Source organism: Acomys russatus, chromosome 2, assembly GCF_903995435.1.
Source record: "Acomys russatus chromosome 2, mAcoRus1.1, whole genome shotgun sequence".
NCBI lineage: Eukaryota > Metazoa > Chordata > Mammalia > Rodentia > Muridae > Acomys > Acomys russatus.
This window is the reverse complement of record NC_067138.1, coordinates 357,502-500,077: the sequence shown is the minus strand read 5'-3', so window position 1 is coordinate 500,077 and position 142,576 is coordinate 357,502. Positions and strand designations below refer to the sequence as shown.

At 45.6% G+C, this 142,576-nt stretch overlaps 7 protein-coding genes across 9 annotated transcripts in view; 2 read left to right on the top strand and 5 right to left on the bottom strand.

Moving 5' to 3' along the window:
- LOC127206289 (olfactory receptor 13C7-like) overlaps positions 1-1,056 on the bottom strand; it is a 1,061-nt gene extending 5 nt beyond the window's left edge. The window contains exon 1 of the mRNA XM_051165571.1: positions 1-1,056. This exon is cut by the window's left edge and continues 5 nt beyond it. Within this exon, the coding sequence (XP_051021528.1) occupies positions 1-953 (953 nt within the window). The 5' untranslated portion in view covers positions 954-1,056.
- Positions 1,057-8,864: 7,808 nt separating this feature from the next.
- Positions 8,865-9,924, bottom strand: LOC127206280 (olfactory receptor 13C7-like). The gene has a single exon (XM_051165559.1). It carries the CDS (start codon positions 9,819-9,821, stop codon positions 8,865-8,867), a length of 957 nt encoding a protein of 318 aa, XP_051021516.1. The 5' UTR covers positions 9,822-9,924.
- Positions 9,925-19,163: 9,239 nt separating this feature from the next.
- On the bottom strand, positions 19,164-20,222 carry LOC127206270 (olfactory receptor 13C7-like). Its single transcript, XM_051165548.1, has one exon. It carries the CDS (start codon positions 20,118-20,120, stop codon positions 19,164-19,166), a length of 957 nt encoding a protein of 318 aa, XP_051021505.1. The 5' UTR covers positions 20,121-20,222.
- Positions 20,223-29,345: 9,123 nt separating this feature from the next.
- On the bottom strand, positions 29,346-30,327 carry LOC127206260 (olfactory receptor 13C7-like). The gene has a single exon (XM_051165538.1). It carries the CDS (start codon positions 30,300-30,302, stop codon positions 29,346-29,348), a length of 957 nt encoding a protein of 318 aa, XP_051021495.1. The 5' UTR covers positions 30,303-30,327.
- A 12,643-nt stretch (positions 30,328-42,970) lies between these two features.
- On the top strand, positions 42,971-43,930 carry LOC127206252 (olfactory receptor 13C7-like). Its single transcript, XM_051165526.1, has one exon. It carries the CDS (start codon positions 42,971-42,973, stop codon positions 43,928-43,930), a length of 960 nt encoding a protein of 319 aa, XP_051021483.1.
- A 19,998-nt stretch (positions 43,931-63,928) lies between these two features.
- Positions 63,929-133,022, top strand: Reck (reversion inducing cysteine rich protein with kazal motifs). Of its 3 annotated transcripts, XM_051157069.1 has the most exons (21): positions 63,929-64,085; positions 80,565-80,623; positions 83,565-83,639; positions 84,861-84,897; positions 86,227-86,312; positions 88,255-88,302; positions 100,952-100,985; positions 103,506-103,703; positions 105,521-105,788; positions 110,472-110,651; positions 113,617-113,829; positions 115,965-116,101; positions 117,919-118,059; positions 119,190-119,378; positions 121,332-121,454; positions 123,520-123,691; positions 124,666-124,858; positions 126,551-126,761; positions 128,374-128,447; positions 130,089-130,244; positions 131,365-133,022. In XM_051157069.1, exons 1-21 carry the CDS (start codon positions 63,983-63,985, stop codon positions 131,584-131,586), a joined length of 2,919 nt encoding a protein of 972 aa, XP_051013026.1. In that variant the 5' UTR covers positions 63,929-63,982; the 3' UTR covers positions 131,587-133,022. The 3 variants fall into 3 exon arrangements, with proteins under 3 accessions (XP_051013026.1, XP_051013018.1, XP_051013012.1); XM_051157055.1 differs by lacking the exons at positions 130,089-130,244; positions 131,365-133,022 and adding an exon at positions 79,598-79,645 and having other exon boundaries at positions 63,988-64,085; positions 128,374-128,531; XM_051157061.1 differs by lacking the exons at positions 80,565-80,623; positions 130,089-130,244; positions 131,365-133,022 and having other exon boundaries at positions 63,946-64,085; positions 128,374-128,529.
- A 3,768-nt stretch (positions 133,023-136,790) lies between these two features.
- Positions 136,791-137,526, bottom strand: LOC127199154 (60S ribosomal protein L14). Its single transcript, XM_051157042.1, has one exon. It carries the CDS (start codon positions 137,501-137,503, stop codon positions 136,844-136,846), a length of 660 nt encoding a protein of 219 aa, XP_051012999.1. The 5' UTR covers positions 137,504-137,526; the 3' UTR covers positions 136,791-136,843.
- Between the last annotated feature and the right edge of the window lie 5,050 nt (positions 137,527-142,576).

Below are 142,576 nucleotides of genomic sequence, written 5' to 3'. Positions count from 1 at the left end.
TGAACGAGGCATTTCTGAGCCAGCAGACTCTTCATAGCAACCTTTACATCCTTGTTCCTCAGGCTGTAGATGATGGGGTTCAACATGGGGGTCAACACTCCATAAAACAAGGAGATGAGCTTGTCTGCAAGGTCCTGCTTGTCTGCCCCCAAGGGGTCCTTGGACTTGGGTTTCCCGTACATGAAGAGGATGGTCCCATAGAAGACAAGTACCACAGTGAGGTGGGCAGAGCAGGTGGAGAAGGCCTTCTTCCTCCCCTCAGCAGAGGGGATCCTCAGGATGGTGGTGAGGATGAAGATGTAAGAGACAAAGATGAACAGAACTGGAACCACCAGGAAGATGACATTGGCCACCCCCATACTGATGACATTGAGGGAGATGTCAGCACAGGCCAGCTTTAAGACTGCCAGGATCTCACAGGTGAAGTGATTGATGACATTGTCCCCACAGAAAGGCAACTGTACCGCAAGGGAGATCTGCACCAAGGAATTGGCTCCACCAGCTGCCCAGGAGCTAGCAGCCATGGGCACATAGGCAGCCTTGCTCATGACCACAGGGTACCTGAGGGGGTTGCAGATGGCCACGTAACGGTCGAATGCCATCATGCCCAGGAGCACACACTCCGTGGCTCCCATGGCAAAGGAGAGAAACATCTGCACTGCACAGGCTGAGAAGGAGATGGTTTTCTTGGGAGTGAGGAAACCATCCAGGACCAGGGGGATGGAGGAGGTGGTGTAGCAGATGTCCAGGAAGGAGAGGTTCCCCAGGAAGAAGTACATGGGCGTGTGCAGGTGGGAGTCCAGGATGGTCACCAGGATGAGCACCCCGTTGCCCAGCAGAATCACCAGGTACGTCATCAGGATGAGCACGAAGAACGTTTTCTCCAGTGTTGGGTGGTCTGACAACCCCAGCAAGACAAACTCAGCTACAGAGGATCGGTTGGCCACTTCCATTTCTCATGTTCTCTTCCCCTCTCAGGAAAACAGAAGAGGGCAAGCACTTGTTCATCAGCATCAGCATGCCAGGTGCTGTGTGATGTACGGATGTATAATTAAACTTACCCTGTTAGATGCAAAATCAGTGTTGAAGGGATAAAATTTGCTACTAGGTTACCTTGGGGTGGGGGTAGGGCGTTGTCAGAATGCGTTTACCCAAGAAGAAAAAGCCTCTGAGAGAAGCCTAGGCAACCATGATACACAGAGGCACATGGTCTACCCAGGCCAGTGGAGCTGGCATGCCTGAAGGAAGGGCTGTGTCTCTTTATGCATGCAGGGCTACAGGAAAACCACAAAGGAGGAACCTTTAGGATGCTAAGTGCTCCATGAGAGTGGAGGGACAAGGACTCTTCCTCTGGCCACCCCTGCTGTGTGTGCCTTGTGTGCTCTGTACCTTAGAGCAGTTGTCTAAGCTGCATCTCCTAACTCAGGCCCTCCCACACAGGACTTGAGCACTAAAGCCACCGCAGTGCCATGGTAACACATTGTCCATAGTAAGGAAGACACCTCCACTAGGTTTACAGAGGCCTTGCACAAAAAAGGAACCATGTATAGAACATGCTGCGGGGACAGAGGAACTGCAAACCTGTACACTAGAGGAAACCTGCAGCCTTGACTTCTCAAGTTAAAGAGTAGGAATCTGGGGCCAGAGAGATGGTTCAGTGGGTCAAGGCACTTGTCACCAAGCCTGGCTACCTAAGTTCAATTTCTGGGACCGAACAGAAGGAATGAGAGAATCAACTCCTTCAACCTGTTCTCTGGCCTCCATATGAACACTGTCCCATGGCAGGAAAAGCATTGTGATTAGGAGGTGTGAGCCGAGATGGGGACAGCACTGTGACTAAGAGATGTAAGCCTTGGAGAAACATCACTGTGACTAGGGGGTATGAGCCTTGGAGGAACAGCACTGTGACTAGGGGGTGTGATCAGGGGAGGGAACAGCACTGTCACTAGGAGATGTGAGCCATGGTGAGGATAGCACTGTGACTAGGAGGTGAGCAGTGGCAGGGACCCTGTGACTTGGAAGTGTGAGCAGTGAAGGGGACAGCACTGTGACTTGGAGGTGTGAGCAGTGGAGGGGACAGCACTGTGACTAGGAGGTGTGAGCTGTGGTGGGGTCAGCACTATGACTAGGCAGTATGAGCCAAGGTGGGGACAGCACTGTGACTAAGAGATGTGAGCAGTGGCAGGGACAGCACTGTGACTAGGAGGTGTGAGCCATTGGGGGGACGCCATAAAGTAACTTCTCTTCCTCCACTGGGTGAGTCTTTCAGAAAAACCACTTCTCAATTTTGTTTAGCACCTGAAGAGAAGCTCATGCCTCTCATTCTTTTGTCAGGCAGCCTTGGTAATTAGAATGTTCACCTTATATTAAGCAGAAGCTTTCTCCTATTGCCACCCCGACAATGTCCCCTCACTCTGTCCTCTTCCTGCCCTGGCTGACACTCCCTGAATGCACCTGCTCCCTTCCTCTATACAGAATGTGAGGGATGTGGAAGCCAGAACCAAGTTCTAACCCTGGATCCCATCTGTCCTTGGCCTCCCACTTCTGCTCCTCCTCTCACCTACCTGAGGAAGGTCTGGCCACAGAGAGAACCCTGCCTGTGTCCACTGGGCAGAGAAGTCCATGGTGGGGATGGGAGCTCATCCAGGCAGAAGGTCTCCAGGGGAGGAGGATGCTGGACGTTCTCTGGCCTTGGAAAAGGAGAGTTTCAACTTTAGTGGGCTCACCTGACCCAGCCTTGTCTGCTGGCCTCCAGTACACAGAGATTCTGTTTATCTGTCCTGGGAGATAGTTGTACTGTCAGAAGGCACAGCAAAAGAGAGCTGTGGCTGGAGGGCTGGTGTGGCCCCTACTCTAGCTGCCCTTCTCCATGCCCAGTGAGGTGCCATTTGCCAACTGCCGCTGGAGTTGTGCCCGGCCTGCACATTCTGAGTTTTCTGCCCTCTGCCCTTTACCTAGCTCCCCAGAGGGCCTATCAAAGATCCTGGAAAAGTTTAGAGTTCTGGTTGTTTAACCTTAGTCCCAGAGGCAATTTAAAGTTTGCCAGAAGGCCTCACAGGAATTGAGGCCTGTGTTCCGCACATCCAATTAGACAAGTGCGCACGGCTCTATGTGAGTCTGAACTCCGACTGTAAAGGAATGTCCCTTAGACAAGGAAAGTTCCTGCCCTGTGTCCTGTGCTTGCTGGCTTTCCTGGGAAGAGGAGAATAACAAAGGAATGACTGTTCATTGACCACAAGAGGATGATGGTTCGTCATAGCTGAGACAGGCACACTGTTCATCTGGTGCTCCCATGCAGCTGGTTAAGTCAGCATTGGAGACAAGAGTCCTGGGGTTGTTTTGTTCCAGTGCCCCCACCTATCCTCTTGCTCACCGGAGACACTGGGGTGGCTACTAAGCATTTGGGGATGAGAAAGAATCTTTTTGTTCAGTCATGGCATGTGTGGCTAAGGGGGCAGAAGGGTTTGAATCTGCAGATAGACTCTACCACCAGCAGTTTTGTCACCTTTGGAGAACTGTGGAAGTGTTTTTTAACAGCACCCCCCACCCCACATTTAACTATTTCCCCCATCTCCTTCACAACATGGTGGCCCATGTCAGGCTGTAGGCTGTGCCTCGCATCTGATCCTCCTAGCTACAAGCAGCACCAAGAGGCCTTCTCGAGCTGGCTGACAATCCCGACATTACCTCAGTTTAACTTACACTATGCACACCGGAGCTGGGGAGATGGTTCAGTCCGTAATAGTCTTGCTTTGCAAGCAGCAGGACCTGATCTCAGTGCTCAGAACCAGTGTTGAAAAGCCTGGCACAGCAGCTCTCACTTGACAGCTCAGAACTGGGAAGGCAGAGACAGGCAGATGGATGGGGCTGGCTGCCCTCCTAGCCCAGCCCACTTGGCACACTCCACCTCAGGGAGAGAGCCTGTCTCAAAACAGGATGGGCAATGGTCCTCAGGAGTGTCCTCCAGTGTGTGTACAGCACATACACCTGTGTCCCCACACATTCACACACACACACACAGACACAGACACACACAGAGACACAGAGACACAGACACACACACACACACACACACACACAGACACAGACACACACACAGACACACACCACACAAAAAAACCAGATATAAGCTGCAATAAACTGGCCTTTAGTGGTGTGTTGAGGTAGGGAAGGAATTATGGCTTATAATTTTCAGGGTCGGTCTTGGTCTTTTAGTGATGTGCAGGTTGTCCAGGGGAGAGGCCATTTTAGGCAGTGATCACTCTGCACATGTAGGAATCAGAGCTCTTGGCAGGACACGTGCCACAGTAGTAATGGTGAAAATAAGTGCTGTCTGTTGGCTTGTGGCTGTACGTTGGGTGATGGGGAGGCTCACATTCTCTCATTTTACTCTCATCCTAAATATTGTGAGGCTGACTGCTATAATCTACATTGCCTTCAATCAAGTAAGGGTTACTGTAGTGGATGTAAACAAGTTTTTGTTTTAGTCCCAAGTGTGGGAGGTGAAACAGACTTGGGTGAGGGTGTACAGTGTTTGTGTGCTAGAAACAGACTTTTGAGAGGACACGTGATGTTTGTCCACTAGACAGTGAACTGCCTCTTGTGGTGGTATAGTCTTTGCCAACTGATAAGCATCCTAGTACAAACTCTGACAAGATGTGTGTGTGTGTGTGTGTGTGTGTGTGTGTGTGTGTGTGTGTTTGAGAGAGAGAGAGAGAGAGGGGGGGGGAGAGAGAGAGAGAGAGAGAGAGAGAGAGAGAGAGAGAGAGAGATAGAGAGAGAGAGAGAAAGAAAGGAGAGAGAACCCCAAACCAAGAGGCTTGGGTTTTTGGTCTTGTCATCATTTCCTATTGTTTGGCTGTTCATCGCTGCTTTTCAAATTGTTCCTGGAGGGAAACGCTCCAGAGAAAACTCTGAGGGTCCCTGTTCCAGCTGCTGCAGTTGCAGTCACTTTTCCTGAATTGCTGGTTTGGTGTTGAACAGGTCTGCTGGAATCCCGCCTACTGTGCCCATGGAATCATTCTGAGGAACTGAGTTTTAAAAGGCCTACTTCTCCTGTTCCCATTAACCTCTTTTCTCTCCTATCTAGGGAAAGTGGGTTAGATGGGAGATATAAGCTTTAAAGAACCTCAGATAAAGTAGATTTGAAAAAGTTCAAAGCCTACAGGTTACATTGGATTTAGTGTTATTGGTATCCAACTTCAAGTTCATTCAAAAATCAGTGTTAATGCTTGACCAATGGGTCTCAGTGATGATGGACGAATGTGTCATTACTACCCAGCTCATCACTCCCAATGACCCTGAAAGGACCTTCCCTCTGTAGGAGTTCATTCCTGTGCGTCCTGGAAAAGGGAAACTTACAGGGATGGAGTTCAGCTCAACATCTGCCCAGAGCTGGGCAAAGAAAGTTGTGCTGGGTAAGCTTCTTAGCTTGACCGGATTTCAAATCACCATGCTAACAAATACCTGGGCTCATCTGTGGAAACTTTTCTAAATTAGGTTAATAAGTGGGAAGACCTCTCTTAAATGCGGGGTGAAGCTAGTCTGTATGCTATGGGTCTGGACTGGACAAAAAGAAGGAAGAGAGCATCCATCTCCCTCTGCCTGTGGACCACAAGTGCAATGTGACCAGCGGCCTTCCTCTAGATCCTCCACCCAGAAATGAGGGGCTGTTCCCACAAACTGATCCACATCAACTTTGGAGGCTGAGGCAAAAAGATTGCAAGTTCCGGGCTAGCCTGGGCTATTTAGTGACACTGCACCTCAAAAGAAACAACACACAGCAATTCCATTGTTTTTAGTATATTTGCAAGGTTGGGCAACTATCACCACAGTGACACCCCATAATAGTTTCAGTAGCCCTGAAAGAAACCCTGTACCTGTTAGCTCCGCCCTCACCTCCTTCCAGTCTCCAGCAATCACCAATCCACTTTCTATGTCCTTATTAACTGACATTTCTCATAAATGTGAGTTCTCATGCATAGTGCTGTGTTCTGGTGCCCCTTCATGTGGTAGCATGGATCAGCACTCTGTTTCTTCCCACTACTGAACAGATTTTACTATGCCATATTTTGTTTCTCCATTCATCAGCTGGTTCACATTTTATGCCTATTGTTTTCACCTTCTTTAACATTATTTTATTTTGTGCATTTTTGCTTTTTTTTTTTTTTAACTTATTTTATTTTGATTTTCTGGATTTATTTGAATGGACCGATTAAAGGCAAATGATGGAAGTAAATTGCTGTCACCAAATAATAAGATGTCATACTGGATTAGACAGGGTCTTCACTCTGATCCTCACGCAAAAGTCTTTGCATTCTTACTCTTTAGAAATTGTGTAGATGTGGGGATGGTGGCACACACCTTAGTACCAGCACTTGGGAGGAGGATCTCTGTGAGTTCAAGGTCAGCCTAATCTACTAAGTGAGTCCAACACTGCCAGGTTATATCACACAAAGAAGCCCTGTCTTAAAAAAGCCAAAACAAAAATTGTGTAGAATGTTTTTTCCTGCATGTATGTCTGTGTACTAGATATATGCCTGGTGTCCTTGAGACCAGAAGAGGGCATCAGATCCTCTGGAACTGGAGTTATAAGTGGTTGTGAGTCATCATGTGGGTGCTGGGAATAGAACCTGGCAGCTCTGGGTGAGCAAGTGGTGCTCTTAACCAGTGACCATCTCTCCTAGTGCTACAGGTATGCACTGTCATGTCTCTGCCTCCTTGGTACAGGTGATACAGGTGTGCACCACCATGCCTCTGCCTCCTAAGAACAGGTGTTACAGGTGTGCACCACCATACCTCTGCCTCCTCACGACACATGTTACAGGTGTGCACTACCATGCCTCTGCCTCCTCAGGACAAGTGTTATAGCTGTGCACCACCATGACTCTTCCTCCTCAGGACAGGTGATACAGAAGTGCCCCACCATTCCCCAGGTTATTGGGACATCTCTTTTGAAGAAATATTCAATCAAATCACTTGTCCATTTTTATGGAACTTCAAAGACCCTAAGACTAATTATTTTTAATTCTGTAAAAAATTTAATTTATTTATGATTCTACACAGGACTATGATATATTTAGATCTAGCTCTCAGGTTTTCCGTACCAGTCCTTCCTGGGTTCCCTGCACCACACACCCTCCCTGTTTAATGTCTTCCTCCTCCTTTCCCTTTTCCTTCTTCTCCTGTAGCTCTCTGAAGGTAATTAGTGGTACCCGTATGCCGTGGGTGAGGGAGCTTAGGAAAGGCGTAGGCGCGTAGCTGAGGAGACTGATTCTCATTCTCGGTCACCACGTGCCAGGGGTCCTCATGCTGGAATACAGACCGATTTGATTTTGTGCTGTAGGCTCTTAGCTCAGTTCCCTGGCATGCCCAGAATATATGATTTTGCATCAGTCTTTTCAGCCTGCTTTTACAATCTTCCCACAGCCTGGTCCTAATAGTTCCTTGAAGAGAAGGAAGGTGGCATCAAAGTTTTCCAGGCACCATTGCTCACAATGCCACAGAAGAAATGCATGGGGCTCTCATGACAGTGTGTGGATTCAGCTTGACCAAAGCTTTTCCAGTTCTCAAAGCCTGAGGACCGGAAGCCCTGAAGCCTGTTGACTGGGGACTGTGCAGGCCACTGGCCACTCAGACCAGAGGCAGCTTTTACTTTCTTGAAGACGAATATTTCACCATCTGCACCCAGTAATAAGGATGTTCACCACACATAACACCTGTTTTCAAGCAAGGGGAAGGCAAGCAAGTAAAAAGAAAAAAAAGAGGGCAGTATTGGGCAAAGTCACTGGGTTGTCTGAAGAGTTCCTATATGTGCTGTGAGTAGGGCCAGACTTTGAAGTTCAGCACTGAGGGGACAGAGAGAAGTGGACCTCTGTGTGTATGACAGGCCAGCCAGGGCTGTATCCCAAGACCATACCTTTAAGAAAAAAAATTATTGAAAGGATTTAATTCAGCAGATGCTTTTTAGAGAGCAAGTCTTTTCCTTCAAGCCAAAAGACATCATACATTTTTCTCCTTGGCAGTGGCTGCAAAGGGCATACACAGGTGACTCACGCTGCTCACATGACTGTACTGACATGGTTGCTTTGTGGCCAAAGCTGGCTTCCCCTGAAGCTGACTCTCATGGAGAGATTTTCATGCAGGATGCTTCCTGTGGGAGCTGTCTAAGGGAGAGGGCTTGAGCGGAGGAGGAACAATGGGCAGCCTCAGAGAAGTGCTTGTGGCGAGGCTTTTTGAGACACCTAGGAGGACTGAGCCTTCATATTACCAGGGATGGGTTACAGGGCATTGGCCTACCTGAGAGGACAGCTGACACTGGGTCAACTCTCCTTAGTAAGGGGCAGTGCTGCAGAGAAATCCATTGTATGTCAGCCACCGACAGGCCCAGTGGCAATGACAATTTCATCTCTAGTCAAGAACGGTGACCTGGACAACATACCTCAGCATCCATTGCTTTTCTTTTCTTTCTGGTTCTTGAAGGCAGAGTCTCTCTGTGTAGCCTTGTCTGTCCTGGACTCGCTTTATAAACCATGCTGGCCTCAAACTCCCAGTGATCTGCCTACTTCTGCCTCCTTCAATGCTGGGATTACAGGCATTCCACATTCTTGACCAATACTTCTCCAGGCCCAGCATGCATACAAATCCTGGAGGGATCTTGTTGACGTGAAGAGTCCCATCCGTGGATATGCTCTGGGCCAGGAGACTCTATGCCAATAAGCTCCCAGGTGGTATGGACAATACCAGTCTGTGGACCACACTCTGATTGGCTTCAAGGCAACTTGTCTCTCCCCTGGCATTGCTTTGCAGTAAGACTCTCAAGGAAGAGCCATCAGAAGATGTGGGTCTTGGGCTATGTCCTTGCATCACTGGGGGAGGCACCTGTGACTTGCCAGTTCCCTCACAGCAGCCTTAACATCCTTGTTCCTCAGACTGTAGATGATGGGGTTCAACATGGGGGTCAGAAGTCCATAGAAGAGGGAGATGAGCTTGTCTGCAAGGTCCTGCTTGTCTGCTCCCAGGGGGTCCTTGGACTTGGGCTTCCCGTACATGAAGAGGATGGTTCCATAGAAGATGATCACCACAGTGAGGTGGGCAGAGCAGGTGGAGAAGGCCTTCTTCCTCCCCTCAGCAGAGGGGATCCTCAGGATGGTGGTGAGGATGAAGATGTAGGAAACAAAGATGAACAGAACTGGAACCACCAGGAAGATGACATTGGCCACCCCCATACTGATGACATTGAGGGAGATGTCAGCACAGGCCAGTTTTAATACTGCCAGGATCTCACAGATGAAGTGATTGATGACGTTGTCCCCACAGAAAGGCAACTGTACCGCAAGGGAGATCTGCACCAAGGAATTAGCCAAACCAGCTACCCAGGAGCTGGCAGCCATGGGCACATAGGCAGCCTTGCTCATGACCACAGGGTACCTGAGGGGGTTGCAGATGGCCACGTAACGGTCGAACGCCATCATGCCCAGGAGCACACACTCCGTGGCTCCCATGGCAAAGGAGAGAAACATCTGCACTGCACAACCTGAGAAAGAGATAGTTTTCTTGGGAGTGAGGAAACCATCCAGAACCAGGGGGACGGAGGAGGTGGTGTAGCAGATGTCCAGGAAGGAGAGGTTCCCCAGGAAGAAGTACATGGGCGTGTGCAGGTGGGAGTCCAGGATGGTCACCAGGATGAGCACCCCGTTGCCCAGCAGGATCACCAGGTACATCAGTAGAATGAGCACGAAGAATGTTTTCTCCAGTGTTGGGTGGTCTGACAACCCCAGCAAGACAAACTCAGCTACAGTGGATTGGTTGGCCACTTCCATTTCTCACGTTCTCTTCCCCTCTCAGGAAAACAGAAGAGGGCAAGCACTTGTTCATCAGGATCAGCATGCCAGGTGCTGTGTGATGTACGGATGTATAATTAAACTTACCCTGTTAGATGCAAAATCAGTGTTGAAGGGATAAAATTTGCTACTAGGTTACCTTGGGGTGGGGGTAGGGCATTGTCAGAATGCGTTTACCCAAGAAGAAAAAGCCTCTGAGAGAAGCCTAGGCAACCATGATACACAGAGGCACATGATCTACCCAGGCCAGTGGAGCTGGCATGCCTGAAGGAAGGGCTGTGTCTCTTTATGCATGCAGGGCTACAGGAAAACCACAAAGGAGGAACCTTTAGGATGCTAAGTGCTCCATGAGAGTGGAGGGACAAGGACTCTTCCTCTGGCCACCCCTGCTGTGTGTGCCTTGTGTGCTCTGTACCTTAGAGCAGTTGTCTAAGCTGCATCTCCTAACTCAGGCCCTCCCACACAGGACTTGAGCACTAAAGCCACCGCAGTGCCACGGTAACACATTGTCCACAGTAAGGAAGACACCTCCACTAGGCTTACAGAGGCCTTGCACAAAAAAGGAACCATGTATAGAACACGCTGCGGGGACAGAGGAACTGCAAACCTGTACACTAGAGGAAACCTGCAGCCTTGACTTCTCAAGTTAAAGAGTAGGAATCTGGGGCCAGAGAGATGGTTCAGTGGGTCAAGGCACTTGTCACCAAGCCTGGCTACCTGAGTTCAATTTCTGGGACCGAGCAGAAGGAATGAGAGAATCAACTCCTTCAACCTGTTCTCTGGCCTCCATATGAACACTGTCTCATGGCAGGAAGAGCATTGTGACTAGGAGATGTGAACTCTGGCAGGGACAGCACTGTGACTAGGGGGTGTAAGCCTTGGAGGAACAGCACTGTGACTACTGGGTGTGAGTAGTGAAGGGGACAGCACTGTGACTAGGAGGTGTGAGCCGTGGTGGGGACAGCACTGTGACTAAGAGATGTGAGCAGTGACAGGGACAGCACTGTGACTAGGAGGTGTGAGCCAATGGGGGGACGCCATAAAGTAACTTCTCTTCCTCCACTGGGTAAGTCTTTCAGAAAAACCACTTCTCAATTGTCTTTAGCACCTGAAGAGAAGCTCATGCCTCTCATTCTTTTGTCAGGCAGCCTTGGTAATTAGAATGTTCACCTTATATTAAGCAGAAGCTTTCTCCTATTGCCACCCCGACAATGTCCCCTCACTCTGTCCTCTTCCTGCCCTGGCTGACACTCCCTGAATGCACCTGCTCCCTTCCTCTATACAGAATGTGAGGGATGTGGAAGCCAGAACCAAGTTCTAACCCTGGATCCCATCTGTCCTTGGCCTCCCACTTCTGCTCCTCCTCTCACCTACCTGAGGAAGGTCTGGCCACAGAGAGAACCCTGCCTGTGTCCACTGGGCAGAGAAGTCCATGGTGGGGATGGGAGCTCATCCAGGCAGAAGGTCTCCAGGGGAGGAGGATGCTGGACGTTCTCTGGCCTTGGAAAAGGAGAGTTTCAACTTTAGTGGGCTCACCTGACCCAGCCTTGTCTGCTGGCCTCCAGTACACAGAGATTCTGTTTATCTGTCCCGGGAGATAGTTGTACTGTCAGAAGGCACAGCAAAAGAGAGCTGTGGCTGGAGGGCTGGTGTGGCCCCTACTCTAGCTGCCCTTCTCCATGCCCAGTGAGGTGCCATTTGCCAACTGCCGCTGGAGTTGTGCCCGACCTGCACATTCTGAGTTTTCTGCCCTCTGCCCTTTACCTAGCTCCCCAGAGGGCCTATCAAAGATCCTGGAAAAGTTTAGAGTTCTGGTTGTTTAACCTTAATCCCAGAGGCAATTTAAAGTTTGCCAGAAGGCCTCACAGGAATTGAGGCCTGTGTTCCGCACATCCAATTAGACAAGTGCGCACGGCTCTATGTGTGTCTGAACTCCGACTGTAAAGGAATGTCCCTTAGACAAGGAAAGTTCCTGCCCTGTGTCCTGTGCTTGCTGGCTTTCCTGGGAAGAGGAGAATAACAAAGGAATGACTGTTCATTGACCACAAGAGGATGATGGTTCTTCATAGCTGAGACAGGCACACTGTTCATCTGGTGCTCCCATGCAGCTGGTTAAGTCAGCATTGGAGACAAGAGTCCTAGGGTTGTTTTGTTCCAGTGCCCCCACCTATCCTCTTGCTCACCGGAGACACTGGGGTGGCTACTAAGCATTTGGGGATGAGAAAGAATCTTTTTGTTCAGTCATGGCATGTGTGGCTAAGGGGGCAGAAGGGGTTGAATCTGCAGATAGACTCTACCACCAGCAGTTTTGTCACCTTTGGAGAACTGTGGAAGTGTTTTTTAACAGCGCCCCCCACCCCACATTTAACTATTTCCCCCATCTCCTTCACAACATGGTGGCCCATGTCAGGCTGTAGGCTGTGCCTCGCATCTGATCCTCCTAGCTACAAGCAGCACCAAGAGGCCTTCTCGAGCTGGCTGACAATCCCGACATTACCTCAGTTTAACTTACGCTATGCACACCGGAGCTGGGGAGATGGTTCAGTCCGTAATAGTCTTGCTTTGCAAGCAGCAGGACCTGATCTCAGTGCTCAGAACCAGTGTTGAAAAGCCTGGCACAGCAGCTCTCACTTGACAGCTCAGAACTGGGGAGGCAGAGACAGGCAGATGGATGGGGCTGGCTGCCCTCCTAGCCCAGCCCACTTGGCACACTCCACCTCAGGGAGAGAGCCTGTCTCAAAACAGGATGGGCAATGGTCCTCAGGAGTGTCCTCCAGTGTGTGTACAGCACATACACCTGTGTCCCCACACATTCACACACACACACACAGACACAGACACACACAGAGACACAGACACACACACACACACACACACAGAGACACAGACACACACAGAGACACAGACACACACACACACACACACACACACACACACACACCACACACCTTTTAATCAAATAAATAAATTACACAGCCTGAACTTTAAAGAGGGCAAAAAGCCAGGCATGGTGGCACAGGCCTAAAATCCCAGCATTCAGGGGACAGAGTAAGGCAAATTGCTGTGAGTTTGAGGCCAGCCTGGTCTACAAAGGGAGTTCAAGACAGCCAAGGCTACACAGAGATCCTGTCTTGAAAAACCAAACCAAAACCAAAACAAAAATAAAAATAAATAAAAATAAAAACAAAACAAAAGAAAGAAAATAATTCAGAGGCTGGAGATCACTCAGTGGTCAAAAGCACATGGCAGCTTACAATGGGTTATCACTACAGTCCTACGTGATCTGATGCCATCTTCTGCCTCTGAGGACACCTAGATACACATGGAGCACATATATAAATAAAAGGAATTTTTGGGGGGATTTGAAGACATGGTTTCTCTGTGTAGCCTTGGCTATGCTATACTTGCTGTGTAGACCAGGCTGACCTCAAAATCACAGAGATCTGCCTGCTTCTGCCTCCCAAGTGCTGGGATTAAAGGCATGCGCCACCACTGCCCAGCAAAAGGAAAACTTTTTAGTTAAATAAAATTTAAAACTGTAGCTAGTGTGCCAGTAGGAATGTATTATATTTAAGAGGCCAACAATTACAAAAATCACAGGCAAGGAAAACTCTTTATATAAAAATATCAGCAAATAAATGTAGTTAGACTGCTTTTGCTTGCTTCTCTGCTTGCATTTTGAGACTTAGTGTCGTGTTGCCCAGGCTGGCTCCAAATTTGCTATGTAGCCAAGATGGCCCTGAAGTCCCAATCCTCCTGCCTTGATCTTTCAAGACCTGGGATTACAGGTGAGTTTCACCGATAGCATAGGCAGAGATCTCAGGTTAACACACAGCAGAAGCTGTCAAGATCCAGATTTTTATCCTTGGAGCCCTTCACACTATCCCAAAATGTTTTTGTTTCTTCTTTTTCTTTTGCTACTAATATTCTCTTCTGTTTTGTTTTGTTCTTTGTTTGTTTGTAAGTTTTTTGAGATAGGGTTTCTCTATGTAATAGTCTTGACTGTCCTGGACTCTCTTTGTAGACCAGGCTGGCCTTGAACTCACAAAGATCCACCTACCTCTACCTTCAGAGTGCAGGGATCAAAGGATTGTGCCACCACGCCTGGGGCTATGGATATTCTTACTGTGCCTGTGTTGGACCTTCTGTAGTTGCCTCGCAGTTCTTAAATGCTATTTTTTTTTTTTTTTTACCTTTTCTCCCATCCTCTCTGCCCCACTTCTCTACTTGAAAGTTTCTTGGAACACTAAGTTCAGAAATTCTCTCCTCAGCCATATCCAGGCTGCCCCTGAACTCATAGGGGGCTTTTCATTCCCACCAGTGTTTTTGAACTCCAGCACTTTCTTTTGAGTCCTTAGAATTTCCAGCTCCCTGCTGAGACTTCCCACCCGTCTGTGCTTCTTATCAATTGTAGCCACGAGGTTCCTTGGCACACCAGTTTCTAAATTCCGGATTAATAATCCCAACAAACTAGATGAGTCTAATGCCTGTTATCTTCTTTGTTGAAGATGGAATAAAGAAATACACAAAGAGTGTAGTGAGAGTTTTGGGGTCTTTGAAAACTCAGCTATGCTATGTACACATGGTCTTGTTTCAACCCCGGGTGTGGGATGCGGGGCTGCTTCAGATTGTCCACAGCAGCAGACTGTTTGCCTCCTGTGGGCTCTGAGAGGGGCGTGGTCGTGGCCAGTTGCAGATAGTTTAATACTGGGGATTTTGAGTGGGAATAAATGCCAGAGCCCAGAGAGGTGCTGGGGGTGCTCCGAGGAAGAAAAAGGCTGCTGCTTCCCACTGCTGCTCCTGGTTGCTGCTGATGTAGTTGGATGAGAAGCTGGAGAGATCCTGAAACAAAGATTGGACTTGGCCCAAGGAACCCGACGACCCCAACCAGCAGGAAGAAGTAAAGAGAACTACACCCCCTCTCCTCATTAACCTTCTCTTTCTCCTATGTGGTGTTGGAGTGTTGGAAGGGATTGGGGTGGAGAAGGTAGAGATATAAGAACCCCAATACACAGATTAAAAGTATGCCTACAAGAGAGACTGCTGTGGCCTGGAAGGTGGCTCCATAAGCAAGGGTGCTGCTCTGTAAGGAAGGGGACCTGAATTGGGATTCCCACCCACCTTGTAACAAGTCTGGTGAGGCTCTCTGACCATAGCGCCAGCAGTGATAGACTGGGGGTTCCATTCCACGCTCTCTCTGGCTGTCCAGCCTAGCTGAAGTAGAGCACTTCTGGGTCAGCAAAATATTGTCTCAAGTTCCTGACACAGAATGCAAGAGAGAGACAGAGACAGAGACAGAGACAGAGAGAGACAGACAGAGAGACAGAGACAGAGACAGAGAGAGACAGACAGAGACAGAGAGAGACGGAGAGACAAAACAAGAGGCTTGGCTTTTTGGTCTTGGCATCATTTCCTATTGTTTCGTCTTTCTGTTTCAAATTGTTCCTGGAGGGAAACGCTCCAGAAAAAACTCTGAGGGTCCCTGTTCCAGCTGCTGCAGTTGCAGTCATTTTTGCTGAATTGCTGGTTTGGTGTTGAATGGGTCTGCTGGAATCCCGCCTATTATCCCATGGAATCATTCTGAGGAGCTGAGTCTAGAAAGGCCTGCTTATCCTCTTCCCATTCATTAACCTTTTCTCTCTCCTATCTATGCAGGTTGGTTGGAAGAGAGATATAAGCTTTAAAGAACCTCAGATAAAGTAGGTTTGAAAAAATTCAAAGCCTACAGGTTACATTGGATTTAGTGTTATTGGTATCCAACTTCAAGTTCATTCAAAAATCAGTGTTAATGCTTGAACAGTGGGTCTCAGTGATGATGGACGAATGTGTCATTACTACCCAGCTCATCACTCCCATTGACCCAGAAAGGACCTTCCCTCTGTAGGAGTTCATTCCTGTGCGTCCTGGAAAAGGGAAACTTACAGGGATGGAGCTCAGCTCAACATCTGCCCAGAGCTGGGCAAAGAAAGTTGTGCTGGGTAAGCTTCTTAGCTTGACCGGATTTCAAATCCCCATGCTAACAAATACCTGGGCTCATCTGTGGAAACTTTTCTAAATTAGGTTAATAAGTGGGAAGACCTCTCTTAAATGTGGGGTGAAGCTAGTCTGTATGCTATGGGTCTGGACTGGACAAAAAGAAGGAAGAGAGCATCCATCTCCCTCTGCCTGTGGACCACAAGTGCAGTGTGACCAGCAGCCTTCCTCTAGATCCTCCACCCAGAAATGAGGGGCTGTTCCCACAAACTGATCCACATCAACTTTGGAGGCTGAGGCAAAAAGATTGTAAGTTCCGGGCTAGCCTGGGCTATTTAGTGACACTGCACCTCGAAAGAAACAACACACAGCAGTTCCATTGTTTTTAGTATATTTGCAAGGTTGGGCAACTATCACCACAGTGACACCCCATAATAGTTTCAGTAGCCCTGAAAGAAACCCTGTACCTGTTAGCTCCGCCCTCTCCTCCTTCCAGTCTCTAGCAATCACCAATCCACTTTTTATGTCTTTATTAACTGACATTTCTCATAAATGTGAGTTCTCGTGCATAGCGCTGTGTTCTGGTTCCCCTTCATGTGGTAGCATGGATCAGCACTCTGTTTCTTCCCACTACTGAACAGAATCTTTCTATGTCATACTTTGTTTCTCTATTCATCAGCTGGTTCACATTTTATGCCTATTGTTTTCACCCTTCTTTAACATTATTTTACTTTGTCCATTTTTGTTTTGTTTTGTTTTACTTATTTTATTTTGATTTTCTGGATTTATTTGAATGGACCGATTAAAGGCAAATGATGGAAGTAAATTGCTGTCACCAAATAATAAGATGTCATACTGGATTAGACAGGGTCTTCACTCTGATCCTCATGCAAAAGTCCTTGCATTCTTACTCTTTAGAAATTGTGTAGATGTGGGGATGGTGGCACACACCTTAGTACCAGCACTTGGGAGGAGGATCTCTGTGAATTCGAGGCCAGCCTAGTCTACCAAGTGAGTCCAAGATAGTCAGATATATTACACAGAGAACCCCTGTCTTAAAAAAAAACAAAAACAAAAATTGTGTAGAATGTTTTTTCCTGCATGTATGTCTGTGTCCTAGATATATGCCTGGTGTCCTTGAGACCAGAAGAGGGCATCAGATCCTCTGGAACTGGAGTTATAAGTGGTTGTGAGTCATCATGTGGGTGCTGGGAATAGAACCTGGGACTTATGGGTGAGCAAGTGATGCTCTTAACCAGTGAACATCTCTCTTAGTGTTACAGGTATGCACTGTCATGTCTCTGCCTCCTTGGTACAGATGATACAGGTGTACCACTATACCTCTGCCTCCTCAGTACAGGTGTGCACCGCCATGCCTCTGCCTCCTCAGGACAGGTGATACAGGTGTGCACCACCATTCCCCAGGTTATTGGGACATCTCTTTTGAAGAAATATTCAATCAAGTCACTTGTCCATTTTTATGGAACTTCAAAGACCCTAAGACTAATTATTTTTAATTCTGTAAAAAATTTAATTTATTTATGATTCTACACAGGACTATGATATATTTAGATCTAGCTCTCAGGTTTTCCGTACCAGTCCTTCCTGGATTCCCTGCACCACACACCCTCCCTGTTTAATGTCTTCCTCCTCCTTTCCCTTTTCCTTCTTCTCCTGTAGCTCTCTGAAGGTAATTAGTGGTACCCGTATGCCGTGGGTGAGGGAGCTTAGGAAAGGCGTAGGCGCGTAGCTGAGGAGACTGATTCTCATTCTCGGTCACCACGTGCCAGGGGTCCTCATGCTGGAATACAGACCGATTTGATTTTGTGCTGTAGGCTCTTAGCTCAGTTCCCTGGCATGCCCAGAATATATGATTTTGCATCAGTCTTTTCAGCTTGCTTTTACAATTTTCCCACAGCCTGGTCCTAATAGTTCCTTGAAGAGAAGGAAGGTGGCATCAAAGTTTTCCAGGCACCTTTGCCCACAATGCCACGGGAGCAATGCACGGGAGTCTCACGACAGTGTGTGGATTCAGCTTGACCAAAGCCTTTCCAGTTCTCAAAGCCTGAGGACCAGAAGCCCTGAAGCCTGCTGACTGGGGACCCTACAGCCCACAGGCCACTCAGACCAGAGGCAGCTTTTACTTTCTTGGAGACGAATATTTCACCATCTGCACCCAGTAACAAGGATGTTCATCACACGTAACACCTGTCTTCAAGCAAGGGAAAGGCAACCAAGTAAAAAAAAAAAAAGCCGTATGGGCAAAGTCACTGGGTTGTCTGAAGAGTTCCTATATGTGCTGTGAGTATGGGCAGCCTTTTAAGCTCAGCACTGAGGGGACAGAGAGAAGTGGACCTCTGTGTGTATGACAGGCCAGCCAGGGCTGTATCCCACGACCATACCTTTAAGAAAAAGAATAATTGAAAGGATTTAATTCAGCAGATGCTTTTTAGAGAGCAAGTCTTTTCCTTGAAGCCAAAAGATGTCATACATTTTTCTCCTTGGCAGAGGCTGCAAAGGGCATACACAGGTGACTCACGCTGCTCACACGACTGTGCCGACATGGTTGCTTTGTGGCCAAAGCTGGCTTCCCCTGAAGCTGACTCTCATGGAGAGATTTTCATGCAGGATGCTTCCTGTGGGAGCTGTCTAAGGGAGAGGGCTTGAGCGGAGGAGGAACAATGGGCAGCCTCAGAGAAGTGCTTGTGGCGAGGCTTTTTGAGACACCTAGGAGGACTGAGCCTTCATATTACCAGGGATGGGTTACAGGGCATTGGCCTACCTGAGAGGACAGCTGACACTGGGTCAACTCTCCTTAGTAAGGGGCAGTGCTGCAGAGAAATCCATTGTATGTCAGCCACCGACAGGCCCAGTGGCAATGATAATTTCATCTCTAGTCAAGAACGGTGACCTGGACAACATACCTCAGCATCCATTGCTTTTCTTTTCTTTCTGGTTCTTGAAGGCAGAGTCTCTCTGTGTAGCCTTGTCTGTCCTGGACTCGCTTTATAAACCATGCTGGCCTCAAACTCCCAGTGATCTGCCTACTTCTGCCTCCTTCAATGCTGGGATTACAGGCATTCCACATTCTTGACCAATACTTCTCCAGGCCCAGCATGCATACAAATCCTGGAGGGATCTTGTTGACGTGAAGAGTCCCATCCGTGGATATGCTCTGGGCCAGGAGACTCTATGCCAATAAGCTCCCAGGTGGTATGGACAATACCAGTCTGTGGACCACACTCTGATTGGCTTCAAGGCAACTTGTCTCTCCCCTGGCATTGCTTTGCAGTAAGACTCTCAAGGAAGAGCCATCAGAAGATGTGGGTCTTGGGCTATGTCCTTGCATCACTGGGGGAGGCACCTGTGACTTGCCAGTTCCCTCACAGCAGCCTTAACATCCTTGTTCCTCAGACTGTAGATGATGGGGTTCAACATGGGGGTCAGAAGTCCATAGAAGAGGGAGATGAGCTTGTCTGCAAGGTCCTGCTTGTCTGCTCCCAGGGGGTCCTTGGACTTGGGCTTCCCGTACATGAAGAGGATGGTTCCATAGAAGATGATCACCACAGTGAGGTGGGCAGAGCAGGTGGAGAAGGCCTTCTTCCTCCCCTCAGCAGAGGGGATCCTCAGGATGGTGGTGAGGATGAAGATGTAGGAAACAAAGATGAACAGAACTGGAACCACCAGGAAGATGACATTGGCCACCCCCATACTGATGACATTGAGGGAGATGTCAGCACAGGCCAGTTTTAATACTGCCAGGATCTCACAGATGAAGTGATTGATGACGTTGTCCCCACAGAAAGGCAACTGTACCGCAAGGGAGATCTGCACCAAGGAATTAGCCAAACCAGCTACCCAGGAGCTGGCAGCCATGGGCACATAGGCAGCCTTGCTCATGACCACAGGGTACCTGAGGGGGTTGCAGATGGCCACGTAACGGTCGAACGCCATCATGCCCAGGAGCACACACTCCGTGGCTCCCATGGCAAAGGAGAGAAACATCTGCACTGCACAACCTGAGAAAGAGATAGTTTTCTTGGGAGTGAGGAAACCATCCAGAACCAGGGGGACGGAGGAGGTGGTGTAGCAGATGTCCAGGAAGGAGAGGTTCCCCAGGAAGAAGTACATGGGCGTGTGCAGGTGGGAGTCCAGGATGGTCACCAGGATGAGCACCCCGTTGCCCAGCAGGATCACCAGGTACATCAGTAGAATGAGCACGAAGAATGTTTTCTCCAGTGTTGGGTGGTCTGACAACCCCAGCAAGACAAACTCAGCTACAGTGGATTGGTTGGCCACTTCCATTTCTCACGTTCTCTTCCCCTCTCAGGAAAACAGAAGAGGGCAAGCACTTGTTCATCAGGATCAGCATGCCAGGTGCTGTGTGATGTACGGATGTATAATTAAACTTACTCTGTTAGATGCAAAATCAGTGTTGAAGGGATAAAATTTGCTACTAGGTTACCTTGGGGTGGGGGTAGGGCGTTGTCAGAATGCGTTTACCCAAGAAGAAAAAGCCTCTGAGAGAAGCCTAGGCAACCATGATACACAGAGATACATGATCTACCCAGGCCAGTGGAGCTGGCATGCCTGAAGGAAGGGCTGTGTCTCTTTATGCATGCAGGGCTACAGGAAAACCACAAAGGAGGAACCTTTAGGATGCTAAGTGCTCCATGAGAGTGGAGGGACAAGGACTCTTCCTCTGGCCACCCCTGCTGTGTGTGCCTTGTGTGCTCTGTACCTTAGAGCAGTTGTCTAAGCTGCATCTCCTAACTCAGGCCCTCCCACACAGGACTTGAGCACTAAAGCCACCGCAGTGCCACGGTAACACATTGTCCACAGTAAGGAAGACACCTCCACTAGGCTTACAGAGGCCTTGCACAAAAAAGGAACCATGTATAGAACACGCTGCGGGGACAGAGGAACTGCAAACCTGTACACTAGAGGAAACCTGCAGCCTTGACTTCTCAAGTTAAAGAGTAGGAATCTGGGGCCAGAGAGATGGTTCAGTGGGTCAAGGCACTTGTCACCAAGCCTGGCTACCTGAGTTCAATTTCTGGGACCGAGCAGAAGGAATGAGAGAATCAACTCCTTCAACCTGTTCTCTGGCCTCCATATGAACACTGTCTCATGGCAGGAAGAGCATTGTGACTAGGAGATGTGAACTCTGGCAGGGACAGCACTGTGACTAGGGGGTGTAAGCCTTGGAGGAACAGCACTGTGACTACTGGGTGTGAGTAGTGAAGGGGACAGCACTGTGACTAGGAGGTGTGAGCCGTGGTGGGGACAGCACTGTGACTAAGAGATGTGAGCAGTGACAGGGACAGCACTGTGACTAGGAGGTGTGAGCCAATGGGGGGACGCCATAAAGTAACTTCTCTTCCTCCACTGGGTAAGTCTTTCAGAAAAACCACTTCTCAATTGTCTTTAGCACCTGAAGAGAAGCTCATGCCTCTCATTCTTTTGTCAGGCAGCCTTGGTAATTAGAATGTTCACCTTATATTAAGCAGAAGCTTTCTCCTATTGCCACCCCGACAATGTCCCCTCACTCTGTCCTCTTCCTGCCCTGGCTGACACTCCCTGAATGCACCTGCTCCCTTCCTCTATACAGAATGTGAGGGATGTGGAAGCCAGAACCAAGTTCTAACCCTGGATCCCATCTGTCCTTGGCCTCCCACTTCTGCTCCTCCTCTCACCTACCTGAGGAAGGTCTGGCCACAGAGAGAACCCTGCCTGTGTCCACTGGGCAGAGAAGTCCATGGTGGGGATGGGAGCTCATCCAGGCAGAAGGTCTCCAGGGGAGGAGGATGCTGGACGTTCTCTGGCCTTGGAAAAGGAGAGTTTCAACTTTAGTGGGCTCACCTGACCCAGCCTTGTCTGCTGGCCTCCAGTACACAGAGATTCTGTTTATCTGTCCCGGGAGATAGTTGTACTGTCAGAAGGCACAGCAAAAGAGAGCTGTGGCTGGAGGGCTGGTGTGGCCCCTACTCTAGCTGCCCTTCTCCATGCCCAGTGAGGTGCCACTTGCCAACTGCCGCTGGAGTTGTGCCCGGCCTGCACATTCTGAGTTTTCTGCCCTCTGCCCTTTACCTAGCTCCCCAGAGGGCCTATCAAAGATCCTGGAAAAGTTTAGAGTTCTGGTTGTTTAACCTTAATCCCAGAGGCAATTTAAAGTTTGCCAGAAGGCCTCACAGGAATTGAGGCCTGTGTTCCGCACATCCAATTAGACAAGTGCGCACGGCTCTATGTGTGTCTGAACTCCGACTGTAAAGGAATGTCCCTTAGACAAGGAAAGTTCCTGCCCTGTGTCCTGTGCTTGCTGGCTTTCCTGGGAAGAGGAGAATAACAAAGGAATGACTGTTCATTGACCACAAGAGGATGATGGTTCTTCATAGCTGAGACAGGCACACTGTTCATCTGGTGCTCCCATGCAGCTGGTTAAGTCAGCATTGGAGACAAGAGTCCTGGGGTTGTTTTGTTCCAGTGCCCCCACCTATCCTCTTGCTCACCGGAGACACTGGGGTGGCTACTAAGCATTTGGGGATGAGAAAGAATCTTTTTGTTCAGTCATGGCATGTGTGGCTAAGGGGGCAGAAGGGGTTGAATCTGCAGATAGACTCTACCACCAGCAGTTTTGTCACCTTTGGAGAACTGTGGAAGTGTTTTTTAACAGCGCCCCCCACCCCACATTTAACTATTTCCCCCATCTCCTTCACAACATGGTGGCCCATGTCAGGCTGTAGGCTGTGCCTCGCATCTGATCCTCCTAGCTACAAGCAGCACCAAGAGGCCTTCTCGAGCTGGCTGACAATCCCGACATTACCTCAGTTTAACTTACGCTATGCACACCGGAGCTGGGGAGATGGTTCAGTCCGTAATAGTCTTGCTTTGCAAGCAGCAGGACCTGATCTCAGTGCTCAGAACCAGTGTTGAAAAGCCTGGCACAGCAGCTCTCACTTGACAGCTCAGAACTGGGAAGGCAGAGACAGGCAGATGGATGGGGCTGGCTGCCCTCCTAGCCCAGCCCACTTGGCACACTCCACCTCAGGGAGAGAGCCTGTCTCAAAACAGGATGGGCAATGGTCCTCAGGAGTGTCCTCCAGTGTGTGTACAGCACATACACCTGTGTCCCCACACATTCACACACACACACACAGACACAGACACACACAGAGACACAGACACACACACACACACACACACACACACACACACACACACCACACACCTTTTAATCAAATAAATAAATTACACAGCCTGAACTTTAAAGAGGGCAAAAAGCCAGGCATGGTGGCACAAGCCTAAAATCCCAGCATTCAGGGGACAGAGTAAGGCAAATTGCTGTGAGTTTGAGGCCAGCCTGGTCTACAAAGGGAGTTCAAGACAGCCAAGGCTACACAGAGATCCTGTCTTGAAAAACCAAACCAAAACCAAAACAAAAATAAAAATAAATAAAAATAAAAACAAAACAAAAGAAAGAAAATAATTCAGAGGCTGGAGATCACTCAGTGGTCAAAAGCACATGGCAGCTTACAATGGGTTATCACTACAGTCCTACGTGATCTGATGCCATCTTCTGCCTCTGAGGACACCTAGATACACATGGAGCACATATATAAATAAAAGGAATTTTTGGGGGGATTTGAAGACATGGTTTCTCTGTGTAGCCTTGGCTATGCTGGACTTGCTGTGTAGACCAGGCTGACCTCAAAATCACAGAGATCTGCCTGCTTCTGCCTCCCAAGTGCTGGGATTAAAGGCATGCACCACCACTGCCCAGCAAAAGGAAAACTTTTTAGTTAAATAAAATTTAAAACTGTAGCTAGTGTGCCAGTAGGAATGTATTATATTTAAGAGGCCAACAATTACAAAAATCACAGGCAAGGAAAACTCTTTATATAAAAATATCAGCAAATAAATGTAGTTAGACTGCTTTTGCTTGCTTCTCTGCTTGCATTTTGAGACTTAGTGTCGTGTTGCCCAGGCTGGCTCCAAATTTGCTATGTAGCCAAGATGGCCCTGAAGTCCCAATCCTCCTGCCTTGATCTTTCAAGACCTGGGATTACAGGTGAGTTTCACCGATAGCATAGGCAGAGATCTCAGGTTAACACACAGCAGAAGCTGTCAAGATCCAGATTTTTATCCTTGGAGCCCTTCACACTATCCCAAAATGTTTTTGTTTCTTCTTTTTCTTTTGCTACTAATATTCTCTTCTGTTTTGTTTTGTTCTTTGTTTGTTTGTAAGTTTTTTGAGATAGGGTTTCTCTATGTAATAGTCTTGACTGTCCTGGACTCTCTTTGTAGACCAGGCTGGCCTTGAACTCACAAAGATCCACCTACCTCTACCTTCAGAGTGCAGGGATCAAAGGATTGTGCCACCACGCCTGGGGCTATGGATATTCTTACTGTGCCTGTGTTGGACCTTCTGTAGTTGCCTCGCAGTTCTTAAATGCTATTTTTTTTTTTTTTTTTACCTTTTCTCCCATCCTCTCTGCCCCACTTCTCTACTTGAAAGTTTCTTGGAACACTAAGTTCAGAAATTCTCTCCTCAGCCATATCCAGGCTGCCCCTGAACTCATAGGGGGCTTTTCATTCCCACCAGTGTTTTTGAACTCCAGCACTTTCTTTTGAGTCCTTAGAATTTCCAGCTCCCTGCTGAGACTTCCCACCCGTCTGTGCTTCTTATCAATTGTAGCCACGAGGTTCCTTGGCACACCAGTTTCTAAATTCCGGATTAATAATCCCAACAAACTAGATGAGTCTAATGCCTGTTATCTTCTTTGTTGAAGATGGAATAAAGAAATACACAAAGAGTGTAGTGAGAGTTTTGGGGTCTTTGAAAACTCAGCTATGCTATGTACACATGGTCTTGTTTCAACCCCGGGTGTGGGATGCGGGGCTGCTTCAGATTGTCCACAGCAGCAGACTGTTTGCCTCCTGTGGGCTCTGAGAGGGGCGTGGTCGTGGCCAGTTGCAGATAGTTTAATACTGGGGATTTTGAGTGGGAATAAATGCCAGAGCCCAGAGAGGTGCTGGGGGTGCTCCGAGGAAGAAAAAGGCTGCTGCTTCCCACTGCAGCTCCTGGTTGCTGCTGATGTAGTTGGATGAGAAGCTGGAGAGATCCTGAAACAAAGATTGGACTTGGCCCAAGGAACCTGACGACCCCAACCAGCAGGAAGTAGTGAAGAGAACTACACCCCCTCTCCTCATTAACCTTCTCTTTCTCCTATGTGGTGTTGGAGTGTTGGAAGGGATTGGGGTGGAGAAGGTAGAGATATAAGAACCCCAATACACAGATTAAAAGTATGCCTACAAGAGAGACTGCTGTGGCCTGGAAGGTGGCTCCATAAGCAAGGGTGCTGCTCTGTAAGGAAGGGGACCTGAATTGGGATTCCCACCCACCTTGTAACAAGTCTGGTGAGGCTCTCTGACCATAGCCCCAGCAGTGATAGACTGGGGGTTCCATTCCACGCTCTCTCTGGCTGTCCAGCCTAGCTGAAGTAGAGCACTTCTGGGTCAGCAAAATATTGTCTCAAGTTCCTGACACAGAATGCAAGAGAGAGACAGAGACAGAGACAGAGACAGAGAGAGACAGACAGAGAGACAGAGACAGAGACAGAGAGAGACAGACAGAGACAGAGAGAGATGGAGAGACAAAACAAGAGGCTTGGCTTTTTGGTCTTGGCATCATTTCCTATTGTTTCGTCTTTCTGTTTCAAATTGTTCCTGGAGGGAAACGCTCCAGAAAAAACTCTGAGGGTTCCTGTTCCAGCTGCTGCAGTTGCAGTCATTTTTGCTGAATTGCTGGTTTGGTGTTGAATGGGTCTGCTGGAATCCCGCCTATTATCCCATGGAATCATTCTGAGGAGCTGAGTCTAGAAAGGCCTGCTTATCCTCTTCCCATTCATTAACCTTTTCTCTCTCCTATCTATGCAGGTTGGTTGGAAGAGAGATATAAGCTTTAAAGAACCTCAGATAAAGTAGGTTTGAAAAAATTCAAAGCCTACAGGTTACATTGGATTTAGTGTTATTGGTATCCAACTTCAAGTTCATTCAAAAATCAGTGTTAATGCTTGAACAGTGGGTCTCAGTGATGATGGATGAATGTGTCATTACTACCCAGCTCATCACTCCCATTGACCCAGAAAGGACCTTCCCTCTGTAGGAGTTCATTCCTGTGCGTCCTGGAAAAGGGAAACTTACAGGGATGGAGCTCAGCTCAACATCTGCCCAGAGCTGGGCAAAGAAAGTTGTGCTGGGTAAGCTTCTTAGCTTGACCGGATTTCAAATCCCCATGCTAACAAATACCTGGGCTCATCTGTGGAAACTTTTCTAAATTAGGTTAATAAGTGGGAAGACCTCTCTTAAATGCGGGGTGAAGCTAGTCTGTATGCTATGGGTCTGGACTGGATAAAAAGAAGGAAGAGAGCATCCATCTCCCTCTGCCTGTGGACCACAAGTGCAGTGTGACCAGCGGCCTTCCTCTAGATCCTCCACCCAGAAATGAGGGGCTGTTCCCACAAACTGATCCACATCAACTTTGGAGGCTGAGGCAAAAAGATTGCAAGTTCCGGGCTAGCTTGGGCTATTTAGTGACACTGCACCTCGAAAGAAACAACACACAGCAGTTCCATTGTTTTTAGTATATTTGCAAGGTTGGGCAACTATCACCACAGTGACACCCCATAATAGTTTCAGTAGCCCTGAAAGAAACCCTGTACCTGTTAGCTCCGCCCTCTCCTCCCTCCAGTCTCCAGCAATCACCAATCCACTTTCTATGTCTTTATTAACTGACATTTCTCATAAATGTGAGTTCTTGTGCATAGCGCTGTGTTCTGGTTCCCCTTCATGTGGTAGCATGGATCAGCACTCTGTTTCTTCCCACTACTGAACAGAATCTTTCTATGTCATACTTTGTTTCTCTATTCATCAGCTGGTTCACATTTTATGCCTATTGTTTTCACCCTTCTTTAACATTATTTTACTTGTCCATTTTGTTTTGTTTTGTTTACTTATTTTATTTTGATTTTCTGGATTTATTTGAATGGACCGATTAAAGGCAAATGATGGAAGTAAATTGCTGTCACCAAATAATAAGATGTCATACTGGATTAGACAGGGTCTTCACTCTGATCCTCATGCAAAAGTCCTTGCATTCTTACTCTTTAGAAATTGTGTAGATGTGGGGATGGTGGCACACACCTTAGTACCAGCACTTGGGAGGAGGATCTCTGTGAATTCGAGGCCAGCCTAGTCTACCAAGTGAGTCCAAGATAGTCAGATATATTACACAGAGAACCCCTGTCTTAAAAAAAAAACAAAAAAAAATTGTGTAGAATGTTTTTTCCTGCATGTATGTCTGTGTCCTAGATATATGCCTGGTGTCCTTGAGACCAGAAGAGGGCATCAGATCCTCTGGAACTGGAGTTATAAGTGGTTGTGAGTCATCATGTGGGTGCTGGGAATAGAACCTGGGACTTATGGGTGAGCAAGTGATGCTCTTAACCAGTGAACATCTCTCTTAGTGTTACAGGTATGCACTGTCATGTCTCTGCCTCCTTGGTACAGATGATACAGGTGTACCACTATACCTCTGCCTCCTCAGTACAGGTGTGCACCGCCATGCCTCTGCCTCCTCAGGACAGGTGATACAGGTGTGCACCACCATTCCCCAGGTTATTGGGACATCTCTTTTGAAGAAATATTCAATCAAGTCACTTGTCCATTTTTATGGAACTTCAAAGACCCTAAGACTAATTATTTTTAATTCTGTAAAAATTTTAATTTATTTATGATTCTACACAGGACTATGATATATTTAGATCTAGCTCTCAGGTTTTCCGTACCAGTCCTTCCTGGATTCCCTGCACCACACACCCTCCCTGTTTAATGTCTTCCTCCTCCTTTCCCTTTTCCTTCTTCTCCTGTAGCTCTCTGAAGGTAATTAGTGGTACCCGTATGCTGTGGGTGAGGGAGCTTAGGAAAGGCGTAGGCGCGTAGCTGAGGAGACTGATTCTCATTCTCGGTCACCACGTGCCAGGGGTCCTCATGCTGGAATACAGACCGATTTGATTTTGTGCTGTAGGCTCTTAGCTCAGTTCCCTGGCATGCCCAGAATATATGATTTTGCATCAGTCTTTTCAGCTTGCTTTTACAATTTTCCCACAGCCTGGTCCTAATAGTTCCTTGAAGAGAAGGAAGGTGGCATCAAAGTTTTCCAGGCACCTTTGCCCACAATGCCACGGGAGCAATGCACGGGAGTCTCACGACAGTGTGTGGATTCAGCTTGACCAAAGCCTTTCCAGTTCTCAAAGCCTGAGGACCGGAAGCCCTGAAGCCTGTTGACTGGGGACTGTGCAGGCCACTGGCCACTCAGACCAGAGGCAGCTTTTACTTTCTTGGAGACGAATATTTCACCATCTGCACCCAGTAACAAGGATGTTCATCACACGTAACACCTGTCTTCAAGCAAGGGAAAGGCAACCAAGTAAAAAAAAAAAAGCCGTATGGGCAAAGTCACTTAGGTGTCTAAAGAGTTCCTATATGTGCTGTGAGTATGGGCAGCCTTTTAAGCTCAGCACTGAGGGGACAGAGAGAAGTGGACCTCTGTGTGTATGACAGGCCAGCCAGGGCTGTATCCCAAGACCATACCTTTAAGAAAAAGAATAATTGAAAGGATTTAATTCAGCAGATGCTTTTTAGAGAGCAAGTCTTTTCCTTCAAGCCAAAAGACGTCATACATTTTTCTCCTTGGCAGAGGCTGCAAAGGGCATACACAGGTGACTCACGCTGCTCACACGACTGTGCCGACATGGTTGCTTTGTGGCCAAAGCTGGCTTCCCCTGAAGCTGACTCTCATGGAGAGATTTTCATGCAGGATGCTTCCTGTGGGAGCTGTCTAAGGGAGAGGGCTTGAGCGGAGGAGAAACAATGGGCAGCCTCAGAGAAGTGCTTGTGGCGAGGCTTTTTGAGACACCTAGGAGGACTGAGCCTTCATATTACCAGGGATGGGTTACAGGGCATTGGCCTACCTGAGAGGACAGCTGACACTGGGTCAACTCTCCTTAGTAAGGGGCAGTGCTGCAGAGAAATCCATTGTATGTCAGCCACCGACAGGCCCAGTGGCAATGACAATTTCATCTCTAGTCAAGAACGGTGACCTGGACAACATACCTCAGCATCCATTGCTTTTCTTTTCTTTCTGGTTCTTGAAGGCAGAGTCTCTCTGTGTAGCCTTGTCTGTCCTGGACTCGCTTTATAAACCATGCTGGCCTCAAACTCCCAGTGATCTGCCTACTTCTGCCTCCTTCAATGCTGGGATTACAGGCATTCCACATTCTTGACCAATACTTCTCCAGGCCCAGCATGCATACAAATCCTGGAGAGATCTTGTTAAGATGAACAGTTCCAGTCTGTGGACCACACTCTGATTGGCTTCAAGGCAACTTTTCTCTCCCCTAGCATTGCCTTGCAGTAAGACTCTCAAGGGAGAGCCATCAGAAGATGTGGGTCTTGGGCTATGTCCTTGCATTACTGGGGGAGGCATCTGTGACTTGCCAGGTCCCTCACAGCAGCCTTAACATCCTTGTTCCTCAGGCTGTAGATGATGGGGTTCAACATGGGGGTCACCACCCCATAGAAGAGGGAGATGAGTTTGTCTGCAAGGTCCTGTTTGTCTGCCCCTAGGGGGTCCTTGGACTTGGGCTTCCCATACATGAAGAGGATGGTCCCATAGAAGATGATCACCACAGTGAGGTGGGCAGAGCAGGTGGAGAAGGCCTTCTTCCTCCCCTCAGCAGAAGGAATCCTCAGGATGGTGACAAGAATGAGGATGTAAGAGAAAGAAATAAAGAGAATGGGGGCTCCCAGATAGATCATATTTGTAACAGCCATGATGATGACATTGAGGGAGATGTCAGCACAGGCCAGTTTCAGGACTGCTAGGATCTCACAGGTGAAGTGATTGATGACGTTGTCCCCACAGAAGGGCAGCTTTATAACAAGAGATATTTGAACCAGAGAGACAGCGATGCCGGCAGCCCAGGAGCTGGCAGACATGGGCACATAGACAGTCTTGCTCATGACCACAGGGTACCTGAGCGGGTTGCAGATGGCTATGTAACGGTCAAACGCCATCATGCCCAGGAGCACACACTCTGTAGATCCCATGGCATAGGAAAGAAACATCTGCACAGCACAGGCTGAGAAGGAGATGGTCTTCCTGGGGTTCAGGAAGCTGTCGAGAACGAGGGGGACTGAGGAGGTGGTGTAGCAGATGTCCAGGAAGGAGAGGTTCCCCAGGAAGAAGTACATGGGCGTGTGCAGGTGGGAGTCCAGGATGGTCACCAGGATGAGCACTCCGTTGCCCAGCAGGATCACCAGGTACATCAGTAGGGTGAGCACGAAGAGAGTCTTCTCTAATTTGGGATGTTCAGAGAGGCCCAACAGGACAAATTCTGTCACAGTAGACTGGTTGGATACTTCCATTTCAAACTCTGCCTTTTATCTTTAAGATTCCTGAAGGCAGAAAATGCATGCTCATTTTTTTGACTTGTTGGAGTCAACACACAATGGCTTTAATATTGTCAAGAAATTAGTCTCTGAGGCCGGTATGACGTTTGACCCCAGTACTCTGGAAGCTAAGACAGGACAGCCAGTTTGAAGCTCGCATGGGCTACACAGTCAGGTCTTGTCCCAAAGCAAGATGAAAACTGGCTTTCTGAGATTCAACTGTAAAACCAGGTTATCTAAAAGCCAATCTGTGTGGCAGACCTGGAAAAAATAATTAAATTTAATGATATAAAGGACACCTTTCTAGGCAATAGTATTACTTCAGCTAAAGTAATGCCATATGTTGGTATATACTGTCTCCTGAACTTTATAGGAAAGCAAGACCTTGCAAGTAATGCTATGTGTCATGTAGTCGGGGACCCTGGGCTATTGCAGCTCAGTGACCCTGCCCATTACATAGCTTACTGCCTATTCTTCTGAACTCACCCATCAAGTTTAATTATAATCTTATTTCCTACAAAGAGAAAGTACTTGTTTTAAAACATGAGGTTTCCTACCTTCTTAGTGGAGATATACATTATAATATATATGTGTTATATATAATATATGTATATTATGCCATGTGCCACAGAGGCCAGAAGAGAGCATTGGATCCTCTTGAATTGGAGTGACAGGCAGGTGTGAGCTACCTGATGTCGGTGCTGAGAACCAAGCCTGAGTCCTCTAGAAAAGCAGTTTATGCACTTCACCACTGAGCCCTCTCCCTAGCCCCTGCCTCTCTTTAGTCAGCGTCTGGCTTATACTTCAAGGTTTTTGTGTGTTAGTTTAGTTAGTTTATCTGACCTTGACTATCTTTTATGCATCTGTGAGTTTAGGGATCCTGCAAGAAGGAGTCCCCGGCCCCACCCCAGCCCCCAGCTACACCCCAGATGCCCTATCCCCCCACCCCCAGCTGCATCCCAGATGCTCACAACCAGCTTCCAAAGAGTTCTTTCACACAGAAGAAAGGAAAGCAAGCTATCTGGATGAGACCTGATAGGCTGTGGTGGGGGAGGAGGTCCCCCTTCTGTCAGAGGTCTAGGAGAGGGGAATAGGGTGAAAGAGGGAGGGAGAGAATGGGAAGATACAAGTGAAGGGATAACAATTGGGATGTAATCTGAATAAATTATAATTTAAAAAAAAAGAGCTCCTGCACAGGACAGCCAAAGTGACATGCAAGCAGGCTGTCCGCAGTGGCCAGGGCTGCTTAGACACTGATGTCAAGCATGGAACATGCCTGAAAACAGCCTTGAAAGGTAGAGGCAAGAAGACTGCTACAAGTTCAAAGCTACCCAAGGTAGCTACTTTCTACACAGAGAGTTCTAGGCTGGGCAAGGCTAGTAAAACTCTGCCTCACAAAGACTAACTGAATAAAGAAATAAAATTTCTAAAAACTGACTTCAATGTGGTACATACATACAGTAGAATTTTATTCAGCCATAAAGAAATATGAAAATTTCTGGAGAATTGATGAGTGGAAAAACATTATTTTAGGCTAGGTGCCGCATGTGCTTCCTCATATTTGAGTGCTAGCTTCTGGTTGTTAAATATGTGTGTCCACTAAGCACGAGGAGAGGCCAGGAACCAGAAAGAGGCCCCTGTGACTGGGGATGCTTGCTTTAAGGGAAGAGGCCAGGGTACAATGATAGAAGGAAGGAGAGGAAGGGAGGGTGTAAGGGTGCAGTGTGGAAAGGGAGGACAGGGAGGTGGGTAGGAAACATCAAGGGAAAACAACCAAAATGAAATGTGAACTTAAGAACCCATATGAAAATCTATTGCTTTATCAGCTAATTTAAAAACCAAATAAGAAATTAGAATAAAACTGAAAATATTAAACAAACCAAAAACACCTGATTGAAGGAGGGCATGGTGGCATGTGCCTATACTCCCAGCGCTTGGGAGGCAGAGGCAGAGGCAGGTGGATTTCTGTTAGTTTGAGGCCAGCCTGGTTTACATAGTGAGTTTCAGGACAGCCAAGGCTATGTACAAACCCAGTCTCAAAAAAAAAAAAAAAAAAAAAAAAAAATGCTACCACCACCACCAACAAACCAACAAAAAAACACAAGAGAAAAAACAAGTAAAGCACACACCAGCACCTGCCTAAAAAAAAAAAAAAAAAAATTAAACAAGAAAGAAACTTCTGGTTTCCTAATTTCTTTACAGATCACCTTTGGCAGTCCGTTTCTATTTTGTTTGTTTGTTTTATTCTCTTGTGTAGACAGCCAGGGATATACAGAGAAACCCTATGTTAAACAACAACAACAACAACAACACAAGACACCACACAGATAGACACCAGTCTTTGAAATGTCACCAACCTGTTTCAGCCCATCTGGAAGCCAGCCAGAGGTTAGGAGAGCTTTGAGGTGTGCAAGGGGTGTTGTGGGTTTTGTGTTTTGTTTTGTATGTTTTTTTTTTTCCTATTTAGTCATGATAGTGTCCTGAGTGGGTTATCTCAGGATATCAGAGGTTTTGGGGATAGATAAAAATCAACATCTAAGGCTGGAGAGATGGCTCAGAGGTTAAGAGCACTGACTGCTCTTCCAGAGGTCATGAGTTCAATTCCCAGCAACCACATGGTGGCTCAAAACCATCTATAATGAGATCTGGTGCCCTCTCTGGCGTTCAGTTGTTACATGCAGACAGAACACTGTATACATAATAAATAAATAAATAAATCTTAAAAAAGAAAAAGAAAAGAAAGAAAGAATCAACATCCAAACGCCCAGCACTCAGGAGACTGAGGCAAGGCAGATCTCTGTGAGTTGGAGGCCAGCCTGGTCCACAAGTGAGTCTAAGACAGCCAGGGCTGCACAGAGAAACCCTGCCTAGGAAAACAAAACAAAACAAACTACAAGAAAAAATCTGCTTTTAGTGTCAGAAGGCAAAACTTCCTCAGACTCTTGTTGTTGTAGGCACCAGAGCCTCCTTCATAGAGATCTTCTCCTCGTGAGCAGATTTGCAGGTCTGCTCAAGTGTTTAGACAAGTGGAGTGGGAGGGGTAGGCAGTGATGTGGTCAGAAGACCGGATTGGTAGATTTCTTCTGGGACATGAAATCTGGCCTGCTGTAACTTCTTGCTTTCTCTACTGGTCCTAAGTCAGCCTCCCAGCCTCATTCATACAAGCAATATCTACCCCTTCCTTTGCGAGCTGCAGCCTTTGGAGCTGAGCAAATTGCTGTCTGGCCTACTGAATCCTATCCCAACCTCCTTTGCTCCTGGCCTCCCTTCAGCACTTACCCAGTGCTGGCTCCAATCCAAGCTGTGCCCATTGCTTCCAGGAGCAGACTCATGGAATGGCAAAGTCAGGACAAGTGACTATCTCTGGGTCACCTGCCCACCTGGGTGATGCCTAGCCACAACCAAGGGGGCCAAGCAAGGCACGGCTCTTGGCGGTGTCCCAGTGACAGCTGCATGTGCAGTCTTCTCATGGCATACACTGTCGTCTCCCTTCCTGGCTCGCTAGATGACTGAAGGTCAGGGATGCCGAGTCGCCATCTTAGCTTTACAATCTCACGACTGAGCTTAGGGCTCGGTGACTTGGAGAAAGGGACTGGTTCTCAAGCCTGAGCATCTCTGGGACCCCCAGCCCAGAGGGGGCTGTGCCTGGGCCAGCCAGTGAGCCACACCCAATCACTAGACCCAGAAGCTCTCCTCTGTGTGCCACACTGCTCTCCAGGGCTCCAGATTCTCCAGAGCGTAGGACGTGGTTGCTGTGGGGCTAAGTCCCATCCCAGAAGCAATTTAAAGTTTGGTGAGAGGCTCAGAGGTGAGATTCCACCCTATAGGCCCAATTAAACAGCACGTGGAAATCTACCTGGAGCTTCCTCTCACCACACAAAGTTCAGCTCAAAAAAGTTCTCTGGTGCCAGGTTCTCAGAATTCTCCTGGGATTTGATCACGAGAATTGATTCAAGGTGGCTCTGTCACCTTAGAGAACCTATGTGGAAGAAAAACAGCCTCGGGGATCTAGACCCAGTTTCCCCAGGCACCCAGACATCTCTTCGCTCCATCCACTGACCCGTTGACTCCACCATTTTAACAACCTCCCATATCCCCACCAGCCTGCCGGCTACCACAGTCTCTACGCTACAAACACAGTAGGGTGGGTGGGAGAGACAGGGACCAGAAATCGGTCCCTGTCTTCAGAGGAGGACTGGCGGAGTGGAGCCATGAGTGAGCAGGCTGTAAAGCTTCCCTTGGAGGCTGGACACTGCACGGTGCGTGGACCAAGTCCAGGATGAAGCCTAATAGGCGTGGAAGACAGAGTAGCCTTGGGAAGCACTTCGATGTAAGAATAGGTAAATCTTAGAGAGCTGTCTGGGCAGCAGGTACAGGGGAGAAATCAGCCAGTGAAGGCTAAAACACCTCTGCTAGGTTCAGGACATATTCCTCAAATACGGCATCTTGGCCTACTGAGTATTTTAAACTGAAGATAGCACTTCGAGTGTGGGTCTGAAATGTCTCCCAGAAGGCATTGCTGTTAGCTTAGTCCCAGTTTGCTGCTACTGAGAGATGGTAGAAGAGGCAGAAATCTGGTGGGAGGTGGGCTGGTGACAGGCAGGTACTCGGAGGAGAGAGCAGAGTCCTTTTTCCTCTCCTCTGCCTCGGGCCCGTGGGGTGGATGGTGCTCCTCTGCCACGCCCTCCCCACCACAGCATGCTGGGTCATCACAGGCCCAGAAGCCTGGACTGAAGCCTAGGAGCTAAAATAAACGTTTTCTCGGGCAGCCAGGGATGTAGTCAACAAGCCGAAATCCCTGGCTTCACCCTCCCGCATCCCCTGCCTGTGATTTCAGCACTCAGAAGGTGGAGGCAGGAGGATCAGGAGTTTAAAGTCATGCTTGGCCACATAGAAAGTTCAAGATCAGATCCGTCTACATGAGGCCCTGTCTCAAAAACGGCTTTCTCTTTATAAGTCAATCTTCTCAGGCAGATTGTGCGGTGCCTAAAAACCTGACTGACACAAAAGGGCATGCACGAAGGTGTCTTAAACCCTTCTTTTACCAATCTTCCTGTTGTGGTACAGGCCTACAGTCCTCGAGCACAGAGGGAGAAGCGAGAGGATCGCATTTCAATGCTAGCATGGGCTACGTAACAAGACCTTGTGTCAGAAAAAATAATTAAAAGCAGGTGGGAACCAAAAAGATGGCTCAGTGAGGAAACAATACAAATTATTTTAAAGCCATAAGGGTGGGTTGGGCATGGGGTACACGCTTTTAATCCCAGCTCTTAAGAGGCAGAGGCAGGTGGATCTCTGTGAGTTTGAGGCCAGCCTGGTCTAGAAATTGAGTCCAGGATAGCCAGGGCTACACAGAGAAACCATGTCTTGGGGGAAAAAATGTCATAGGGGTGTCATAGGGCTACTTTGATGAAACTCCAAGACCAAACGGCAAATTGGGAAAGAAAGGACTTTCTTTGTTTGGTTGACACTTTTCAAGTCACTATTCATTTTCAAAGGAAGTCAGGACAGAAACTCATGCAGGGCGGGAACCTGGAGGCAGGAGCTGATGCAGAGCCCGTGGAGGAGTGCTGCTGACCAGCTTGCTCCCCATGGCTTCGCTCAGCCTGCTTTCTCAGAACCCAGGACCACAGCCCAGGGACGGAAACACGCACAATGAGCTGGACACTCCTTTATCAGTCACTAATTTTAAAAATGCCCCACAGCTGGATCTAATGCAAACCATTTTCTCAGTTGGGGTTCCCTCCTTTCAGATGACTCTAGCTTGTGTGTCAAGTTGACAATAAAACTAGCCAGCACAGGGTGACAAGAGCAATCTAAGTAAATAGGTCTGGCTGTTTCCCTAATCAGTGTATTAGTTTATTCTTTCTAGTCCAGGATAATTCTCAATGACTTTCCATTTTCTATCAAACTTACTGAAGTGAACATGCAGATTAAGCCTTTTCTTCTTTTATGAAAAGCTCCTGAGGGGCTGGAGAGGTGAGATGGTTCAGTGGTTAGGAGCGTGCACTGCTCTTCCTGAGGACTCAAGTTCAGTTCCTATCACCTACATGATGACATCATGTGGTTCACAGCCACCTCTAACTCCAGCTCAGAAGACTGAGCACCTTTTTCTGGCCTCTAAGGGCACCTGCACGCATGTGCACAAACATACATATAGACACATAACTAAAAATAAAAATAAAAGCTGTCCACAGTTTATTTATTTCATGTGTATGGGTGTTTTGCCTGCATGTATGTCTGTACCACACGCAAGCCTGTCGCCCACAGAGACCAGGAGAGGGATCCTGTCCTCTTAAACCATTGAGCCATTTCTCCAACCCATAAAGGCTTTAAAAAAAAAAAAAAAAAAAAAAGCTTGCTGTACCCCATGAGCAGTTATATTGAATAAATCAGTGTGCTTTTTTTCCATCAATCTATCTTTTGCTATAAGAGCTCTGGCCAATGACTAGAAAAGGTTGTTTTCTTTCTCCCACAAATGAGACCCTGAGTCTTAAAAATGAGCCTCAGAGCAAGTTAGGAGGAGAAGAGCACATGTGTGGGCTGGCAGGGGTGAAGAAGAGCACCTGTGTGGGCTGGCAGGGGTGAGGAGGAGCACCATCTGTGTTGGCAAGGGTGAGGAGGAGCACCATCTGGGTTGACAGGGGTGAGGAGGAGCAGGAGCACCTGTGTGAGCTGGCAGGGGTGAGGAGGAGCACCATCTGCGTTGGCAAGGGTGAGGAGGAGCACCATCTGGGTTGGCAGGGGTGCAGAGGCTGCAGGGCTGATTCTAATACTTCAGTATATAATTTCTGTATTTCTGTTGTACCCAGCCGCATGCCCCGGTGTCTGCAAATAAATAAACGACTAGCAGAACTTCCTGCGTTTGAGGAGTTTGCAGTTCATTGATTTGTTACACTTTGCTACCAGTGAAGCATTGCTAGTGAGAGGCACCGTTATAATGGTTTTCCAAGTCTCGTGCTCCCAACAAATCTATGAAGTGAGAGTGAGGGTTGTGGTAATATGGTAAACACAAAGAAACATATAAATGATAATTACACTAGGAAATGGAAAATGTCCTTGAGCTTTGTGAATCACTCTGTGCACTGCTGAGCCCAGGGTGGGGGTTGTAGGAACACCTCCGCCCTTACAGCTAGTTAACCAAAAGCACAGGGTGGGGGAGGGCAGACATTTGACTAGCATCCAAAGTGGGGAGACAACAGCTAACTTAAGCTGTCGTATGCCCATTTGATATTTAGAAGGCTGGAGAGTTACTTGTTGAGGACACAAGCAAGCAAGCAAGTGCGCACGCGCGCGCACACACACACACGCTGTCAAGAGTTCTGTGAACAAACCAGAATAGCAGTAGATGGGACTTGGCTTGTGAGCCGGGAGGGACGCCCCCCTGCATGGGGCATTTGTGATATCTAGTGTCTGTCCTCTGCCCTCAGGTGCCAGCGGCATCCACTCCATCACATTTGCTTTCATGAAAAGTTGTGGGACGATGGTGGGATTCATGGAGGAATAGTGGTACAGTCGGGCCTCATGACTGGACTGCCATGTCAGTCAGAATCTGAGCGGCTGCTGTTGGTTTCTCTGTAACACAGCATTATTTCTTGAGGGTCTAAGACCTTGCTGTTTCACAGGCTCACCCCTACCTCCCGGCTTGCTTTTTAGCTTCCAACCTGGACGAATTACCCTCTGCTCTCTTAGTCCAGCTGCCGCCTCCTGCAGTACCCTGCTTTCTCCCTTCTCGCTTCCTTCCTTAAGTCAGTGGCAATGTCTTGTGTTTGCAATTCAAGATCCCTGAGGGACAGATTTAGGGGTCTTCGCCACTGGGCAGCTGGTGCCCTTGCTGCCCCGGGGTCAGGTGGGCCCTATGGCTGACTTCTTCCTGACACAGAGCACGGAAACAAACCGAGGAGCTTCTTGGGAGCAGATATGGAGGATCTAGGATGGAACTGTGAGTCAGGCAAGGATGGTTTGAGAGCCCAGAATTCGGACATCCAGAATTCGGACATCCAGACTCACCAGGGATCCTCATTCCTCCACACGCCTGCGCATAGGCCTACACGTGTGGCCTCTCCACCACAAGGAGGCGGAGCTTTGTCCCCTGTCCTTATCCAGAGGCAGCCTTCCTCTCCGTTTTCCCTCTGCAGGATTCTAGTTCCCTAGCCTTACAGGACCTGGTTCATCTTTGTTTGATTCTTTCCCTTCTGTGAGAGTGTGCCTTGCATTCCACAGTTCCCCAGCAGGACCTGTAAATCCTGTGAACTACATCGAAACCTTTCCGGGAACCTTAGGAAGGCTTGTGACTTCCAAGGGGTGTCGTGTCCGCATTTGTCTTCAGGAAAATACAACAAATGCAACTATCTCTCCCCGGAAATACCGAGGGTCTGGGGCTTAGACCACTTGTCCTGGGCAAATCACACTTACACACAGGCAAGTGCGCATGTGAAATAAGGAGACGCCTGGCACATAAAACTTTGTATGTTCAAGTATCCCCTGGCTTCCCTGGCTGCAGGGCTTCCCTCCTTCCTCTGGTGAGCAGGTTAGTGCAGGCTCCACACTAGGAGATGAAATTTGGCCCTGACTTCTACCAAATTTCATAGTAGTCAGGCTGACCTCGAAATCAGAGATCTGTCTGCCTCTTCCTCCTCAGTGCTGGGATTAAAGGTGTGCACCACCACCGCCCAGCTCAATCTTTCTTTCTTTTCTCTTCCCTTCTCTCATCTTCCCCCTTTCACTCCTCCCTCCCTCTTGTCCATTTTCCAGGGCTGAGAATGGGTTCCTGGTGAGGCAAGAGCCCTATCCCTGAGCCACCCTGCGTGTGTCTGTCCTTGCCACTAGAGGGCGCAATCCCTAAAGGCCAAGCCCTGCCCTCGAGAGCACGTTTCCATTTCTTTGGAGTGCAGGCTAAGTTTACTGTAGTTGGGTTTGGTGAGCCAAGCCTGAAGTCTCAGCCCTTGTGAGGTGGAGGCAAGAGGAGCAGGCGGTTAAGGTCAGCCAGTCGCCTGAGCTACATAAAGACTTTGTTTCAAAAATGTCTCAAATGGATAGCTAAAAAAATAAAAAGCTTGCAGAATAAAAGAATAAGCCCATCCTCCAGACCCTGTCCTGGGTCACATGCTCTCAGTGACTCCCACGAGGTCAAGGGATCCAAGCACGGATGACAGGAAGCCAGATGAAGAACCATTTCATTAGATGCCCGGTGAGAACTGAGGGAGACCATAGTTGGTCGCCTCACAATGCTTAGCAGGATAATAATGTAACGAACATAAAATATTCACTCAGACCTAATCCCCTAAGCACTACACAAGCACAGACTGGGCAGTGGCCCTGGGGCTTGGCCACAGTGTCACAGAACCAGTAAACAGCTGTGGACACTGTTGATCCAATTATGTTGCTCAGAGGGAAGGAAAGGATGAAAATAGGCAGTCAGCAAACTTCTTGTGGTGCCTCCCATATAATTGGATCTTAGGGACATTGTCCCAAAGGATACAAAGTTTCTTAGTTGAGGACAACATACTTTCTGAGCTTCAAATGACTTCGGGGACGAAAACGGCCCCAACGAACTAACTGGAATTTAAATTGACTTATAAAGGTAATGTCCCAATTTTTGGAGGCTGTGCCCTAAGCACAAGCGGCAGGTGGAGCAGAGAGGTCTAGTCTGACCCTTTGAGAGTCACACGTTCTCCGCTCTCCTCCTGGTCCTTTAGACCCACTGCCACTGTTTTGGACACAAGCACTTTGCACTCTTGAAGAAGTCAACTATGTTGCCAAGAAAGGTAAGTGCAAGCTTTGACCAGAGCAATGCCAAGCTTTCCTTAGCAGCGCAACACTTCAGATCAGCCTGTCTATATCAGAAGGCCTGGGCAGTGTGCCCATGTTCTCCCAGAGCCACACAGACCCACGAAGCTGCAGGGGAAGGGTTGCCCCCTTCCACCCCCACAGTAAGTGGTCCCCTCTCACCTAAAGCTATTGGGCATTTTTTCATTTTGTAGAGCCCACAGTCTAACAGTACCAGTGAGCTGGGTTTCTGGATTTAGTGCTGATGATGTTAAAGAAAATGTCTTCTTGCAGGGTGTGGTGGCCCACACCTTTAATCCTAGCACTTGGGAGGCAGAGGCAGGTGGAACGCTGTGAGTTCGAGGCCAGTCTAGGACAGCCAGGGCTATACAGAAAAACCTTGTCTTGAAAAACAAAAGAAGAAGAAGAAGAAGAAGGAGAAGGAGAAGGAGAAGGAGAAGAAAAGAAAGAAAGAAAGAAAGAAAGAAAGAAAGAAAGAAAGAAAGAAAATGTCTCTTTTACAAATTCTCGATTCTGGGGGAGACATGAGGGCTGGCCAAAGGAGAATGGACAACCCAGCTTAGGTACTGTCCTGGCCAGCCCATGTACCACACAGGCTGTGTGCTCCGCATCCCAGGGCTGTCTTAAAGCTCAGAGGTTATTCTTGCTATCAGCCTTGTAGTCAATTCCTGGATGATACACTGCCTCTAAGAGATACTTTAGAATTTTTAAACCCCTAGGAGAAAAAGATATTCTTGCTTATCTTTGTGTTGACACCCAACCATTCATAGATTTTTGGAGGGGTGCTGTACAGAAGAGGGACTAAGTGCTTTGTGGTGGGGTTTCAGATGACAGGGCCAGAGGCCGCAGGAAGCACAGTTCAGTTCACTATTTCTCTGACCGCCAAGCCTGGGCTTCAGCCTTATCAGGGATGTAGGAAGAGGAACCAGCAGGGCAACGGGTTGCTAAGTGTGTATCTAAGGCCTGTTGTCGTCACTGGGGTAACACAATGTTTTATGTTGATAATGATATTGATGTCCTATGTAATTGTTTAATTTCACAACTTCTTTCCTACTAGAATTTTCAGCCCTTTAGGGAAAAAGATTGGCCTTTTTCATTGCAATGTCTTCCAGGCCTAGAATTATGCCTAGCCCATAGACCATGTCCAGTAAGTGTCTGCTAAGTCCCAGACTGAGTTGGTGATGCTTACTGAGCCTGCGTATAAACAGAGGAGTGCCTCTGCTTTGCAGGAAGAAGTGAGGAAGGGACTGAGTCACTCTCCACCTCAGAGGGACGACTCCCTAGGAAGTCACTACCATTTTAGTGACTGTGGTAATGAGACCGTATGCTGAGAGTTGCAGACAAGCTTTCATTGTTGTTTTGAGGGTTCTTTTGGTTTGGTTTTGTTTTCTAATGGCCCAGAATGAAACCTTCCTAGTGTTGAGAGGAACTTAAAATTCTGAGGTGCATGTCAAACTTGTTTACAATGACGAGAGCAGGTCAGGGCTCTGTGGGCTGTCAGGTGTGAAGCGGAGGTGCTGATGTGGACAAAGTGACATGGAAAATGAGGTAAACATCCACCTGAGCTCTTGGGCACAGGCTGCTGCCCTCCCAGCCCTCCCAGCCCAGTGGATAGAAGTGTCACAGGCTGGTAAGCCTTGGCACTGTGGTATCAGTATGGTCTGGGCTGACCCCCAGTGTCATAGAGTTGTCACCTTGATGGTCATTGTACCCAGAAAGTACTGCTGTGCTTCCTGGATGGGTTTCTGCTGGCTTTCATTGGTGTTGTCTACTAGTCTCTCTCTCTCTCTCTCTCTCATGTTATGCATGTGTGTTCACATGTGTATGGGTATGCATGTACATGTGTATGTGTGTGTGGGGGGGGCAAAAGTTGATGTCAGGAGTCTTCCTCGGTCACTCACTTTTTTCCTGAGTCACGTTCTCCCAGTGAACCTGGGACACAAGGACTCAGCTAGCCTAACTAGCCAGTTTGCCTCAGGGGTCCCTAGTCTTTGCCTCCTGAGCACTGGGGTTTCGTGCTGGCCATTATAGATATCCGGTTTTCTTAAGGTACTGGATACCTGATCTTTGATCCTCACAGCTGCTCAGCAAGAACTTCATCCACTGGGCCATCTCCTCCCCACTCCCACATGCTTTATTCTTCTAAAACAAATGGCAGCAGTTGGCATTTGAAAAGTTGCTCACAGGAGTCATTTCAGAACGGAGCGATGCTACCTTCCTTCAGCGAGGTCCGTAACCACTTCTGTTGTGGGTTTGAGAGCACTAAAAGCCTGGGACAAGCTCAGTCCAGTCCCAAGGCTTACAGGACCTGAAGGTGAAAAGCAGCTCTTGCAAATAAATACCTCCGTCCTCCTGATTTGCCTTAGTCTTGTGGTGCTGCCTGGGCTCCCATAGCAAAGAGAAGGAGGCTTAACTCTGGGTGGGTGCTCTGCACATCTGTGCTTCACAGCCAGCTCCTTCCCTCCGCAAAGTGGCCAGTGGAGGACCACGGCCTCTTGGTGACCTTCAGAGGCTGCAAAAGCCTCGAGATCTGGGCTAACCCCTATGAACCCTCGTTTTTCCCCTCCTCTTATTATTTCGCTCCAGTGTTTTACAGAGATGGTTTATACATGCTGCCATTCTCTGAACTGTCCTTTGAAGGAAGGACAATCCCGATTCACTTGTTCCCAAGCTAGGGGGCTAAATGTCTGTCTGCTGTGTATTTCCTAGAGGTGAACAACCCCACAGAGACGGGAAGCCTGTGAGGGTGTCTCCTGCTGCTTGGTGAGACAAGCCTTGGCTTCCCAGGAGCTTTTAAAGTAAGAAGATGTGGATGCTGGTTGCTGAGTTCCCACAGATTGCAAAGTCAGTATATCATGGACAAATCCAATGAGACCTCCCCCGTGACCGGCTTCATCCTCCTGGGCCTCTCCGCCCACCCAAAGCTGGAGAAAACCTTCTTCCTGCTCATCCTACTGATGTACCTGGTGATCCTGCTGGGCAACGGGGTGCTCATCCTGGTGACCATCCTGGACTCCCACCTGCACACGCCCATGTACTTCTTCCTGGGGAACCTCTCCTTCCTGGACATCTGCTACACCTCCTCCTCAGTCCCACTCATTCTAGACAGCTTTCTGACCCCCAGGAAGACCATCTCCTTCTCAGCCTGTGCTGTGCAGATGTTTCTCTCCTTTGCCATGGGAGCCACGGAGTGTGTGCTCCTGAGTATGATGGCGTTTGACCGTTACGTGGCCATCTGCAACCCCCTCAGATACCCTGTGGTCATGAGCAAGGCTGCCTATGTGCCCATGGCTGCCAGCTCCTGGGTGGGTGGTATCACCAACTCTTTAGTGCAGACATCTTTGGCAATGCGGCTGCCCTTCTGTGGGGATAATGTCATTAATCACTTCACCTGTGAGATCCTGGCAGTCCTGAAACTGGCCTGTGCTGACATCTCCCTCAATGTCATCAGCATGGTTGTAGCCAACATGATTTTCTTGGCAATCCCAGTTCTGTTCATCTTTGTCTCTTACATCTTCATCCTCACCACCATCCTGAGGATCCCCTCTGCTGAGGGGAGGAAGAAGGCCTTCTCCACCTGCTCTGCCCACCTCACTGTGGTACTTGTCTTCTACGGGACCATCCTCTTCATGTACGGGAAGCCCAAGTCCAAGGACCCCCTGGGGGCAGACAAGCAGGACCTTGCAGACAAACTCGTCTCCCTCTTTTATGGGGTGGTGACCCCCATGTTGAACCCCATCATCTACAGCCTGAGGAACAAGGACGTGAAGGCTGCTGTGAGGAACCTGGTGGCTCAGAAACACCTGCGTGACTGACACTGAATCCAGGCTGCCATTGTGCAGGACTTCCAAACTCCCCTTTGTGTTTATGAGGACAGAGTGACACGGTGAAGAGGAGGGACTTCCCTAGTGTCTATGTCATGACTACAGACCAAGACTAAAAACAAACCTACTTTCTTTTTGTTAATTTTTCATAAGCAACAGTGCTTCTATCTAACAGGCTAGGAGGAAATGCCTTCACATCTCTGGAGAGATTGGCTGGTGGCTTTGTGCTCAACCTCAGTGGCATCATAGCACAACTCTTTTATGACCAGAAGCTGGCGCACATCTCTGTGAAGACACTGGCAAACCTGGTTGTTGCTGTCGACTGTGTGTGGACTTGCTGACTATGGCATGTGCTTTGCTTTGGTATTACTCAGTGTGATTTTCTATTACCCAATGCTGTGTTTGACAAGAAAAACATGAAAGGGCCTGGCAAGTTGACTCAGTGGGTAGAGGTGCGTATGTGCAAGCCAAGGAGATGTTTAGTGGGTAGAGGTGCATCCCTAACAACCAGAGCTTGGGCCCTGTACCCGACAAGGTATTAGAAAACCGACTCCCAAGAGTTTTCCTCTGACCTCCTTGGGCATGTCGTGACATGTGTATAGCTGTGTGTGTGTGTGTGTGTGTGTGTGTGTGTGTGTGTGTGTGTGTACACACAGAGACATACTTAAAATAGTTTTTAAATTTGTAGAAGAGAAGCTTGCAAAATACCACTCTTTCTATCACAGTGGTCGGTGACCCTATTCCGGGAACACTTTTTTAGTGTTCGCGCAAGGAAAAGAAGGCCCTTACCTCATTGGGGGAACTTGTCCTTGAGGGAACATAGAGAACTGTGTGTCCTCTTTCTCCCCAGCCCAGCTCTGGTCACTACGTGTCACAGGTCTGCATGTCTCGGGCTTGCAGCTCTTATCACTTTCTCCCCCATATAACCTACAACACTCCTGGCCTTAGCATCTCCCAGCAATCCCCCAGGTCAGCCCAGACAATAAGATTTTTTTTTAATGTGTATATACATGATATGTAGATATGCACATATATTGTAGCATTTACATATGAAGCAGGAGAAAGCAAATGACTACAGCAGTCCTCAGAGCAGTGCCTGTCAGTCTATCATGCTCCCCTCTAGCTCCAGCACAGGTGTGGTAGGCTGTGGTGTGCAGGTCTGGACACTTACACGGGTCAGCAGCAGCCTCAACAGCATTAGAGACCGGGAGCCATGGCAACCAGGGGACTTTGTAGGGAAAAAAAGAGAACTCTGCCAAAACTTATTTAAGAATAATGTGGCCTTATTCAAAAGCCAAGCCAGACTCTGACCTGCTCAGTTAGCCTCGGCTCCCTGGCTGAGGCACACTTTCCCTCCCTCTTCCACGTCGGTCTCATTCTCAGGTTCGCTTGTTGTAGCTGCTGTCATCTATGGGGTTTCCTTTTCCAGATTCACTCACGGGGTAAACACTGTTGGCTCCCACAGTCAGAGAACAGTGTCTGGGGTGCAGAGACTGATCTGAGGGGCCTCATTCAAGTCACACACCAAGCACAGTGGCAAGTGAAAGCCTGACATCCCAGCAGGGCTTGCCTCTGATGCTGACCATGGGGCCAGTGTCACCTAAGCCCTCTGGATGCTGTCATAAAGGGGAAATTTGGAGTTGGGGACCACAGTGAAGAGGTCAAGGGACTCTGAGAGGGCAGGAAGGATCCAACAAAAGGTATGAATAAACCTTCCTAACCTATGGAGATCCCAGAAAAGGAAGCCTACTCCTCACTCAGACTGACAATTCCCTTTACCCTGGACCAATAGAGCCTGCTCACAGGTAATTCCATTAAAGGAAAGAAATGAATAGATTTTTTTTTTTTGTACAACTGAGATTTTTCTTTTCTCTTGAAAGAAATTTTCACCACACAATGCTGGGTAGTCCTGGAACTCCTTATATAGGCCAGGCTGGCCTTGAACTCATAGACATCCACTTGCCTCTGAGTCTGAAATCAAAGTTGTATACCACCACACCCAACTTGGTCTTGTAATCATTGTGTTTTCTTTTCAGCTTCCCTTTGCCATATTTCCTCCCCATCTGATTTTCTGATTTTGCTTTTATGTGTATGTGTGTGTGTGTGTGTGCGCGCGTGCACGTGCAAGTGGGGGTGTCTAGTGTCTTATGGAATTATGAATTATGCAATTAATCGAAATAAGCAAACAGAGCCAAAGACAAGACATGAGGAAACAAATAGGAAGTGAGAAAGTACAGGGCTGCAGGTGACAGGAGAACAGGAGAGGGGTGGGGAGGAACCAGATGGAGAAGGGAGGTGCCTGAGGGAGCAGTGCTGGGGATGTGAACAGATGAGGATGAAGTGCAATGACACAAATATAGGATTGAAGATACCATGCTCAGACCCATCATTTTGTATGCCAACCTAAAAAATTAATTTGAAAAGTGTGGTGGGATGCACCTATAGGCCCAGTGCTTAGGGGGAGAAAAAGGAGCATCAGGAATTTAAGGCCACTGTCAACTACAAAGCAAGCAAGAGACCTTGTCTCAAATAAACCAAAAAGGATAAAGCCCACAAAGAAACAAATGAAGGCAGGTAGGATGGCTCACACCTGTATCCCAAGCACTGAGAGGACTGAGTCAGGCCAGAGGATGGCCATAAGAGTGAGGTCAGCCTAGACTATATAGTCAGTCATAGGCTGTCCCAGGCTGCAGTGTGAGGTCTTATCTCTAAATAAATAAATAAATAAGAAAAAAGAAAGAAAAAAAGAAGAGATCCAAAACTGTGAGCTTAGTAATCCTCTTTATAATGCACCCAGCCTTGTGTATTTCATTATAGCAATGGAAAATGGACTGGAGATGCCTGGTGTGAATCCACAGCTGGGAAATGGTACTATGTAAAAGTCATCTTCCCATATGACAGGCCCTAAAACTCCTTGACCTGAGTCGTCTGCACAATTCCTCACCCCTTGGATTTATCACATGTGTTCTATGTCATATACAGGAGACAGCAATTATACCTAAGTACAAACTTCTTTTTAATTTTTCAATTTATTATTATTATTGTTGTTGTCATTATTATTGTTATTATTATTGCTGTTATTGTGTGTGTATACACATGCCATAACAAACCTGTGGAGGTCAGCGGGCATCTCTGTGGAACTGGTTCTCTCCTTCCATCTTTATGTGGGTTCTGGGAATCCAACTCAGATCTCGAGGTTTAGGCTCTCATGGCAAGCACCTTCACGCACTGAGGTATCATGCTGGTCACTGAGCACACACTTCTGTGAGTAAATGTCTGGAACTATGACATGAACACCTGAAATTTATGCCAGTAGCGACTCCTCAGGAGTCTGTGGTGCTCGATCCTGACAGCAGCAGAGGTTCTGCTCACATGGAATTGTTTATAATACACTAAACCATGGGCAAAGATGAGAACTCTGTGTGGACTTTCCCAGGAGAGACAATAAAGAGAAAGTCAAGCTATATTGAATTTGTCACTTGTCTTTGAGCATGGGATCTACCAGAGCTTCCTTCCTTACCTGGGCCTCATCACATGGTCCAAGCACACGCACCATCCTCCTGTCTTAGTGCTAGGATTCCAGGAGTAAGACACCACTGAAGCTCAGGGAAAATCTTTTTTGAATCAGGGTTCCCCTGGATACTCTTGGAACTCTCTATGTAGACCAGGCTGGCCTTGAACTCACAGAGATTCACCTGCCTCTGCCTCCTGAGGAGTTGGCCACCATGCCCAGCATGCTCAGGGTAATCTTTAAGTAAGATGAGGACTCCCCTTTTAGAGTTTGTTGAAGTGGCATAGTCCTAACCAGCCCACCACTGAGAGGTGGACAGGGGCCTCTACCAAGGCAAGGAAATAGGTCATAATTCAGAAGACAAGTTGAGGGGGGTGGGAAGGCCTGGGGCTCTTTGCTCTGCCTCATTCTTACCTGTGTTGAAGGATCATCTTCTACTGACTTGCTGTGTTAAGATAATAATCTGGAAAATTGCTCCTTTCTCCTGGCTTAACTGACTGTAGAAGTTGAGTTTGTTAAATGTGTTCTGTGAAGAAAGTGGGTGGAAACATACCCTTGCCTCCTCCCTTAAGAGTAAATCCAGCTGGGCTGAGGGACTGTGTCCTAGGAAGGCAGGTCTCCATCTGTGACCTCTCCAGTTCACATCTCATAGAGCCGTCCCTACATGACTGTTGGCCAAGTCTGCCCTCTCTGAGTCCCGACTGAAGCAAGAATATTTTTCTCTTCTTCTTTTCTGACCTTTTCTCCTCTATGCTGGCTGGAGCCTTGAAGCCTTTGGACTTCCTTATTTCTTTTTTGTTTCTTTGGAGAACTACTCAAAAGAAGCATTCTCTCTGTGTCTCTGTGTCTGTCTCTCTCTGTGTCTGTCTCTGTCTGTCTCTCTCTGTCTGTCTGTCTGTCTGTCTGTCTGTCTGTCTGTCTGTCTCTGTCTCTCTCTCTCAAGACAGGGTTTCTTTGTGTAGCTCTGACTATCCTGGAATTCACTCTCTAGACCAGGCTGTCCTTGAACTCAGAGATCTACCTGCCTCTGCCACTTGAGTGCTGGGATTAAAGGTGTGAGCCACCATGCCTTTAATCTCACTGTTTCCTTTTGAATATGAGGAACTGTCAGCATTCTAGGTCAACAGAACCTCTGCTACTATCTGGATTTGGGCACAACTGGTTCCTGGGGTGCAGCTGCTGGACAGCACAGGCAGTCCTTTTCAGGTGTCCATGACATAGGTCTAGAGATTTGCTCACAGAACTGTATGCTCAGGGTCCAGCAAGATGACTCCCTGCTCCACCATGTGGCTACCTGAGCACATGGCTATCCTCCAGGCAGCTCAGGACTTACAGCTCGCCTGCTCTGTAAGTTCATCCGTTTTGTCTGAAAGGACAGGGTTTCAGAGTTCCACTGGCTGTTCATACCACCTTTCCTTTAATCATTCCTCACCATTGTAAATAAAATTGCAATGATCAGGAAATGCTGCTCTTGTTTTCCTCAGAGATCTTATCAGCAGTAGCATTGCTGCACTCTGTGGCCCTTCTCTTTCTCATCTGAGGAACTGTCACAATTTTTGCACATTGATGATTCTAAGTTAGCACTCCTGCTAACAGCTAACAGTGGGGTGGAAGTGAAAAAATAATAACTTTTCCCTTCGCTCCCCAAAAAGCTTTTAAATTCCTGTAGTCTGAGTATGCATGGCTCAGACTCCAAACCCCTCAGTGCTAATGAAACCTATACAATCCAAATATACTGTAAATCAGGACAGGAGAGAGAGAGAGAGAGAGAGAGAGAGAGAGAGAGAGAGAGAGAGAGAGAGAGAGAGAGAGAGAGAGAGAGAGAGAGAGAGAGAGACTGGGTTTGGTTTTTGGTTGGTTGGTATTTTTTGTTGTTGTTGTTTTGTTTTCGTTTGGTTGATTGGCTTTGTTTTGTTTTGTGAGACAGGGTTTCTCTATGTAGCCCTAGCTGTCCTAGAACTTACTCTGTAGACCAAGCTGGCCTCAAACTCACAAAGATCCTCCTGCTTCTGCCTCCCAAGTGCTGGGATTAAAGATGTTGGCCATCATGCCCGAATTTCAAGTGACTGCTTTTAGAGCTAAAAACGAAACAGACTGAGGGGAAAGTTATTAAACAGTCAGGGAACTTCAGCTGGTGCTGGCCACAGACTCAGAGGCCATCGGGGTGCCCACAGCACTCCTAGGAAGTTGGTGCTGTGTGCTTCCCATTAAGGTTAATGCTTGACTGCCTTGAATTCTGAGCAACTCCATTATCATTCCAAACTGAGTGAGCTGGGAGCTGATAGAGATGACACTTTTAGTCAGGCCAGACACCTGCCCTCTCGGTCTGTCCAACAGTATTTGTTACTGCTGAACACTTAGCTGAGTCTCCCTCTCCGCCGGGTTCAATTTCTTGGTAAAATGAAGAGTGTGTGTCCAACGCTCACCCTACGCATGGAGGAAATACGGAGACTAGCCACATGGGAAGAATTGACCGGGGCAACCTGCCACTCTTTGATTAGGGTTTCTTGTGCACTGTCTCCCCCATTCATTTCCTTTCACACCTTCCAACACCAATTCCCTACAGGTCCAAGGATTACAGCCTTGGGTGGCTGGTGGCTCTGGCTAAGGGTTGTCTGCTGCAAACCTGCCATCTGGTGGAAATTCTGAAAACTGCTGGTTGTGAATCCTGCAAGTTCCTTTTATCAGCATCTCAAACTTCAGAGGACCTCTTGAAAACGAAGATTCTGTCTCAGCAAGTGCAAAGATCCCATGTCTCTAGTAAGTGTCCAGTTGGCGCCCATCGTGGTCTACCCCCAGCATTCAAAGGACCGTGTAGAGAAGCAGGGATGACACGCCTGGGTGGACGACATCCCCTTCCTGGTGCCAAACCCCAAAGCTTTGCTGTCTCTAGATGCAGATTTGGCCTGTTTAGGGCCTCTTGGGGTCCCTGACTTACACTTTGAAAAGACGTTCTATATTTCAGGACCAGGACTGCACACTGTGCCCACACTGCCAGACAAAAACTCTGACCAGCCTAGTTTATGTGTCTCAAATGACAATGTCCAGGAGCTCCGCGCTGGCTGCCCCCCGCCCAAGTCCATGAGTTCTTTGATTCACTGGAGTGAGCAGATCCTGCCTCAGCTAAAGCATTTGTTTTCTCCTAAGTGTATCAAGACACTAAGACTACCCAACAGGCTATCCGAGAGAGAACAGGGGGTTAAGAGTTGATGTTGTTGTTTGTATTTGGTTGTTGTTGTTGTGGCTTATGGGTCTTGAGACAGGGTCTCATATGGGTCTAGCCTGCCTTCAAATTTGCAGTGTAGCTGAGGCTGGCCTTGCATTACTGAGCATCCGACTATTGCCTCCCTAACGTCAGTCAGACCTGAGCCATCACCCTGCCCTGATTTGCATTGTATGGACCCCCAAATATGGTCCCGTGATTCCCCCTACTCTCGCTTCTGACTCCTGACCCAGCCTTGGTGCTTCCTCCCTCCTCCCACCACCACTGGCGGTGTGCGGTGTGGTACCCTCCTCTTGGAAAACTAAGTAGTAAGAAGCACCTTTCAATAGCATTGGCCTCTGTGTGTCATCACCCAGCCACTTCCATCAATTAAAATACCCCAGGTGCACTTTGAGGCATGAGAACTCACCCAACAGAGACGGCAGTGCATTCCTCACACATATAGTCATGAGCAAAGGCACAGAGAATCTCCAGTCATATCAGCCAAAGCTGAAAAGACAAAATACCCATAGGTATGCCCAAAGAAACTGGACATGGCTGTACACTCTGTAACCCTAGCATCTGGGAGGCTGAAAAAAGATGAGAGGATCATGAGTTTGAAGCCAGCTTGGACTAGTGTGAGATTCCTTCTCAAAAAACAAACTGGGCACTGGTGAGATGGCTCAGTGGGTAAAGGCACTTGCTGCCAAGCCTGACAACTGACTTCAATCCCTAGAACCCACACAGGAGAAAAAGAAAACTGACTCCTACAAGGTGGTGGTGGTGTTGTCACACTTCCACATGAGCTCCCCACCCCACACACATACACACACACACACACACACACACAGAGAGAGAGAGAGAGAGAGAGAGAGAGAGAGAGAGAGAGAGAGAGAGAGAGAGAGAGAGAGAGGGAGAGGGAGAGAGTGTTGTTTTGGGGTGTGTGTGTGTGTGTGTTTCTGAGACACTGTATAGCCATGGCTATCCTGGACTTGCTTTGTAAACCAGACTGTCGTCAAACTCACAGAGATTCTCTTGTCTCTCTGACTCCCTGAGTGCTGGGATTACAAGCGTGCACCACACACATTTTTGAGTTGAATATTCATGTAGCAAAATGCTACCAAGCAAAACAACTGACAAAACTATCAAAACTGTAAAATTATTTTCTCTCTCTCTCTCCCTCCCCCCTCTCTTTCTCTCTCCTTTTGGTTTTTTTCGAGACAGGGTTCTCTGTGTAGCCTTGGCTGTCCTGGACTCACTTTGTAGACTAGGCTGTCCTCAAACTCACAGTAATCCACCTGCCTCTGTATCCTGGGTGCTGGGACTAAGGCATGTACCACGAGATTCTCTCTAAACTAGTATACTAAGTGAAAGAAGTCAGCCACAAAAGAGCCCAGTGTGTAACTGGAATCCTAGAGAAGTCAAAACTAAGGTGTAGCACCAGGAAGCTCAGTCATTGTTGTCTGGAGCCAGGACTGACTGATTGCAAGAATGCTTTGGGGAGTGTTGGAGAGTAGCAGGAATGCTGGGGAACAGCAGGAATGTTGAGGAGTAGCAGGAATGCTGGGGAGCTGCAGGAGTGTTGGGGAGAGGCAGGAATGCTGGGGAGCAGTAGGAGTGTTAGGGAGTAGCAGGAATGCTGGGGAGCAGCAGGAGTGTTGAGGAGTAGCAGTAATGATGGGGAACAGCAGGAGTGTTTCGTATCTTGGTTTTGTATACTCATTTCTTACTTAAGACACATAGAATTACATCTTAGAATAATCAACTTAACTTTTACTTTAAGAATCTGTGTAGAAGGCTGTAGCGATGCCTCCATAGTTAAGAACACTTTCTGCTCTTGCAGAAGACCAGGATTAGATACCCAATATCCACACGGATGCTCACAGCAGTCTGTAACTCCAGTTCCAGGGGATCCAGTACTCTCTTCTGACCTCTGCAGGCAGCAGGCATGCACATGGCACACACACATACACGAAAGTAAAGCATTCACATGTAAAATCAATAAATCTAAAAATATTTTTTAAATAAAACGTACATGAGTGTTTTGCTTGCGTGTATGTCTGTGCACCACATGTGTGCCTAGTGCCCTCAGAGACCAGAAGATTAGAGATCGGATCCCCTGGAACTAGAGTTACAGACAGTTGTGAGGTGCCACGTAGGTACTGAGAATTGAACCTGGGTCCTCTGAAAGAGCAGCAGGGTTCTTAATCTCTGAGTGATTAAGAGAGTGGTATTTTTCCTGCAAATTATACCTCAAAAATTGAATTACAAATAAAATAAGCAACTTCAATTTTCAATTCTAATTTCTTACCTAAGTGGTTATGTACAACTGTGTTTTCGTGTGGTCCTCATGATCACAAGCTAGACTCAAATTCACTATGTAGCTGAGGCTGTCTCTTGCACTTCTGATCCACCTGCTGCTGCCTCCTAAATGCTGAGGTTACAGAGTTGTGACACTGTGGCCAGTTTATGCAGTGCTAGGGATTAAACTCAGGGTTTCACGCATGCTAGGGAGAGCACTCCACCAACCCAACCCCACCCCCATACAGTTTTAAAAATAAGTTTATTATTTATTATATATTAGTTTTATTATTTATTCCTTTAAAACTCTTGCCTCTACCCTAATTTTTATCTCATACTTCTAAAATGCAGCCAAATGCAAATAGATATAAAACATAGCTGAGTACAAAATAAGAAACACAAATACAGCAAAGAAAGAAGCTCATGGCAACAGTTGCATGCTGTCTTGGTTAGGGTTTTTGTTGCTGCGATGAAACACTTCCATATAGCTGTTCATCACTGAAGGACGTCAGGACAGGAACTCAAGCAAAGCAGGAACTCGATGTCGAAGCCGCAGAGGAGTGCTGTTTACAGCTTGCCCAGCCTGTTTTGTTATTTTAGGGGCTAAAGAGGTAGCATCCAGGACCACCTGCCTCAGGCTGACACCACCCACAGTGGGCTGGGCAGTGCAGCACCGATCACTGACTGATTCACCTTCAGAATTGTAAACTCACCGAAATAGAAAAGATGCTTTCTTCAAGGTTGTGAAATAGAAATAGGCAAAATGTTATGAATGTTACATTTATATAATTCCTAATTGCTTCATGGTCCTTCTTGCTATATGTAGTTTATTGTATATATGTATAATAATATAAATGTGTATGTAAAAGTTAAAAAAAGAATCAAAGAATTAAAAAGACAAAAGACAAAAAAGAAAAGAAAAAGAAAATGCCCACAGGGTTGCCTAATGCCAGTCTTATGGAGGCATTTTCCCACCTGAGGCTCCCTCCTCTCAGAGGACTCTCTAGCTTTTGTCAAGTTGACATAAACCAGCCAGTACTTCCTAACCACTTAGCTGTCTCTCCAGACCCCCAGAGAATCTCTTAATTGCTCATATCCTAGGCTCTAACTCCCCCAAAATTTTAATTCCCTGATTTGAGGAAGAAATGAGAAGAAAATCTGGACTGATTAACATTTTGCTGGTATGTACGTACATACGTATGTATATATGCATGTATGTATATGTGTATGTGTGTGTATGTATGTATGTGTGTATGTGTGTGTACATGTGTGTGTATGTATGTGTGTATGTATGTGTGTATATGTGTGTATGTGTGTGTGGTTGGTTGGTTTGTTTGTTTTGTGATGCTGGGAGTGGAACTCAGGCAAGCATTCTGCTGTTGAGCTGCATCTGGGTCCTGCCTGCTTCCTGCTTTTAAATCCCTCCCGGGAGTGCAGAACTGAACAGTTTCCCAGTGAGGATGGGGACTAATGCAAGTCTTTGGAAGGTTGACTGTGAGATCCTTCCCATAGGTTTGAATTTCAAAAAAAAAAAAAAAAAAAAAAAAGAAAGAAAGAAAGAAAGACAAGAAAAAAAATTATTTACAATTACTGGACTAGTTAAAGACAGAGCTGGTGCTTAAAAGTTTTATTTGGATTTGGCAGAACAGGCCTGTAATCCCAGCACCAAGGATGTGGAAGCAGGAAGGGTCAGGAGTTCAAGGTCATCTTTAGCTTTATAGTGAGTGTGAGAGCAGCCTAGGCTATGTGAGGCACTGACATGATAAAAAGAAAAAACTAGAAGGAAAAAAAGTTTTGCGAAATCAGTGGTATCAATCCCAGAAATGAACGCAAAATGTAATGATGTAATATACATGTTACAGATCAAAATTAATAACACAAAGATGAATCGCTTCTTAATATTGTAGGACAGTGACAATATTCTATCAGGTAGTTGGCTTTTGAACCGTTTGTCATACCATATGGTGCCATAAAACTCAAATGGATTACAGCTGAACATAAACACATCACAATTACAAAAAGGCTCAAAAGGAACAGAATGACATATTTGTGCCAGCTGTGGGAGACAGCGTGGCTCACTCTCCGACAGAGAGAAGATCTCAGGGGTAAGACAGGTACGCAGGCAGATCATTAAATCACAAGAGAGAAATTTTTCACCAGAGGGAGGTTTGTAAGGTCCTAATCGTGTCTGGCTTTTAAAATATTAATTAATTAATTAATTTGGCAGGGTCACTATGTAGCCCTAACTGGCCTAGGACATACTCTGTCAACCAAACTGTCCCTCCAATAACAGATCCACCTGCCTCTGACTCCTGAGTGCTGGGATTGAAGGTGTGCACTACTGTTCCTGGCCTGGCTAGATTTTAAATACTGGTGACTGAGGAATAGTCATTTTGCAAATAAAATCAAATCTGATAGGAAGACTCTAATGTTATCTTCAGTTATTTTTCACTAGCAATGCATACAATTTTGTAGTCTTTGGGACAATTTAAAATACCAAATAACTAGGGCTGGGGTTGTGGTAGAGTGCTTGCCTAGAACTCACTTGTAATATAACTCAATAGAGAGACAGATACATTCCAGACAGCATTTAGTGTGTATTTAGGCAGTGGACACCTGTAAACATCTTACATTTCAGTTTTGCTTCTGTTTTTTGTTTGTTTGTTTTTTAAATACTGGAGACCACTATCCCAATAGCAATCATATTGTCAAGCTGACTCATGTTTATAGTACCTCAGGTTGAATTGCTTCCTGTCATCTCTGAGCATTTATTTTATCTTGCTGAGCCTCTGCTTGGGAAAGCCTAAGCACGTCACTCATGTGCAAAGTGCTCAAGGCAGCACACCCATGCACTGCTCTCAACTATGCGCTGGGAAGGCTGGGGCCATCTGCTCTGTGCAGATGTTCCCCCTGGTGTCAGGCCAACTGCAAATTAACAAGGGAACCGTAACTGCCTGTGTTATGGGTGCCACCAGGATCACCCTCATTTTAGGGTTTCTATTGTTGTGATGACACCATGACCAAAAGCAAGTTGGGAAGGAAAGGGTTCATTTGGCTTATGAATCTACATCACTGTATGTCACTGAATAAAGTCAGGACAAGAACTCAAGCAGGGCAGGAACATGGAGGCAGGAGCTGATGCAGAGGCCAAGGAAGGGTGCTGCTTACTGGCTTGCTTCTCTTGGTTTGTTCAGCCCGATTTCTTACAGAACCAAGGACCACCAGCACCCGGAAGCACCACCCACAATGGTCTGGGCCCTCCCCAGCCCTACAGGCTGGTCTACAGCCCACGCTTATGGAGGGATTTTCTCAATTGAAGCTCCCTCCTCTCCAATGACTCTAGCTTGTGTCAAATTGTCATAGAAACTGGCCAGCACAAACCCCAAGTTTTAATCGCTACTCCTCCAGCTTTACTTCTGTAACAAAGAGTTTTGGCAGCTATCAAATCTTAATATATGTTTGATAATTGTTGTTTAACTGACTTTCTTATTAATAGGAAAGTTTTAGAGAAGTTTTTGTGCTTACAGTAGAACTGGGCAGAAATGATAGAGGTTCCCTGTGCGCATGATGCTCCCTGCTCCAGAATGACCCATCCACTACAGCTGACAGACACCACCACAGAGTCTGTGGCTCATGAAGGGGTCCGCTCTGGGTACCATACATCCCGAGGGCTTCCACAATGGCGTAGTAGTGTCCTGAACACTCCTGAGTCCCTTACGGGACAGTTCCACTGCCCTAAGCCCATCCTATGCTGTGCCTATTGATCCCTTCTTTCCCCAACCCTGGAAACTACTGATCTTTCCAGTGTCTCTAAAGTTTACCTTCATGGAATGTCATGACGATGGGCTAACGATGGTGTCCCTTTCAGACTGGCTTCTTACATTAGCACTGTATACTCACATATCTTTTTCATGGCTTGGTAGCTCAATTCTTGTCAGTGCTACACTAATACTCCATGCTTGAGGCCAACCACAATTTATTTACATGCTCACCTGTCAAATGACATCCTTTTGGCTCCAAGTTTTGCAATCGTGAAGAAACTTGCTATATGCCTCTTTGCACATGCAGGGATTTGTGTGTGCATAACTCTGCATAAATCAATCTTTGTTTTGAAATTGGGTCTCACTATAGTCCGGGCTGGCCTAGCACTTACTTTGTAGGCCAGGGCATCCTGAAACCCATGGTACTCCTGCCTCAACTTCCCAAATTTTGGTCTTGCAGGCATGAGTCAATCTTGGGACAAAAATTTTCCAGTGCATTTTTTTGCCATGCTATCTTAATTAAACTGTTGTGTAAGGTTGCAAAAGAAGTTATTGAAAACAAAACATGACCCTTTGCAAACTATTTCTGTGTGTGAACCAACCAAAACAAAGCCAAGATACAGGAACTTGTTGGAAGCTCAACCTGTGTAGCTGCTTCTGTCATCTGCAATTCCACATCTCAAGTTCATCCAAACTTTACTTATTGCCTTGGAATTCGCCTTTGCTCTTTGAATTGAGAAACTGTTGTACATTTAAACTTCTAAATTTTGTTTTTATTTTCTTTTCACATTTACGAATGTCTTGCCTATATGCATGTCTGTATACCACATATGTAACCAGTGCCAGAGGAGGCCAGAAAAAGGTGTTAGGTCCCATGGACCTGGAGTTACAGGCAGTTGTGATCTGCCACGTGGATGCTGGGAATCAAACCAACCCTGGTCCTCTGGAAGAGCAGCCTGTGCTCTTAACTCTCAATCCATCTCTCCAGCCCCAAGTCTGAAAGTATACCATAAATGCAGCCAGGCACGGCGGCACATGCCTGGACTCTCAGTGCTCAGTAGGCTAAGGCTGAAGTGTCAAGTTTCAAAACAGTCTGGGCTTCCCAGTGAGATCTGTTTCAAACCGTCACCTATATATGGATTCTATTGCTCATAAAGAAATTAACTTTTTTCCCCAGTACTAGAGATGAAATGTAGAGTTGCCTGCTGGGCAAATTGTCTACTACTGAGCTATACCCTTGGCCCTAAACTAAAAGTTTTCTTTTAAATATTTTTAAAGGTCGCATGTGGTGGTGCACTAGCCCTCAGGAGGCAGAGGCAGGTAGATCTCTGTGAGTTTGAGGCCAGCCTGGTTTACAAAATGAATTTCCAGGACAGCCAGGACCACATTGTAAAACCCTTTATCAAAACAAACAAACAAAAGCAATAACAACAACAACAACAAAAACCCACCACCACCACAACAAACTGTTTTAATTGTGTGTGTGTATGCGTGTAGGGAGATAGAGATGTGTGCTGTGACTGAGGGTGCCAGAAGGACCTCCTAGAGCTGGAGTTACACCCTCAACAGAGTCCGTGGCTCACAAAGAAGCTCGCTCTTGATGCCATACATCCTAGAGGCTTCCACAAAAGTGTAATAATGTCCTGAACTCTCAATATAATTCTAAAAAGTCTGACATGAGTGCCAGGTCCAAACTTGGGTCCTCTCCCTTAACCACTGAGCCCTTTCTCCAGCACCTGAAATGATTGAAATTTGAATGTTATAGTAATGAATAAACAGAGGGACAAGACTACAAGGTCGATGCCAGGTATACAGGCTCATGTCTGGAGCGCTCTTTGGAGGCAGAATAATGTCCGGACATCTCAGACTGAGGGTTTCTCAGGTTGGAGAGCATAGTGGTGAGTTTTATAACATATTGGTGTTGGATGCAGTGGGGAAGAGCTTCTTGTCTGAAAGTCAGCAGGCCCCAGCTAAGCTGCTTCTGCTCCAGGGCAACGGGCAGGCTTTGTTCTCCAAGGTCACATTCCCAGTTAGTAAACTAATAAATAGTAAGCGTGATGCACAAATGGAAAATAATGTCTCTGGCTGGGAAGTTCTGACAGTGTGCTCTGATCTTTAATGGATAAACAATTGCCTCTGCACATCCCGTTCCCTCTGATTGATCAAAACCTAACCTCGGTTCAGGGGAATCTTAATTTAGTCAAGGCCATTCTCAAACATCTGCCCTGATTTTGAAAGAAGTTTCTAGAGCCCAAGCCAGCAGTTGGGCCTGGAAGAAGGCAGGGCATCTGGTCCTCAGCTGTCACTGTCAGCCCCTGTTGACACCTGCATTCTCATCTGGCCTCCAGTTGCACAGGCCATGAACACAGCGGCTCTAGGCTCTCCCCGCCCCCCTCCTTCTGAACTTGAGTTCTCTTCAAGATCTTGGCTTGCAAACTTTTACATTGCCTTCTGTGAAGGGCACAGAAAGCAGCCATCTACTCTTCTGTGGGGAGCAAGAACAGACACACACTGGAAGCTGTTTCTATTCAGTTCCTCACAAGCTGTGTATAGAGAAACTTCATAAGATCTATCCCTTCCACAAAGGAAATAAGGGCCAGATCTCGGTCCCAGGGTCTCTGTGACCCAGCCAGTGCCTCTCTCACAAGCAACCCTCTTTTCACCTCTGAACTTCTCCCCCCAGCACTAGAGGATCACAACATCGGGGACTGATGAGGATGTGAAGGGCTGTGGCTGACTGACCAGCATCCTTTGTTACACACATTGGCCATCCCCTCGGTCTGTAAGAATGAAGAACTAAAATTGATCTAAGAAATCCTAAGCTGGAGGCAAGGAAAGCCAGAGGAACAGCTACTCCCAGGCACGACTTCTCACAGGGCTGTAATTGCCTCACAGCTAGATCTAAATGTACATATGCACATCCCCTGGCTTTTGTTGCAGCTTCTTTTTCTAAATATGTGTGTGTGTGTGTTCATTCAAGTGTGTGACTGTATACACACAAAGCCAGAAGAGGGCATCAGGTGTTCTGTGAATGGTTGAGAGGAGCCAAGACCTTCCTCTCACTAGTTCTGGCCAAAATTTAAATAAATCCGCTTCCTTTCACCGAGGAGAGAGAGAGAACTGTGCAAAGAGCCCAAGCTAGAGCCGCATGGAGGAACTAAGCCCAGGCACGCAGGATGTGGCTGGAGTGTGTGTCCCCGAATCAGAGGGTCACTGAGAAATGAGGTCAGAGAGGTAAGCAGGAAGGCGTAGGGAGATACCGTAATTACTGTGATTCTTACTTCCTGAGTGGGATGGGAGGACTCTAGAAGGCTCTACAGAGTAATAAAGCAAGCTGCTTAAAAGGGTTTCTGTAATTGCTTTTTTTGAAAAAAGACTACAGGGGCTAATGGATGAAAGAAAGGTCACTTAGGAAGCTTCTTCCACAGCCTAAGCAAGGCAGAGTGATTGACTAGGGTGATAGCGCTGGGGGTGGCTGAGTGGCTTCCGTTGTTTCTGAAAATATCAGCCTTCCTCTGCGTGATTATTACCGTCTTATAGGTAGCCATTGTATCCTTATCTGCCGATTTCATTACGATGTATAGGGTGAAATTTCTTTGAATTTGTCCTAAGGGTACACTCAGCTTTCTGTGTGCTTTCCACCTCATTTGGGAAGTTGCCAGGTACCAATCTCTTGTTCATTTTCTGCCCTCTAATTCTCTTCTCCCTCTGGAAGTCCAACGTTGCATACATCAGTCACTGAGCAGCACACTTTCTCATCTCTCTCCTCCATCCCCTATACTTGGTACTGAATACTTTTTTTTTTGTTTTTATTACTTTTAAAAAATATTTTATTTTATTTATTCATATTACATCTCAGTTGTTAGCCCATCTCTTGTATCTTCCCATTCCTCCCTCCCTCCCACTTTCCCCTTACTCCCATCCCCTATGTCTGTGACTGAAGGGGACCTCCTCCCCCTGTATATGCTCATAGGGTATCAAGTCTCTTCTTGGTAGCCTGCTATCCTTCCTCTGAGTGCCACCAGGCCTCCCCATGAATACTTTTTTAAAAATATTCGGCTTCAAGTTATGTTATCCTTTCCAATGTGCAGAATGTTAAACTCGTGAATTATACTTTATTTATAAGTTTAGGCTTCCTGTTGGGTTCTGTTTCTATAGTTTCCATTTTTCTTGCTACAGTAACAAGCCATGACCTAATGGTGAAGACTGGGCTTGTAGGGAGCTTGTCCTAGGTCTACTGTAAAGTACAAATGTATTAGTCATGAAGAGGTTAGAAAATACAATCAATTATCAAGATTAAAATCAGTCACTAGAATTCCTTGCCAGGATTATCCAGATGCTGGAATTAGTAGACTAGGACTTTAAAGAGCTTGTCATTCATACATTTAATCATATAAAAGGAAAATATGGTGACACTGATGAAACAGATGTGTGATCTCAGTAGATCCTCAAGTAACTTAACTGCATGCCTGAAAAACCATAGCAACAGTCCTTATAGTACACACACACACACACACACACACACAGACACACACACACACACACACTCATTTAGCACTCCAAACACAAAATTCATATGTATAGCATACAACCAAAATCTGCCCAGTATGCAAAGGAAAAGGAAAATATTACTCAGAACTGGAAAAATCAATATAAGTAGATATAGAGATACTGAATGATCAAACAAGGACATTAAATTGCTGTTATAAAAATAAAAATGTTATCAAGAATATTAAAAGGGGGAGACATGACTATTATGAGGAGGGGAATAGAAAAACACAAAGAGAACTATACTTGAAAACTTTTAAGGGGGTGGGGCACTTTGGAAGCTGAGAGAGGAGGCTTTCAATGCCAGTAAGGTACTACCTAAGGAGACCCTGTCTCAAAATGAAATAAAAAGGAGGGATAAAATCACAGGGAAAATACACCACAAAACCATTAATCAAAAGATTTGTGGAGGGGGCTGGGGACATAGCTCAGTGGTACAGCACCTGCTTACCACGTGTGAGGCCCCTGCTTCAATCCTAAGCACAGGAGAGGAGTGGGAGAGAGAGGGGGGAGATTTAATGGGTTTTCTTTAACTAAAATACAGGGAGATGGCTCTTCGCATCAGAACAATCACTGGTCAATCAATCCTTTTAAAAAGTACCACACTAATCTCTAACCATCATTTTAAAGTGAAACAGGATTACTTCGGCATTATAGGACAGAAATACATTGTGAGCTCCAAAGTGAGCCGCATAATTTTTCTAACTGCTACACTTTTAAAAGTTAATAGGATGGCCAGGTGTGGTGGTGCACGCCTTTAATCCCAGCACTAGGGAGGCAGAGGCAGGTGGATCGCTGTGAGTTCGAGGCCAGTCCGGTCTACAAAAGCGAGTCCAGGACAGTCAAGACCACACAGAGAAACCCTCTTGAAAAACAAAACAAAACAAACAAACAAAAAGTTAATAGGAAGAGAGGGTAGATAAATATTATACATTTGTCAAAGCGCACAGACTGCACAGTCCTAATAGTGAATCCTAGTGATGGGTCAGCGCAGGCGCACTCGTTGCCACAGCTGTACCACTGGTGGGAGACACTGATTGCCTGTGAGGCTGGGACATGAGGGGCAAGGGCAAGAGGCACGTGCTTTCTGTACCTTCCATTCAACTTTGCTACGAGCCTAAAACTTCTCTAAAAAGTAAAGCCTTAGTTAAAAAGGGAAGAAGGTGGGGAAGAAATGATGCAATACAATACTCATGTATAAAATTCTCAAAAAAAAAAAAAAGTTGTTTTTAAGGAAAGCCTATTGTGCGCGGGGTGGCGCATGCCTTTAATCCCTGCACTAGGGAGGCAGAGGCAGGCGGATCGCTGTGAGTTCGAGGCTAGTCTGGTCTACAAAGTGAGCCTAGGACACCCAAGGCTACACAGAGAAACTGTCTCAAAAAAACAAAACAACAACAAAAAAGAAAGAAAGAAGTCTGGTCTTTTTAGAGATGTACAAAGTACTTGAGGAAGGGTGGGAAATAACTACAGCCAGCTAGTCCCGTGGCCCAAGTTAAGCTCTCTCAGTTTGAGAGTGTTCACATTACTCACTGGGTCAAGTACTGTCCTAGGCATTCTAAATACAGTACAAGCTGGATGCCTGTAATTTCAGCACTTGATAAGAAAAGCAAGACCGGCCTTGGTTTCCTGGTAAATTCAAGGTCAGCCTGAGTCGTATGCGATCCTATCTCCAAAATATACACGAATAAATAATCACAGTATCTTCATTCATCTTATCAAGGAAGGCCAGCGTGAGAGTTGGGCGAGACTCAGAAGTAAAATGCTCTCATGCGTAGATACAGGGTTAGTTGGGAGCAGTGTACAATGCAAGGAGTGCGCCAGGACCTTGCTCTTTCCACTATTATTTGCCCCCCGGGGGGGGGGGTGGGCGGGGGCAGGAAGAAAAGATTAGTTTAGTGACCAGAGTAGAGTCATCTGGAAATAAGCAACTGGCTTCAATTCTAAACAGCAAGGTAACTCTAAAATGGAAGCTGCGCTGTCTACTCAAGAGTGCAGCAGCCAGGAGGAGGGGAGGCGTTCCTACACAATGAATTAGCTTTGATTAGTAGATCCTCTGGAACATTCTCCACGCTGCTGGAGTGGCATGGGAAGATCCACTTCCAAATCCTCTCCTGCCAAATCTGAATTTCAAGGGTCTCCCAAGTCTAGTCATACAAGCTGCCCTGTCCTTTTCTCTGAACGGAACAAGGTACCCGCAATGTGAATGGCACAGTGAGGCCACCCTGTGAGTCCATGCCCTCAGCAGAGCCTTTTGGGTTTCACGGGAGGCCAGGTGACCTTCTTTAGGTGGAGGCTGGACGGGATATTGAAGAGGATTCAGGTGCAACTCCTGTGGTTCAGCTTTGACTTAGTCCTTGGCTATCAGACGGACCTGCAGAGTGATCTTGGCCGGCTCGTTGCCTCTGAACTGCGGGGGTCCCCATGTGGCCCAGCATGCCGGGGTCCCAAGCCTCTGACTTTCCGTTTGAAGACCGACGTCCAGGAGCCCGAGGCCAAAGGCGATACACAGCTGGCCCACAACAAAGAGCCAGGGTCCAAGGGCGCGCTGCCGCCCTCCGGGGGTAGTTTTTGGAAACTCAGCGCGGCTAGGGCGGGGCTTCTGAGAGCACCAGCCAATCACCAGAGGTCCAAGGCGCCGGGGGGCGTGGCCTGGTGCCAGCGGCTGCTGCGGCCAAGCTGGGTCCGAGCATCCCGCGGCTTCGGACCCGCCCGGCCCGGACATGGCGGCGAGCGTCCCGGCCACCCCGCGAGGCGCGCTGCTGCTTCTGCTGGCCGCGGCGGGGGTCGCTGAGGTGACGGGGGCCCTGGCCCCGGGCAGCGCGGGTGAGTAGCCGCAGTCGGGGCGGTCCCGGGCGAGCGCCTCAGCGCTCCAAGATGGCGCGCGGCCGGGGGGCGGGGTGGGTGCGCGTGTACCCCCAGACCCGCGGGCGGCGGGGGACCCGGAGGCCGCTCCCTGCCCTCGGCTTCTCTCTCTCTGACCTGAAGATCTTCCGACCCCCGGGGGTGGTGACTTGAGTTTCCAGGCCTTTGCTCTGTCACCTCCCAGACCGGGGCCCCTTGCTCTGCCCGACCCTAGTCCCGGGCCCGGGTCCCTGTCAGAAAGCTGAGAGGTGCCTGCGCTCCGCCTAGCCACGCCGGGCACACGGGATTCGTCGGTGCAGCTCCCTCACCCTAACCTTAACCTAGCCAGTTTGTTGTCACTTGTTAATTTGCCTGACTTGGCCCGAGAGTGGCAGTCCACACTGATAGGCTCCACAGGGCTGCCGCCTGAGACCCTGCTGGTGGGTGGGGGACCACTACGAATCGTTAAATCACCCTGGAGCGGCGGGCTTGAGGAGAGGGGTGTGTTTCTTGGGCAATTACAACCCAAGATGAATAGGAAGCTTGGCTGCTTTCTGATTGCCCTTCTTGCACTTGCTCTGCTTTGGGACTTGACACTAGCGTGTGCCTCCCGGTACACCTCAGGCTGATAGGGAGCATAAGACAGGAGCTCTAAGTCGTTTGGATTCAGGCAAACGTGTTCAGAGTAGAGATGCCAGCAGGGCTATGTGTGCACAGAGGAGGAGTGACATTCACCTAGGAGATGAAAAAAAAAAAAAAAAAAAAAAAAACCCTAGTATTACTTGCCATCAAAAGATGACAAAAGTAATGGAGGAGTGTGTTATCTACAGGGTGAGACACTTTAGGGGAAAACAAAACTCAGTCTCAACAAAGTTTTTAAGAAAACCTGTAATATTAAAATTAACGAGTTGGGGCTGTTGTTTATTAAAAGCAAGCATTTGGAGAAGGGAAAGCTTCTGTCAGGAGCCTAGCATTAATTAACTAATTAGCTTCTAAATTTAGCTATTAAATAGTAAGGAAACTAACAGAAAAGGAAAGAGAAAGAAAGAAAGAATGCTGGGAATTCATGGCTAATTCGGCTTCCCTCTCTGTGTTCTAGTTAGCCCAAAGATAGCTATCTATGCTAGTTGGCCGTTTTTATCCCACTGTTGTAGAGTGAGACCTTTAGGCAGACTTCAGCAAGTTACTTACCCTTAATCCTTTTGTACTTTAATATTCACAGTCTTGTATGTGGTACCTTCAAGATCAACAGTTCTCTGACCTGTGGGTTGTGACTCCTTTGGGGGGGGGGTGTCCAAGGATATTTTTTCCACAGGAGTTGCCTAAGACCATCAAAACCTACAGATATTTACATTACATTCATAACAGTAGCAGAATTAAAGTTATGAAGTAACAACAAAAGTAATTTCATGGTTGGGGGTCACCACAACATGAGTATTAAAGAGTCACAGTTTTAGGAAAGTTGGGAACCTCTGTTCTAGATTTTACTGTGAGGTATCCATGTTTAGAATTCAGCATGGCAGACGCTAAAATGTTAGCTCTTAAATGTATTTGGACAAGGGCTGGAGAGATGGCTCCGTGGGTTAAGAGCACTGGCTGCTCTTCCAGAGGTCCTGAGTTCAGTTCCCAGCAACCACATGGTGGCTCACAACCATCTGTAATAGGATCTGATGCCCTCCTCTGGTATGCATGAAGACAGTGTACTTATATGTATACATAAAATAAATACATCTTTTTTTAAAAAAAATGTATTTGGACAAGTCAGGTGTAATGGTTTACACCTATAATTCCTGGAAGGCTAAGCTATGAGTGTTGCCACAAAACCCAGGCCAGCCTGGGTCACAGGTGATAACCTGACTGAAATAAAACAAAAAATGAGAAGCAGAAAAAGAGAAACAAAAATATAACCAATGATGCCAAGCGTGGTGGTGCACACCTGTAATCCTAGCACTCTGGGAGGCAGAGGCAGGGGGTTCTCTGAGTTCAAAGCCAGCCTGATCTACCAAGTGAGTCCAGGACAGCCAAGGCTACGCAGAGAAACCCTGTCACAAAACAGAACAAACCAACCAAACAAACAAACCCCAATGTGTGTGAATGTGAGTGAATGAAACACTACATTGTAGCCCGTCTTATAAGTTCACAATAAAAGGTCCAAAGGCATGTATTTGTTAGAGAATGGCTACTGGGTGTTTCTTTTTGGGTGGTAGAAATGTTACAACTGAGTATGCTGAAAATAACTGAATTAATACACTTAAAAAGGGTGAACTTCCCAAGCTGTGATTTATATCTCAATAAAACAGCTGTGTGAAGAAAATGTTTACTATTTAATTTTCCTTCTAACACTTTGGAACACACTGGCCTGGTTATTTCCAGTAGCCCTTCCATCTCTAAGACATCTGTGGCTTCATTCAGTTTGCACTGTTCGATAAAAAGAAGTTTCAAGTTTGATTGTAAGTTGAGCCTCATTCCTTGTACTACATTCTGGGGAGCATATAGTACGAGGCATTGGTAAAATAATGGACAAAAGCTGCCACTGTGGGTCTGTGGAAGGTCTGAAGCAGAAATTGAGAGCACAATTATTAAATTGTGTTTTAGTGAAGGCCTGGTTTGTAGTCCTGTTCAGGCGGTCTCATTTCCCCTCTCATTATCCCCATCCGAGACTGTCTCCTCTGGCACACAGCTTTCCAGGTCACTGACCCCTTCGGCAGTATCTGCCCCGACTATTCTGCTCTTGGGGTGAAGGTGGGAGAGTGCTTCGGCTTGTTCAATGATTATAGCTCATCAGAGGAGGAGGATAGGGCCCAGGCTACAGGCCCGGGGTCTGTGTCTTAGGGCACCTTCGTGACTCTGGTTCCATTTAAGACGTTTTGTAATAATACAAAAGAGAGAAAGACGTGTAACATTAAGGGCCAAGTTTCAAACAGTTGACATTTGAGGGATTATGTAATAGCCTAGCATCCTGAAAAAGAATGTAATGAATTTTAAGTTGGAAAAAGGAAACGCCTATCTGGAGGAAAGTAATAAGAAGCAGATTTTCTTCCTACTGACTCTCTGGGCCCATGAAGTAGAAAGAGTGAGGGTTAGTGACAGACCAGATCAGACACTTCATTCTGGGATCCTACCAGGAGTCCCTTTCTTGCGTCCATAGGCTTAAGCAGGCCTTCATTATTCCTACTTTTCACAGTTTAACACTCCTAGAAGAAAGTGAGAAGATGTCGAGGAGACAGTTTTACTTATTAAAAGGCAAGACAGATTGGACAGAGGATTGTTTGTTTGGGAACTGTTGGCTGGTTACTGGATGTCGGGCCCTGATGTACATGCAGAGCTGGTGTCTTTACTGGGTCTAAGTCTGGTATGAAGAAACTAAACCTCATGGTAACAGGGCTGCTGAGAGAGAGAATAGCCCCTTAGAGAAGGTGAAGTTTTGAGTGAGGATCAAAGGCATTGAAGATGCCACAAAAGGTGGTCTGGGGTTCAGGAAGAACAGAACTGTAAGACATTAGGACCAGTTGGTTGGACATAGTGAGCCAGAGTGTAGGCGAGGGCTAGGTGGTGTGGAGCTTTGCTGGAACCATAGGAACAGAAATCAGAGCTTTTTACCTAGGTGGAGTGTGACTTGATTTATATCTTAACCACTAAACCATCTCTCCAGCTCTACCGATTTATATTTTAGAGCACTCTTTCAGTGACATAAAATAAAATGAAAATAAAGCACTCGTTATATATAAAAGAATAAAGGGTAACTAGAAATCCATTACAGTATTTCAAACAGGAGCCGGGTGTGGTGGTGTACACCTGTAATCCCAGCACTTGGTAGGCAGAGGCAGGGGGATCACTGTGAATTTGAGGCCAGCCTGGTCTACAAAGAGAGTTCCAGGACAGCTAAGGCTATTATACAGAGAAAAGTGAACAAAACAAAACAAAACAGCCCCACAGTAGAACCCTAGTATTTCAAGCAATATCATGGTGAATTGGGTAGGTAGTTGTGGAGGTAGAAGAAGAAAGAATTAATATATTTAGTTGATGGATTGAAACGTGAAATGAGGGAAGGAAGAATTATGGATTACTCATCAGTTTGCTTAAAAGTAACACCTTTTACTAAGGTATGAAAGATGGGAAAGCCATGTTCAGGAAACCCAGCAGGTTATGCACAGAGTCAAAGGGTTTCATTTTGGGGGCTGAGGACGTAGCTCAGTGGTAGAGAAAGCACAAGAGCTGAGTTCAGTGCCCATCACTGGAAAGGAGGAGTGGGGCAGAGTCAGGGGAGAAGAAGAGTTTCATCTTTGTATATGTTTAAGATGGGTATCAGGAGTGGCTGACTGCCTGAAGTGCTTGTTAAGCTGCTAATAGTGCGGGAAACTACAGCCCATGGTTCAAAGTGGTGTGCAAAATAGACGTGTTCTCTACTTGTGTGGGGCTTACGGTGTAGTGGGAAGCTCAGACTTCTAACATTACCAAATCCAAGCATAGTGGCATGTGATGGTAATGCCAACAGTGAGGAGGTGGAGAGGCAGGGGATTCACGTTTGAGACCAGCCTGAGCTACCTAATAAGGCCCTGTCTTAAAAATCAAACACATAGAAATCACCAAGAATTGCAGAATGTCTACATTGACAAGACATGCTTTAATTAGTACACATCTATTTATATTCCAAGTCTAATTGAGGAAAAACTGATTTCATCAAGCATGCAGCACATGACATGGTAAATGCTACAAAGTTTGGAGATAACTCAAAGATTGCCAAGAGTCAGGCTTGGTAGTCCATGCCTGTAATCCCAACCCTCAGTAGGCAGGGGTTCGAGGCCATGTGAGTTTGAGGCCAGCCTGGTCTATAAAGCGAATTCAGGACAGCAAAGGCTACACAGAGAAAACCTATCTCAGGGGGGAAAAAAAGTCATGCAGTAGCATGTGTCTGTAACTCTAACACTGGGTCCTGGGTATGAAGAAGTGGATCCCTGGAAATCACTGATATGGTCCAGGCTCAATGAGAGACTCTCTTAGAAGAAGAAGGAGGAGGAGGAAGAGGAAGAAGAGGAAGAGATGAAGAAGAAGAAATCACTAAGACCCTCAGACATCACATCTGTTCTCCACCAACATGTGCACTCATGCACACACAAACACATAAATGACTTTAATAAAAAAAAAAAAAACCAGATGTAATGACACACACTTGAATACTAGCACTTGGAAAATGAAGGCAGGAAGATCAAGAGTTTAAAAGTCATTCTCTTCTGGATAGTGAGTTGGAGGTCAGCATGAGCCATATGTGACCCTGTGTCAACAAGATTCACATATCTATTTCTAACCAAGAACTATTTCACTGGGAACTAAGTTTCACACCGTTAGATCCCTTCCTCATAGTGGGAACCCTGGAGAATGAGGAAGGGAATTACCCAAGAATACTGACAACTGGTATCTAGAAGAATCTTCGTAAGACTCACCCTTAGTTCTTTCATAATACCGAATATCTGGGTTAAAGTCCTTTTGGTGTGAAGGTCCAGAAACAAGATATCTGACTGAGATCAGGGGCCAGTTGTGTAGTTTCTAAGTGGAAATTGCCTGCACCGAGGGTGGGACATTTCAGCACACTCTTTACCTTCCAGAGGGCTCAGGAAAGTGGGAAATTGCCAAGTAGCAAGACTGTGTTGGAAAGTCTTTCCCTGCCTCGCTGCTGCTGTGTGTATGCATTTCTTAGTGCTTCTGTGATCTCATCAGCATCCCTAGTTCCAAGTGTCTTCTGGTGGCTGCTTACCTTTCAAACATTTGATTGGCTTTAATTTACATATTTTCTTAAGTCAAGCTGTTTACTGAACTGTGAGGGTATCACTGTAATGTGGATTCTGGGATGAAGTGAGGAAAAATGTCCTGTACTTCCTTTTCTGTTACATGAGCATTATATTGGGCTGGAGGGATGGCTCAGTGGTTATGGCCATTTGCTGTTTTTCCAGAGGGTCTGAGTTCTGTTTTCAGGATGTGCACAACGTGTACGTACGTACACACACACACACACACACACACACACACACACACACACACACACACCTTGGGAAAAAAAGCATAGCAAAAAGGCTGAAAGTGCTGGCTGCTCTTCCAGAAGCCATTCCTAGCACCCATGTGGCTGCTCACATGTCCAGTCCCAGGGGATATGACACCCCATTCTGGCTGCCATGGTCACTGTATGAACAAGGTCCACAGACATACCTGCTGACAAAACACTCACACATATTACGTATGTAAAGTTTAAAGACATTATATAACAGACTATATTATTGTTTTAATTAGTGAGTTGGGTTTTGGTTTTGGTTTGGTTTTTTTGGGTTTTTGAGATAGGGTTTCTCCATGTAGCCCTGGCTGTCCTGTACTCGCTCTGTAGAGCAGGCTGGCATTGAACTCACAGAAATCTGCCTGCCTCTGCCTCCCAAGTGCTGGGATTAAAGGCCTGCACCACCACTGCTCAGTGAGTAGTTCTTTAACTGAGCAGTATACCAGAAGCTTACATCAGTCTCTGATCCCAGAAAAGCTCACATGAAATAATCAGAGAAGAGTCAAGGGTTAAAGGTTTCACTTCTGCCACTTTAAATTAACCAGAAAATCAACTGCCAGATTAGAGAAGAAAGACTTACTGTGAGTCCAGGTGATAAATGTACATTTTCCTCACTAAAATAATTAAATTTTCAGGAAAGGAAGATATTTGGAAATTCTGGAGTTCAACCAGTAGGAAATGGGCAGCAGATTAAGAGAGAATCACCTTGTCTCTAAAAACAGGGAAAAAATGAATGTGGACGTTATGTTGGTATTGGAGCCGAATGAGGTCATTGCAGTGTTGACAGGCAGTGGGCGTGATTTGTAATGCAGAAACAAGCAAGTGTGTGCCTAGTTCTGTGTATGTGTCAACACATGAAGCAGTGTGTGCTGGGCATATGGCTCAGTGTTTGCTTTTGGCTCTCCCTTGGCTGATAAAATATAAAAATAAAGCATATACTTACATATCTTTGAGTCTTTGTTTTGGAGAGACTTGAGGAATTTTATGGATATTTTTCTTTTTAGACAGTCTTACATTGTACCCCAGGTTTGCCTCCAATTCACTGTGACCCTTCTCCCTGAGCCTCCTGGGTGCTAAGATTGCAGGCCTACAGCACAGTGCCCACCTTACATGTTTTAAAGATACAAGTGTGACAATTTGCAAGTCTGTGTTTATAAGTTAAAGTTACAGTTAGTTGTCTTTTAGTGACAACTTTCTAAGTTGTCTTAAAAGTCAGAAATAAAAGATTTCACATACAAAAAATAAGTTCCTATTTTTTAAATTTGTCTTTTTGTTTCTGATTTCATTATTAGCCCAGATTTTTTCCTCTCAATAGTCTAGGATAGATATGAATATATTTATTTATATGCATATTCTTTTTTAATAGTTCTTTGTGATGTATTTATTAGAGAACCTATTTTCTTTAGCAAAGAAAACAGGAATGGCTTTGCAATGACAAGATTGAATTGCAGCCTCGGGGAGGCTTCTTTGGAAAAATCCCTTTTAACTTCAAAAAGCCTGTAATTGTAGGGGTATTATTTTTAGATTGTGGTGTATATTTGCTTCCTTAAATGCTAGCTAGCCTTAGCGATTGCATTTTCCTAGTGCGGCTGGAGTGTGAGCATGCCGCTTGCTTGCCTCTGTTTAGTTTGCATGTGGTCTCCAGCGGCAGCCAGGCCTTGGTGTTTCTGATTATTGGATAATTCTGCTCAAATATTCCTAGGCTATACCAATCCTTCTTAAAACCAGCAAGCATGGCCTTTAGCAGTTCCCTTTTGGTTTTCATTACTTTCATAATCAAAGTCTTAGACTAAGACTGCAAGATGACATCTGTATCTCTTCAATAAGTTTAAACCGATGTTTTTTATTCTTATGTCAATATCGGGTTTTATTTTGAACTCTTCTCTCCTTGTCCAGTTCCATTTTATGACAAAGAGCAGAGTTTTAAACTGCAACAAATTAGGTGAACAAATAGGCAAATTAGAGTCAAATTATAAAATCAAACGTTTCTGGAATACTTGCCTTGCAGAAAGCACTCAGCATTGCATTGTACGGTTTTGCTTTTATTTGATTTTGTTTTATGTTATCCCCCACCCCTGTGCCCCAGTTATAGCTGAATGATGATCCGCTTTAATTATCCTAAAAAGATAAAGACCTTTAATATCTCCTTTAATTGCATTCAGCTTAGTAAAGGGATATGAATGGAGTAAGTAAGTGTATACATTTATTTCCTGAAAAGGATGTAATGCTAAAGATTGTAAGTTTTTATTGTTTAAAAGTAAGAAAAATGTGCACTAATACAGTAATGTCTGCTGTACAGAATGAGTGGAGCAGTGGCTCCCGGGCCTGTTGGTGGAGGGTAGCAGTCCTCCCAGGGACAGAAATGTGCTATTAGAGAAGATGCTCGGTTGAGGGTGAAGTGGTTATTACTTCTTTTATCCTGTTTTGTCAGAAGTACCAGAAAAAGCTTTGGAAAAGCTAAAAGGAAGTATGCCAGAATCTCAGCTGAGGTTGTGGCGGGACACTTGGAGTAAAAATCGTTTTCCTTTTTATCTTTATTTTCCAAATTTTATGGTTTCTTTCTTTTTTGTACATATGCATTTTTTATTTTAGCTTGTACCAACACAAATACACAACTGTCACCTCAAAAGGGTAGGCGGTAGTTTATTCTGAAGCCAAATGTAAGTGGCCATAGCCCAGGAACAGATGTAGGTTACCCCAAATTCCGTGTCCCAATGTAGTAACAATTTGATGAAATTTTTATAGTCAGAGAACAAAGGAAGTCATAAATCAAGGCACTTCCAGACACATTGGTGGGGACATTAAATAGGTGGGTTGGGCAAAGCGGGGCGACTTCTGTGGGCCTCGTGCTGCCTGCTAGTATTCTTAGCCTTTTGGCTGGTGAAAACTAGGATTTTGTTAACTGAATACATTCCAAAAAGTCACAGTGTGTTTAAGGGGCTAAAGATAGCCCAAGATAAATTGTAATTAGGCTCTGGACCTACAGCATTACATCCTCTCCACTGCCATTGAAGTGAAACTGTTCACCAACCTCACAGAAGGCTCAGCTGAAGGTGCAGTTTCTTTCTGGAAACTTCTCATTTGACCTTCAGTATTAAATGTAAAATGGAGGAAGGGCTTCTGTATTTATATTTTAAGTAAAATCTCCAGTTGCTCTCAGAGTTTTAATTAGAGTACATTTCGTGACTGTTTTAAATAGACCTTTGTTTCAAGGAACTTTTTTTCCCCAAAAAATTCCTAGGCCCAAATCAGACTCCTGTCTGCCTGCTTGTTTTCTTTTCATTAAGCCCATGTTTATTGGGACCATATGTTATTCTGAGTTATCTTTACTACAAATCAGCTGCATTTTCTGCCCTCACATGACCTTCGTGTTAAGAAGGTAGAAGAAAGTACCAGGTTCTAGAGCACATCAGGTCAATCAAGGGCCTTCCTCCCCTCCAGGGGGGCTGCAGACACAGTGCCTTTGCAGGAATGCTTGAGCAGTCCCTCAGTCAGAGGGCTACACAGGGCACTTTCACCCTTAGAGTCAGGGCACAGCATGCTGGGATTGCAGCTCTGTGCCATACCATCAGGCTGAAAAGAATCTCTAAGTCAGACACTGAGAACTCACAGAAACAGCACAGAAGAAACTGCAGTACTGTCTTTTTAAGAAAATCTCTTTCTTATTCACTTTTTTACTCATTCTTTCCCCCTCCACTACTAATCCTATTTTCAATGTAAAAACCAGTGTTTATTTCATTTGTGTACAAGAACTATAGATTTTATTTGACTGGCGAATTATATTGTAGATATTGCTGTTTGTGCACACATATCTAGGTTTACATATATTTAAGCCATTGTCTAAAATATATTTTTATCTCCTTGTCTCTGACTTTGCAGTCCTAGATGTCCTCCGTCAATTTAGCTATGCCTTTTATAGGCAAGAATAGTTATATGTTTCAGCTGGGTATCCCAGTGTGTTCCTGCTGGTTTTATAGATTCCTGAGTTCCTCTGTGACCATAGTGTTGTTTGGCATCCTTTTTCCTTTCCTCTAATTTGGTATTTCTCAAACTGGCATTCTGAGATGTTAACACTTGTCATGAAGAAAGTGTTCTGTGTGCTTGGGACATCTCCATAGTAAGTCCCTCATTAGCAAATTAACAAGCACATTAATGTTTAAATGGCTTCCTGCAGTCCTGCAGTAAAAAGCTAGCTGCTTGGGGTTGTTGAGAAGGCTCAATATGTAAATGGTACTGGCTGCTAAATCTGAAGATTTGAGTTCAATCCCCAGGGCCCAAGTGGTAGAAGGAGAGAAGCCACCCCCACTCCTCAGATTGCCCTCTCTACACAGGTACTGTGATGTGTAGCCGCACGCATGCACGCACGCATGCACGCACGCCTAAACTGTAAGTTTTAATTGACTACAAAAAAGAGAAGGGTAACCGGGAGGTGGTGGTGCACACCTTTAATCCCAGCACTCGGGAGGCAGAGGCAGGTGGATCTATGTGAGTTTGAGGCCAGCTTGGTCTACAAAGTGAGTCCAGGACAGCCAAGGCTACACAGAGAAACCCTGTCTTGAAAAAAAAACAAAAAACAAAAAACAAAAAAAGGAAAGAAAGCCGTTTGGTTGCTGGGAGATGGATGAGTGATCAAAGCGCTTTGCCACACAAGCATGAGGATGGGAGTTCAGATCCCTAACACCCACGGAACAGGTTTGCCAATCCCAGCTTCAGTGAGTGGAGGCAGGAGATCCTCAGAGCAAGCTGGCTAGCAAGACTAATCATATCAGCAAACTTGGGGCTTCTCAAAAGACCTTGCCTCAATAAATAGAATGGAAGAGCAATTGTGATGATTCTGACATCAGCCTTAGGTCTCCACAAACAAACATTACACCATGTCCACATGCATACACACACATACACACACACACAGAGAGAAATTCTACAAAGAAGCCTATTTGAGCACAAGCTTACAGACCTTGTCTATATTTGTCTCTTTTCTCAATCCTTAAGGGACCAGTGCAGACCTTGACAGCTTCAGTTCAAGCCCACAAGAAGACACAGCGCAGTCCTGTTATCATACCCACCCTGTTTCACACAGAAGGTGGATGCTGGCCCCTCCCTCTTCATCTGGCACTGCCTTTAAGAATCCTGGCTAGGAGTTTATCCTAGACAACAGACACTTAGAAACTGCATTTCATAGAAGGCATTGAACTCTTCACCCACAGGGAACCTAAGGCAGGACAAGGCCTGGCATCTCACTCTTCATCTTGTGTCTGACTCTTTTACTTTGGCTCAGACTTCTGCTTGACTGTGGGCATATTAATCACCGAAGGGGCATCTGTCTCCCTGATCCGTCTCACTCCCTTCGAGGCTGAAGTCACAGAGATAAGCACTGTCCTAACCCTTAGGAACAACCAAACCTCCCAGGACACCCCACGTGTCCTCTCCTTCTGGAGCAGAAGGAGTCACTGTGTAGGAACCAGCTTGGTCCCTCCAGCTTATGACAGCTTGAACAAGTTTTTAGGACCCTGTTTGTGAAAACCGAGACAAAGGTCAGCCAGACCACACCGTAGCCAGGACTGCTTAGTTACTCTTGCCCACTGCTTCAATCCCTTCTCATTTAAACCCACAGTTCCTATCAGTACCCTAAAGACAAGCTTGGGGCCACTATACCTCTTTGTTTCTCTTCAAGCACATTTATTAGCTCTCTGCCTTTCACTATTACTCATCTCTTTAATTGGTGTGTTAAGATAGGGGCTGCCAGAGCCAGACTGGCTATCCCTATAACTCTAGTTATGCTACCACATGACTGCAGTTTACCTGAAGTTAAAGAATACAACCCTTTGTGCACTATAGTGTTCCTGTCTCTCAGCACAGTACCCCCTCTTGAGCCCACACCCCCATCCCATCAACCACCTCAGTTCACTGTGTTCTTTCTGCTTGACCTCCAGTTGGGAATACTACAATCCAGTTCTGCCATAACCACCCAGAGTCTGCTCAGACCCTGCCAGCTAAAGGGTGTGGCCTTACCAAGACTGCTTTCTACCTATGCCAACCTTACTTCAAGTTCTTTGAGTACAGTGGAGCCTTTCTTAGCTCATGGTGACCTTAACCAGGGAATTGAAGACACTGGATAGTCAGTCGCTGAAGTCCTCCTAGCTGGTAGCTTTTGAGTATGTTGTCTCATGCCTAAGAGTAAGAAACATTGACAAGAATCAACCAGAGCAAACAGCTTTACTAAAAAACCATAGGAAAAAACTCCTAGGTGTGAGCAGGTCCTTGCTGGGGGAGCGCTGGTGTGCTGCCCTGCCCAGTGATCTTTCATGGATTCTATAGTAGGGATTGGGTAGAGAATGAGGCCATTTCTATTGGAATTGGTCGCTTTTGAGGACATGTGGACTATGCCATTAAGGAATCCACAGGCCCAGCCAGTTTCTTACTCAAGGAAGGGGTCATGTGCAGTGTGACTAGCTTCTGATCACCTGATCTCTCCCTTGCTAAGGAAGCTAGCTCCTGTCTCACCAGGTTAAAGTCTTTTTTTATTTTTTATTTTATTTTTTATTGAGTGTATGCCATGTATGTGTAGGTACCTGTAGAGGCCAAAAGAGGGTGTTGGATCCCCTGGGGCTAGAGTTAAAGGCAATATTGAGCTGCCTGATATTGGTGCTAAAATTGAACCCCCGTCCTCTGGAAAAGTAGCAAGCCCTTTTAACCACAGAGCTATCTCTCCAGCTACACTCACATACTTTAGAACTGGGTTCAGATCCAACATTCCTGTGATCAGGTTCAGTAGCTCACGAGAACAATTCAGAGCTCAGATCAGCAATATACTTCAAATTACTCTTTGTAGAGTAGCTCCAAGATAGAGTACATGCTCAGTATACAACTGCTGTCTTATATAAAGGATAGGAGCCAGGAGGACCAGCCAAATAAAGACTGTCAGGGCCAGGTCTGGGAGGAAGTACAGAGCACCCTGTTCCTTCTCAAGGAATCAATCAACCCCCACCCCCACCCCACCCCCCCGTGTGTGTGTGTGTGTGTGTGTGTGTGTGTGTGTGTGTGTGTGTGTGCGCGTGTGTGTGCGTGCGTGCGCGCGCGCGCGTGCATGTGCATGTGCATGCACGCACGCTCGCAGCTTAGTTTTGAAACAGGGTCTCACTGTGTAGCTCTGGCTGGCTAGAGCTCACTCGCTATGTAGGCCAGGCTGGCCTTGTGTTCAGACACCTCTGTTAGGTTTAAAGGCATGTGCCACCAGACCCTGCAGAATCAGTGCACGTTTACATATATAACACCTCCCCAGCACATCAGTGTGGTCACCAGCCAGGGAAGCTTAACTGAGCTTCTTGTCTAGGATTAGCTGAATTATGGGTCAAATGGTTGAACTCACTACCCACTCCTCTCCCACCACTAAAGGTTGAGAGGACAAGTTGACACAGCACTCAAATCCCCAACCCTCTGGCTACAGTGCTAGTCTTTCAGGCCTGCCCAGTCCCCATCCTGAAGCATCCAGTTGACTTGCTTCATACCATAACAAAGGCACTCCTACTATTGAGGAAATTCCAAGGGCCTACAGTCTTCCCTCTCCAGAGCTAGAACAAAAGCCACCCAGAGTCCTCATTGTACAACCTAATCCTGGGAAGAGGGTGTGTGTGTGTGTGTGTGTGTGTGTGTGTGTGTGTGTGTGTGTGTGTGTGTGTGTCTTCTTGAACTGAGAAGAGGATGTGTGTACCTTTGAGAGGTAGGCTTTGCCTTCACTGGTCCACACTGATAACAGTATCTTTTGTGTGTGTATGTGTGTGTGTGTGTGTGTGTGTCTTCTTGAACTGAGAAGAGAAGAGGATGTGTGTACCTTTGAGAGGTAGGCTTTGCCTTCACTGGTCCACACTGATAACAGTATCTTTTAGATTCCTAAATATTGTGGCCAATGTGAATTCCACATCAGGTGATAGCAGCTTCTAACACATGCTGCCTTCTTGAAATATTTTTACTTAGTTGGTTTCTTGATCACTGTTCTAGCAGGCAGAACATGCTCTTGCTCTAAAGGGGATAAGAAATCGTTTATTCTGAGCTAAATATGAGTGACCATGGCCCAGGAACATGGATTCTGGTTACCCTGGATGACATGGTCCACTGTGGGAAAACTTCTGTAGTCGGACAACAGAAGAAAGTAATAAATCAGGACATCAGGCTGGTGGGTTGTAGCAAAGTGGGGAGATTTCTGCTGTAGGCTTCAGGTGCTGTCTGGTTGCACTCTTAATTTGGGGGTTAGTGGAAGCTGGTTAGTGATCTGCTAAGTTGATACATTCCAGAGATTTTACCTGATAGTCAAAAGGATGTCATGTCTGGCACAGAAGTGGTTAATAAATGGCTCTTAGGGGACTAAAGATAGCCCAGGATCATTGGGTTTACGGGAAGTCCTAATCGGTCTGTAGAATGTTCAACTAAAAGTGGCTTTTTTAGGGAACTTGTGTGCACAGTTCTTCTCTTAGTGTTCTTCCCATGTGTTGACTACTGTTCTTCACTTAACACATACAAAGTAAACAAACAAGCAAACAAATAACGAAAAGGAAATTATCAGAGATGTTCAGTATGTGACCTTTTTTCCTTTTTCTTAGACAGGGTCTCATGCAGCGCAGACTGGCCTTGAACTCCTAATCTTCCGGCTTTTTCATCCCATATGCAAAGATCACAGATATGAACTACCACACCCAGCTGGCAGCTGACTTTCTAAGCAAATTCATTTTCTTCTTCTTCTTCTTCTTTTTTTTTTTTTTTTTGGTTTTTCAAGACAGGGTTTCTCTGTGTAGCCTTGGCTGTCCTGGACTCGCTTTGTAGACTGGGCTGCCTTCACAGAGATCCACCTATTGGAGGTTGGTCTGATGTATTTTGATCCTAATTACTGATTGCAGTCTTTGTGCCCCCAAGACTGCTATGTAACCTTGCCTAAAAATTTATTTCTATTTGGCCAATAAAAAGCTAACACACCTAGGCAGGGCAAAAGTGAGAGGCGTGTCTAAGGTTCTGGGCTTTCTGGAAGGGGACCACAGGAAGAAGGAGGAGGAAGGCAGCCCCATGGCTTAGGTGTAGGAAGAAGCACTTAGCTGGTGAGAATGGAGATTTGGCCCAGATGATGATAATTAGCAAGTATTATGGACGGGAGGTATCTTGATAGAAAGTATTAGAAGGGAGTGGCATGGGATTGGGGCAGGATATGGTATTTCTGTCCCAATATGGAAGGTAGTTTAGGGGATTAAGATCTGCCCTGCCCCAGGTTAACCAAGGCTATTTTAAAATATAACAGATGTCTGTGTCTTGATTGATTGCTAGTGGGTTAGAAAATACTACCATAATAATAATTTTAGGCCTTATAAAAAAACATTATTATGCCATACTGCTAAAATAAGTGCAGCATCCATCTGCCTCTGTCTCCCTGACTGCTGGGATTAAACAAATTCATTTTCTTTTTCAGCCTTCTGTCTGTCTTCTATCTCTGTGGGTACCTGACACTGCTTGTCAGGTATGTCACTTAGTGGTTGACTCTCCTGCTGTATTTGAGCCACACTTCAGGGTCCTATACACATCTCAGATGTTGCTGTTCATTAGGACCTGGTGCTGTACTTACTTTTCAGGAGAAACTCTCCCTAGATAGCTCCACATCGCTACCCTTTATATTCATGACTTGGCATTTGGGGCTTCAGGCTCTTGGCTGTACTCCAAGCTTTGACTTTGGACTTTACCAGAGTTTCCATCTGAATACCCTTTAGGAACCTCAAGTCCAACAAGTCCTAAACAAAGTTCACTACTTTAAAAACAAGTTAGCTTTGTGTTACAGTTAATAAAATGTTGTCCATAGAGTAATTCGGGGGGCGGGGGCTCTGTGTAGCCTTGGGTGTCCTGGACTCACTTTGTAGACTCCTAGGCTGGCCTCAGGGAATTAACAGAGATCTGCCTCCCTCAGCCTCCCTTAGTGCTGGAATTAAAGGTGTGAGCCACATCTGGCTCCATAGAGTAATCTCACGGACTGAAAATTATAATATATAAAAACAATCTTAGTAGAAAATATAGAAAGTACACACTAAATAGTGACTTTTTATGTTATATCACTTTTGCTATATGACAGACTTTCCTATTAGTTGCTTTTGGGTAAGGACCATGTCTCCAAGCCTAGCACCTGAGTTGTAATAGATACTCACTGATCGTTGAGTTAAAATGAGAAATGGCAGCCAGATGTGGCAGTACATACCATAGGGCCAGCCTCTGACACCAGCACTTTGAGGCTGAGTTGGGAGGATGAGGAGTGTGGGGCCCAGTTTGTGCAATATATTAGGGGGGCCTGTCTCAAAAACAGAAAACAACAGAGAGCATCTATTGAGCAGCCAGCCACATTGTATAATCCTGACACGTAAACCTGAGACATCCGTTTCCTTTCTCCCCAGGCGCTGTGTGCTGTAATCATTCAAAGGATAACCAAATGTGCCGTGATGTGTGTGAGCAGGTAAGCTTGGTAATAGTTGTGAACACAATCAGATAAGGAGTCTATTAATTTGTTTTTGCAAAAGTCTGTTGTATAACAGCTTACACATAGTATACACCACAAATAATATGTTAACTGATGTAAAGCACTGAAAAGGGACACATAATCATAACCTGAAAAATATAGGAAACACTCAGGTCAACCTAGATTGAGGGCTTTCCCTTGAAACAATAGCCTGTACTTTTCAGACTTATCAGTCATATTAAAAATTCCACTATTTAAAGAAAATCCTACTATTGTAATTCAAAGAAAGACTAAAAAACATGATTCCAGATAAAATTAACTGACGAGACTTGACTGCCGAATACAATACATGAAGAAGCTAGGATCTTACAGAGAGGGATTGCTTCAGTAGAACTTGTACACTCAACCAGAGAAATTCAAACTGCTAAAACTTTAAGACTGCTAGTCCATAATGTCCAACAGGTCTACCAATTATTAAACTTCTCATTTGCTGTAACTCTCTCAGCACACACACATCATTTTAAGACTCATGAGGAACAGTGAGATTACTTGGTCCTATATTCTAGCATGGGCTTGGGATGTAAAATGCTTACCTAGCATGCTCAAAACCTTGGGTTCTTGTCCTGAGTTCAATTCCCAGCAAGTACATGGTAGCCTATAACCATCTATAGTAAGATCTGGCACCCTCTTTGGGCTTGCAGCCATACATGCAGACAGAACACTGTATACATAATAAATAAATCTTAAAAAAAAAAAAAAAAAACAAAAAAACAGGTTTCACTCTGTAGCCCAGGCTGGCCTAGAACTTACTATGTAGCCCAGGCTGGCCTCAAATCCCCATAGCCATCCTGCCTCAGCCTCCCTACTGCTGGGATTACAGGGATGAGCCACCACACTTAGCTGATATATAACTTTCTTGGAATTGCTTTGATGAACAAATTCAGTCATTTATCCTGTTGAGCTTCCCATAGTTTAAACTTTGTTTTTCAAATCTCTCCAGTATTATTTAATATCTTCTGTCTGTGTGTCTTAGTAGTCAGTAGTTTGATTTAAAGCAGAACTATCTAGTTAATACCGTGCTTTATCAGGGTTCTCTGGGGAACAGAACTGAAAGGATGAATACACGTACAGAGACACACATGAAGGGGGTGCTCACTGTGTGTGTGTGTGTGTGTTTGTGTGTGTGTGTGCGTGTGTGTCTCAGCCTTACAGGCTGTGGTGTGAATAAGGATCCAGTAGTTGGCAGTCTCAGCAGTCTGGTATGGGAGTCCCAGGGGAGTCGGAGAGTCTGCCAGTGTTGAGTTACACTGGAGTCCCGGAGAAGTGAGTTCTAACACAGTCAGGACCGGCTAGGAGAGATGAACTTCTAGTGAGCGTGAGGGCAGCAGACAGGAAGCACTGCTACACTCTTCTGTGCCCTTTCATGTGGGGTGTCGCCAGAAGGTGTGGCCCAGACTTAGGCCCAGATCTTCTGACTGCAAAGACCCTGGTTTACAATGGGTCTCCCACCTCAAAAAATGCAACCTAGAAAATCTCCCACAGGTGCTTCCAGATGCTAGGGTTGTGGTTACTTCCAAATGTAGTCAAGTTGGAAACAAGATTTAACCCTCACAAACCTAAAATGTGACTAAGGAGCCTGGAACTCAAGTTTTTATTTTGCTAAATTTTTTACTCAAGCTCACTATGCACCAGGTTTGGCCTCCTTTCTCTTCGCATGGGCTAGGGTTACAGGCCTAAACCACCATATCCTATGTAATTTTCCGTGTGTGTGTGTGTGTGTGTGTGTGTGTGTGTGTGTGTGTGTGTGTGTGTGTGTTGGAATTACAGATAGTGCCCCATACTCTGCTATTTATTTAATTTTATTTTATTTATATTTAAATTGAACAGCCAGGTTTGCTTTACATCTCCCTAATGACGTTAGGCCAGACAGTTTATCAGACTGGAAGACGTTTTTGGTTGTTTTGTTTGGCATGTCTTCTCCATGAATGATACTAGGTGTAGCTGTCTCTCTTTATGATGTCAGTCACTGCTGACAATCGCCTCAATGCACTGATTCACTAGATAGTGCAAAATGGTGATATTCTAGGTCCTGTTACTTTCTAATTATAGTTGCAGGTTATGGAAACAGGTGGCTACTGAGTACAGTTAACTGGAAATGAATCCTTTTCATTGTCCTTACCATCCATGCATTGTACAGCCTTAACTTTGCAGGTAACTGGGAAGGTCTCTCAGTGACATAAAGATTTATATTTCACTGAGATACCAAACTATAATTGTGCTAGTGAAATTGCTGTGTGGGGCGGGTCATTTACTCCCTTAACATGAAAGCAAACCTTGCAAGCTCTTCAGCATGTGCATTCAGAGATGGCTCTGTCTCTGTTCCATGGCGTTTTCTTTAAGCTTACACCACGGTGCGTAACAAATTTCACCACACTAATAGCAAGGGTAAAGTAAACATGGTTTATTTTGAAATTACCACCAGTTGATTAAAAACAACTTGTAGAACAGCTAAAATAGTCATCTTTTCTTCCTTTTCTCTTTCTTCCTCTCTTGGTCTTTTATTCCCTCCCCCAATAGGTTGTTGGCTTATTTTCCTCCACTTCTGGTTAATAGAGAAGATTCCCAACGTGGAGTGATTAGACTGCTTTTTTGTTTGTTTGTTTCCTAAATAATGTTAGAAGAAATGGTACCTCAGAAGCTTCCCATGCTATGCTGGCACTGTGGAGGCTGAAGCAGGAGGGTCCTGAGCCCACAGCAGCCAGAGCTGGGAGTGAGACCAAGTGTGACAAATCTCCATCTAGAGCCTCCAACAGTCTCTTTATAAAAGACAAGCATGCTAGGTAGCTGATACAGCTAGAGGACAATACTTTTATCCTTCTTTCTTAAAAAAAAAAAAAAACTAAAAGGTTTTGGCTTTTCTTTTCTTTCTTTCAAACAGATTTTCTCCTCAAAAAGCGAATCCCGATTGAAACACCTGCTGCAGAGAGCCCCAGATTATTGCCCAGAGACGATGGTGAGTCTTGTCGCCAAGGAAGCTTTGCACACACGAGCTGCTCTGATGAGTTACTTTTAGATTTATCAAACTTCTTCACTGTGGCTGGAATGTGTGATCAGAATAAAAATTTAAACATAATTTAAAAAAAAATCTTACACATTTCTAAATAGATTAGTGTCTTTCACCTTTTATCTTCTATTTTAGGGCCTAGGTATACAAACAATCTTAAATATAAATGTATTCTGTCTTTAAATTTCACTCTAGTATTTCATCTAGAATTTAGAATTTTATCGTTGATTTGACTAATTTTATGAAAACTATAATAACTAAATCTTACATTTATTTGGATTTGGAAGATTGAATGTGAGATAAGGGAGAGTGTGTGGTTTATTTCTAACTCTATTTTCTGGCACACTTTTATTGATACACTGCTTGAAGTCTGAATCAGGAAGTTTGACATGTCGCCAGAGTCTGGGCTGTTTTCATTGTTTGGAGTGTGTCGGGGCCAGGCCAAGAGAGCCCGAGCACGTGTTCATGAGGAACCGTAGATAGAGTGGCCTCTGTTATATGGAAAGGGGACGAGGCCGATGATGGTCAAACAGTTCTGACTTCTTTTCCTTAAGTTGCTCAGCAGACACTTTCTGTGTGCTTGGAAAAGGTAACTCTTTCTTTTATTTTATGTATGGGTAGTTTGCCTGCATGCATGTGCATATCCCCTGGAGCTAGAGTTACAGACAGTTGTGAGCTGCCATGTGGGTGCTGGGAATTGAACCTAGGTCCTCTAGAACTGCTGTGCCATCTCTCCAGACCCTGGAAAAGGTAACCAACAAATAACCTGAGTGACCTGGTTTATTCTCAGCACTTTTAAGTGGGAAAACAAGAAAACAATATGCAGTAGTTCTCATTCCCGTCTTAAAATGGCTTCTTATACTTTGTGTGTGTGCATGCATGTGTACGTGTGTGCACCATGGCTAGTGCATTGTGAGTAGAGCTCAGTGTGTGCAGGCGCTTCTCCCTTCCACCATGCGGGTCTATGGGGCCCAGGAATTGGCAGTATCACCCTTTACCCACTAAAGTATCACACCTACCCAGATTTTATTATTTTTTAATATGAATTTAGCCCTGGGACATTGACTATGTGATCCCAGCCATAACCCAATTGTGCAAAATTTCTGTAGAAATTATCATGTGTAGAAGCTAGTTATTTGCATAAAAACATTTTGGTCATTACAATTTCAGGTTGAAATTTGGAGTTGCATGAATTCATCTTTGCCAGGTAAGCAAACTTATTTTAAGAATGTAAAATCTGCATCATATGATTTGTTGTTGCATTGTATGAGTGCATGTGTGAGCACATGTGCTCACATGCTCATGCGTGTGCAACTTTCCAGGAGTTGGTACTCTCCTCCTGCCTTTTGAGCTGGGTCTCCTGCTTCTGCTTTGCTGCTTACTGGCCTGTGAGCTTCAGCCTCCTGTCCTGCCATAGGCGTGCCAGGAGTGTGGTGTGCACTACCTGCTTCATCCATCTTTTTACCGGAGTTCCAGACATTGTCAGGAGTGCATGGAAGCAGTTTTACATGCAGAGCCATCCCACCAGCCCCTCAGTATTCAGAAATTTTCTCCTCTCTTTGCCTTTAACACCCGCATTTCCAAATGTATAGTTTAATCTCATCCTGTCAGTCCTATGTAACTTTTTTTTTTAATGGCAGTGACTTTGGCTGGCCTGGCCTGGAACTCTCCAGGTAGAACAAACAGGCCTGCTTCAGACTCATAGAGACCCAACTTCCTCTGCATCCCTGGTGCTGGCATTAAAGACATGAGCTCTCATGCTTAGCCCTAACTGCAGCTCTTACCTCCACTTCTGCCATTCTCCTGAAAGCAGTCTCTGAGAGATCCCCAGCACCTCCTGACCCCTGGACCTTTGGGTCTTCCTACTCTTTGATGTTCCTGTTGCCAGTGATCTTATCAGCTGTTACCTCCCTGTAATTTCACGCTGGCTGTAACCTTACACTCTCATCTGCCTCCTCTTCTATACTTTTTCTACTCTGCAGAACTCTTCCTGCCTCTCCCACACTGGCCAGCTAGGTTGTTACTAGTCACCTCTAGGAAGGATGCTTGCTGTTTGTGACTGGTAGACATCACTGCCTAGATCTCTGTGTTCAGATTACATCTGAAGTACAAAAGCAGCATTAGCAGAAAGATACCAGGACAAAAAGCTGCAAATTACCTTTGATTGCTCTTTCTTCCTAGATCCAGTGACATGACCTTTGCAAGATCTTATATCTGTGTTTTCTATTCCTAGTTCAAGTCTTTGTTACCACACTCTTAGGATAGAATATTATAATTAATTTATGATTAATGTCTAACTGCATTACATGTGTCTTTCTCATCATCTGAAAGAACACCTCAGGAGATTTCTACTTCCATTGCAATAAAGCCTAAATTCTGGACCCTGGGCCAGAGGAGTTCATGATCGTTTGAGGCCTTGCTGTCGGAACTAGTTTTCTCATGAACATATAGTGACATGTAATAATATCCATTCTTTTTATATTACTTGTCTTCATTGATACTTATGACCAAAAATTTTGAACATTTTGTCTTTCAGGTGTGTTTAAGAAGTCCGATGGCTGGGTTGGCTTAGGCTGCTGTGAACTGGCTATTGGCTTGGAGTGTCGACAGGCATGCAAGCAGGTAACACCTGACAATCAAGCTTTTAGGTTAGGTTTTTGAGTTTTAGCTGTGTGGTTTCTGAGACCTGTCTGCTTCATAGCGGTAGAGAGATGACCAGAGAAACTGCGCATTCAGCATTAGGCTTGCTTCTTGATTGCTGCCGCTGTATGTGAGGGCCTCAATCTTCTCTGGCTCTTTTTCTTTCTTTTCTTAGGTTTATTTGTTTCTTTATTTATTTTATGTGTGTGGGTGTTTTGCCTGTATTTATGTCTATGTACCACATGTGTACCTGGTGCCTGGGTCCTCTGGTAGAGCACCAGTGTTCTTAGCCATTAAATCATCTCTCCAGCCCCTGTTTTCTTCCTTCCATCTTTTTGCCACACACAGAGAATATATTGGGATCAAGGCATTTTGTCCTTTGCACAGGACATGGAGTGGCTCGGCCACTCCAAATGGTCATGTAATTTCAGGGTGTTGCTGGATGAGAGCAATGATGCGGTTTGTTTATTTTGTGTTCATCTTCCTTCTCTTTTTCACTGTGGCTTTACTGAGTGTGTGCTCCTATCCTTTCTCTGCTCTGAGGTGCATGCGACTCTTGTAAGCCAGGCTTCTCTTTGATTAAGTGCATCTCTGCTTCAATCAACAGGCCCCGAGTTCTTTAGTGCATGTTTTTTAGTGGCTCCTCCGCTTGGTAATATTAGCTTCCTGGGCCTCTGTTCCAAGTGGTGGCTATAGATCCAACTGGGAAGCTAGCTGTTTATGTGGTCACTTAAACTAACCTGAGAACAGCCTGAAGCTTGCTCTAGAGAACTTTCTCTGGGATATGTGAGATGTCAATGTCACCTTCACCTCAGTCATTGAATTTATGTTTGTGTTTTTGTGAAAGGGTCCTTGTGTAGCCCTGGCTGCCTGTAACTCCTATGTAGATCAAGCGGGTCCCATTTTACAGTTCTTCTGCCTCTGCCTCATGAGTGCTGGGATTATAGGAGTGAGCCACCACACCCAGCCTCACCTTCACCTTTACACACACACTGGGCTACAGCCTGCCCTGAACATTTGGGCAGCACACAACCCAGGTTGCTACTGTTCTTCAAACGTTGAGATAAAGTTATACAGGACTTGAACTAACCCTGGGGCCTAAAGCAGCTGCCAGCTCATTCATCTCCTTGTCCCGTCCCACCCCCATCGCCCTCATTTTTATCAGCTAGTATGTTATAAATTGCAGGGGACTGGGTGACAGAATAGGAGGAAATGAAACAAGGGACGAGATCCTGGCCTCTGGAACAATGTCTCTAACTGAGACCCATGACATGTAGAAGAATAGCCACTTGGCAGCAGATTTGTTTTGCGCAGAAGCACATACTTCACTGTTTTTCTGAGATCAGTCTTTTGTACAATAGAGGGCTTAGTGCCTTCTCTGCACACATGTTGAGAGGGTCACAGAAGAGCAGCGTGGTTACTGCCTGCCGGAGTACCATATTCCTCTTCAGCTGCCTCTCCATTATAGGTGCCACTTTTCTGGGGAAATTTTAGTTGGTATAAGATATTGAATATGAAGGGTTAAAGAAAAAGCAAAATGCAAGTATCCTGGCAGGACTTCACAAGAAAATTTACTAGAGTGGAACTTGGCTTTTAAAAGGCCTCTGATTTACATTTTCTTCAAAGTCATCTAGTTTCCAAAATAACAAAAGAACCACGTTGTTATGTGAGATTGGAACCATAACAGTTAGGCTGACGCTCAGCATAGGGCGCAAGTCCTGGGGCGCTGTTTGTTTTAAAGCACTGCAGAAGACTTGCTGATTTTAGGAACATCTAAATACTGGAGTATAAGGTTTTCCTTGGTGAAATAATGAGTATTATACCAACAGTTATATATAATAATATATACTGATTTGTGTTTTTTGCCCTGTTCAGAAGAAACAGCATCCATAGTGAATTAATGAAGATTTCTGTGTGCTTTTAGGCATCTTCAAAGAATGATATTTCCAAAGTTTGCAGAAAAGAATATGAGGTACGTATCTTATTTAACAAATTTGGATAGACTATTCGAGTGTTCTCAGAACTGACAAAAACCACTTAAATTTTAAAAATTAATTCATTTTTAAACAAATTCTGTTCTAACTTAGAAAATTTAGCCCTGATAAAAACATCATTTATTTTCTCTAAAGTGTTTTGGCTTTGAGGTTTGTTGAAATTAAGTATCGATTTTCAAGAAATCTCTTGTTCATAGATTTTACCTATACTGTTTTCATAACAAAGCCACTACTTATACAGAGATTCTGAAATTGTTTTTTGTGGGTTCTGTATCCTCTTTGCCCTTTTCCTGCCTCTGGACCCATCTTGGTGTTCGTTTTTCACAAACTGCCTGTATCAAGAAGAAATGTAAACTAACAAAACGAAGCTGCTTCTGTGAGCACGTCACACTTCAACACCTTGCATTTGGGAAATGCGCAGATCTGAAACCCTAGTCTCCCAGGGCGGGTTTCCAGCATTGTGCCCCTAGTATCGAGATAAGAGAGTGGAAATAGAGATATTTTGCCTTGTGCAAATACGCAGACCTCCTTTGAGTGTCCATTTTCTAGAACCCATCGTGAAGTGTGACACTTGTATTGCTTTCCAAGTATAAAGCCATGTGATTAGGAGACGTAATGCATAGTGTCATTGTCACACTACTGTCTAAGCAGTGAGGGTCCTGTTAACAGTCTATACTAGGAGAAACAGGAATTCCTGGCTGTTTCTGTATTACAGTTCTGAGTATTTATTTTTCTTTTCTCAAGTCTATAATTATACCTCTTTGTTAGCATTTTTAGACTGGAGAATCTTATTTATCTTTTGTCCCTTTGTTCTGTTAAGTTACATCTGGTCTCCGAAGACAAATTTTCCAAATTAGCTTCAGCCTCCCTCTGTTCTGACAGAAAAGAGCCTGCTAGAAAGAAGGGAAGGATCTTTTTAATTTTTTTCTGACTTCTACCTTTGAAATGACCAGTTTGGGTTTCTCTTGAACAAAAGTGGCTAATTGTGATAATTCCTTCTTTTCTTCCATATGATGTCTGACACTGTCCATCTCCTGTAGCCTGTCCTCCATTACTTTAGTGTGCTTCCTTCTCTTGTTTGGATTTCTGCATTGCCCTAGGAAGTCTGCAGTGTGTGTTGATGAAGGACGAGACAGGAAAGGTAAGAGAGACAAACACTGTGCTACAAACGAGATAAGAAAGATTGCTTCCCAGCCTGCCTATCTTTATCTGGCCTAGAATTAACTAAGCAACCATTTTTCAAAATCTATAGGGCATGTAAGTTCTTTATTTTTGTATTAAAAGTTCAAATTATTCAACATAATTCAAAATTTAGTGTGAATTCTTACATAGTATTTAGAAACAATGAAAAGCAACAGCACTTTAATTCAGGAAAGTGAGTCTGCATTGCAGACCCAAAGCAAAGCACAGCTAAAGTCTAGTCTAGAGATAGGACTGTCTCTAACGTGAATTGGGTAAATTCGGTATAATACAGTCTGTTCTAGGTTGCTGGTTCTCTGTTCACATCAGAGTAGTCTTACAAACCAGATATTTAAATATCTTTTCCTTAGCTTTGGGATGGTCGTTCCTTTAGGTTTGTGGTTTCAGGTGTTGCATTTACCCAGGACAGGTCTTATGTGGTTTGAGTAGAGATTCCAAGACTGGGTGATTATATTCAGAAGAGCTTGTTGACTTTCATAGAAAACAAGTCCTGGTTCCTTTAAGAGGAATTCCTAGGAAATTTACTTAAATGAGTAAAGCTTATAAATTGCAGTGCCACTTAAGATTCTGTTTTATTCTAACAACCTAGGATGAGCTAGTTCTCTGTGACCCATTGTTACATCAGATTTGATAGGTTCTGGCTCCTAATGCATATACAGAGTAGTTATGGAACAGCGAGGGCAGTTTTATCTAACTAGAAAAAGCAGACTTCAGAGCCAGCCCTAAGTCAAATCTTAGCTTCAGGCTAAAGGCACACACCTTTAATCCCAGCACTCTGGGGCCAGAGACATGAATGTGAATTCTAAGCCATACAGAGATACATAGTGAAACCCTATCTCAAAATAAGACAAAATTTAGTTAAACTGTTTACAGCATGACTTCAAATAATAAAGGATTGTATCTAATTAAGTCAGATTGGATGAAATTTATACTGGGGCTAAAGGGATGGCTCAGCAGTTTCGGGCACTTGCTGCTCTTTTAGGGGACTTGATTCAATTCCCAGCACCCATAGGGTGGCACATGACCACACATAACTCTCCCTGATGCCCTCCTCTGGCCTCCACAGGCATAAGACATGCAGGTGGTACATCTACATGCATACAGGAAAAGCACTTATACATGGAAAATATAATAAATAAATCTAAAAATATCATTTTAAATATATACTGCATGCATGAGGACTTAGGGAAATCGGAAGTAAATCAAGTTAGGAATTTCAGGAAAGCCTTACAAAACAGTGAGGAGTTGGTGGAGTTGGTTAACATGATGGGCATGGAGGGGACCTGATGGGGAACAGAGAAGGACAGATCTTGAAAGTCTCACTGTGTAGCCCCGGCTGGCCTGGAGCTTACTATGTAGACCAGGCTCGCTTCAACCTCACAGAGATCTGCCTGCCTCTACCTCCCAAGTGCTGGGATTAAAGGCATCTGCCACCATATCCTGCCCACTCTTAAAAAGAGTGTGTGTGTGTGTGTGTGTGTGTGTGTACCTATATCTTTCCTTTTTGAGTTCCTGTGGCTTAGGGTAGTTTATTTAATTGGAGTGCTGAGCAGTAGAGAATTTTGAAAGTCAACTGTGTGTGCACAGCACATAAACAAAAGTAACTTTTTTCTGTTTAGTTCCAAGCCCCATTTCTCAATTGGGTTATTCGGTTAAGTGGTGTTTAATTTCTTGAGTTCTTTGTCAGATGTAGGGTTAGTGAAGATTTTTTCCCAGTCTGTAGGCTGTCGCTTTGTTCTCTTGACAGTGTCTCCTGCCTTACAGAAGCTTCTCAGCCTCATGAGGTCCCATTTATAAACAGAGAATTCTCAACAGAGGAGTATCAAATGGCTGAGAAACACTTAAAGAAATGCTCAGCCTCCTTAGTCATCAGGGAAATGCAAATCAAAACAACTCTGAGATTCCATCTTTTTTTTTTTTTTTAATTTATTCTTGTTACATCTCAATGTTTATCCCATCCCTTGTATCCTCCCATTCCCCCCCCCCCCATTTTCCCATTATTCCCCTCCCCTATGACTGTTCCTGAGGGGGATTACGTCCCCCTATATATTCTCATAGGGTATCAAGTCTCTTCTTGGCTACTTGCTGTCCTTCCTCTGAGTGCCACCAGGTCTCCCCCTCCAGGGGACATGGTCAAATGTGAGGCACTATAAACATACAAGAGGCCTACAGAACACCAAATAGAATTGAGATTCCATCTTACACCCATCAGAATGGCTAAGATCAAAAATTCAAGCCACACCACATGCTGGCGAGGATGTGGGGAGAGAGGAACACTCCTTCATTGCTGGTGGGAATGCAAACTAGTACAGCCACTTTGGAAATCTATCTGGTGCTATCTCAGAAAAATGGGAATAGGGCTTCCTCAAGACCCAGCTATTCCACTCCTTGGAATATACCCAGAAGATGCTCCAGCACACAACAAGAAAATTTGCTCAACCATGTTCATAGCAGCCTTGTTCATAATAGCCAGAACATGGAAACAGCCTAAGTGTCCCTCAGTAGAAGAGTGGATAAAGAAACTGTGGTACATATACACTATGGAATACTACTCAGCTATTAAAAACAAGGAATTCCCGAAATTTGTGGATAAATGGATTGAGCTAGAAATGATCATAATGAGTGAGTTAACCCAGAAGCAGAAAGAATCAAATGGTATATACTCACTTATATCTGCATACTAGCCCAAGGGGCATGTCCCACGAAAGCCTTCACTTACCAGGAAACTGGGACAGAGGGGAAGGCATCCTATTGGGACTCTAAATGAGAGACGCATGGGAGAATAGCAAAATAAAAGGATACAGAGGGTCCTAGAAATCTACAAGTAGAACAATATGATAGGCAGATTTGGGCCCAGGGGTCCCACTCAAACTAAGGCACCAGCCAAGGACAATACAGGAGGTAAACTTTAAACCCCTTCCCAGATCTAGCCAATGGTCAGAATATTCTCCACAGTTGAGTGGAGAATGTGATATGACTTTCTCATGTACTCTGGTGCCTCACATTTGACCATGTCCCCTGGAGGGGGAGACCTGGTGGCACTCAGAGGAAGGACAGCAGGTAATCCCCCTCAGGAACAGTCATAGGGGAGGGGAATAATGGGAAAATGGGGGGGGGGGAGGAATGGGAGGATACAAGGGATGGGATAAACATTGAGATGTAACAAGAATAAATTAATAAAAAAAAAAATCAAAAAAAAAAAAGTAACTTTTTTATAGTTGTAAGATTCCATTGCCAAAGAGACATTAAGGACTCTATATACCTATATAAAAAGCAAGTAGCTTTTAAAAGAATCAACATTTTAAAGAAGTGTGGAGGGGAGGAAGTCAGAGATTCAAATGAAGAATCATTAACAGGATTTGTCATGGTGGGTTGGATCTAGATGATGTCCAAGACTAGAATAATTCATTCTAGCCTTTTAAGCCTAGTGTCCTGGCATATCTTTACTGTTGTCCTGTGCTTGCAGGCACTGCATACATAGGTCCTCATCTTCTGGCCTTAGGGCAGACTTATTACCTAGATCTGTGTTTCAAATGAAAACAATTTAAAGTACTGACTTAATTTGCTGGACAGAAACCATGAAATACACAAGCCAGAAACGAAGCAAGGGTAGAAGTCTGGGGCAATGAGACCCTGAGAAGGCCTCAGCCCTGAGAAGGCCTCAGCTCGGAGGGCACTGACAGACATTTGCTGAGTCTATTATCATAGCTTTATAGTCTCATGCCCTATTGAAGATGGGAAACTCAACTGAGGTCTCTTCCTTTTCTCACAAACAAATTTAGTCCCAAAAGAGCTACACTTGCAATATAGGATGAAAAAAAAAGTGCTTATCTTCCTTCTTTTGTAGAGTAATACATTGCTTCTCTCAAATTTCATAACTCTCTTGAAAACTGGTATTAATACTTGAGCTTGAAGCTTCACTCATATGTAAAATGGATGTTTAGAAAAATCTGAAGCTGAGAATATATCTAAAATAGTTATAAGATGGTAGTCTTTTCTTAGATGCCTAAGACAAACAACACAGATTCTCTCTGGAGGAAGGGGTTTTTATTCCAGACTTAAAACTCCCACATACAGAATTCTAAGGAAAGTAAGCAACTCATAGTTTAAAAAAGAAAAATCACAAAACTCACTAGAAAATAAGGTCATCAAACAAGAACCAGCAAGAACAACAGTGACGAGAATTAGGCCTCAAGGCACTTCTTCATAGAAATTATCACATGCGGACCATAAAATATTTAATATGGTTAAGAAACAGAATCCAAGTTTACACAGGGCAAGTATAATTGGGAAAGAATTTCATAAAATAACATTTTAATTGAAGAAATAAAAACCTAGTGGAAGCTGGGTAGTGTTCCTCTCCTGTGGTCCCAGGCAGAGGCAGAAGGATCATACTCACATTCATACTTAGCTGCATATTTAGTAGTTGGAAAGGAGGAAGTTGGATTGAGTGAGAGTGGGGGGACAAGTAAGAACAAAATATAATGATATGTGTGTGTGTGTGTGTGTGTGTGTGTGTGTGTGTGTGTGTGTGAGAGAGAGAGAGAGAGAGAGAGAGAGAGAGAGAGAGAGAGAGAGAGAGAGAGAGAGAGAAGCAGTGAAACCTATTACTTTGTATGTTAACTAAAAATGCTTTGGGGCTAAGGAGACAGCTCTGTGGGTAAAGTGTATGTTGTGAAAACATGAGGGCCTGACTTGTATGCACAGATAAAGCCAGCATAGTATCTGTAAGTCCAGCACTGTAGCAGCAAAATGGGAGACAGAGGCACTGCTCTACACACACACACACATACACACACACACCCTAAGTACATATTATATGCACACAAAAGAACAGTGGTTTCTTAAAGATTTTTTGTTTGTCTTTTTTTGTTTTGCTTTGTTTTTGTTTTGTTTTTAATACAGTATTGTGCCTGCCAGCCAGAGGGCACTAGGTCTTTATAGATGGTTATGAGCCACCATGTGGTTGCTGGGAAATGAACTCAGGACCTTTGGAAGAACAGCCAGTGCTCTTAACATCTGAGCCATCTTTCCAGCCAATTTGTTTGTCTTTTGAGACAAGGTCTCACTATGTAGTCCTGGCTAGTCTAGAATTCAATGTGTAGACAAGCTGGCCTCAAACTTGCACTGGCTGCTCTTCCAGAGGACCTGGGTTCAATTCCCAGCACCCACATAGCAGGTCACAACTGTCTGCAACTTCAGTTCCAGGGGATCTAACACCCTCACACAGATATATATACAGGCAAAATATTCATGCACATAAAGTAAAAATAATTAAATTACTTTTTAAGATTTATTTATTTATTATGTACACAGTGTTTTGCCTATATGTGCACCTGCATGCCAGAAGAGGGAACCAGATCTCATTATAGATGGCTGGGAGTCACCATGTAGTTGCTGGGAATTGAACACAGGACTTTTGGAAGAGCAGCCAGTGCTCTTAACCTCTGAGCCATCTCTCCAGCCCCCTAATTAAATTATTTTAAAAAATGAAATAAAAAGGGGCCGGAGAATTGGCTCAGTGGTGCAGAGCACTTGTTGCTTTTACAAAGTGCCTGGGTTCCCAGCCCCCACAGGGCTTTTTACAGCCATCTATAATTACAACCCACAGATGTGACACCCTCTGTTGACCTCTATTGATCTAGTGACCTCTAGGGTCACTAGGCATGCATGTGTTACATATGCAGGCAAAACACTCATATGTATAAAGTAATAAAATAATTTTAAAAGTTTAAGACAAAAGTTTTGGATTAAATAATTGCTAATATAACTAGATTGTTTTGCTGCTGGTTCTGTGAGAGAGCTAAGATGAAGGTGGCACCAAGACATCTTTGACCACAAAACCAAAGGACATTCCCAGTCATAGCTCTGACTGCAGCACTGCCAACACATAACTATGTGTGACAAGGTGCAAGTATATGTAAAGCTATAGTTTTTTATTATTCATGTGGTTTACAGTTCGGAATAGCATATAACCAAGTCTTTTTCCCATTTCCTTTACTACAGCCAAGTAAGTTCCTGAGTCCCCAGGGATGTTTTATATATAGAAAGGAAATGTGTATATATAGTCCCCTCCCACCTTTACTACTGTGGTAGCTTAGCATGCGCTTGGCTCTGCCCTACCCCCCAGATGTCAGTGTTGAGTGCGTGTTTGTATATGCCCGCTGGGATTGTGCCATATCCTAAGTGAGTGTTACAGTAAAATGTATGCTGGAAGATAGTTTGTACCAAGTTTGGGTTCCTTTTTCTTAAGTTAGCCTTGGTTCTAGATTTACTGTGTGTTAGAAGTGTAGTGGAAGGGAGGTGGGGAATGGCTTAAGGGAACAGCAATAGTAAGAGAAGGACCAGCAGTGTTCACTGCAGCTGGAGAGCCCTAAGCTGTGGGGTGATGGCAGTCTGCTGCAGTGGTTCTGGTGTGGCAGGTAACAACATAGGTTACAGACAGCTGTGCTGTCCCTCACCCAGTCATCTTTTGGCTATTTTAACAAAATTACACAACGTGGAGATGTGGGTCAGTAACCCTTGGCTCAATCCCTAGTGGGTATATGCTTGTTCTTAAGCATACACAAATCAAGGGGTGCTGTGCCTTAATAAAGTCTTAAGGATCTAAATATAAAGTATGTATTAACGCTGAGGAGATGCCAGGAGTGTTGGGGCTTAGTAAATAGCACTGTGATGGAAACCTGTAGGAATGTTTATCAGATCTGAGCCGTTACCTGCAGCTGATGAGCTCCAAAAAGAGCGAAACCTGTTGGGTCCTGCAGTACTGGCTGAAGGCATGCTAGGGTTGCTCTGCTCGGTCATTTAGCCTTGTCCTAAGAGGGGAGGAACTCTTCCTTAGTGTCCTTGTTGCTGGTTCATTTCCTTTCCAGTTCATATCTTAGCTAAATAAGAGTATCCCCAAGGGCCTGACCATGTCAGGCTAGCCTGTGGTCTTGTCTCATCACTAGGTGTCTCATCTTTTCATACCTGGTTGTTGTTTGGTTTTGTGGTCCTAGGAGTTGAACCCAGGGTGTCATGCTCTACCACTGAGCCACTTCTCTAGCCGAGACCCATAGCTTTACTTACCCTACCTAATAATGACAGTGCAAGCAACCAGAATTTTCTCTGCTAACTTCCTTTTTGAGACAAGGTTTCACTGCGTATCCCTGGCTGGTCTGTAACTTGCTATGTAGACCAGGCTACCTTCAAACTAACAGAGATTCATTAAAGGCATGCACCACCATACCTGACTAACCAAATTAATTATTGATTTTCTGGTATTCACTACTCTCCTTCTCTCTCCCTACCCTCATAAAATCTCTCTCTCTCTCTCTCTCTCTCTCTCTCTCTCTCTCTCTCTCTCTCTCTCTCTCCCCCTCTCTTTCTCTCTCTCATACACACACACACACACCCACACGCACGCACACACGCACTAACACTTGTCATCTTTTTTACACATCTTGCTGAGTTGCTGAGTACAGTCTTCCCAGATGTAACCAACTAAAAGCCAACAGATACTATCTACCCTCCTTTCTTTCTCATCATCTGCCACAGGTCACTGGCTATTTCATCTGCCAAGTGTGGTAGCGCACCTTTAATCCCAGGACTCAGGAAGCATTGACAGGCAGATCTCTGTGAGTTTGAGGCTAGCCTGATCTACAGAGTGAGTTCCCAGACAGCCAGAGTTATGTAGAGAAAGACCATGTCTCAACCTCCCCCTAAAGGAAATTAAAAATATATTTGTCTCATAAATGTGTCTTGGTTAACATGGGCTCTGAGCAGAGCTCTGCAGATATCTTTACGTCTGCCTCATACTCATTTACTTAACGTTTATTGAGCGGATGATGCAGTGGTGTAGGAACGTTCTCAGTGATGAGCCACCATCTGCTTAAAGTTAGCTGTCTAATCTGTGGGAAGAGAAATCCACATAGACTTAAAACATAGTGAGCAACTACGTGGCTAGAAACCTGCTGGAGATGCACGGGAACCTAGGGGGCAGGGGCGGACCCCATCCCCAGCCTAAGGAGAAAAATCTTGATCTTAGGATCCTGTCACCCGCAGTACACCTCACCTCAGTCCCACTGTCATTTTTATCTGTTCTTAAGTCTTAAGATGGAGAGCTGTTACGTGGGGGTCCCATGGCTATGGTTATGGTGCTCTGGTCACAGACAGGGCTCCACACTAGTAAATAGAAACGCTTACTTCCTGCTCCAGCCACCAGATGGCGAGCAGACATTTGAAAGACTCAGTTAACCAGCTAAGACACCACAGTGGGGGATTTAAGGATTATAAACTAATGCTATAACTTGTACATATGTCTTAAGGCCTGTCAATAATCAACAGAGCTCACACGGCTAAAAGAGTTGCTGATAATCGGGCATGCTGACACACACCCTGTAATCCCTGTACCTGGAAATTTGAGGACAGCCTGACTTAAAAAGGATGAAGAATTACTTGTAACAAACATAGGAATCTTTTATCAAAGCTGGACATGATCAGTCTATAAAATCAAAATGGGTGTGGCAGAAGATAGATGCGTTCATCTATATCACTAAAGTGACAAGACATATTTTTATTTATTTTATATTTTAAGTGATTTATGTCCATTGGTGTTTTGCTTGCATGTATGACTGTGTGAGGGAGTCAGATCCCCTGGAACTGGAGTTACAGGCAGTTGTGAGCTGCCCTGTGAGTGCTGGGAATTGAACTCTGGTCCCCTGGAAGAGCAGCCAGTGTTCTTAACCACTGAGCCATCTCTCCAGCCCCAGACAGAACATATTTTTAATATGAGAAATGAGTATTTAATATTTAAGTGAGAACGAGTAAAGATTAGAAGTAGTACTTATTAATGGTGCTTCTTTGTAAACATTTCAAATTCTCATTCAACATATGTGTGAAAACCTAGTTGTGAAAGGTGTATGTATCATTGAACATTAAGAGACATGGTAGTTGCTTGAGGAATACCTCTATTCTGTAGGTGACATCAAGAAAGAGAGCTTTGTCCTCCTTTTTCTTCTGCAGTTTGCAAACTCTGCAAAGGGCCAACTTCTGCCCACTTGAGGCTTGCCGGCCGTGTGGTCTTTGTCCGCCCAGCTCTGCCGTCACAGCATGGGTAGCATGAAGCAGCCATGTAAGGTGTATAAGCAGAAGGGTGTGGCCACACATTAGAGCTCTATAAACAAGCGCAGGCAAACTTGGCATGCACGCCATTGTTTGCCATGGGGGAAGACTGGGTTCTGTAGCCATTCCTCCCATCTGTCCTCAGTCTGTGATGTCAGTCACATAAGGACATTGAATTAGACGACCTCTGATGCTCAAGGCTTTATTTCCCCTAGTGCCTTTCTCTTGGGCTAAGTGATCACAGAGCTGATGTAGAAGTGATAGTTCTCTTACTTATAAGGTCAAATTTATAAATCTAGCTTGGACAAATTAATACGTCTTAAGGCAGGGTTCGGAGAACTAGTATGATTGACATTGGCATCTGGATCCTTGAGACCAGGGGTATCTGGCCTGTACTTAGCTCACTGGATGCTAATTCACATCTACCCCACTTGCAATAACAGAAAATGACTCTAGGCATCAAATGTCCCTAGGAGGCGAAGGCACCCCTGATGAAAGCTATTTCTCTGAAGACTACTTTTTAATATTGATTTTGATTATTTGATTTGGTAGATGTTCCTGGGGCTGGTGAACCCCAGTGGAAGGTTGTCTGAGATGGGTAACTGAAAAGTCACAGGAACACAAAGGAACACAGGGGAAGAGAGATACAAAACAGTTCACTGTATAAGAATCCTGAGAGTATATTCACTTTCCCACTATTTAGATTGATCTAGCAACTCTGACAGAAATAGCTCCCACTGGAGGAGTTCATCGTCCCTTCCTGTGAGGCCCGGGGTTGTTTAGCTTACTTACTTTTGCTTTACATGAGTAAATGCACTGTGACTTGTTCCTGTGGCAGAGAAAGTGAACCCTGCAGCTTCACTAACAGTACAGACAGACATCTTTTGCCTTTTTGAACAATCTTACACTGTAGCTCTTACTGACATGAAATTCACTATGTAGTTTAAGCTGGCTTCACACTGTGACAAACCTCCCAGCTGGGTCTCCCTGGTGCTGGGTCACAGGCAGTGGCCATCATGCCTAGAGAACCACTGAAGCTAGGTTTCCAGTGTTGGTAATGCTGGCCAGTTTTTTTGGTTCGTATTTTCTCTCATGTTTGTTTCTTTGGGTTTGCTTTGTTTTTGAGGCAAGTTCTCAAAGCTCACTGTGTAGCTCAGGCTGGCTTCAAAACTCCAGATCCAGGGCTGGAGAGATGGCTCAGTGGTTAAGAGCACTGTCTGCTCTTCCAGATTACCTGGGTTCAATTCCCAGCCACCACATGGCAGCTCACAACTGTCTGTAATACCAGTTCGAATGGCAACACCCTCACACTAAAATAAAATTAAATAAATTATTTAAAAAGGCAAAAAACAAAAAACTCCAGATCCTCCTATCTCAGCATCCTCCACACTAAGGGACAAGCACTGCCAGTGTGCCCAGTCACCGAGCTGGGTTTGACAGTAGCAGTACTTTTGTTTTCCTAACGTGCTGTTTGCTCGTTTAGTTTAGTAAGTTGTTCTCGTCCAATCATGAACGATACTAAGAGCTGACAGACCCTGAATGCCCTCGTTAGGTGTTTTGGACAAGGAGAGTTTTGTTGTTGTTGCTGTTTGGGGTTTTTCTTTTTCTTTTGTCTTGGTCTTGTTTTCTTTCTTCTTTTCTCTTATTTTTCAGGCAACAACTTAATACAGGGTGGGACATTCTGAACAATTATCTAAGACTTCTAGTAAAATTGGTTCTGGTCTCAGGCTCTGCTTTTGGCAACTTCTGGGGTCTAGTGCAGGTATCCGTTCCTGCCTGCAGAACACTTCTCCTCTGTAAAATGCTAGGGAGTTTCCCAAACTCTGCTCACAAGAAGACTAAATGAAACTATCTTTGAACTTTGTGTAAAATGTAGATTTCTGTCACCTGGGATAGTCCTGGGAAGTATGGCAGGTTCCACAGCACAATCATGTGTGAGAATAATTAGAGGTAATGTCTGCAGTCAGACCAACTCTAAAATGCAGTGGTTTCAGGAAATAATATGTGTCTTTGAGTGTCATTTATTATGTTATTTTCTTTTTTAAAAAGTTATATTATACAAGAAAAAAATTTAAATGAATCCACTGTGACCCCCTCCGCATGCACCTTCACCCATTAACACATGTCACTTGAGCTTTGCTTGTCCTCACATGTCAGCTGGAGCTCTCAGAGATCCCTACCATGGTTATGTGACGGTTAATCTTTTAGCCAGGGAAGTTGTTTTAAAGCTTCTATGTTTACAGCCTTGAACTTAGGAAAGACTTAAAAAATGGAATAAAATTAGAAATCTGTTTGTTAATTTGTTTGTTTTTCTTTAATTTACAGAATGCTCTTTTCAGTTGCATTAGCAGAAACGAAAGTAAGTATATTATCAGTGATTGTTCAAGCAGTGCAGAGAGCAAGATACTTTACAGACATGGTTAGCAGTCAGAACTGATGCTCATGCCCTTAGCGTTAGGCCTGCTAAGCCGTCTGAAGAAGCAGGCACACAGATCTGTTCAGCAGTTACCTGTTCACATTAAATACTCCTGCATTCTAATGATTCCCGTGTCTGAGGATGACTAGAGCAAGGTCACACTCAACAATAGGGTCACTTTCTGAGGAGAAATACATCTACAATAGTACCGTCCTTAGCAAGTACAGCCCTTGCTAAAGACTACCTCTCAGTTCTGCCCACAGATATTTTTATTAAGTGCTTGCTTGGTGTGGGGCAGACACATCTCTGTGGAGGGCACGACCAGAACACAAAGAACTCAGAAGTAGAGTAGACTATGAGGTAGCACATTGGTAACATGCAGCAGTCTGGAGGAAGCAGGGAGCCCACTGCAACGGTGCTTAGAAGAGACCTCATGGAGTTAATAGCTTAACTAGGCCTTGAAGGTGAATAAGATATTCGAGGAAGGGGGTGGGAGAGAAGCAGAAAAAGTTATGTCCTTTGGACACTGGAGGAGCAGTGTACCATGTAGAGAGGAAAGACAACCGAGGAACAAGCGGTTGATTGCATTAGCTTCGTAATGCAGTAGACTGAAGAGTAACACAGTCTTGCCCTTCTACCTTTCCGACCCCGGGCGTAGTGCAGAATGTACCATATAGCTTTTGACAGGCAGTCTTAGGTCCTGCCACACTGGCAAGAATGCTAAGCTCCTGGAAGAATCAGAAGACAGGCATTTGGTCCTGTTTTACTCCCAGAGCACCACCATTGTGGTTTACACTAATAAGTGCAGCCCTGACTTGTTTGTGTTACCAGAGATGGAGGTGTGGCACAGCAGGAGAGTGTGTGCGTGGCTGGTCATCTCCAGCAGCACACACAGCAGTACTGAAAAGCAGTCGCTCCCTACAGTGAACATGAGCTCTGGCAGGAGACATAAACTTGGGAGTAGTTACAAATAAAGTTGTACACAATAGGCATGGACCAGTATTCTGGCCAGGAAACTGAGGTTAATTCAGTGCTCGCTTACTTAATTTGCACATGCCTCAACATTATTTCTTGAAGTCACCTGCATTCCTTGCTCATTGGTCTATGGGATTCACTGGTGCCCTGTTTCTGGCTCCTCCATAGCCATTTCTAATACCGTTTAGGAATTCTTAGCTGCCTGTCTATAAACCCTCCTGCCACGTGTCTACTCTTGCTTCTTTACACAGCTATATATATGCCTTAGATGCTATGAGGGTGTCCTGACCTTCTCTGTTATGGTCTCCACACCTAGCCGGGTGCAGTGGCACAAGCCTGTAATCTCAGCAGTCAGGGAGGCAGAGGCAGGTGGATCTCTGAGTTCAAGGCCAGCCTGGTCTACAAAGCGAGTTCCAGGACAGCCAAGGGTAACACAGAGAGACCCTGGTGGGGGTTGGGGAGGGATTCTCATGCCTGTACCCAGCCACTCATTTCCCTTTCCCACATTAAGTGGCATGCTGTTGTGGTTTTCTTTGTGGTTTTGTCTCGCTGTGTCTGGCCTTGAACTCTTAATTTTCTTGTCTCTGCCTGCCAAGGGTTGGGGACTGCAGATGTGCACCAGCGCTCCTGCCATTGGGTCTGTTGTTGTGCTTTGCCTCATTTTGTTTTCATCTTACATAGTTCAGAGTGGCCTTAAATTTGTGATCCTCCTGCCTCCATCTCCCAAGTGCTGTGTGATGACAGGTGTGTGCTACCACCCCTGGCTTTGACTTATTTTACAAATACAAAATTCAGTTATTTACCTTCAAATAACTTTGCTTTGAATTTTACTTGAGACATTTTATCGGTTATAAAGCAAAGACTACAATAATATAGGAATATTCATGCAAATGCTCACACTGTAGAAATTTTGATATTTTAGTTTCAGAGTACACATTTGTTAGATGTGTTAAATTGCCTTGCTCTCTCCTAGTTTTTTCTGTTCCAAATAATAAATGTAAGGCCCTGCCATTTTGTTTTCTTTGGTTTGGTTTTGCTTTGTCTATAAATCTCCACAAGTGCATCGTGGAAAGAGGCTGTTCCTGTCTTCTCGGCATGGGCGCTTTGGACACTCGGGGAGGCAGCTTTGGCTATGTGACAGTTTTAGGTGCTTTGTAGTATATTAGCAGCCCTGACATGCATTAAACACCAGGTTATGTTCCTATAACCTGCAGAAGCTCTTACATGTGTGTCTACACTCTTCCAGAGCTGTGGCACTCCTCCTGTAGGGGTGTAGTTGACTGGAGGTCTAAGATGATGAGTGTGACCGGGCTCCATCAGTGAGCACCTGAGTGACCCCATGACTCCCATGACTGTGCCTGTAGCCTGCTGAGTCAGTGTTTGTCCTCCACACCGTGCTTGCTTCTCACCATCACTGTCCATCCCTGTGGTGATGAGTTTTAATGTAACAAGAGCTGTTTGCATTCAGTGCTGTCTCTGTTTCCACAGTGGGCTCAGTGTGCTGCAGCTATGCAGGCCATCACACAAACTGCCGAGAATTCTGTCAAGCCATTTTTCGAACAGACTCTTCTCCTGGGCCATCTCAGATCAAAGCAGTGGAAAACTATTGTGCGTCTATTAGCCCACAGTTAATACACTGTGTGAACAATTACACCCAGTCTTATCCAATGCGAAACCCAACAGATAGTAAGTAAAGGGCTGTATTCTTCTTGTCTCAGTCTTTGATAAAATAATTCATTTAGAAACTGATATGTTCATGTAGGTGTCTGTGGTCTAGTTCACTTGAAAAACACCCAGATTTTTTCGATGTTTGGTTTTGACACACGGGATAAACAGCTATAGGGTACCAAGAAAGAAGGGAATGTGGAGACCATGAGGAAAAGGAAATTCTGTTTTGAAGACGGGCAAGATCTTTGGTACGGACATACTGATGGGAAGCAATCTAGAGCATCAGATTCTACTTTTTGACCTGGACATTCCATGTTGTCCTTTACACAGGAAACTTACACAGACTGCATATATATATATAATATGTAACATATTATATATAATAGACATATATGCTGTACATATGCATAGTAGCATATAAGAAAAATAGAAATTACCCAAAATGCATCAGTAGGATATTGATTAAATTATATTTCTATACAATAACAATAGTTCACAACTAACAAAAAGGAGTACATTTATACAGAGAGTCCAGGATGTGTTAAGAAAACAAAGCAGGTCTCAGAACTGAAAGCATAGTCTTAATTGTACCTCCATGTTCCTCATTATAAATTCCTGTGGTGCCGGAACCTTTATCAATGAGAAGTTGTTACTTTCATAATGAAAAAAAATCATCAAAATAAGAGAATGATACTTTTGAAAAGTCAAGGCCACCTAATGAGCCTGTCTTTGTGGGATCCTCAAAGCACCTACTTTGTATATCCTAGACTCCATTCTGCCTCTCTAGAGGTAGTCAGATTTAAAGAACTGACTGATCAGCCAGACTGAAGAAAGACTGACTGGTAAGCCACATGCTAGTGTTTTGCTTTAAACTGGCATAACCTAAGAATTCTTTTATAATCTTGAAAGTGGTGTGCCTTGTTTGGCCTTAATTGAAATCAGAATCTGAGGATTTTGACATTCTGTGATGTGGCAGTGTGGTGAAAATCAGAGATGTGGCCTTCATTTTTAAAAAGCAATTCTGTGGTCTCTGACATTTCGGCTGCACTGAAGTGTTGCTGACAGTGAGGGATTAGGAGCTCCAAGAAAACCTAGTCAGAAAGAGGTTTTAAGGGTAGAACAGTTAACCCAGTGTCTGTCCTAGTACAGAGGAGTTTAGGAAGGAAGGCTTCAAATTGAGTGTGCATCTTCAAATGCAGACACCTGGGAAAGCCACCTTCAGCGGTCGATAGCCTGGCTGAAAGTATTCCTTCAGTTTCTAGTTGCTTGTAGAAAATGAAAGGCTGGGTGAGTGGCCCATTAGTGTGTTTGAGTCCCTGGTTCAATCCCCATCGTCAAAAAAGAAAAGAAAATTAAAGGCAGAAATAAACTAAGATGTTGTCAGAGTTCATATTATCTAAATTACAATGTGTATTAATTAGCTTCTACAGACTTAAAAAAGTCTGTGGTGTCTAAGGATATGATCAAATGGAATGTTTTTAATGTCACTGAAATTAGACATCAGTCTTAGGTGAAGAGTCCCCACTAGGCACAGCAGGAAATAAGCCCACTTTGATGTACAGTATCTTTTCCAAGAACATAAAGTGGTTTGATGTGCAGTATCTTTTCCAAGAACATAGAGTGGTTTATGTGAGGTCTTAGGTGTGGGATGGCATTCATTTTGTAAGGATAGTTCTAGAAAGCTCATGACAAGACTGTGGTGGATTCTGGGAAGAGAAGCACACAGGGCCTTGCATAGAGGGCTCTGGTTCTCTACCAGCCGCCATCTTCTTCTTCTTCTCTGAGCAGTATGTGTCATAAAACCAGCTAATAAGGAGCTTATATCCTGAATGCAGGTTTATATTGCTGTGACAGAGCTGAAGACCATGCTTGCCAAAATGCCTGCAAGAGAATTCTCATGTCTAAGAAGACAGAGATGGAGATTGTTGATGGGCTCATTGAGGGCTGTAAGACCCAGCCCTTGCCTCAGGACCCTCTTTGGCAGTGTTTCCTCGAAAGTTCACAGTCGGTTCACCCTGGAGTCACTGTGCACCCTCCTCCCTCAACTGGCCTTGACGGGGCTAAATTGCATTGTTGCTCTAAAGCAAACACTTCAGTGTGTAGGTTAGTATCTCATTTTCCTTCATTAAAATAATAGAAAACAGGACTTTAATTAGTGGCTTTCAGTAAATGTCTTATTCTTGTCTTGTCTAGGTTTAATATTTGGGAGATACAATATCTGACCTGGACTCAGCCTGAGTTCAATTCTCAGATCAAAAGATAAATAGAAGGTGTAACATTTTCCATTCTTTTAAAATTTTTTAAAAATTATTTATTTTTTGTGTGTGAGTATTTTATCTGTACTTGGTACATGGGTGGTGCCCCCAGAGGCCAGAGAGGGCTTCAGATGCCCTGGAGCTGGAGTTAGAGACAACCGTAAGTAGCTGTGCACATGCTGGGAACTGACCCTGGGTCCTCCGCAAGAGCAGTGAACACTCTTCCTGTTAAGCCGTCTAACCAGCCTAAAATCTATCATTTTATTCAGCAAATATTTACTGAAGACTGTTTAAATACAGTACAGTGTTTTAGGGCTAGCAAGGCCACTACTTAGCAAGTAAGGACACCTGCCACCAGACCTGATTAGTTAGTTAAACAATCTGAGTTTAATTCTTGGGACCCACATGGTGGAAGGAAAAAAACCAGACTCCCGCAAGTTGTTCTTTTACTGCTACACATTCGTGAATGCACAGCACACACACAAATAAATATATATAATTTAATTTTTTCAAAATTACATATTGAGTATTTTCCTTGCATGCATGCATGTGTACCACATATGTGCCTAGTGCCCACAGGCATCAGAAGAGGTCATAGGGCCCCAGGAAACTAAAGTTCAGCCCCTTAAATTTTTTTTCTGATAAAACAAATATTGTTTATACATTGAGTGCTGAAAGCATTGTGTTTGGGGTCTGAAGGGTTAACTAGCGAAAAGGCAGTAAATAAAGATGACATGAGCTTACAGTGTGTGGGCCTGAAGAGATGACATGGAGGTTAAGAGCACTTACTGTTCTTGCAGAAAACCCCAGCACCACAGAAGGTGGCTTACAACTGCTTGTAACTCTAGCTGCAGGGGATCTAATGCCCTCTTCTGCCATCTTTATGCACTTTACTCACATGTGCAGACACATACTTATTGCATGTAAATAGTTATTTAGAAGACTGAGTTTTGATTTGATATCTAAGAGATAGTCTCTTTATTAAATTATGAAATTTTGGGATGGGGAATGTCACTCAGTTGGTAGAGCACTTGCCTAGCATGCACGAAGCCTTCCAATGCCACATGAACTAGTCATGGAGACCCATGTCTATAATCCCAGCACTCAGGAGGTGGAGACAGGAGCACCATTGCCAGCCTCATCACATACTGAATTTAAGGCTAGCCTGAGCCACATGATGCCCTCTGTTGAAAGGAAGGAAGGAACAAACTTAGAATTTGAAAATTCTTTTGTTGTATTAGAACAACCTTAGTGGTATGGTTGTCTGTGTTAGTTGGAGAATTATGTTGGGGAGGTGGGGCTCTGGGACAGAATATCTCCCATAAACAAATGAGGAAAGATTTGTTTCAGCTCACTATTTCTAAGGCTCAGTCCATAGTCCCATGGCTCCGTTGGCTTGCTTTGAGGAGAAGCAGAGTATCCCAGTAGAAGGAGTTTGGATGAGAGCTGCTCACCCAGGGACCTACCTCCTCCAGGCAGACCTTTCAGCTACACCCAACCTCCCGATGTTTCTGCTAACTCTCAGAATAGGTTGCCAGCTGGGGACCAGTCCTTCAGCACATGAGCCTGTGAGGGATTACTTCACATAGAAACCATAGCAGCAACAATTGGTATTGCACCCAGAGATAAAAAGAACAAGATGTGAGTGGAGGAAACAGTGCAGAGATACATAAGGTCATGATGGATAGGCTTGCCTCAAGTCACTTTCTATTGCTCTGATAAGACACCATGGCCAAGGCAACTTATAGAAGAATTCGTGTGTTTGGGACTTAGAATTTCAGGGACAGAGTCCATGACCATTGTGGCAGGCAGCATGACAGCCGGCAGGTGTGGTGCTGGAGCAGTAGTTGAGAGCTCACATCTTGAGACTCAGTCATGAAGCAGATTGAGAAAGAGAGAGAAAGGCACAAGTCCTCTGCAACCTCAAAGCCCCTTTCTCCAGTGACACCTACCCTTTTTATCAGAAAAAAAATTTAAGGTCACATCTCCTAATCCTTCCCAATACTCCCACCAGCTGAGGACCAAGTTTTGAAATATACAAGCCACAGGGACAGTCTCATTCAGACCTTGAGGATGTACAGAAGTTTGCCTTATTAGAGGTATTTTGGACAAAAGGGGCCAGACATTACTAGACTTTCCTACAGGGAAAATAAGACACCAGACATAAAATTGGATTGACCATTAAAAAAAAGAAACCATCCCCCAAATAACCCATCAAACTTTACCAAAGATACAAAACAATCTAAACAAAGTCAGTTGAAAGGTTTAATTGTAAGTAAATCTGGCCCTGTAATTACAGAAATGAATTCCATATAGAAGTTAATAAACGTATTCATAAGAGGGATGCTGAGTAGTTTTTAAATGCCCATAAAATACATTTATATCTGTATTGAGTTATTGGAGCTTGGGATGGTTTTTATTGCAGTTTGTCTTGGGTGTTTTGAGACAATGCCTCTCTAAGTAACCCTGGCTGTCCTAAAACTCACTCTGTAGACCAGGCTGGCCTCAGTCTCACAGAGTCTACCTGCCCCTGCCTCCCAATGCTGGAATATAGGCATGCGCCACCACGCCCAGCTTGGTTTTGGTCTTGAGTGGCTTTATTGTTATGGTTTAACATTTATGAGGAGGAGGTCTGCATGTGGAGGTTAAAGGTCAACTTGAAAGGCAGTTCTCTCCTCCTACCATGTCCTAACAACCCAGGAACACTGGTTTGTGGTTTGCTGAAAGCTTTCAATTTCATCACACTTGATCTTTCTGAACCCTTATGAGATAATTGGGGACATTTGTATAATTTCTGTTTTAAATGTTAGAAACTAACTCTCAGTTGTGGAATGACCTATTCAGGCAAATATAGGAAGTAAAGGGCTAGAGAAAGTACTGACTTCCTCCTCCTCGAAATGTGCACGTTCCCTTGACAGCCAGGGTCCCAGTCTGTTTAAGGGTTGTGCGTCTCCGGTGCCTTGACAGGCAGCACATAAAACAGCGCTCATGACCACAGGGGGAGTGGGCAGCCTGACTCAGAGTGAAGATACTTTCCTTGGGGCTGGAGAGATGGCCTGTGGTTTAGAGCACTGTTTGCTCTTCCAGATGACCCATGCTCAGTTCCCAGCACCCACATGGCAGCTGACAACTGTCTGTAATTCCAGTAACAACAGATTTGATGTCCACTTCTGATGACCTCCATTTGCACCAAACACACACATAGTGCACAAACATACTTGCAGGCAAACATTCATACACATATTTAAAAAAAAAGTCGTAGGGGTATTTGTGAGAGTCAAGCAATCATGAGAACAGTTGAAAATGTTTACTTACAATTTTGCATATTTCAATGATATCAAATGTTTATAGTGAACATGCATTACTTTTATAAATAAATATTAAACTAATGAATCCAGTGTATAAACTCACTTTGGAAATGGCCTAACAGTATTGCTTCATCGGTGGAGACACGTAAGTTGCTTTGCAGTCATCAAATACTGAGCGTGAAAATGTCGTATATCAACCGTGACAGTATGCAAAGGTTTGAGGATCTTAAGGAACATAAGTGGCTTAAACACCGTAACCTATAAGCCCCACCTCCCATTTTTCCTGGTTCTAGGGATTGCACCAAGGATCTTGAGCACCCTGAGCACATACTTTGACACTGAGTTATGCCCTCACCATTAAAATGCTTCTTTAGAGTCACACCCTGCCTCCTGTGATTAGCACTATTAAAGGTGATACCTTTTTAGAGGTAAAACCATGTGTTTTACTTTAGTAAATATTGAAAATAGAAGGAAGAGAACGCTATGGGAGAAAGTAATTGTACCAGAACTAAGGATGTACAGACACCTTAAGGTACAATAACGTGTAGTATTCAGCTTTCTATCAGTCATAGCAAAGGAGGGTGGATGATTTTTTTTAATTTTTGGAAAATTATTTATTTTCTGAATCTATGTATTATTTTTGGGGTGGAGTAGGATGAGCACACACACTACGGAATATGTGTGAGATCAGAGGAGATGTTGTGTCGCTCATTCTCGTCATCTCTATGTGGTTCTGGGTCAAACTCAGGTCTCCAGGCTTGCATGGTAAGCTCCTTACACACTAAGCCAATGCTCAGTCCCCTTCTATCCCATAGATGATTTTTTAAAAATATATTCATTGGTTTGTATTTTATTTGTGTGGATGTTTTACCTGCATGTATGTCTGTACACAACATGCAAGCCTGGTGCCCTCAGAGGGCCAGAAGAGTGTGCTGGGTCCCCTGCGATTGGAGCTACAGACAATTTTAAGCCGCCATGTGGTGCTGGGAATCACTCCTGGGCCCCTGGAAGAGCTCTTAATTGATGAGCCACCTTCCAGCTACCCTAAAAGGCCATTTCTTCTTGAAGAAAGTGACTTTTGATGGCTCCAAATCCTAGGAGCTAGTTATTGTACTTTCTTTCTTTATGTTCCTACAAACAGAGTTAATGGAATTGGAGTTTTGCACAGATCAAATATTCCCTGGGCCTCTCTCTAATGCTCTGCATTTATTCTTTTGTTTCAGGGAGCTGTGTACAAAACTTTATAGCATGAGCTGGGGAAACACACAGAGCTGGCAAGAGTTTGACCGAATCTGTGAATATAATCCAGTGGAAGTGTCCATGCTGACGTGTCTTGCTGATGTCCGGGAGCCTTGCCAGTTGGGCTGTACGAACCTTACGTACTGTACAAACTTTAACAACAGGTAGGAAAATTATTACACATGAAGATGGAAGCACACGGACATTAACTCACTGATGTGAGTAAATTCCACTCTCTGCCATGCCTTCTGGAGTAGAAGAAAGCTGTATTTCTTTATGATTTCACCTGGAAATGTTCGGTCCCTTCTTCGTGGCTCCTAGAAAGGAAGTATGATTGCAAAGTAGCTTCTACTCTGGAGACCCGTCAAGCTCCGGGAGCTCAGAGACTATTTGGTGCCCTCAGTCGCTCTCCCTGCGGCAGTGGAAACAGTCCCCTGCAGGATGGACCCTGGGAGCCATGCAGTGCTGCAGCTTTGCACTTTGGATGCTGCTTCTGCTTTCTTCAACCACTAACTGTGCCTATGTTCCAGGCTCAGATCTTGGCCCCTTATTTTCCTCACTAGCCTTCATACGTCAGGGTACTCTGATTTGAATTGCTTGGTAAAGAAATATCTTTGAGGGGGCTAGAGTGATGGCTCAGAGGTTAAGAGCACTGTCTGCTCTTCTAGAGGTCCTGAGTTCAATTCCCAGCAACCACATGGTGGCTCACAACCATCTATAATGTGATCTCATACCCTCTTCTGGCATGCAGGCAAAGCACTGTATACATAATAAATAAATATTTTTTTAAAAAAAGAAAGAAATATATTTGAGAGCTAGGTGTGGTGGCGCACGCCTTTAATTCCAGAGGCAGGCAGATCTCTGTGAGTTCGAGGCCAGCCTGGTCTGCAAAGCGAGTCCAGGATAGCCAAGGCTACACAGAGAAATCTTGTCATGAAAAAAACAAGAGAAAAAAGAATTATCTTTGAATTAAGCCAGTGTCTCACGAGCAGATGAGGAGCCTACCAGCCTCATCTACATAGAGTCCAGGACAAATGGAGCTGCACAGTGAGGCCCTGTCTCAAAATAACCAACAACAAAAAGATGATGATTCCAGTTAATAAGTATATTGTACATGTGAAATTGCTAAGAGAGTAGATTTGATGCATTTACCACAAATCAGGGTAAAGTATTTGTCCTAATATGTATTAGTTACCTCGATTTAGCCATTCCATATATATACATACTTCAGAACATCATGTTGAATACCATAGAGTTAGCAGTTGAAAGCGCTTTTTAAAAAGAATGTATATGAATAAAAAGAATGTATATGGATCATTTTAGTAGTGCTAGTCCTGGGGAGTGTGAATCACAACTTCCTCCTCAGACCTATTAGAATAGCTCAATGAAAGACTGGCAAGCATATGAAGTGTGTGGGATTAGCACTGTTTCCTGCTACGTAAGTAATTTGGGTTAAGTCTGTGACCCATAAACTCTATTCTGAAGCATTTATTTACCCAGGAGACATGAAAGCATATGTCCAAGAAAGTATCTCTATATAAGGAGAGGACCCCAAAACATCCATCGGGGGAATGAGAAAACAACAGAACATCCTGTGGTGCTTCGAGCAGTGGAGTAGTAGTATACAGAGAAAAGGCAAACTCCAAAGATACCCAGACATGAATGGGCTTACCTGTGTCCAGAGAGGCCCAGGCTTCTCTGTGCTTCCAGACACATGAAGTCTAAGAATAAGTAAAAGTAACCTGTGAGGAGGAGGACCAGAAAACCAGGGGCATCTGGGAACCTCAGCAGGGTGGAAACAGTCTGTATCATGTACAGGGCTCTTGTTTTGTTTTGTGGATGGAGGATTTAAGACAGGGTCTCAATATGAAGCTCTGCTGTTCTGGAACTCACTATGTAGACCATGCTGGCCTCAGACTAGCTATGTATCTGAGTCTGTCCTTGAACAACTCATCCTCCTGCCTCTACCTTCCAAGAATAGGGATTACAGCTATGTGCCATCATGTCTGGCTTTAAAGTAGTGTTTTATATAAATGTAGTTATTTTTTTTTCCTCATCAAAAGATACTACAGACAGTAAAAAGAATAAATCATAACCTAGCACAAAATATCTATATCACACACATCTGGCAAAGGACATGTCTATAATGCGTGAAGGACCCTTCCAACTCCTCAGGAATAAGTTTCAACCTTTTTTATATATTTATTTTATATGTGTGAGTGTTTTCCTGCATTTAACGATGAGTGTCACATACATGCAGTACCCTCAGTGGCCAGAAGAGGGAATCAGGTTCCCGAACCTGAAGTTACAGGTGCTTTTGAGCCCCCAATGTGGGTGCTGGGAACTGAACCTGGGTTGTCTGTGAGAGCAGCCAGTTCTCATAACCACTGAGCCATCTCGCCAGCACCTCGACTTTTTTAAAAAGTGCAGGAAAAAGCATTCCACGAAAGATAACATTTATTAATAGATAATATATAACAATAAAATGGAATAAAATACTTGTATATCACAACTTGGGTAAATCTCAAAATGATTATTTTTTTTAGGGTTTTTATTTCTCTTTTGGTTTTTGGCTTTGTTTTGGTTTTTTTGTTGTTGTTGTTTTGGTTTGGTTTTGGTTTCTTTGGATTTTTGTTTGGTTGTTTGTTTTGTTTTTTGTTTTGGTTTGTTCTGGTTTTTGAGTTTTTTGAGACAGGTTTTCTCTGTGTATCCCTGGCTGTCCTAGACTCACTTTGTAGACCAGGCTGCCCTCAAACTCATAGTGATCCACCTGCCTCTGCCTCCCAAGTGCTGGGATTAAAGGTGTGCACCACCACTGCCTGGGTATTCCTCAGTTTTAAAGACACTGACTCGTTTATATTGTGAAATAAAAGCGAGATGGTCTGGGGGTGTTAGTCATATCCAAAGCACCTCGCAGTTTTAAACCGCATCAGAACCTGAGCCGAATTAAAAGGTGCAGTCAGTGTCCTGCTCTACTGCCGCGTTGAGCCATCACACGCGTGAGGCTGAAGCCTGTGGTGGGTCTCAGGCGCTCTTCCCTTACCTGATGTGTGAACCTAGCATGGTCTTACTCATTGCGTCTGTCCAGGAAGTACTTTGTCTCAATTCCTTTGGCATTTTTTTTTCCAGGCCAACAGAGCTTTTTAGGAGCTGTAATGCTCAGTCTGATCAGGGAGCCATGAGTGACATGAAGCTGTGGGAGAAAGGGAGCATAAAGATGCCCTTCATCAGCATCCCCGTCCTGGACATTAAGAAGTGCCAGCCAGAAGTGTGGAAAGCCATCGCCTGCTCCCTTCAGATTAAGCCTTGCCACAGCAAATCCCGAGGGAGCACCATCTGCAAGTAAGTCACTCAGTGAGGGCTCTCCCTGCCTGACCCCTGTCAGGAGCTCCCCTGGACTCTCCCCTCTGCCTTGCCCCTCCCCCAGCAGTGCTCTCACACTTTCCCCTCCTCTGCTTGAGGAATGCTCCCCCATCTTCTGTCTGAGGCCACCCTTGTTGTCAGATACCACACATTCCTATGGAGGCTTCCCACATCCTTTGGCTGATACTGATTTATCCTTAGTGCAAATTCCATCTCACTCTATGTGTGCTTTATTATGGAGTCTAGTTGAAGAAGCAGTTTCTAAATACTTTGACTGAACAATTATGTTTTGTACATAATTTTATTACATGTATTTGCTTACTTGGTGTGTGTTCACTTGTACACCTGTCTCAGAGCTTGTGGGCATCAGAGGACAATTTGGGGTGGTGGGGGTGTGGTGTTCAGTTCAGGTCACACGGATTGAATTCAGTTGTCAGCCTTTGAAACAGGCTTCCACATCCAACAAGCCATCTGATGGCTGTTTTTACACTTAAAACAAACAAACAGACAAACAAAAAGCTACTTTTACATTTACAAAGGGAGAATATGAATGAATACATACCTCAGTGAGTGTGTGGTTGTCTTCAGGGATGCAGCTCAAGTTGTCCGTCAAGCCTGGTGGGCAGCGCTGCTCCTCGCTGGGCATCTCCAGCTCCGCTGTAGTTTAATTGTCCCTGTCTTACATTCTGTTTGACTTAGGAATTTACTTCCTGTGCCGTTGTCTTTTTTCCTCTCTGCTCTTTCTCCTTTGTAGCTGCCATTATATTTTTATGATTATTCTGGCACACTGTCCCATACCCCACAAATGCTTGATGAGTGAGAGAGTTAGTGACTAGTCATTAAGCCCTGTTCCTAGTAAACCGTTCTGAAAGGTTTACTTAGGAATTCTTTTTTTTTTTTTTTTAACTTAGGAATTCTAAGACAAAGCCAAGATGCTTTTCCAGAACCCTTGGTGTGTGGCTCAGTACTGCTCAGGTCAGACAATTAGCTGCCTAGATCCGCTTGTTTTATTGTTTTCCTTTTTGGTTTAGTTTTGATTTTGTGCTGCTCTGAGGTTCAGGCTGGCCTTGACCTTATAACAATTCTCCTGCCTCTGCTTCTTGAGCTCTGGGATTATAGGTGTGAGCTATGATGCATGGCTTCTAGTCAGCTTTCTGACCAGGCTCCAGAATATGCTGAGTAAGGGAGAGATTGAGGTGTAGCTGTGGGATGATGAGTCGAAGGCCACAGGGGAAAGGATGTACTCTTAGAAACCTTCTGTTAAGGAGCCAAACCCTTACTCCAGACTAAAGAAAGCTGTGAAAGATGTATGTATCTTATGTGCCCGAATGTTTTGCCTACATGTATGTATATGTGCCTAGTGTCCGTGGAGGTCAGAAGAGGACATTGGATCCCCTAGAACTGGGGTTACAGATGGTTTTGAGCCTCCATGTAAATACTGAAAACTGAACCCACGTCCTCAGCAAGAGCAACAAGTGTTCTTAACTGCAGAGCCATCTTTCCATCCGAAACTAAGAAAAAAAAAATGTAACGCTGTGAACCATCTGGTTGGTAGGAGCCAAACACCTTCATGGTGGTAACTAAAAAAATACTAAAATGAAGCTGGGCATGGTGGCGCACGCCTTTAATCCCAGCACTCGGGAGGCAGAGGCAGGCGGATCGCTGTGAATTCGAGGCCAGCCTGGTCTACAAAGTGAGTCCAGGACAGCCAAAGCTAATACAGAGAAACCTTGTCTCAAACAAAACAAAACAAAACAAAACAAAAACCCCACTAAAATGAGAAAGGGAGGAAAAGAAGCAACTGATACAGGCTCTGAAAATGGGATTCAATTTGCAAAGCAGACTAGCCTAGCTTGGTTTCCTTTCAAAGGTGATAGGAGCTACGCCATGCTTGGGCAGCATGTGTAAATCTGGAGCAAGGCCTTGCATCTCAGAGTGCAAGAAGTTGCTGTGCAGCTGGAGTTCACTATGACTGCACCCTGAGTGGATGTGCTCCCAACCAGCTGTGAGAACTTGGTAGCTAATGAAAACATCTAAGGAGCTTCAGAACTGCAGTGTTGACCAGACAACACGAGGCAGGGCCATGAGTCCAAAATGACCATTTTTCTTTTAAGATCAGATTGTGTAGAGATTCTCAAGAAATGTGGAGACCAGAACAAATTCCCTGAAGACCACACGGCTGAGAGTATCTGTGAGTTTCTGTCCCCTGCAGATGACCTGGAGAACTGTATACCTCTGGATACATACCTCAGTGAGTACTGCGTGGGTGTGGCTTTACAGTTCAGGGGCTTCTCTCTCTCGTGGCCTCTGCCCTTGTCTCTTCCCTGGGTGAGATCCTGTTGTTTGATGATGCCGTCTGCATTAGTTACTTTCCCGTTGCTGTGACTAAAGCATCCAACAAAAGCATTTTAAGGCAGGAAGGGCTTATTTGGCTCACAGTTCAAAGATACGTAGGCAACCACAGCGGCAGGAGTGTGAGGCAGGGGCATCTGACGTTGGGAAGCAGAGAGGCAATGCTCAGCTCACTTCCTCTTTTGTCTGGGTCCCCAACTACTAGACCGGTGCCATCCAATAGGGCAGGTCTAATCTCTCACCCCGAAGTGACTAGATCTGTCTAGTTGGCATGTCATCTTAAAATTTATAAGTAAAAGTTGTATTTTATCTTTTGGGGGAAGTATGAATGAATGACTTGCCAATCAGGAATTGTAAGGATCAAAGTGGAAGACAAATTCTCAGAAATCATTGCTGTTTCTCGTAATGTGACCAGAAAATGGAATTTCCCCTAGGAAGCAGGACCTAAGCCAGTCCTGGCTCGGACTTACCCCATACAGAAGAATAGAAAGAGCTATCCCCTGGGCTCATAACAGGAAGTGGAGCTACCACCGCACTACTTTGACTTCCCCTTGCCAGGCACTTCTGCCAAGAGCTGTGACAGGAGCTTGGTACCTCCTTGAGGGAGGGATTCCTCCGTAGCAGTGAGGCCATGCACTGTGTCGGGACTGCCACCAGGGGGCATCAGCGTCACAAACTGGCTGTCCAGCAGAGATGCATGCTTACTTTTCCTTTTAAGATTAAGCCCAACTGCCCGTAGCAACAGAATGTTTGTGGTGGCACCAACATCAGGAATTCAGGCCTTTAGCCTTTCTCCACTCTGCTCAGTTACTTCATGCACTTTACTGTCACGCTATACCTGTAGGTGTTTTATCCAACTTACTCTAATTGGTAAAAGGGAAGGGGGGGAGGAGAGACTTCTCCTGAATCTCAAGGGACACATAACTATTTGGAAAGCTCAGGTGGTGATGACCACCCTAATACAATTAAGAATCTGCTAACAACAGAGAAGAGAGGGCAGTGTGTGTGTAGTTGGCTGTGTCTGTTAGGCCCTCTTAGGACAAAGAGATTATGTACCCTAACTTCTGTGTCCAGTATTGAAAAATGAGCAGGTTAGGTTGAGCCTCTGTGATCTTGGGAAGATCAGTGGGCTGGATGAGGTACATGCTCACAGCCTCTGTGTGCCAGTCAGCGTCTGAGCGGGCTGAGAGTCACGTAAGCACACAGCGTGTTCATGATCCTGGCTGCTAGAGCAGTTAGGTATGTGGAAGAGAACTAAAGGCTGCTCTGGTGTGAATGCAGCTCTCTAAGCTTCACATGCGCTTGAAGCACTGTCCGTGCTTGACAAGACTTTGGGAGGGGGTAGACTTGTGTTGTGGGGCTCATGTGCAAAACCATTCCTCTGACACATACACGACCACCTCACCCCACATACGGCTCATCCCTAACTGCTTACTGCTCAAGTTACCTGAGCTTATCTTATTCTCTTGCCGTCACTGACTGCATGTCAGCTTGTTGGTTTTGCCCATTACTGTTTCTAGTTCCCAGTGGATGGTTGGGTATGTTGTGATGAGCTGACAAATGAGAAGGGAACAAGTGTCAGTCAGGGCTTGCTAGAACCCTACCCTGCTTTATGCCTATGAGCTCTCCATCCGTTTATCCAGCCGTAATGAAACCAGGTGGCTTGAAGACCTGGCATTTTAGATTGGTTGCACTGATCAGTTTTGGGTTTTCCAGGGCCAAGTGCTTTAGGTAACATCATAGAAGAAGTGACTCACCCCTGTAACCCAAATCCTTGCCCAGCCAATGAGCTCTGTGAAGTGAACCGGAAGGGCTGTCCGTCTGGAGACCCCTGTCTTCCATATTCTTGTGTTCAAGGTAAGAGGTGAGGGCCGAGTGAGATGCACATGGGACATGCCGCTGGCGTTTCCCTAGAGGAGCTGTCATTACAGGGACCTTTCTTGTACTGTACTTTCCTGTAATGTGTAAGGATTTCCCACAACAAAATGCGTCTATGCAAACAAAGACACATAGAGTTTCAGTTGTCGTTCAAGTGCTATCAATACAGACCCGACTGCCATAACTCATTATGACTACAGAACAAAGGAGATGCTCCAGCTCACCTTTTGCATCTTCCATGCTGCAATGTTTGAAAACAGACTGTCCATTGTCCATGGGCTTTTTCTTCCCTGTCATGCTTACTATGATGCTTGCCATCTCTGTAAGCACACTACTGTAGTGTGCTCATCACTAAAAATTGTCCTGGAAAAATTAGTCTAAAAGTAATCAGTTTAAACACTTTATTTACAACATTTTGTCATTTTTCAAATGTGGTTAACCCAAAGAAATAAAAAGCTATGTTTTTATTGTTTGCTTGTTTATTTTTTGATGATGTCTTACTACATAGTAGCCCAAGCCATCCTCCTGTCTCAGCTTTCAAGTTCTTGGATTACAGGTATATACTATTATTCTTAGCCAAAGCTGTGTATCTTCATAATATTTTTTTTTTGTACTAAACTGTAACTGACTTTGGGGTACATGTTTGTAATCATTCATAAAACTTAGAATTTTCATTTGAGAAAATATTTATTTTTGGCCAGTGAGCAAAGCAAAATTAATTCCTTAATTTGGTAAAAGTTCTATAACATAATCTTTGTGTGTGTGTGTGTGTGTGTGTGTGTGTGTGTTCGAGTGTTTTTCCAGTGTCTATGCATGTGTACCATGTAAGCACAGTAACTACAGAGGCCAGAAGAGGGTGACTGGTCCATGGAGTTATGAAGGTTGTGAGCCACCATGTGGGTGCTGGGAATTGAACCTGGGTTCTCTGGAAGTGCAGCCCGTGGTCTTAACTGCTGAGCCGTCTCTCCAGCTCCGTAACACAATCTATAATCTTTAACAGCTACACAGTACTCAAAGATTTCTATAAAGTATGTCTAATGTGAAGCATTGTAACAGAACAGTCATTAGCATCAGTTCATTGTTCTGGTTTTGTGTTTGTTTTTGTGCAGGCTGCAAATTGGGAGAGGCTTCTGACTTCATCGTCCGCCAGGGGACACTGATCCAGGTGCCGTCTTCTGCTGGGGAAGTTGGTTGTTACAAGATCTGTTCCTGTGGACAAAGTGGCCTCTTGGAAAACTGTATGGAAATGCACTGTATCGACCTCCAGAAGTCTTGTATTGTTGGAGGAAAAAGAAAAAGTGAGTCTTGAACATAATCATGTTTGGTCTTACTACATCATGACACCACTTGTCCTCACTTGCTGAAGAGTAACATCTATACATCATATATCCCAGAACAGTACTTTTCCCCCCAAGTCAGGGTCTCTCTGTGTAGTCTTGGCTGTCCTGGACTCACTTTGTAGACCAGGCTGGCCTCGAACTCACAAGAGCCTGTCTCTGCCTCCCAGAGTGCTGAGATTACAGGCGTGTGGCACCGCGCCCCATTCCACTACTTTTCAATCTACACAGAACACTAAGAGTGTGTGTGCATTGAGCAAGCAGAGGAGGGGGATGTTTGAAACAGGATCTTGTGATGTAGCCCAGGCTAGCCTGGAGCTCACTACATAGCCCAGGATTTTGTGATTTAGCCCAGGTTAGTCTGGAGCTCACTACATAGCTCAGGTTGGCTTTGAATGTGCAGTAATTCTCCTGCCTCTGTCTTCTGAGTGATAGGATTACACACTAGTGTCACCATAGCCAGCAAGTGCTAGACTGGTAAAGAGCCCTCTGGGAGGCCTCCCAAGAGAGCATGCTTGTTAATCTCAGTGAACTCTGGTTTGTGCCAAACACAATGCCACATCTTGCCCCACATTGTCTCCTTTAATCATCAGAGCTCCTCCTTGTGTACGTATTGCGGTCATTGTACCCCCACTTCACAGCTGGTGCTCATAGAGTCGCTGCTGGGCGCTGGGGCTCAGGCCTGTCATCCCAGCACTTGGGAGGCTGAGGGCATTGCTCTGACTGTCAGGCCACCTTGGATGACATAGTGAGCTGCAGGCCAGCCTGAAATATATAGGGAAACTTAGATTTGTGGGGGGTGGGGGTGGGAGGCGGGTAGGGGGGCAGTTACCTGAGGACAGCAAAGTTAGTTTCTAAGAATATACTACTGCCTTTTACACATGAGATCTCTGTGAGGTGAAGCCATCCTGGTCTACATAGCAAGCTCCAGGACTGCCAGGGCTACACAATGAGAACTTGTCTCAAAATATCTTAGATTTAAGCCCCGAGTTTATGTATTCAAAAGTCATCTTTCAAGAATTGATTTTGTAAGGCCCGGCATGGTGGCACACTCTTTTAGTCCCAGCATTCACTGTGAGTTCGAGGCCAGCCTGGTCTACAAAATGAGTCCAGGACAGCTAGGGTGACACAGAGAAACCCTGTTTCAAAAAACAAACAAAAAAAAATTGATGTTGTAAAACTTTTTGAGGGGCTTGGGGGATGGTTCCTTTGGTAAAGCACTGAGTGTGACTCCTCACAACCTAGGTAAAGTGCTGGGCGTGGCAATGTGCACCTGTGACCCAGTGCCACTGAGGCAGAGACTCTAGGTCCCCGGGCTTACTTGCCCACACAGCCTCACATCTAGAACCTTCCCGAGAAGGTGAGAACCAGCTCTGAACAGTTGTCCTCGGACCTGCAGGTTCACACTGTGACACACAAGTGCACCCACATATGTGCTTGCACACAGTAGTGATAGTATGATTTTAAATTTTCAAACTTAGCTGAGTGTGGTGGTGCAAGCCTTTCGTCCCAGCACTCAGGGAGGCAGAGGCAGGCAGATCTCTGTGAGCCCAGGACAGCAAGACTACACAGAAACCCTGTCTCGAAAAACCACAAATAAATAAATTTTCAAACTTTTAAAATTTCAAAATTTTAAACTTTCAAACAATTGAATTTTAATGTATGGATGTGGGGGGGTGGTGAACAGGTGCACACCCCAGCCATACCACAACACATCTGTGGATGTCAGAAAAACTTGAGGGAATTGATTCTCTCCTTCTACCATGTAGGTCCTGGGGATTGGATTCACGTGGGCAGGCTCCGCCTCAGACTCACAGCGATCTGCCTGCCTCTGCCTCCCAAGTGAGCGCCACCACGCCCGGCTATCTAGTCTGTTTCTTACTACATAACATGATTGATGTTTTTTTCTTTCAGGTCATGGAACATCCTTTAGCATTGACTGCAATGTCTGTTCTTGTTTTGCTGGCAACTTGGTGTGTTCCAGCCGTCTCTGCCTCAGTGAGCACAGTTCAGAGGACGACCGACACACCTTCACAGGTAGCCCGGGGCATCCAGAGCCTGTCCTCCAGCGGCCGTCATTCTCAGCGCTCATTCTCTTCTGCCCTTAACTGCACATTACATAGTACATCAGTATCAAGTCCCAGAGCAAGATAGTCCTCTCTGGTCTCTGCTCCTTCCTATTTGCCCTCCCGAAGTGGTCTAAGGCGTCTGAGTGCTCTCTGCATCTGCTTCTCACCAGGTTCTTCCTCAGCCCTCCTTACCTGGCATAGGCCCCCCCCAAACAGGATCGGGCACTAGTTTCTTTACTGTATCATAGGATATCTTGTTATGCTGACACCAGCACCTGCCGCTGCAGAGCCTGGTGAGGTGATGTGAAGCTACAGTTGCTAGCGATGACAGCACTGTCTGATGGTGTCCGATGGGGTCTGATGGTGTCCGATGGGGTCTGATGGTGTCCGATGGGGTCTGATGGTGTCTGATGGTGTCCAATGGGGTCTGATGGTGTCCAATGGTGTCTGATGGTGTCCGATGATGTCTGATGGGGTCTGATGGTGTCCGATGGTGTCTGATGGGGTCCGATGGTGTCTGATGGTGTCTGATGGGGTCTGATGGTGTCCAATGGTGTCCAATGGGGTCTGATGGGGTCTGATGGGGTCCGATGGGGTCCGATGGTGTCCGATGGGGTCTGATGGTGTCCGATGGTGTCTCATGGTGTCCGATGGGGTCTGATGGTGTCCGATGGTGTCTGACGGTGTCCGATGGTGTCTGATGGTATCCGATGGGGTCTGATGGTGTCTGGTGGTGTCCGATAGTGTCCGATGGGGTCTGATGGTGTCTGATGGTGTCCGATGGGGTCTGATGGGGTCTGATGGTGTCCGATGGGGTCTGATGGGGTCTGATGGTGTCCGATGGTGTCTGATGGGGTCTGATGGGGTCCGATGGTGTCCAATGGTGTCTGATGGTATCTGCTTCTCCCCAGAACTGGAATGCTTTTGCCTTCAGTAAAATGGTATTAGGTAGCTCTGCTTGTCCCCATTCTCACCAGTGCAGTGACAGCTCGATTCCTTCCCTGAGGTTGATAGTACACCACAGGGGAGAGGGGCAGAAAGGGGGCTCACTAACCTTGTGCCAGCCTGTTAGAAATAAGGAGAGAAAGAACTTGAGAATGGACAGCAACAACAGAATGAAGCGTGCAGTGTGTCCTCCGCTTGCTGCCGTGAGCCTGGGCCCTGCCGCCTTACCCTGTGGCTGCTGTCAGCAACACCATGGCTGCTTACCTTTGTCTGCTGTTCACTCTGTTTACAGAGGCCACAGAAGGGTGTGGGGTGGAGGGTGGGCTAATGACTTAGATGGGAGTCGTTTACTATTTATTTATAAATCACATCTAACAAATGCTTCTGTATGGACCCATGTTCCCAAGGTGTGTGGCCCCGGCCATACTGGAGTAAATTAGGACAATAATAGACACCTGGCCCAAAACTGCCATATTTGTGGGTACTCAGTCCCAGTACAAACATGACCTGGAGAGAGATAGAATCCTAACAGTTGTCTAATTTTGTATTATCTTTTAACATTCAGGAAATCTCCCAAGCCAGACTTCAGTCATCTGATTTCCAAGTCTGATGTGCCAGGTCAGGAGTAATGAGCTTTAGTGCTCCTACCTATAGCCCTATTTCTACCTGGGCCGATATCCGGAGACACCTATTAGATAAAGGGCAAAGGAATGCCATGTTTCAGAAAGATAGCTTTTCAGACTTTACTCTCTTTAAAATCTCTCAGGCCAGGTATGATGGCACACACCTTAGATCCCAGCACTTGGGAGGCAGAGGCAGGCAGATTTCTGAGTTCAAGGCCAAACTGGTCTACATAGCAAATTCCAGGTCAACCAGGGCTACCTAGTGAGATCTTGTCTCAAAAAAAATAAAAATGTGTGTGTGTGTGTGTGTGTGTGTGTGTGTCAGGGAATGTGAACAAGATTTGTGTCTGTTTTCCCTGAGTTAATGTACAATTCCATTTTAATGTGATTTGTTAGTGGCTTGCCTTCATCAGCACACAGGGAAGGGAGTGGGTGTGTTCATTTGAGGCCTTTTCCTTTCTTCAGGTCTGCCCTGTAACTGCGCAGATCAGTTTGTCCCAGTGTGTGCACAGAATGGACGCACTTACCCCAGTGCCTGCATCGCTCGCTGTGTGGGTCTCCAAGACCATCAGTTTGAGTTTGGACCTTGTATCTCCAAGGATCCCTGTAATCCTAACCTCTGCCCCAAAAGCCAAAGGTAAGCCAAAAGCTGCTTCTCCTTTTTTCAGCCAAGACCAGCACTTGTAAAGTATCTGCTGTGCATGTCTCATGTGACGAAGACAAAAGCGGACTGAGAACAACGTGCTGGGCTTAGTGGCTCACGTATGTGATCCCAGCACGTGAAGCGCTGGAGAATTGTGAGTTCAAAGTCATGCCATGCTGCATGACAGAGATGTCTCAGGGGGAAAAGTGATCTCTGTCCTGAGTGATATGGAGTGTGGAGAGAGAGCTGCGTTGAGCTGGCTGGCTGCATGATTAGGAGTGCAGATGTAGGGCTGGAGAGATGGCTCAGACGTTAAGAGTATTGGCTGCTCTTCCGAAGGTCCTGAGTTCAATTCCCAGCACCCACATGGTAGCTTATGACCACCTGTAATGAGATCTGGTGCCTTCTTATGATGGGCAGGCACACGTGTGGGCAGACTACTGTATAAATAATAAATAAATCTTTAAAAAGGGGGAGGGGAGTACAGATGTAGAGCAGGTAATGCTGCTGGGTAGGGGAAGGCCTCAAATGCAGGGCAGTCAGCTGGATCTGTGAAAAGCAGGATGGCTAGGGAGGAAAGCTGGTGTAGCTGAAAGCAGATGGCAGCAGGAGCAGAGGTGTCTGCTGGGAGCTCCAGGGGTTCTATAAGACTGAAGCAGAGAGTCAGGAAAGGGCAGGTAGCAAAAGAGACACGAGAAATGGATGCATTGTTATTAGCCATAGAGCACTCACTGCAGGAATTAGATGTGAGAGATCTCAGCAAGCACTTCACCCGCCAAGCTTTAGTTAGAACACACTCTTCCATGCGTGCCCAGGGCTCGCCGCGTGTCTGCCGTTTCCTACTGTCCTCTGCATACGCTCCATTAGCCTCGGCCCTCTCCTCAGAGGCTTGTGCCATCTCCAGGGTTTTGCTGCCCACCACAACTCCTCCCTGCTTCTGGCTAACTTGCTGCCTGCGTCCTTTTCAGATGTGTGCCAAAAGCACAAGTTTGCCTGACAACTTTTGATAAATTTGGATGTAGCCAGTATGAGTGTGTGCCCAGACAGCTCGCCTGTGACCAGGTGCGAGAGCCTGTGTGTGATACGGACCACATGGAGCACAACAGTCTCTGCAGTCTGTACCAACGCGGAAAAAGCCTCTCCTACAGGGGCCCCTGCCAGGTATGTTGTTTGCCTACCAAACCCAAGGGCATCAAGCTCGGTTATGGTCTTCTCCACACAAGCAGAACACAGCCCTCTGCTGAGGAAGGAGCGGTGTGGCCAGCTCTGAGAAGATGACTGTAGAAGGTAGCAGACACTGCCTTCCAGTGTGCTCACTGTGGTTCATCTTTCCACACCTCTGTGGGCTGCCATAGGAAACAGATCAGGCCAGGTGGTGGCACACATCTGTAATTCCAGCACTCGGGAGGCAGAGGCGAGCAGGCCTGGTCTACAGAGTGAGTTTCAGGACAGCCAGGGCTACACAGAGAGACCTTGTTTCAAGAAGGAAAGTAGAAAGGGAGGGAGAGAGGGAGGAAGGAAAGGAAGGAGGAAAGAAAACAAATCAGGAAGAAGAGCCCCCTCTCACTTCCTGCTTCCCACTGTGCGAAAGTGACATGAAAACCTCTAAGACTTGTTTTGCGCAGGCAGACACTTGATGTCATTCAGACTTGTGAATTCAGCTTCCACATTAAATAACCTTAGGGGGTAGCCTCCTTGGAGCTTCCCACCTCCCTGACTCTGTGCTGACCCCTCTCTGGGGAGGTTCCCATCTTTGGGCCTGTCATCACCTGCCTGCGAACCACTAACTCCTGACATGCTCTTCGTCCGAGGAGGGCAAAGTCCCTTCAGCTTGTCTTGACTACTCTTTCTCTTGGAGCTAGTGTCACACTTACAGGGACACCATCTGCTCCCCGCCCCATCCTTGTTCCCTCTTCTCCGCTAGAGCATGTGTTCTATTAAATTAATCAATAGTATCAGTATACCCAGCTAACAATCAATTAAGACACAGACACTTGTTATATTTTAAAATAGCCTTAGTTAACCTGGGGCAGGACAGATATTAATCCTCTAAACTACTTCCCATAGTGGGGCAGGTATGTGATCCCTGTCCCAATCCCACACCATCTGCTTCTAATAACTTCTATCAAGCTACCTCCCATCCATAACCCCAAATACTTACTCATGTTCTTCATCTGGGCCGAATTCTCCATCCACACCGGCCATGTGCTTCTCCTCCATCTAACCCATGGCGGTCTTCTCCTTCTTCTCTGTCCTCTGGTCTGTCTTCTTCCTGTTCTTACTCTCAGCATTCCTCTCTCTCTCCCCAGGAACCTTAGGCACACCTCTATCTCCTCTGCCCTGCCCAAGTGGGTCACAGAGACAGCAAGCAGTAATTAGCATCAAAATACATTAGACCATCCCCCAACAAGGTGTCAGGGTTGTCCCTAACTGCCCAGTGGGTCTACACTATGTCTCCTCCACTCATCTCTGCCCATCCCTCCCCGATTCCCACACTCAGCATGAAGTGGTCACGTCCTTCCTTTTCATTAAGTCGATATTTTTTTTTTTAATTTTTTTTTTAAGTCGATATTTTTTCTCAGACCTTCGTGACTACTAAGAGAAGCCTGGACAAAGGATGGACGAGAGGATATTTGTATCTTGTATCAGTTTTGGTGGAATGAGCCGTAGTTCCAAAGGCTACCGGTTACCTTGAGACAACCTATTACTTAGTCCACCCCAGGGCTTTAGAGGGTCCCCAAACTTATACCTGTGTCTTTTAACTTCCTAAAAATAGGGAGACCAGCCTGTGCTCACAATTAGAAAGATAGACCATAGAAGTTTCAGGGCTAAAAGTTATTTGTTTTTCCTCAGCCCTTCTGCAGGGCCACAGAGTCTGTTTGTGGGCACAATGGTGAGACTTACAGCAGTGTGTGTGCCGCCTACTCCGATCGTGTGGCTGTCGACTACTATGGGCCCTGCCAGGCTGTCGGGGTCCTCTCTGAGTACAGCGCTGTGGCTGAGTGTGCTGCTGTCAAGTGTCCTTCACTCTCAACTATGGGCTGCAAACCCGTCATTCCACCAGGTAAACTGCAGGTACTGAGGTGGGCAGGGGGTGAGACCGAAAGATTTGCTGTTCCACCCCAGAAAATGGGCCACTGAGAAGAGAGCTGTAAACTCTGAAAAGCTGTGATTGCAGCACTCTGGCCGAGACAGGGAAAGTGCCCCTGACACAGGCACCTGGGGTACAGTATAAGAGCCTCTCCAAAATAAAAAGGTAAAGATCCACATGCTGACGACCCTGAGCTAACGCCAAAGCTCTGGATTATCTTAGAGAACATTTACTCTGCTGACATCAAAACAGCATGGCACTGGCTAGCAAGCTGGCTCAGGTTAGACCACTTGTTGCTCTGCAGAGAACCTGAGTTCAATTGCTAGCACCAATAATGTGGCTCACAGACATCTGTAGCTGCAGTTCTAGAGGATCCTATACCCTCTCCTGACCTCCTCTGGCACGTACATGCACACACACGCATACACACACACATCTGTTTCCAGTTTTAGAGGATCCTATGCCCCCTCCTGACCTCCTCTGGCACGCGCACACACATACATACATACATACATACATACATACATACATACATACATACACACACACATATACACATACATACATACACACAGGCATACACACATGTAAGATAAAACGAATGCATCTAATTTAAAGAAAAACAACATCATGGCAGCTTTTTTCAAGCACTTTTTTTTACAAGAAAACATCAATATATAAGCAGGTAAAGTAGTATTTAAATTAAAAAATCAGGGTTACTAGATTAAATACATAGCATTTACTTATTTTTAAGTAACAACATTAGTATTTGAATGGATAGTCGACATATTTTGATGAACACAAACATTTGTAGTTGAGCGAGTTGCCTTAACTCGGTGATTGTGTATCAGAAGGCTCTGTTCACACAGATGCAGGACCGTTTACCTTACACCCATGTCCATCAGTAAGACAGGCAGCCAAAGGGCCTTCAGGCCACGTCTGCTCAGTACAGGTTACTCTGCACCTTCCTCACCCTGACTCTGACTCTCCATCTAGGAGCTCAGCAAGGATTCCCTGAGCCTCCGCTAGGTTCAGGACAATCTCCTAGGCACCCAGCACTGAATAAAATGAAGCCCCTCCCTCCTGGGGACGTGAGGTTCTTTGCACATCCAAACTGTCAGGTCAAAACTGCCTGAGGAGGCTGAGTGAGAGGTGCTGAGGGCCTGCTAGGAAGGCTGCTGGGAGGCAGTGTGGGACTTGGTTAGATGGGCAAGATGGTTGACCAGCTTCCCCCTTGCTGTGGTTTTTAAACAGGCTGAGGTAGTTTGAAAAGTTACACGTGAAGCAAACACTCAGAGTGCCTGAGGCTCCCTTGTGCAGATAGGAAAACAGATCCAGCACAAGCTGTTGGTCAGGACAAGAGCGGGCCTGGTGTGCTGTCACTCTCCAGCCGCCTCGGCTGGGCACTGCCAGAGGAGGTGTTGGGAGGACACAGATATTAGGGTCCTTGGTTGGTCATTGAGCACAGCTGAAGATAAAGTCACCAGGAGGGACGGGTGAAGGCCACAGTGATGCTGGCCACTTCACCAATGATTTTGGATTCTCCTCGTTTTAATTCTGAACACAAAAATGGTTTCTGTTACAGGGGCTTGTTGCCCATTATGTGCTGGAATGTTACGGGTTTTATTTGACAAAGAAAAACTGGACACTATCGCTAAGGTAAGTTGCTTCAGATGGCAGGTGCTGTTGAAGACACATTGATAAACTTGTCAGGAGCATGGAGAGAGGATTATTGTCCCTGTGTGCAGATAAAGATCCTGGTCCCCACTCCACTCAAGGCCATAGCACTCATAATCAATAGAACAGGGTTGGCTAGCTCCTGACCGCTGCCCCTCCCTGCCATGCCCTCAGGGAAGGCCCTGCCAGGTCAGAGAGCATGCTCAAGGCCAGGTGGCCAAAACAGAAACCTAAATGGTCTCTGCCCCCACACCTCACCCCAGCACCCATCCCCCCAAGAAGTTACCTTCCCTGTCTGCTCCCTTCTGGGAGGTCAGGACTCCAGTGATACAACAGCCAAACACTTGCTGCTGCCCAGAGTGTCCTTCCTTCCTTTATTGACGCACCTCTTTCCTGTGCCCTCCAGTTCAGGGCACCCACTTTATGGGAAGCACTTTTGGGCCTGGAGCGAACTCAATTGGATGCTGCCCTCACTCAGCCTGGGGTCTCTCTCAGCTAGACTGCCAGGCAGGCAAGCCCAAGGGCGCTGAGATTGCAAGTATACACCCCACCACACACAGTATTTTTACCTTTTTATGTGAGTTCTGGGATTCAAGCTCAGGTTCTTGGCAAGCTCCTGGCCCATGCAAGACCTTATCTTAAAACAAGATAAGATGGCTCAGTGCTTAAGTGCTCTTTCTTTCACAAGACTCAGATTTGGTTCCCAGCACCCACATCAGGCAGCTTACAGCCACCCGCAACTCGAGCCACCATGGCACCTGCACACACATACATGTACACATATTTAAAAATAAAATTCAAAACGATTTTAAAGGAGGTTTTAAAAGCTTCTGAAGAATGAAATGCAGATTGACCTCTGGCTCGTGCATGTCTCTGTCTCTCATAAATAAATAAATTAATTAATATATAGATTATAGATAGATAGACAGACAGATAGATGGAATATGCAAGATATACATAAATATATATGTGTGTGTGTGTGTATGTATGTATGTATGTATCTTGGGAGGTAGAGCCAGGAGGATGAGAAGGTCAAGGCCATTACCTGGGATTCTATTTCAAACAAAAAGAACCAAAATAAATAAACAGCATTTCTGAGCTGGGCATGTTGGCTGAGCAAGAGGATCACGAATTTAAAGCTAGCCTGGTCTGGGCTGGAGAGATGGCTCAGAGGTTAAGAGCACTGTCTACTCTTCCAGAGGTCCTGAGTTCAATTCCCAGCAACCACGTGCTGGCTCACAGCCATCTCTACCCTCTAATGGCTTCTTCTGACCTGCAGGTGTACATGCAGATAGAGCACTTACATTCATAAAATAAATAAAATCTTAAAAAAAAAAAAAAAAAAAACAGTCATAGGGGATGGGGAGTAAGGGGAAAATGGAAGGGAGGAAGGAATGGGAGGATACAAGAGATGGGATAACCATTGAGATGCAATATGAATAAATCAATAAAATTAGAATTAAAAAAAAAAGCTAGCCTGGTCTATATAACAAGACCTGCTCAAAGCAAAGTGCACTGGACCCTCGGAGGCAGGATCGTGTCCAGCAGAGGAAACCCTGGTGCTGAGAGCGCTGGTCAGAGGGCAGGAGGGGGTCCTCTCCAGGCCCTGTAAATGTCTTCCAGGTGACAGACAAGAAACCAATAACAGTCCTGGAGATCCTACAGAAGATCCGCATGCACGTGTCGGTGCCACAGTGCGACGTGTTCGGATACTTGAGCATCGAATCGGAAATTGTGATCCTCATTATTCCCGTCGATCATTACCCAAAAGCTTTGCAGGTGAGGCCCCCACACTGCAGCCGTCTGGTCACTTTAGACAGGTGAGACCCCCACACTGCAGCCGTCTGGTCACTTTAGACAGGTGAGACCCCCACACTGCAGCTGTCTGGTCACTTTAGACAGGTGAGGCCCCCACACTGCAGCCATCTGGTCACTTTAGACAGGTGAGGCCCCTGCACTGCAGCCATCTGGTCACTTTAGACAGGTGAGACCCCCACACTGCAGCCGTCTGGTCACTTTAGACAGGTGAGGCCCCCACACTGCCGCCATCTGGTCACTTTAGACAGGTGAGGCCCCCACACTGCAGCCGTCTGGTCACTTTAGACAGGTGAGGCACCCCCCCACACAGTGACTTACAGTGACTTATAGTGACTTACAGTGGGAGAAGGGGGGACACCACGCAGGGTTGGGAAGGACTGAGGAGTGAGGAAATGGGACACTTTGGGAGCAGCAAAGGGTGGGAGGGAAAGAGACAGGCAGCCTCTGAATGACCGAGTCTGTTCCAGGGCTGAGGCCAGGAACACTGTCTGCTCCACTGTGGTGCCAACAAGGCTGGGGAGTAGGGCACTATCATGGGCAGGCAGTGACCAAGCCAAAGCCTCCAGTCTCTCTGGAGGAGGGTCCATCAGAGGCCATCTCAGGCCCCTCACCAATGTGCAGCCTCACTCACGTAGGCCCAGAAAGTAATGAGGACTCAAAGAAGGGGTAGAGAAAGCAGCTCAGGCTGCCTCGTTCCAAACCTGCTTCTGTCTTCACATTCAAAGCAGGTAAAAAGCATCGCTGTGGCTGCCTGACCGCGCCCGTGAGGGCCAGTGACACAGGTGGTGTGTGGTGTGGTCGGGACACTGCAGCTTCTGTGGCTGTCTGACCGCAGCCGTGAGGGCCAGTGACACAGGCGGTGTGTGGTGTGGTCCGGACACTGTGGCTTCTGGTCTCCACCAGCGCTCTTATATGTGTGTAATAACTTAAGGCATAGTTACCTGTGACTCTGGCTAGGACAGTCAGGATGAGGAAAGCAAGCGTCCTCTGGCTAGTCTCCTTTTGACATGTGCCTGGAGTTAGCCTGACTGGACTGTTGAAGGCTCTGAGGTTTCATAGTAAAAGGATCTTTTCCTTACAGATTGAGGCCTGCAATAAGGAGGCAGAGAAGATCGAGTCCCTCATCAATTCCGACAGCCCCACGCTGGCGTCCCACGTGCCTCTGTCTGCCCTCATCATCTCCCAAGTGCAGGTCTCCAGCAGTCTCCCGTCCTCTGCCCCTGCGAGCAGGCCTCCCTTCCCCTCCCTGTTCCTCTTCCTCAGCCTGGGTTTCACCGTGCACTTGTTCTGGACTCGTCCCTGACTGCCAACAACGCTGCAAAGCACTCCTCAACCCAGCCATCCCGCTTGTGAAAGACATTCAGGACTGCTGGCTGATGGCCAGGCAAAAGCACACGTCACCTCTTAGCACCACACAGTATTTTTTTTTTAATCCACCAATATTAGGGGTTTTGCCTTGATTTTTAAAATTATAAATTAGGCTCTCCCATTGTAATGGAAGACGATGCGTCTTGCTGGTGGATTGCTGGGCCACAGTTTACATTTTGCTCAGTAGATGGGTCCCCTTCCCCAAAGCAAATTTACCATCACTGATTGGTGAGATGGTCACTTTATAGAAGGAGACCCCCTTTGCTGTTGGGTTCCTGTCCTAGTATCGTCAGAGTTCCTATCAGTGTTGAGGCTGCTGCTGCTCTTGTTCTGAGTCTAGAAGCTGAGGGCTCAGTGAGAAGCCACTGCTGTGAAGGCGTGCAAGGGGAGAAGACTTCCTTAAACCTATCACTAGCTCGTTGAGCTGACGCCATGGAGATGTAAGGCTCTAGTGTGCTGAGCAAAAGCAAGTCAGCCAAGTAGCCCTCATGGCCTGTCCTGCGAGTGGCTGCTCAGTAGTGCCAGTCTGTGCCTGTGAGTGGGGGCAGTCTACCTGCATCCAAGCATCCTGTGTCACGTAGGTTTATATTAGCCAGACACACTCGTCAGTGCTCACCAAGTTCAGAGAGTTTGAATATCAGACTTTAAACCAATTGCTGCTACTATAATTGCCAAAAAGTAAGATAATTAGTAGTTCATGTAAGTAGTACATGATTTTTTAATTTTATTATAAAGAAGGTGAATAGCCATATTTGTAAAATGACAATCATGTGTGTTATCCCCATACTTCTCCTTCATGAAGACACATTTGCTTTTTTGTGATGTGCACAGTGTGGATAAGTATCTGTCTGACTTTCTTTTTATATAGAATTATAAAGAATATGGTTTATATATTTAAAATGTCAGGCTAAATATTAAAATGTTTGCATGTTGTCTAAGAAATTAGAAACTTTGAATGTCTCACAGTTTGAAATAAGCTATAATGTAATACTTGTTTGTATGCACCTGAACTTAGATTTTACATGAAGTATTTTCAGTGTTACATGTACCCTCTGCAATATAGCAATATGCTTATTATACCAAAATGTTGTTGAAACGTGGCACTTAAGGCTCTCAGAGGATCTCAGTGCTGGTGTTGATGTAGCCTCTGTTGCAATTGCCTATTTCTGTCTAAATGTCTTCAACATCCTAGACTATGTTGTATGTATATTCTATATATAGTATACGGCAATATACTATATATGTCCTATATATAGTATACAGCAAAACACTAGAAAGCTTTTCTATTTTAATAAAAGTAATTTTATATGATCATGTGTACTTCCAGGCAATGTGAACATTCAGAATGAAACCATTCCTCACCCTTAAGTGAGTTGTGTTTTTACTGTACCATGACAGGTCCTAGAGTGGCATCATCCCAAGCCAAGGCCTCTGGCAAAGAGAAGCATGGTCGGAGGGCAGGCATGGCAGACTCCAGCGTCAGGCCTTGCGAGACAGGGACAGGCAGGCAGGTGTATTCCCTTGACCTCATGTTTGTATTTGGGGGGAGGTTGCAAGGATGGTGGGGGATACGGAGGGATGGGGAGATGAGGTGCATGATGTGAAATTTGCAAAGAATCAATAAAAAAAGTTTTTTAAAAAGAGGCCATGAATTTGAAAGAAAGCAAAGAGAGGTATGAGGAAGGGTTTGGAGGGAGGAAAGGGAAGGGAGAAATTATGTAATTATATTAAATCTCAAAAACAAAATGAAAAAAGTAAAAGGTTTTAAATGAATAACAATTCATCATATATAAAAATTGGGAAATGAAATAATAATGAATTTCATCATTCAAAGAATATGCATCAAATGATGTAAAAAAAAAACCTGAGAAATATACTAATTAAATGTATAAAGCAATATCTTTTAAAAGGAAGACTTGACCTTATCATATTAAGTTGGAGAGAGTCAAAATTTTTAACACTGTCTCCTGTCAGGGCAGGTGTTCACAGCCATAATTCTCTGAGGTTGCAGAGCTTGTTAAAAGCAGAGCTTAAACCCAAGTCTAACTCAACACTTACTCTCCCATTTATCATGTCATTTGTTTCTCTGTTAAGTACAGCTTTGAATACATCCCACATTCCCTAACAATAATCAAGAGCAAAGTGGCAGCGAGTATGTCCAGCACGGCCAAGGCCTTGGGCTCCACAGGATCACAAAACAGGTAAATGACAGTGATGCTGAGAATGTAGCATTGGACCAGGGAAGTTCCCTGCGACTGTTCTAATAGCATCACCTTCAACCCATTGCCCATTACACTGAATTTTTCCCCTCCTCAGACCTCAGCAAATGAAGAACCAAAGCTTAAAGCTATGCCTAGAATAAGTTTTTCTCACAAGCCCTCGTCGGAGATATAATTCACAAAGATTCAAGAGCTTAGACACTGGAGAGAAGATGGAGGTTGTGTGCTGCAGTAGACTCTGGGGACGGAATTTAAGATATAAGCAAAAACTCTTCTGAAAAGGGGCGGTCACCGTGCTTAGTGGCCGAGGGCTAGTGTAAGGTGTGTGTGTGTGTGTGTGTGTGCATTTTGTATATAGTGTGTGTAGGGTGTTTTTGTGTATATGTTAGTGATGTGCATTTTTATATAAGTGGTATGTGTGCATGACATGAGATATATGTATGTGGGCATAGGGTGTCTGGGTTTTGTGTAAGTGTATGGCTGTGTAGTGTGGGATGTATGTGGTCTGTGTGTGGTGTGTGTGTTTTGTATATATGTGATGCATATAGAGTATATGTATGATGTGTGTGTGATGTGGGGGGTGTGGGGTGTGTGTGTGTGTGTGTGTGTGTGTGTGTGTGTGTGTTGCCAGGTGTAGCAGTACAAGTCTATAATGTCAGCATATGGGAAGTAGAGGAAGGAGTTTCCACGTAGAGTTCAAGGACAGCCTAGGTTACCTGAGGTCCTGCCTCTCAAAACCAAAAACTAAAAGGAAGAAAGAAAAAGACAATAAAAAAGAAAAGAAGCAGGGGTATGTGTTAGCTGGATTTAGATTTTTTAGCGAGAGAAAAAGTCAGTGAAATGCAATCTAGGACTGACAGTGAGAGCAGAGAGGTGTGCCCTGTTCTCTTTCTGGAACTGGTTTGAAGTCAGGACCCAGGCTCAGTCAACTCAGGCTCCTACACAAGAATTTGGGTCTGGAGGAGCTGAGTCAAAGGTATATCGAGGAGCCAGAAATATTCTCAGCTGCTTGAATATTTTCCTCAAAGAAATTGAAGTAGATGTGACCAAGTTTCTTTGACCAGATACATTTAAATTTCATCAGCAATGCAAATATAAGCAGCAGAATTGATGCATACATAAGAGCTCAGCCACCAGGCACGGTGGCGCACACCTTTAATCCCAGCACTTGGGAGGCAGAGGCAGGTGGGTCATTGTGAGTTCAAGGCCAGCCTGGTCTACAAAGTGAGTCCAGGACAGCCAAGGCTACACAGAGAAACTCTGTCTTGAAAACCCAGGGGAAAAGGAGCTCAGTCTGCTTGTCAACGGGTAGATTTTGTTTCTGCCGTTGCTTTTGAGACAGATTCACCCTGTGTCCATCAGGCTGGGCTTGAACTTAAATTCTCCCTCAGCCTCAGGTGCGAGGTTGCAGGTATGCTAAGAGAGTTCTGCAACTGTAGTTTGCTGGGGGTTAAATTCTCTGCCGGGCACGGTGGCGCACACCTTTAATCCCAGCGCTTGGGAGGCAGAGGCAAACAGATCGCTGTGAGTTCGAGGCCAGCCTGGTCTATGAAGCAAGTCCAGGACAGCCAAGGCTACACAGAGAGACCTGTCTTGAAAACCCAATAAAAGAAAGAAAAGAAAAAGAAATCCTCCGAGGCTGGGTGGTAGTAGTGGCGCACACCTTTAATCCCAGTGGCAGTGGCAGGTAGATCTCTATGAGTTCCAGACAGCCAGGGTATACAGAGAAACCGTGTCTTGGGGGCGGGGTGGGGGCAGGGAGAATAAAGGATGGAAGGATGTAGGAAGGAGAGAGAGAGAGAGAGAGTCTCTGAGTATCACTATATTCATTCAACAGAAGAGGAAAAGGCCATAATGAGGTCCCAGAACCAGGGTCAGAGTCACAGTGGGCAGTAGATCCAAAGCTTTGTAAAGATATTTATTTTTTGGTTTTTTTTTTTCCCCTAATCACCTCTCTAGCTCCCAAGTAAGTGAGCCAGAAACATATAAGATTTATTCATAAGCTTTAAGCACAATAACTGGGCAGATGTCCATTTATACTGATCCTCCATGCTAGTCTTCCTATTTCCCAGCCTTGTTCCCCAAGTGACTTGCCAGATCAGTCCTGCCCAGGCTGTTTCTGTTCCATCAGGCCACGCCCTTTCTCTACATCATCATCTTTCTTCTCTTCCTTCCTCTCTTCCTACCTCATGGTCCCTACCTGAGACCCCAAGACTGAGAACTGAAGTTCTGCCTACTTTTCTCTCACCCAGCTATAGACTGTCCAGCTTTTTTATTAACCAATATTGATCAATGTGTGTAAAAATGCCCTCCTCCAGACTGCAACCAGATATTAGGGGCTCAGAATTCAGTATCTGAATACACAGAATGCCAGACCAACCCCTAACAAAGCTCCAATTTGGTCACCTTGGTCGCCCTGAAACTGTCTTCAACCCATATTCAACCAATACTCACAGTCCAGTCATTTTTCATTTGTAAATATCTGTTTTAGTTTTTGTTTGTTTGTTTTGGGTTTTGTTTTTTGTTTTTTCCAAGACAGGGTTTCTTTGTGTAGCCTTGGCTGTCCTGGACTTCTTTTGTAGACCAGGCTGGCCTCGAACTCACAGCAATCTGCCTGCCTCTGCCTCCCGAGTGCTGGGATTAAAGGCGGGTACCACCATGCCCAGCCCATTAATTTTTTTTTTTATAACTAGAATTGACAGCCATGACATGGGGCCTGAGTAGAGGAAGAAGGTCACTGGGGGCATGACCTTCAGGACTTCCCTAACCCCTTGTTCCTACTCCTCTGCATTTCCTGTCTTCTGTTCTGCATGACCTCCCCATCCACAGTAGAATGAAGGCTTTGAAACTGTGACCAAAATAAATCGTTCCTCTCTGTAAACTGTCTTCTCAGGAATTTTGGTCACCAAGATACATGACCTTTTTTTTTTTTTTTTTTTTCAATGTGTCAAAAAGCTTTATTCCCTATATAGCTCACGCTTTCTTGCCAGCTGCCTTTGGAGCAGCAGGTGCTTTCTGGGCTGGGGCCTTTTGACCCTTCTGACCTTTGGCGGGAGGAGCTGCCTTTTGGCCTGCAGCCTTCTGGCCAGGGGCCTTCTGGGCCGCAGCCTTCTTGCCTGGTCCTGTTGCCTTCTTGGCTGGAGCTTTAGCTTTAGCAGCAGCCGCTGCCGCAGCAGCCGCCACAATGGCAGCCTTAGCAACAGGTGCTTTCTTGGGAGAAGCTTTCAGGATAGCAGCTCTTTGAAGTTTCTTGACTTCAGTCTTAATTATTCTGTTTCTCATTTTCTTTGCCTTCATAACTTTGAAACGATCAAAATCTGTCATCTTGGCTTTCCTTTCTCGGGCATCAATCTTCTTGGCCCATCTTGTGGCTGCCCATTTCGTATTGATATCTGCCTTCTCCCAAGCTTTTCGAACATACTTTTGACGGGCACTGTGGGGGAACTTGAGGATGAAGTCAGTGAGCTGCATGCATTTGAAAGGCATGGCTTGTCTCCTCACCCGAGTGCAGGGTCCATCCACCAGAGCCCTGTTCTGATCAATAACATCTACTATCGCGACCAGCTTTCCAGCATGAGGCCCAAAGGAGACGTAGGCCACCCGGCCAACCTCCACGAAACGCCTGAACACCATGTCTGCGGCGTTCAGCGAGAAGGAGCACATGACCATCTCTTAAAGAGGAGGAAGCTGAGTCAACTAATTTGTTCCCAGTTCATGCATTGGTTTCTTTGGTTTTTTGTTGTTATTAATTTGGTGTCCCCCTCCCCCCACAGGGTTCCACTAGGTAGCCCAGGGTGACCTGAAATTCACTTATATAGACCAGGCTGGCCTGGAACTCACAGAGATTCTCTTGCCTCTGCCTCCCGGTGCTGGGATCAAAAGCATGTGCCACCACCGCCCAGCTGTGGTACAAATAATTTTCCAGTAAAACAAGTACCAACCCTTTTGCCTGTGTGTGAACGTTTTCATATTTTATAACCAACCATATACCTTAACCTTGGCTGTGGTTTGAATGTGGAATGTCCTTCACAGGCATTTGAATACTTGATCTCCCCCTGGTGGCGCTATTTGGGGAGGTTGTAGAATCTTGCTGGAGGAAGTGGGTCCCTGTATTGTGGTCCCATTTCCTGCCCCCCTCTCTGCCTCCTCACCCTGGTTGTTTGCTGTGCGATCATCAGCCTCCCAGTCCTGTTGCCATGCCTTCCTAGCCATAATGGACTGAGGAGTTTGTATCCCTCAAACTTGGGAGAATAAACCCTTCTGCCCTAGGTTGCTTCTTATCAAGTACTGTGTCACAGTAATAAAGAAGGTTGGAAAATATATCAAAGCCAAGCACTATTGAAATGTCAATTTTACAAACCATAAAAGTAATAGTGTTTTGGTTTTTCTTTTCTTTTTTGGTTTTTGGGTTTTTTTGGGGGGGGGTGATATTGCTGTGTACCGTAATAGTCTTCTGAATTAATTGGAAGAGAAAAAAAGTTAAAAGATAAAAATTAGATGACTGGGCTAGGGGCAGTGCAGCTCAGAGGTAGCTTGCCTGGCATGTGCAAGGCCCTATGTTCATCACCAGTACTACAGTAAACAAACCAGAAGACTAGGGTGAGGGTGCTAATATCAAACAGCACACATTTCACATTAAGAAGTATGAACAGAGAGCGTGTGATCTCTGGGGTGGGGTTAATTTTTTTTTTAAGATTTATTTATTATTATGTATACAGTGCTCTGCCTACATATACACCCGCAGAGGGCACCAGATCTCACTGTAGATGGTTGTGAGCCACCATGTGGATGCTGGGATGCTGGGAACTCAGGACCTCTGGAAGAGCACTCAATGCTCTTAACCGCTGAGCCATCTCTCCAGCCCAGGGTGGGGTTAATTTGTCAAGATGATAAAAGTCATAAACGCTTACATTCAAATAGAAAGGTTCGAAGTCCATGAAGCAAATTGACAGAGTCTCTGTCGCCCACTCTCAGTTTGCGTGCGATGTGAGCTCTCAGCTGTTCCTACTGCTGAGCTTTGGCTCTGTCACCCTGAACTGGAGCCCTCTGGAAGTGTACATCGGATTAAATATTTGCTTTTATAAGTCACTTTGATCTGATGTTATCACAGCAATAGAAAAGGAGCTAATTCAGATGCTGGACCAGAGGGGAACCTGTCTGGAGTTACAGAGGAATCTGAGGAGGATTCATAACTTGTCAGATGATCTTGAAGGGGGTGGGGACTGAGATAATGGTGCTGGGTGGACAAGGACTGCTTACACATTCAAACCAAAACCTCATGTGACGGTCCTACGATGGGTGGGGGCCAGGGATCATCAGGGGCCCCTTCCTTCTCCCCAGTGTGACCCATTGACTCAGCCTCCTTTTTCTGTGTGTGTTGGAACATCTTCCTGCTTGCCGTGGTCCACGTGCTATGGCTGCTGTGTCCCCTGGAGGAGCATCCTCCTGTCAGCCTTGCTTTCCAGCCTGTGGAGTAGGAATCCGTGCCCCTCGCCAGCACTTCTGGTGTTTGTTCTTCTCTTCTGGAGAGGGATGGATAGGCTCACAACAGGCACATGCTGGAGGGAGGTCATTGAGGCTGGGAAGTCCCTTTTCTGCCTGTCACAAAGAAGAAGAGGTAGAGGAAGAGAAAAAAGAAAAGAAAAGAAATGATCCTGGAGCAATGGGATAATCATGCTAAATTAAGAACAAAAACAGACAAACAAACAAAAAACCAGAGAGAGAACCAAAGGGCTCCCTCTGCTTGCTATGTCATAGTCAAAATATAAGACACAGCTTTAGTATAAAAGGCAGAAATGCCAAGCTTCAGAAGAGAATGAGAAATCGCATGTTTGCTTAGTGGTAATGGGGGAGGGCTTTCTGTTCGCTGAGTATTCTCTCCTGAGCTACCCCCCAAGGTCAGAAGTTTTTAAATGAGACAAATCCAGGAAAAAAAAAAAAAAGATTAAATTGATTGAGAGCTGGAGTCAGGGGAACAAGGAGTTCAAGACCATCCTCGGCTGCATGGATAGTTGGAGGCCAGCCTGGGCTAGGTGACAAGACATAAATTGAGTGTCTCATCTTTAAGGCTTGTCTCTTGTCTCTGTCTGCCGGCTTTGGCATTACCTCCCTCTCCAGCCACCCAGTTGCCCTTAATAGAAATCATCTTTGACAATGCCTAAGTCTATCTGGCACACTGCTGGCATGCTGCTGGTAAAGCCAGTCCACAGAGCCCACAACACAGCAGTCTTAGGCTCTGCAGATAACTCGGAGGCAGGGATTCGACCCTGCCAGGTCTCTGGCCTTCTCATCTTCTGAAATCACTTCTGTTTGTTTGTTTGGTTTGGTTTTTTGAGACAGGGTTTCTCTGTATAGCCCTGGCTGTCCTGGACTCGATTTGTAGACCAGGCTGACCTCCAACTCACAGAGATCCACCTGCCTCTGCCTCCCAAGTGCTGGGATTAAAGGCGTGCACCACCACCTCCCGGCCTGAAATCACTTCTGAACCAGGTGTGTGTGTGTGTGTGTGTGTGTGTGTGTGTGTGTGTGTGTGTGTGTGTGTGGCTGGTGGCTGCTGTCTAAGTGTGGCGGATGACTCTGTGCTCATCTATTTCCTCATGGCCTTGCCGTTCTGGTTCCTCTGAAGCAACTGTCTAGAGATCCTAGGAGTAATAGGGCCCTCCTGCGTCCTTTTGTTATTTCAAGGGGAATTTGTCAGCAAAATGGAGCAGAGAACTAAGCGGAGGGATTCAGAACCCCTTACCCAGCATCTCAAGTGCCTTCAAGTCAGCCGGCACCAGTGTCTACTCTACTCCCATGTAGAAGATGTAGACAGCAGTGAGTGCATTTGCTGGACATGGGGGAGGAACAGTGAGGGTGGTGTGTGGCTCCCCACTGACCTCCTGGATACATGTAACTTTATTATTTATTTGTTTGTTTTTGTTCGTTTGCTTATTTTAGTTTTCAAGACAAGGTTTCTCTTTGTAGCTGCCCTGGATTCTCTTTGTTGACCAGGCTGGCCTCAAACTCACAGAGAGTTGCTTGCTTCTGCCTCCCGAGTGCTGGGATTAAAGGCGTGCGCCACCACTCCTGGCTATATCTAAACTCTCAATACTGCAGGCTCTGGCCAGGTGTGGTGGCACAGACCTGACCTACAATTTGGGTTGTACACTGAGACCCTGTCTAACAGACAATAGTCTAACGACCAAGTGCATGTTAATTTAAAGACTGTATGGCTGGGCATGTTTGTGGTCACAACACTTCAGGGGTGGACACAGGGAGCTCAGGACTTTAAAATTGTTCTCAGCTACACAGGGAGCCCTTGACCAGCAGAGGCTTTAGGAGAGCAGGAGAGCTTGTCTCAAAAATAAAAAAGATAAAGACCTCACTGTGCAGACCAGCTTGGTCCTTAACTCACAGAGCTTTACGTACTTCTGTTTCCCAAGTGCTGGGAATAAAGGCATGCACTACCATGTCTGGCCCAAATAAATGTATTTTTAAAATATAGGTGTATGAGGCTGGCACAGTGTCTCAGGCCTTAATCCCAGCACTTACGGAGGCAAAGGCAGGCAGATCTCTGTGAGTTCAAAGCCAGCCTGCTCTACAAAATCGATTCCAGGATAGCCAGGACTGTTACACAGAGAACTCCTGTCTCCAAAAACCTTTAAAAAAAAAAAAACAAACAAACAAAAAAAACAAAAACAAAAACATAAGAAAGGGGCTGGAGAGATGGCTTCCAGAGATCCTGAGTTCGATTCCCAGCAACCACATGATGGCGCACAACCATCTATAATGTGATTTAGTGCCCTCTTCTGGCGTGCAGGTGTACATGCAGGCAGAGCACTGTATACATAAATACATTTGAGAGAAAAAAAGAAAAATGAGAGCAAATTGTCCTTGTAACTTGTGAATCAGTTCATTTCAGCCCCCATTTATCAAAATAGTCTAAAAATTTGACGGTGTGTTTTAAACTGATTACTTGGAGTGTGGGGGTGCACCGCCGCCCATGTGTGGAGGACAACTTTCAGGAGTCGGTTCTCTCTTTCCACTGTGTTGGCTCCAGGAATCCAAATCAGAGCTTCGAGTTTGGCTGCAAGTGCCTTTTCCCACTGAGCTGCCTCTCCAGCCCTATGGAAAAGCCTTAAAACGAATCTTCCGCAAGGGCTTCCAAAGTCTGAGGCTCACCAGCGAGGACGAGCTAGCTCCCTTGGCACAGGGAGGTTGGCACAAGGCTCTGCCTTGTCTTCGTGCTCTTCTCAGGGGTGAGAGCCTGAAGCAGTCTCTCCAGCGTCAGGTGTGTACTGTGCTAAGATTAGGGAAGCGAAAGGCTGCTGAGAGCTGAAGAAACTGACAGACCCCAGGGGATAGACTAGGAGGGTCAAGTCAACACAGTCCCTGCTGAGGGAACAGTGAGCAAGTCCAGGAACCTTTGCGGAATCACGTTTGACGGGAGCATGGGATAAAGTCAGAGAGGTCGGGATCCAAGTCTGGAGCGGGACATTTGGGTTGGTCTCAAAGGCAGTGGAGGCCAAAAGCATATAGAACCCTAACCCGGGTCCGAGGCTGGCTGTGGGCACCTCCCTCTGGCGGCTGTAGCTGGAGCGCTGGTAAGTGTTCGGTTACAGTCTGCGGACGCCTAGCGGAGGAGTGTGGGAAGCAGCGGTGGGAGCGCGGTGTCACTGCAGAGAGGATGAACGCTGAGGATAGGGAAGGGGGGTGGTGCCGCCG

What these genes read in the sequence shown, in the direction of transcription:
- LOC127206252 (XM_051165526.1), top strand. Translation starts at nt 42,971, where the DNA reads ATGGACAAATCCAATGAGACCTCCCCCGTGACCGGCTTCATCCTCCTG.
- Reck (XM_051157069.1), top strand. Translation starts at nt 63,983, where the DNA reads ATGGCGGCGAGCGTCCCGGCCACCCCGCGAGGCGCGCTGCTGCTTCTG. An exon ending in TGTACAAACTTTAACAACAG is followed by an intron (nt 110,652 to 113,616) that starts GTAGGAAAATTA and finishes TTTTTTTTCCAG; the next exon opens with GCCAACAGAGCTTTTTAGGA. An exon ending in ACCTCTGGATACATACCTCA is followed by an intron (nt 116,102 to 117,918) that starts GTGAGTACTGCG and finishes TGGGTTTTCCAG; the next exon opens with GGCCAAGTGCTTTAGGTAAC.
- LOC127206260 (XM_051165538.1), bottom strand. Translation starts at nt 30,302, where the DNA reads ATGGAAGTATCCAACCAGTCTACTGTGACAGAATTTGTCCTGTTGGGC.
- LOC127206270 (XM_051165548.1), bottom strand. Translation starts at nt 20,120, where the DNA reads ATGGAAGTGGCCAACCAATCCACTGTAGCTGAGTTTGTCTTGCTGGGG.
- LOC127199154 (XM_051157042.1), bottom strand. Translation starts at nt 137,503, where the DNA reads ATGGTGTTCAGGCGTTTCGTGGAGGTTGGCCGGGTGGCCTACGTCTCC.
- LOC127206280 (XM_051165559.1), bottom strand. Translation starts at nt 9,821, where the DNA reads ATGGAAGTGGCCAACCAATCCACTGTAGCTGAGTTTGTCTTGCTGGGG.